The 144,179-nt window shown below is 34.9% G+C and overlaps 7 protein-coding genes and 1 non-coding gene across 22 annotated transcripts in view; 1 reads left to right on the top strand and 7 right to left on the bottom strand.

Moving 5' to 3' along the window:
• Positions 1-17,223: 17,223 nt before the first annotated feature.
• On the bottom strand, positions 17,224-20,515 carry LOC147401349 (Pentatricopeptide repeat (PPR) superfamily protein). Its single transcript, XM_086442608.1, has one exon. It carries the CDS (start codon positions 20,232-20,234, stop codon positions 18,258-18,260), a length of 1,977 nt encoding a protein of 658 aa, XP_086298734.1. The 5' UTR covers positions 20,235-20,515; the 3' UTR covers positions 17,224-18,257.
• Positions 20,516-21,809: 1,294 nt separating this feature from the next.
• Positions 21,810-26,949, bottom strand: LOC147401348 (uncharacterized). Its single transcript, XM_086442609.1, has 9 exons — positions 26,779-26,949; positions 24,997-25,120; positions 24,832-24,899; positions 23,820-23,879; positions 23,523-23,681; positions 22,781-22,927; positions 22,415-22,629; positions 22,206-22,314; positions 21,810-22,112 (listed from the first exon to the last, which is right to left on the bottom strand). The coding sequence occupies exons 1-9, from the start codon at positions 26,890-26,892 to the stop codon at positions 22,041-22,043; spliced, it is 1,068 nt and encodes a 355-aa protein (XP_086298735.1). The 5' UTR covers positions 26,893-26,949; the 3' UTR covers positions 21,810-22,040.
• Positions 26,950-38,699: 11,750 nt separating this feature from the next.
• Positions 38,700-40,726, bottom strand: LOC147401347 (uncharacterized). Its single transcript, XM_086441680.1, has 5 exons — positions 40,588-40,726; positions 40,302-40,374; positions 39,249-39,665; positions 38,973-39,096; positions 38,700-38,819 (listed from the first exon to the last, which is right to left on the bottom strand). The coding sequence occupies exons 1-5, from the start codon at positions 40,724-40,726 to the stop codon at positions 38,700-38,702; spliced, it is 873 nt and encodes a 290-aa protein (XP_086297806.1).
• Positions 40,727-46,135: 5,409 nt separating this feature from the next.
• Positions 46,136-48,441, bottom strand: LOC147401346 (PLASMODESMATA CALLOSE-BINDING PROTEIN 2-like). Its single transcript, XM_086442607.1, has 4 exons — positions 48,172-48,441; positions 47,459-47,698; positions 47,306-47,342; positions 46,136-46,677 (listed from the first exon to the last, which is right to left on the bottom strand). The coding sequence occupies exons 1-4, from the start codon at positions 48,221-48,223 to the stop codon at positions 46,446-46,448; spliced, it is 561 nt and encodes a 186-aa protein (XP_086298733.1). The 5' UTR covers positions 48,224-48,441; the 3' UTR covers positions 46,136-46,445.
• A 12,352-nt stretch (positions 48,442-60,793) lies between these two features.
• On the top strand, positions 60,794-109,069 carry LOC147401345 (U5 small nuclear ribonucleoprotein helicase). 8 transcript variants are annotated; one of them, XR_015178442.1, is made up of 51 exons: positions 60,796-61,139; positions 61,290-61,351; positions 61,443-61,611; positions 61,725-62,172; positions 62,256-62,321; positions 63,181-63,285; positions 63,437-63,739; positions 65,390-65,506; positions 65,604-65,663; positions 66,188-66,283; positions 67,026-67,097; positions 67,176-67,292; positions 67,385-67,546; positions 74,846-74,911; positions 75,021-75,170; positions 75,261-75,344; positions 77,110-77,184; positions 77,267-77,398; positions 77,473-77,538; positions 78,048-78,113; positions 78,223-78,345; positions 80,311-80,460; positions 80,554-80,766; positions 81,117-81,272; positions 81,381-81,605; positions 81,694-81,795; positions 81,892-81,972; positions 82,079-82,159; positions 84,681-84,881; positions 84,980-85,096; positions 85,222-85,344; positions 86,065-86,154; positions 86,249-86,374; positions 86,515-86,577; positions 88,560-88,648; positions 89,658-89,748; positions 92,873-93,022; positions 93,102-93,293; positions 93,437-93,502; positions 93,797-93,952; positions 94,045-94,188; positions 101,910-101,977; positions 102,062-102,227; positions 102,313-102,375; positions 103,290-103,385; positions 103,528-103,695; positions 105,166-105,336; positions 106,383-106,529; positions 106,593-106,724; positions 108,187-108,476; positions 108,668-109,069. XR_015178442.1 is itself a non-coding variant. In XM_086442604.1 (50 exons), the coding sequence occupies exons 1-50, from the start codon at positions 61,033-61,035 to the stop codon at positions 108,268-108,270; spliced, it is 6,357 nt and encodes a 2,118-aa protein (XP_086298730.1). In that variant the 5' UTR covers positions 60,796-61,032; the 3' UTR covers positions 108,271-108,693. The 8 variants fall into 8 exon arrangements, 2 of the variants coding, with proteins under 2 accessions (XP_086298730.1, XP_086298731.1); XR_015178443.1 differs by having other exon boundaries at positions 108,649-109,069; XR_015178447.1 differs by lacking the exons at positions 106,593-106,724; positions 108,187-108,476; positions 108,668-109,069 and adding exons at positions 105,507-105,677; positions 105,769-105,865 and having other exon boundaries at positions 60,794-61,139; positions 106,383-106,504.
• A 3,571-nt stretch (positions 109,070-112,640) lies between these two features.
• LOC147401344 (putative methyltransferase PMT5) lies at positions 112,641-121,819 on the bottom strand. 3 transcript variants are annotated; one of them, XM_086442602.1, is made up of 11 exons: positions 121,662-121,819; positions 121,273-121,410; positions 120,448-121,072; positions 120,215-120,350; positions 119,600-119,840; positions 115,151-115,376; positions 114,822-114,981; positions 114,383-114,687; positions 113,631-113,766; positions 113,127-113,302; positions 112,641-112,937 (listed from the first exon to the last, which is right to left on the bottom strand). In XM_086442602.1, exons 3-10 carry the CDS (start codon positions 120,957-120,959, stop codon positions 113,153-113,155), a joined length of 1,866 nt encoding a protein of 621 aa, XP_086298728.1. In that variant the 5' UTR covers positions 120,960-121,072; positions 121,273-121,410; positions 121,662-121,819; the 3' UTR covers positions 112,641-112,937; positions 113,127-113,152. The 3 variants fall into 3 exon arrangements, with proteins under 3 accessions (XP_086298728.1, XP_086298727.1, XP_086298729.1); XM_086442601.1 differs by having other exon boundaries at positions 120,448-121,410; XM_086442603.1 differs by lacking the exon at positions 121,273-121,410 and having other exon boundaries at positions 121,662-121,815.
• A 3,860-nt stretch (positions 121,820-125,679) lies between these two features.
• Positions 125,680-125,752, bottom strand: TRNAA-UGC (transfer RNA alanine (anticodon UGC)). Its single transcript has one exon. It is a non-coding gene; the product is annotated as a tRNA-Ala (tRNA).
• A 14,091-nt stretch (positions 125,753-139,843) lies between these two features.
• Positions 139,844-144,179, bottom strand: part of LOC147401342 (pentatricopeptide repeat-containing protein At1g26460, mitochondrial-like) — an 11,383-nt gene continuing 7,047 nt past the window's right edge. The window contains exons 2-8 of one of the 6 annotated variants that reach the window (XR_015178441.1): positions 143,888-144,110; positions 142,726-143,205; positions 141,807-142,013; positions 141,574-141,711; positions 141,298-141,486; positions 140,242-140,324; positions 139,844-140,095 (exon numbers count right to left, since the gene is read on the bottom strand). Coding sequence is in view for 3 of the 6 variants with exons in the window: in XM_086442600.1 (XP_086298726.1) it covers positions 141,301-141,486; positions 141,574-141,711; positions 141,807-142,013; positions 142,726-143,205; positions 143,888-144,110 (1,234 nt within the window). In the remaining 3 variants the exon portion in view is untranslated. Of the gene's footprint in view, positions 140,365-141,297; positions 141,487-141,573; positions 141,712-141,806; positions 142,014-142,725; positions 143,206-143,887; positions 144,111-144,179 lie in introns of all 6 variants that reach the window. The other 5 variants (XR_015178439.1, XR_015178440.1, XM_086442600.1 and 2 more) reach the window with 5 other exon arrangements.

Below are 144,179 nucleotides of genomic sequence, written 5' to 3'. Positions count from 1 at the left end.
TTAATTGTGTTTTATAAAAAATTATACGGGTGTAAGACATTTCACCAGATTATTTCTGTCAGTTTAGTCTTGTGCACTGCTCGGACCATGTTTTGATCCAACTTCTATAATTTTTCAATTCAAATGATATAAATGAATTTTAAAGTTTGAAAAAAAATTGATTTAATATTCAGTGAACTCATGTTAAGCTGATGAATATCAAAAAATAAATTATGTGTTCGAAAAGATAAAAAGTGAAAATACTCAAAAAAAATGGATGAAACGATAAAGTGACAGAATCACACCTGAGGGGTGATGTCTACATTTTACATTGTGATAATATGTGTGGGTTGATGAATGGATATCCAAAATTAATTTAATTTTTGTTGTCATAAGGTGACTTGCATGTTTATTTACGATTATGAGATGTGTATTGTTATTTAGTTTAAGTCAATTGGTCACAATTGCATGGTAGGAAACTAGATATCCATTCTCAACTCAATAATGTTAATTTCTTATTTTTTTCAAAGAAAAATGATATATCATCCTCACAAAAAATCAGCTCATTTCGAAACTTCTAAACCTTAGTTTGAAAAATGTTTGGCTCTCTTTAGGACCTCCGAACGCTTCCCATATATATATAGGGTGGCATTCGGAGGCCTTAAAGAGAACCAAACAATGTGCCAAACATTTTTTCAATGTATGGGTTAGAAGTTTTGAAATGGGTTGGTTTTCGATGAGGATGATCTCCTTGATGTAGAGATCATCACCAAAAATCAGTCCATTCCGAAACTTCTAATCCCATCAAAAGTGGTTTACAAAAAGTGAACGGTCCACGATTCAACTTGTAAACTAGGGTTAAAAGTTTTGAAATGAGCTAATTTTTGGTAAGGATGATCTCATCCTCACAAAAAATATGCCCATTCTGAAACTTCCAACCCCTATTTTGAAAAATGTTTGACTCTCTTTAGGGCCTCCAAACGCTTCCCATATAAATATAGGGTGGTGTTCAAAGGCCCTAAAGAGAACCAAACATTGTGCCAAACATTTTTTCAATATATGGGTTAGAAGTTTCAAAATGGGCTGAATTTTTGTGAAGGCAGTCTCTTTGATAAGGAGATCATCCTCACCAAAAATCAACTCATTCTGAAACTTCTAACCTTATCAAAAGTGATTTGCAAAAATCGGGCAGTCCACGATTCTTCAACTTGTAAACTAGGGTTAGAAGTTTCGGAATGGGCTGATTTTTGGTGAGGATGACCTATTCATCATAGAGATCATCCTTAAAAAAAATTGGCTTATTCCAAAACTTCTAACCCATACGTTGAAAAACGTTTGGCACAATATTTGGCTCGCTTTAGGGCCTATAAATGCCACCCTATATATATTTATCGTCAGGTTTGGTTGACTTAAATTTTAACACAAAATCTCATCCAATCATGTGTAAATATCTCACAGTTAAAATAATGATGATGTGGTAAACTTTATGAGAAGAATAATTCTTTGACTTAGCCGGCCCAAACCGAGCCTCAAAATTAAAAGCTTCCTTATTGATCACTTTCGTATCTATCAAATCTCTTCTAACTTTGAGTATAATTTTGATGCAATTGGTTCGCTTTGATATTTTGATATAATCTTCTTTCAAACATGACATATGTCTTATATATTTATTTTTGCACCCTTTAATTTATTAATATTTAGGAGACCTCCCTAGAGAGACACCACGTGCAATCTAAAGAAGAGGGTTGTACCAATATTTTGAAACAGGCTACCCACTTTAAAGATTTTTTTTTTCTCATTTTTCGTATCTTTCACAATCTCTATCTCTCTCTCTCTCATTCACAGTCACTCAACTTTTAATGCTAGTTTGACTAGTTCATCGTTGATGACATGTGTTTATTTCTTGGAAAATGTCACTCCCACATTTAATGGACTGTCATAATTAATGATTTGTTGTTGTTTTTTTTTTTTTTTTGGAAGTTAAGTGGGGGTTAGGCAGACCCCCAACTAGAAGGAAACAAGTTACATTCTTACATATACGTGCCCATTGGCATCCTTACATATAATTTCTTTGAGATCCCTAAGAAGGTCTAATGAATCTAGCATCAAGTTGCCAAGAGAGGTGAGGTAGGAGGCCAAAAAATCTGCAGCTTGGTTGCTTTCCCTGTAGCAGAAAGAGAAATTTATGGCGTCGAATTGTTGCACTGTTATTTTGATAGCCTTGAGAGTTCTTTCTTCTATCCACGGCATTATATTGTCCCCATTGATGATGTTAACTGCCATTTTTGAGTCTGCTCTAACCATGATGTGTCTTATGTTAAGGCTCAATGCCATATTCAGGACTTTTTGAATAGATTGTAACTCATGGTTAAGGATCGATTTCCCTCTGGTGTTTATGGCAAAGGCCCCCACCGTGTCTCCATTGTTGTTTCTGATGATTGCACATTTTCCCCCATCATTGCCTCTGAAAAAGCCATCCGTATTTAGAACATAACTTCCTTCTAAAGGCTTAGCCCACTAGCATTTCATTGGGCTACTCAGAGTAAATTTGGGGTTGAGCTCCCAAGAGTCCATGAAAGCTCTAGTGGAAGGTGAGTCTACAGTACAACCCTCCAAGCTATGAGCTCTAAGGTGGACATTGCGGATTATCCTGTTTTCCAATAGATCTAAAGGAAGGTAGCAATTCTGAAATAACCGTCTACATCTCTCCAACCAAATATGGTGGACGAAGGCATTGAACACAAGTTTCTTTATCAGAGAGCTCAAAGAATTCCCTCTAGCATTGTTGCACACCCATTCCACCTCCCTCTTCCATTCCCTATTTGAGCTATGAAGGTTGGATCTTATTAAGAGTTTCTGCCATAGCTTGAAGGCAAAGTCACATCCAAGGAACAGGTGATCTTCATTCTCATTAGCATTCCTATAGAAGCAACATCTAGATAGTTGAATTAGGCCCACAGCTTTTAGTTTGTCTTGAGTCTTCAACCCTTTACTAAGACTCAGTCATGTAGTTACACTGTGCCTGTTTATGTTATTCGGGAACCAAACTAATGAATGCCATCTAACCTGAGTATTTTCTCGATAAAGGGCCTTATAGGCTGTTTTCATAAAGAAGGTTCTCCTTGTGTCGGGTTTCCATATCACTTTATCTCTTTCTAAGCTATCTTTTTCCAGTAACCTGATGTGCTCCCATCTGTTGCCCAGACTAGTTGTCAGGTGCATAGGAAAAGCCCAGTTGTCCTGGCTAATGAGGGCGCTCACCTTAGTTTCACTGTGCACTCTACATTCATAGTTGTCCTCTTGCATAAGATTGTTCAGCAGCACTCCCTCTTAGGTCCAAGGGTCATGCCAAATAAAGGAATCCTTCCCATCCCATATTCTGTGAGTGATCAGATCCTGTATAGCTCCTCTTGTTTGCATCACCTTTCTCCACATCCAAGATGTATCAGCTGGGATAAGCATGGTCCAAAAGTGTCCTCCCTTGATTAAGTTCATTTTGGTCCAAGAAACCCAGATGTTATCCTTGTTGGAAGCTATGTCCCAAATTTGTCTGGCTATCCCAGCCTTGTTTTGGGTCTCCAAATTGCGGAAGCCAATGCCACATTCTCTACTATCTCTAGAAACTATTTTCCAGCTTATGCAGTGCATTTTGTTGGTCATACTTGATCCAGCCCATAGGAACTTTCAATAGATTTTTTCAACTCCTTTAAGGACCTTCTTAGGAAGCATCAGAACACTAGTCTAGTACACCTACATGCTGCTAAGAACTGACTTAATCAACTCCATTCTTCCAGCTAGGGACAAGAATCTTGCTTTCCAACTTTTAATTCTATTTGTGAGCTTGGAGAGAAGAGGTTGGCAGTCATTGACTTTGAGCCTAGAAGAGATTAGGGGCACTCCTAGGTAGGTCACAGGGAGGGTTCCTTCATGGATCTGCAGGGCTTGCACAATCTTCCTTTTTTCGTTGGCATTAATCCCAGAGTAATAGATACTACTCTTGCTGCTATTAATTTGGAGACCAGATACCTTGGCGAACCATGTCAAAGTTCCATGAACAACTGTAGCTGAGTAGGGGGTACCCTTGAAAAAAATCATAAGGTCATCCGCAAATATTAGGTGGCTTAACTCAAGATCCTTGTAGTTTTTCAACAGCTCTAGGCTTCCCATGGTAGTGAGGTCCTTGAGTTTTGTAGAGAGGAGCTCCATGACTAAGACAAAGAGGTAAGGGGATAGGGGGTCCCCTTAGCGGATACCTCTTCTGCCAGCAAAGTAGTCTTTGAGACGGCCATTAATAGATATGGAATACATAGGAGTTGATATGCAGCCCCAAACCATGTTATGAAGGCCTCGGGAAATTTCATCTTTTCTAAGCAGTGGATGATAACTTCCCAGGATAACGAGTCATATGCCTTTTTGAGATTTATCTTGGCAACACATTTGCGTGGACCTTTGTTTCAGTGGAAGTTCCTCACAAGCTCATGAGAAAGCATGACATTATCCCTAATGGATCTTCCTTTGATGAAGGCAGCTTGGACGGGGCTTACCAAATCATTCAATGTCTCCTTAAGTCTATTCGCAATAATTTTCAAGATGCACTTATAGAGGACATTGCAGCAGGCAATGGGTCTGAAATCTTCTACCTTAATAGGTCTCTCCACCTTGGGGATAAGGGTGATGGCAGTGGCATTGACTTCTCTCACCATTTTCCCTCTAAGGAAGTACCAACTAATAGCAGCTAGCATGTCTCCCTTGATGATGCTCCAAGTCTTTTGGAAGAATTTGGCGGTATACCCATCTGGGCCTGGGGCTTTATCACCATCGATGGAGAAGAGGACTGCTTTGATTTCCTCCTCTCCCACAGGCATAGTTAACTCATTGGTTGCTGCATCATTCAGTTCATTTAAATTGACCTCCTAGCTGCCATCATCAACTTCTTGGCTCCTACCATAAAGGTCCTTATAATAGGATGTGATTTCTTTCTCAATCTCCTCCTCTTTTCCTAGCCAATTCCCACCACTGTCTTGTAAGGACACAATCATGTTTCTAGCTCTCCTAGCCAGCAAGGATTTATGGAAGAAAGGAGTATTTGAGTCGTCCAGTTTCAGCCATTGTATTCTAGACTGTTGTTTCGTGGCCGCCTCTTCTCTTCTAGTAACGTCCTGGTATACCTTGGCAATCCTCTTCTCTTCTTTAGCTAGGTATCTATTGAGAGGTTGCTCTTGAATAGCTCCTTGGACTGCCTCCAACTGTCTAAAGGTCTGAATGGAGGTTTTCTTGTCCTTTCCAAACTGTTGTTTGCTCCAATCTTTTAAGGTCTGCTTCAACCTCTTGAGATTTAAGACCATTTTGTACATGCAATTCCCTCTCACTGGCTCCTCCCAGCTAGCCTTCACAACCTCTAAGAATCTTTTGTCTTCAGTCCAGAAGTTAAAGAATCTGAAAGGTCTTAGTCTGGTAGATTTGTCCTCCCCAACAGTGATAGTCATAAGGCTGTGGCCCGAGATTCCTGGGGGGTAAAACTCCGCTTCAAAACAATTGAAAGTTTCAATCCAGTTAATGTTAGATAGGACTCTATCAAGCTTGGAGAATATCCTTCTATCATTTTGTTTGTTGCTCCAAGTGAAGTGTCATCCTTTTGTTTTCATGTCCATTAGACTAGTCCTTTGCAAACTCTCCGCCAGATCTTTTGTATCCGTATTGGTAACTCTTCTCCCTCCAAATTTCTCCCCTACTGAAGTGATCGAATTGAAGTCTCCCATCACCAACCAAGGGCTGTCAATATTTTCAGCAATGCACTCCAGCTCCCTCCAGACTCGCTTTCTTTCTTACCTCATATTTAGCCCATAGACTATTGTGAACAGGAATTGAGGCCCCTCCAGGTAGTTCCCTTTCAAGGTGATCATCTGGTCTGACTTGTAAACTAAATCCAAGTGAAGTTGACTGCTATTCCATCCTATCCATATTCTGCCTTTCAATGCACAACTATAGTTTTCCTCCATCTTCCAATAAGGCCATACTTCCATGGCAACTCTCTCTTTATTTATTTCTCTTACCCTAGTTTCCATAACCCCCATGACATCCACGTGGTTCCTGTTGATAAACCTCCTAACTTCATGTTGCTTGAGGGAATCATTCAACCCTCTAATGTTCCAAGCAGCACACATCATTGGGTCTTATCAGATCTCCCACCCCCTTCACCTCTCTCCCCCTCTTGGGTTTCTAGATTCTTGTTGTGGTTGTGCATAGTTCTCATAACATCTTTGATGTGTTGGAGAGTAGGAAGCATGTTTGTTTGCTTCATGGCTATTTCATCTACTTTTAGTTTGTTGAAGTCTTTATCCCCCCATTTTTGTATTTCCACACTTCTGATATCCTCCTCTTCCTACAGCACTTGGAATCTATTGTTGGGAGGGGTGTTGTTGTAATTGGGGGTATTGCTGGTTGGTTTGCTTGTATCTCCCTCAAGATTGAGTCTATCTCCATGTGAGGCCATGTTCTTATGCTTGTGGTTGTAGTTCTTCTTACTTGGTTCTCCTGCCTCATTAGCTTGTTTTCCTTCAAATGGAGTTTTTTCCCATTCCATGCCTTGGGAAGCTGAGCTGGTGTTTCTAATCGTGATCTTGTGCTTATCTTTGTAGTTGCCTGTCATATCATGGTTGGATTCTTCTTGATGTTTGGTTCTATTATAGCTTTTATGGCTCACTATAGCCCATGCATTTTCCCTTTCTGAGTTGTCTGCTGCTTTATTCCTGCTGTCCTCTCTTGTTCCCTGTTCAGTTTCCCTTGTTGCTAGTAAGTTTGCCACTGGAATGCAGTTTCCTTCAGCATAACCAAAGGTGCAGCATTTTGAACTTTTGGGTGGCATCCAGTCATACTCTATGGATACTTATGCCAGAGCATCATCCTCTACTTGAATAAATAGCCTGCTTGGTAATTCCTTGGTTGCTTCCACTTCTATGCAGACACGAGCATAGAACATTCTGAATAGCCCTTCCGTAGCACTATCCATGAAAAGAGGTTTGCCTATGGAGCTGGTTATGTATCCTAATGTTTCTGGGTTCCAAAACTGGTTTGGGAGATCATGAAGTTTCACCCAGATGGGAATAGCTGCTAATTCCAGCTTTTCCAACTCTATGCTAGCTCTCCACTCCTTGATCACCAAGAGTCTATTGGTGACAAACCATGACCCCTCTTACAAGACTCTTCTCCTATCTTCCTCATCTCCAAATTTGAAGAAGTAGAGTTTGTTTCCCTTAGAGAAGATCTCAAGACTTCCTCTTGACTTCCACATTCTTTCCACTACATTCTTCACCGTCGTATAGGAGATATTGTGCCCTACGAAGTGCCCAACTAGACTCCTTTCCCATTCTTCCTCCCCTCTTCTAACCATCTCCTTTGGGCATGATATGACTACATTGTTTCCCTCCAGCGCTTGTGGGTAGAAAGTAAGCTTATTGTGACCTCTAGCTAAAGCTCTTGTAGAGCCCACCAAGGCTGCCCATGAGTGGGCCTTAGCTCGAGTATCTCTTCTATTGCCAAAGTTCATTGTTCTGTCCTTTTGGTGCTCCCTGACTTCTTTTACTGTGGTCACTGGTTCTTCTATGTCATCTGCCTTTTTGTTTGGTGTTTTCCCATTGGGAACCTCATTTGGGATGGTTCTATCTTCATTTGTTCTCCATTCTCTGCTTCATTAGGCATTAGCTAATAGCCCATGTTTAAGTCAGTGGACTTGGTAGATTTTCCTCCCTCAGATTCTTCCCCAGCATTACTTCCTGATTCTTCCTCTATGCCAGATGCATTTTCCTTTCTTCCAAGCATTTCTTTGGTTTTCTTTGATGGTGTGCTTACCAAAGCTAGGAACTCGTCAGAGTATAAGAAATTTCGCCTCTCCAGGATCTCCATTGCGCTTTCTGGAGAATGGTTACCCCCTCTGCCCCCAAATTGGCCTCTTTCTCGGTTCAGTCCACTCCTACCCAAACTTTATCTTGGTCTCAGACTGATGCCATCAAAGCCGGTCCATTTCTGACCGAAGTCCCTAATACTTGGTTCCTCCTCCGTACCTATTAACTCGATGTCGAACTCCCCTGCTTTGTGTTCGATTCCCCTCTGATTAATTGAGTTTTCCATCAATCCACCCGACTACACTGCCTTTTAAATTCAAGTTGTCATTCTTGCAGGACTTTCATCAAACACTCCACGTTCACCCTTGATGTCTTTCAACAGTTCGAAAGATGTGGGGTCTCAATAGAGTAGCTCTGTCATGTAGTTTATCTTAGTTTCAACTCTTTCATGGCCACTGGTTTTAATTGGTTCTATTATGAGTCTATCATGTAGTTGGTTCTGTTTGTTCAATTGGTTTCAGTTGGTTCTGTCTTCAGTTGATTGTTGCAATTAAATCCGAGAGGTTACAGTTAACTCCCAAAGTCTTGTTTTCAATGATTTGTTGTTGTTTTGAATTTTTTTTTCTTTTTAATTGAACTTCCAACGTCATTGGAGCACCAATTTAATAAAAGAGAGCAACTAAAACCCAATTTTCTTATTTGGATTTTGTATTTTTCACGTTTCTCTATCTTCACTCTCCCTACTCTACTTTTCTCTCTCTCTCTCTCTCATCTACAACCTTCTCTTTGTCTATTGTACCCCCTCCATCCTCTACAAACAATTGTAGGCTCTACCCCCTTATCAATTTTCTTTGTCTCTCTCCATATTATATTCTCCACCTCTTCCCTCTACAAATTATAGTCATTTGTACACAAACCGACATCGAAATTTATAATTGCTAGTAAGTTATACTCCTTTCTCATAATTTTACATGATCTATACTCAAGATATTACGGTTAGGTTTTCTTCCATCAAATATTAAGAACAACAAATTGGGTTTAATTTATGGATAAGTTTAATTTCACATGTTATTTTGAAACTTTTTTTTTTTTTTTTAAAATATTTAAAGTAATTTGATCCCTGTTTGATCAATTAAGTAATTTTTCTTTAAGAAGGACCACTTAGCTTAGTGGTAAGACTTTGTGGAGGTTGTTACCAAGGTCTTAGGTTCAAACCCCTTGAACCCCTTCTTATGATGGTTTGGGTCTGCCTTAACCCTGCTGACCTTTTAAAAAAAAAAGTAATTTTTCTTTTTAGATTTCTATTTGCCAGATTTAGGATTTGCATGGGATTAGGAATCTTGGGCTTGATTACTGACTTTATCAATTATTTGTGTAAGAATTAGGATAATTCTATTAATAGTTAATCTTCATATCTTGCTTCGCAAATTTTCTTATTTTTATTAAGGAATTGTGATGAAGTAAATGCCTGAAGGTCATTCCTAGGTTTGTATTTGGAAATCAAGTAAGATGGTTCCCTTTTTTTTTTCTATAAGTAACACTCAAATTTATTTTCTCATTGGTGCTGGTATATATAGTTCTAACTAAATCCCTTGACCACTTCTTTATTATTGACTCTTACTTACATGTGTCTGTCTTGAGAATGTCCACCAAATACTTTGGTAACTAAATTAAGATGGTCTCTAGTGATTCAAGACTAGACACATGAAGCCAAAATGGGATTCAAGTAGACATTTTTGTGCAAGATATATAGCTAAGCAAGTTTGTACAAATTTGAGAACCTCAAATGAATTTTTCTTATGCATTCTATAACCATTTTCCATTTTTTTAAATATGTTTCTAAGTGTGGATGCCCAAATTTCATTTGATATGATATTTAACTTTGTTGCAATTCTAAAAGTTAACATGTTGTGTTAATGAATTTCTATTATTCCATTGTGCTATCTTACTTGTTAAGAAAGTTTAGTAGATGTTTTAATATGAAGTGAATAGAAAAGTAACTTTATCTCTATTATAGGTTTCTTTCTATTATTCACATTAAAAAAATGAATAATGATGGGATTTCAGAACAAATAGAGAGAAGTGAGGGGAATGAAAAGTCTTATTTTTCAAAAGAGAAGAATGACTTAGGTGATAACTCTACTATTAATAAGAATGTTCAGAAAATGGGTATACCATATGTGAGAAAGCTTTTCGATTCGATAGAGGAAGCAAAACAAGGCTATGAAGAGTATGGTTGACAACAAGGTTATGCAATCCGAGTTCGGTCTTCAAACAAAACCCAGCATAATATAAATGATGTGACAGGAGTTAAATTTGTATGCTCGCGTGAAAGGCACCATAAGAAAAAGATTGGAAAATATGTGGTGGGAGAAACAAGAAGTTGTTCGAGACACATGAACGGGTGTATGGCGTGTATAAGGATTTTACATTTTAAAGAACTAATAAGTGGAGAATAACAATTTTTTCGAATGATCATAATCACAAACTAGTTTCTCTCAATAAGAGGATGCACATGAAGTCCAATAGACAAATGCCTAATGTAGCTAAGGATTTGACGGAAACTTTTAACAAAGAGAATTTACAATGGGAAAAGTTTTTTCAATTTTTGGTGGGAGTAACATAGGATTTGATAATAGAGATTGTTGGAATCATTTGCGTTTAATTAGACATAAAGACCTAGAAGTGGGAGATGCACAGTCAGTACTGAATTATTTTCAAAAGAGGCAAACAGAGAATCCTCAATTTTTTTATGCCAACCAATTTGATGAAGATGAAAGAGCAGTAAATTTTTTCTGAGTAAATGCACGATCACATATGACGTAGCACCAATTCGGAGATGTCATCACCTTTGATACTACGTATAGGACCAATAAGTACGGAATGCCATTTGCCCCTTTTGCAGGGTTGAATCATCATTATCAAACTGTATAGTATGGTTGTGCCCTTTTACAAGATGAAACAGAGGTTACATTTTTTTGGTTGTTTAATATATGGCTCGAGGTCCTGAGAAGAAGACATTCAGTATCTATCATAACTGACCAAGACATAGCCATGGGAGCAGCTATAAAAAAGGTTTTTCCCACCACACATCGTCGATTATGTCTTTAGCATATAGAAAAGAAATTTGGGGAGAAACTGTCACACATATATAAGTCTAACTTTAAGATTGACATGAGGCAATGCATTCATAATACATATAAAATTGAAGATTTTGAAGATAAATTGAATGTTATGATAGTGAAGTACGACTTGAAACAAAATGAATAGCTTGAACATCTTTATCAGATTCATGATTCTTGGGTACCGGTGTATAATCGGAGTACTTTTTTTGTCGGGGTGAATACAACGGGCCATAGTGAGGGTGTTAATACCTTTTTTAATGGTTTTGTCTCTTCTAGAACAAACTTGAAGGAATTTGTGATGAAGTATGAACAAGCCTTAAAAAAGATAATTGATAAAGAAAATGAGCAAGATTATATATCAGAACATAAAGATCGAATTATTAGGGAGAATAATTTTCTTTTGAAACATGCGGCTAAAATCTATACAAGAAAGATTTTTGAAAAGTTTCATTGTGAATAGGAAAAGGTAGTCAGATACAGAGTCGAAGAACAAAAAAGCAATGATGGATATTGTACTTACCTAGTTAGGATTAAGGTTGGTATTTCAGAAAAGTTCTTTGTGAAGATAAAGTTAAAAACATATGAAGGTTATTGTGAATGTCAATATTTCGAATTTATAGGAATGATTTTTAAGCATTTATTAAAGATTTTTTCACGTCTTGATATGGATGAGATTTCAAATCACTTTATTCTGAAAAGGTGGATGAAGGAAGCAAACAAGTTTAGAGTAATGGATACAAGTGATGAGTTAGTTACACAAGATAATCATGAATGTCAAGAAGCGTTGAGACTCTCCCATATTTGTCGAAGAGGAACCCAAATGGCATGCATCGCTTCAACATCAGAACATTTATATAAAATTGCAATATAAGACAATGAAGGGTTATTTACAAAGCTTTTGGAAAAGCAAAGTAAAATGATTACACATCATGACATTAATGATGGTCTAGTAGCTAGTTTAAGACATAAAGAACAAATTGCTACCCGTACATCATGTGAAGTATTGCTTCAAGATCCACATATGTCACAAACAAAGGGAAGGCCGAAAGATGATAAGAGAAAAGAGAAGTGTAAGGGAAATACTAATAGTACAAGTAGGTTAAGGAGTTCTGTTGAGATGGCATTGAACAAAAAAAACGAAGATGCGCTTTATGCAAAATTCATGGCCATGACAAACGGAATTGTTCACAGAACCCGAAGAAACAAAAGAGAGATTTGAGTGAACTATGTAAGCAAACAAACATTTTATATTTATTGTGTTTCAAAATTTTATTATATTCTATTCGATTAAGGAAAATATTTCTTAATAACATATACTATTTTTCGTAGCTTTTGACAATGATACAATAGACTTAAAACGTGACGAGTCTGATGAGTATGAAGGATGAGGACGAGGAAATGCTTAACATTAATTTGGTAAGAACTATGACTTTTTATTCAAATTTTACATGAAAGATAAAATATGTCAACATACTTGATCCATACAAAAACTCGTGTTTATTGAACATGCCCATATTTATATTATCGATTCATTAGCATTGTAACCATTAACATACTTTGTTGTTAAGCTTTGTAAATGATGTTAATGATGGAGAGTATTGTGATGAAGGTGTGCAAGGTGAAATCTCTGCATAGGAGGCCCAATTTTCTAGAGAGTGAAAGACATCATCATAATTCACTGAGAGTTTAAGTATGCGAAAACAATAGGAAATCCATGCTTCTAATTATCATTGATCAATAAATAAAATTTATATTTTTATTATTTATATTTAGTTTATGACATTTAATTTCAAGTGTGATATTTTCTATATAGTTTAGGACATTGATTTAAGAGGATGTGGATGGTTGATGTGAATTTTAGAATTAGAGAAATTGAATCTCGAGCTCGGCACTTTTCAGACACAGTATGTTATTTTTATGTATTTGATCGAGAACATAAACACAATTCTCTTATGGAGAAAAATGCGTGATTTCATCTACTAGTTTGATTTAAATTGTTTAACTAACAAACTATTTTTATTATTTTTTAGCTACGTGACTGACACATTACAACTACAATGTTAGCATGGTAAAATGTTCCAAAAATCATTTAAAATAATTAAACTTGAGAATTCTTAATTATTAACATATATTTTTATTTAAATAATTATCATTTTTTATACAAGAAGGTAGATTAAAAGATGCTTTGTTACAAGATTAATTTTTATTTAGATAATATAAATATTTAAATTGTTAAAAATTATTTTTTATTGAACAAATAAAATATCTGTTAAAATTTGGTGATTTTTTTAGAGAGTATTTTTTTTTTTTTTTTGGTTAAATTTCTAATTTTTGGATATAGGATTTTATGAGCATGTTCATGATTATAAACAAATAGTGAAATTGTGTTGACAGGGTGTTATAATATTTTGTAATGTTGAAATTATAATTTAAGCCATGTCTTTGCAACATTTGAAGGGTATGTGTTTAATCTTTAATTGGGTGTGATAAATAATTTAAGAAATTAGGATGTAATAAGTAAAAAAATTGGGGTGCGAATAGCAGCTCTCTTTTATTAAATTGGTAATAGACGTTGGAAGTTCAATTAAAAAGAAAAAAAAAATTCTAAACAGCCATGAAAAATCACTAATTGTGATAGTCCATTAAATGTGGGAGTGACATTTTCTAAGAAATAAATACATGTCATCAACTCTGAACTAGTCAAACTAGCATTAAAAGCTGAGTAACTGTGAGTGAGAAAAAAGGATAGTGAAAGATACGAAAAAAAAATCTTTAAAGTGGGCAGCCTGCTTCAAAATATTGGTACATCCCTCTTCTTTAGATTACACATGGTATCTCTCTAGGGAGGTCTCCCAAATATTAATAAATTATAGGGTGCAAAATAAATACATAAGACATGTGTCGTGTTTGAAAGATGATTATATCAAAATATTGAAGTGAACCAACCGCATCAAAATTGTTCTCAAAGTTAGAAGAGATTTGATAGATATGAAAGAGATAAATAAGGAAATTTTTAATTTTACGTTGGGATTGAGCCAACTAATGTAGACACCTCATTTTCGCACTCGTCCAATTAATCAACTCGTCAATCCGATTGCGACGTTTTCAATCTCATTTTCACATTCGTCCCATTAATCAACTAGTCAATTCGATTGCGACGTTTTCAATGATAGATGAATATTCCAATATTTTTTATTTGTTACTAGATGTATTTCTAAAGTTCAAATGAGATATTTCAAATAAGCAAATTTTAAAAATCACGCTATAGTAGGAAAATCTAACCCAAAAATATAGAAATCATCATTTTTTAGACAAAAAAAAGCTTTGCAATAAAAATCACTAAAAAAATGTCTAAATTACCAAAATACCTCTGACATCAGAACATCCCTAGAACCTACAATACGCTTAGGAAAACTCTTTCAAACACATAAAACAACAAACTAAAATCAAATAAATTATTTTGACAATTTCCATCATATTCGACAAAATTACGAAAACGCCCCTCATAGGATCTACAATCATTTCACGCCGAAATCCATTAGTGACAAAAACCAATACTCTCATTAAAATCCTTATGAAAAATTGATTCCAAAAACATCGAAAATCAATCTTTCAACGTAAAAACCCTTTTTGAGGGTAAAACAGTAATTTTTCAAACTCTAAAAATCTAAAATTAATAATTAAAATATTAATTAACGTAAAATAAAATTTTAATAAATCAACTTAAAATTATTGAACAACTAAATCAATTAATTAAGTTCATAGGTCAAATTTTAAGTGGTAACTCATTTATTTAAGTGGGGTCCACATGATATTTAATAAAGAACTCTTCACCGGGGTTCCCAAAGAATTAAATATATAATTTAATAAAGAATCCTCCATTGAGGGGTTATCCAAAAATAAAAAATTATTATTCTACGTAAATCAAAAAATTCAAAATTCAAATAAAAACTTATCCAAAACATTATCCTAATATAAACAACTTAAGAGATTAGTTAAAGATAAACATTATCCCTAAGAGGCTTAATCCAAACTCTAATATTATCGAAAAGCTCTTTAAACATGAGTCTCCATCACTTAAACTCGCAAGTCAAGAAAAATCCTAGAAAAGATAGATCAAAAACTCTCTTAAGACTTTGCAAAACCCAAAATTTGAAGTCTCAAGTCCATACCTAACACTCAAACCTCAGTTTTCAACCTAAAAAACACTTAGAAACTCTTAAAACACCCCGAAAAGCTAGAAAACATTCAGATCGAGAAGAAAACCTCATCTCGGAGATCAGAAGCAAATCTAGCGACAGAGAAAATGTGAGAAGATTCACACAAAAACCTCATCTCGGAAATCAAAAACAAATCTAGCGACGGAGAAAAATCAAGAAGATTCACACAAGAAACGCTCTCCGCCAATTTTTGAACGAATCAACCGTCTCAATCACTCAAGTAAAAAAATTTATTTTTTTTCAAACAATTTTTTTTTTTTTTTTGTAATGTAAAATTTTTGGAAAAAGTAGATATCGGAGTTCGTCGACCAATATTAGTGCTTAACATCTTCCAATCCCGTAACATGATCCCCGGACCTATAGTTTTTGTTGTGATTCAATACCATTTATGTTTCAATTCTTATACCGTAAAACTAGGTAGCGACTCCCAAAAACTAAAAGCAAATCCACACCACAGATCGAGAGCGTTTTCAGAGTCAAAGAATTATTCTTCTCATAAAGTTTGCCACATCATCATTATTTTAACCGTAAGATATTTACACAAGACTGGACGAGATTTTGTGTCAAAATTTGAGTCAATTTTCTTAAGTCAACCGAAACCGACCTATATATATATATATATATATATATATATATATATATAGGGAAATGTTCAGCACCCTAAGTTTTACCACACACTTTAACAAACGTTTTTTGTCCTACATGGGTTATAAGTTTTGGAATGGGCTGATTTTTGGTGAGGATGATCTCTATGATTAGAAGATCATCCTCCCCAAAAATCAGCCCATTCCGAAATGTTTAGCCCCATGTTTACACTTTGAAAAATTGTGGACCGTCCATTTTTTGTAAACCATTTTTGATGGGGTTAGAAGTTTTGGAATGAGCTGATTTTTGGTGAGGATGATCTCCTCACCATAGAGATCATCCTCACCAAAAATCAGCCCACTCCAAAACTTCTAACCCATGTAAGACAAAACACGTTTGTTAAAGTGTGTGGTAAAACTTAGGGTGCTGAACGGGACCCATATATATATATATATATATATAGGGAAATGTTCAGCACCAAACATTTTGGCAAAACATTTTTCAAAACATGGGTTAGAAGTTTTGGAATGGGCTGATTTTTGGTGAGGATGATCTCTACGGTGAGGAGATCATCATTACCAAAAATCAGCCCATTCCAAAACTTCTAACCCCATCAAAAATGATTTACAAAAAATGGACGGTCCACGATTTTTCAACTTGTAAACATGGGGCTAGAAGTTTTGGAATGGGCTGATTTTTGGTGAGGATGATCTCCTCACCGTAGGGATCATCCTCACCAAAAATCAGCCCATTCCAAAACTTCTAACCCATGTAGGATAAAAATGGTTGGTTAAAAAGTTTGGTGCTGAACGGGACCCATATATATATATATAGGGAGCATTCGAAGGCCCTGAAGAGAGCCAAACATTTTTCAAAACATGGGTTAGAAGTTTTGGAATGGGCTGATCTTTCGGGCATCGACAATTTTAACAAAAAAAATTATGATCTTAATTGTAAATTTTTATTCAATTATAACTAATAGATAAGATTTTGTAAGAATAGACCTTAATTCACACTTTGTTAATGTAGAGGTGTGTACGGAATCATAGATGTTTTTCATCGAGATACAGCAAAAGCATCTATACTTTGGTGGAAATCCACTATTGCTGGATTTTAGAATTCGTTGGCTTTTTTTTTTTTCTGTGTGTGAGGGGAGGGGGTATTTTTAACGTCACGTGTTAGTGTTCCAACAGTCCATATAGATATGATCTGAGACTCATGGAGTTCTATTTTCATTGAGATTTGATAACTCTTCCAAAAGCTTTATGTGAGAAAACAAATGAGGATGATAATTAAGCTCAATATCATTCAATTATATTTGGATATGCATATAGAAATTTTATCTAACCTTTCCCAAACATATTTTGTCCCAAAATAATAAATAGAAACTTTAAACAATTGACAAGAGGAACGACTAAAGAATCTACTCCATCTTTGCTAAAGCACATTCTAATTGGTAAAATACTTCTCACAGGCAACCAAATACTAGAGTTGTAATTAACTCTCACAAGTTGAAATTAAGGTACAACTCAGGAACAAAGTAGCAAACACACTAATATTTGATGAAATCCCAAAAAAAAAAAATCCACATTTTCAGGCTTTTTCATATAGAAATGACAAAAATGGCATTAAAAACATCATTATAGTAACAACTTCAATATGTTAAAGAGAGTGTGCAACCACTTGCAATTACAAAAGCCAATGTCTAATATGCAACTGGGCTACTTCAAGTCTTAAATCTCAATTCATCTTGGATAGGAGGCAAGCTTCAATAAAATTCTTCCCAAGTCCATACAATTAACAAAGACCATCTTTGTTAAGAAACACATCCTTCTCTTTTGTTGTATGATCAAGTTTCAACCTAAATCAACACAAAACCCATAATCCTGTGAAGACCCAGTAATGTAATGATTCCAATTGGAGGCAATGTGTCCTCTTGACTTCATGCAGTTATGAAGGATACGATGAGGGGTTGAGAAAACCATCTGCAGAACCCATTTCCGATTTCTCTCATCATTCACTTGACTCCAACAGCTTCAAAGTCCCAAAAATCTGAAACTTTATTCAAGCTAACCCCCATCAACAGGTTATCGACTCAAGAACATATTTGCATCCTCTTTTAAATTTCATTGCAAACTGGACTGTATTTTGCGAAGAAAAAACTGGGTTAAGAGTTCTAATTCCTTTATCAAGTTGAAGCATAAAACTATAGCCCTCTCATCGGTTGCCGTATTTGTAAAGTTCGCGTAAAGGTTTGAAGTTTGTTTGAGCAACATAAGCAAATATTCTAAATTAAGGCAACTCGCTGATCATCTTCATCATTCACAATGCCTAATTCCAACTATTTGGGATCCTGCAACATGAATCCCATTTTGGCATTCAACTCTACTGAGAGCTTTACCTTCATTTAATATTTACTCTTTCACCCAAAACATTTTGATGCATTTCTTAAGCTGCACATCATGAGTGGAGAGCCAAGCAAACAAAACTCCAATCTGGTAACTGTTTCACGTATTAAGACCAGCCCAATTCTTAAAAGCTATAAGTGCTTCCATTTTCCTAAAGTTCCTCCTCCTCAGCTTCGCCACTTTGAGCTTCTTATGTGTCTCCATGAATGCTTGCTTGCATCTCCACTTATCCACAAAGATCTTCATTTCCTGTGCTTTCCCCACAACTTGCATCACCGCATCAAAGAAACCACCCTTAACCAAAGCATACAAGAATGCATCCACCAAGTTGTGATCAAACTTAAGGCTCTTCTCGCTGTTGATTGAAATTCGCTTCCTCACATCCATCCACAATATCAAAACACTGAAATATTTCTCTGCCATCACATACCCATTGATGAGAGACAAATACGTTTGATCATTTGGTTTAAACTGTAGGAACACCATCCTTCTCAAAGTCCGTCTGGCATCCTCCAACCTCCCAGCCTTACAAAAGGCATGTATGATAGAGTTCCAATCATGAGTGCCCACTTCAACACGTGGGTCCTCTACTATCTCATCTAAAAAAGCTGCCATTAACTCAGGTCGGTGATTCTCTGTTAAACCAGTCATTATAGTAAGGTAGCTCATTTGCAAATCGGGTATTCTCGCTTCCCTCATGTCCCTAAACAGAGAAAATGCTGATTGGAAATCTTGATTTGACATGGATGCTTCTATCAGAGCATCATAGCTACCAGAATCCAATTGAAGCCCCGAAGCACAGATCTCCGTAACCAACTGTGCAGCCTCAGTTGTTCGATGCTCTTTACAATAAGCTTTTAAGATCGATGAATAAACACCAAGTCCAATGGAACCTCCCTCGGCATTCATCTCATCAAGAATGCTGTGAGCCTTATCTAATAACCCAAGATTAACACATGCATTTACAATCCCGAACCCAACAGAACAGTCAATCCGAATTGAAGACAATTCCAACTTTTGAGCTTCAATAATCAACTTAGCCAAGTTCTTAATATTTCCATGTTGAAGAAAACCCTTCACAACCTCACTATAAGTTTCTTCACCAACATTCAAACTCTGCTCCTCTCCTTCTCGCAAACTACGCATAATAATCTCCGAAACAGATTCCAAACTGCCAGATTTAATATACCCACTAATCAAATTACTGTAAAATACGCTTTTGGAAGAAAATCCAAAACCATCCATCAATCTCTCCAATTCGATAATCTTGTCTTGAATCCCATTTAATGCATATAAATAAGCAAGGAATCCAAAGCTTGATTCATCGGGCCGAACACCCAAAGCCGACATTGTTTCCACAACGTTCTCAGCATCCCTCACAGAACCAAGATCACGACAACAACCCTCCAAAGCCGCATTACAAGCGACCAAATTGGGTTTCATGAAATCCAATTTCTCATCCAAAGCAATCCTACAATTCTCATTAAAAACCCGAAGAAACGCAATAAAGCTACCATTTTTCCTACTAATTTCAATCAATAAGTCTCCCCAGAGACCAAAAGGAGGGAAAAATCTGTTCTTGAACATAGATTTAATTAAAGAAAAAGCAGGGGCAGCTGTGTTTGCAGATTTCATGGCAAGTAAAAGGGTTTCAATGGTTTCAAAAGAAAGTGTTTGTGGGTTCTTCTCTAATAGAAGAATCACAGAAACAAATGCCCTCTTGAGATTATGGGTATCTTTGAGAGAAGATAAATGTGTAATGAGAGAGTTGGAAAGATGCTTACTTGGGAAGGTTGAGTTGCTTGTGAGAATCTTGAAAGATTTCCATGCTTCATCAGTGTTGTGGGTTTCAAGAGAAGTTTGGAGGTTTGATACTAGGGAAGTTTTGTGATCTAGGGTTAGGTTTTGTGGAGTTGATTCTAAGGTTTTTTTGGAGGGTTCTTGAGGGGGTGATGGAGTCCTTTTTAGGGCAAAAATGGAGGGTTGGAGGAAGGAATATAGGGTTGGAATTTCAGGTTGTGTGGATGAAAAATGTCTTTTTAGAGAGGAAAAAGAGAGTGATCTTCTTCTCCACATTATTTGCTGGGGTTTCTCCGTCTTGGACGGTCTGTGTTGCTATATTTACAATTTACAGAGAGTGAGGAAACGTCCCGTTAGGCTTAGGCACCTCTTTGTGCTATCATGCGCCGAAGGTAGACTAGAGAGTGCACCCCTTAATGATGTAGAGTAGTAGAAGGCTACCGTGACGGTTAGGATCACACCTTGGTTGGGAATCATGAATGAATTAAGTGTACGACTCTGTCAACAACAAATTTCACGATCTACCTTAAGATGTATGAAAACAGATCGCAAATAATATTTTTATTGATTTGGTAAAAATGAAAATACATATCTCAATATTATCCTTTAATTAACAGTCAAGTACAAAAATAAGGATGGTGACATATATAACTTTCTTATCTTCGGGTCTCGTGCATAATCGGCTAACAATGCGACTTTTGACATTTAGATGGTTACTTGATGCTTGATCTCATGTAGGATCTTTGTATGGATTTGTTCTTTCCATGCTTTGTGCTTGATTGAAATGATCTCTTGATTTCTGGAGATGATCTTCTCTTTAATCGGAGTCCAAATCTTTTTTCAAGAAACTTAATTTAGATGCGTAAACCCAACTCTGATTTTAGGGATTTTTCGATAATTTAGAGAATAGCAACGTCTCTTTAAATTTTTTATACCTACATACTTAAATCAATTATCTCGTTTCGTATTAAAAAAATCTTTTTTTATTATCGTAAGCCCATTTTTAATGTGCTCAATAACTCTATGCTAACATGAATTGAACCCAGATCTCCGCCGTCACCTCCCAAAGACTTTACCAACTAAACTAATTGCCACCTGCCCCACTTAAGAAATCTTCCAAACAAATTCAAATGGATTTGATAAATGTAGATTTATATTTGAATTTTAATATTTAGTAAGAATACCAAGTGATTTATACTAGTAAATTCAGTAGAGTTTTTAATAATTAATTGTAATTTTCAAAATTTTGAATGGTATTACAAGTATATCAAACAAATCATTCAAATGGTCGAGTCACCGTAGAAATCAATGTCAAATGCCTTCAAGACTTAAAATCGTGATATTGAGGCACAACTACTTTTTCATGTGCACACTACACAAGCTTCCTCCACATGTCACCTCTTTTTAGTTTTATCTTAAATAAGCAGACCAAGCTGTTCATCCTATAAGAATATGTGTCGACTCGAAATATGACTCCCCAACTCTTAGACGACTAAAACAATTGATACAACATAACCATGACCCCCGACCGTTGGAACAAGTACCAAGTCCCAGGGTCATTCTCAATGGTCAAGAATACCTTTCCTAACTAGTAGTCCACATAAAGTCGAAATTACCATTAAAAACAATCAAATCCAGAGTGATTGATGACAACATTGAACTTATGTAGAGTAGACGACGAGCCTAACAAGGAGAAAATGTCTGGCTAGGCAAAACTGGTGCAACACATATTGCGAGATGACCTGCTCAATCAACTGATTTGGGCAAACAGATAGTATTGTATGGCAAGATGCTATCATCTTTTTTCAGAGAAAGTGAAGGGAGGGGGGGAAGCAAATATCACACAATGTATAGCGGCCAACCAAGAAAAAACATTGTAATTTATCTTGATATCATAATTGACAGAATTCAAACAAGTCTTGAAATATAACATTAGTTCTAAGATGTGGGACGATCCAGAGTTCTAAGAAAGCTGGAAACTATTTTTTTATCTTCCATTTCCCTTTCTACCAAATAGTGTAAAACTGATACCCAAAAGTAATATTCATGTATCTCATGACATTCACAAAGTTGAATTGGAACCTACATTTCTACTTTTCCCTTTGTCTGCAAAAAATTCCCAAGCAGCCTCTGATCAAAGACCATGCTGGGCACCTGCAATGAAAGTTCCCCAGTTAATGTAGACTTAGTAGGCATACAAGGAAGAGTGCGAAAAGAAAACCCAAAGACAAGATTCCATAATCACACCTTGTCTCCAAAGAAGATCTTGGAATTGTTCGCAATGGATTCAATAAACTTGAGCTCAAGAAATTCAGGTGTAAGTTTCAATTTGTTAGCTTCAGCTTCTTTCATCACCCTGAAAAGCAAGAACCATGTTATATAACTTCCTTTAAATTAATACCAACGGTCTACAATTTGGACTTCAAAAAGAGATGTGAGAGATGATTTTTGTTTACTTGTAGAAGTCGGCATCTGCCAAGCTCTTCTCACGAGCCAAGTACATTTGATTCTCAATCTCCTGCTGTTTCTTGGCACTGTCCTTCTCCATCAACTTTTGTTCCATTAGAATTTTGCTAACTTGTGCATTCTTCTCTGCTTCAGCCAAAGCAATCTTCTTCTGTGTCTCTGCTTCTTTCTCAGTAACCTTTTGTCTCTCCATGGCAATTAAAACCTAAAGAAATACATTGTTAGAGATACTGTATTTTTGTGTATTTAGGAATATTTTGATGTCTATATGATATGTCTAACTTGAGAAGAAAATGTTGTGCCAGACTCGTTTGTTGGCATAAGACTATATCAAGTTGGCAGGAAGCTAGCAGTACCTTAGTTCGTTCTTCTTCCATCTGCTCAAAATTGCGTTTTATGCTGTTTGGGATGGTAGGTTTTGTGACACGCACACTCAGGATTTCGATACCTGGGGCATAACGTGTACAGTCAACCTGGAGTGCATCTTTCATTTTTTCATCAATCTGAAACGTTCACATTCCATTATTTTGTCAAATAAATATCAAATTAGCAACTTCGAGCAGATTCAATTCAAGAGATCCTGCTAGATAAGGATACATGAAAAATCAAATAACTCGTAAGATATTTATTAATGTGTCCTTGCAAGCAACAATCCTAGGGCATAAGAGGGTTGGACTTCATCTGAAATACAAGTGATCCAAAAATGAAATTTAGTGGGTAACGATCCATAGAGTAAATTCGAATAAAAAGGGGGTCGAATATGGTTTAATGTCCCTTGACCCGATGCTACCTGACCAGACTCATCCAAATCTAGGGGTGTTCCTAATGTGAAATGCAATTCAATCCAACCCAACTAACCGACTCAACGGATTCAGATATGATCTTAATCAATATGATCCGAGCCGAACTTTTTATCCAGGTATGAATATGGATATACGGAAGGTCTGACCTATTTTATGCTCAAGGTAATCCTCTGGTCCCCTCAATCTAAGGTGCTTGAGCCTATAAACATGGTATTGGAAGCCATGAAACAATTCAACCTGATGGTTCTTGGGATATCATGTCTGGCCTCTAGTATGTAATGTGATAGTTGCTTGCCTGATCAAACATGTCAATATAAACTTGTTGAAGCGATTGAGCACTGCAGAACTGATTGATCTCATGATGAATCTTGTCATATATCCACGTTTTGTCATAATGAACGCCGTAGTTGAGTAGTGTCTCGTATACAAACTCCTTGCGAAGACGATTAACAACCTGGAGCAGAAATTCCAATGAACACATAAATGGAACTAAGAATAGATACAATTATGAAGCGAGGACAAGACAAGTTTGAAGTTGAAGCTCCAGCAACCTTGCAAGGAAAAGAAATAACAACCATGCAATTGTGTCTACCTCTATCTTCTCGAAACTGATCATAACACCGCCTTTTGTGCCACATGGGATATCCTTCACCTGTTTATTAGATGTACACGGATTATTCAGAAAGTTACTGTTTTAATACAAGAAATACGACATCCATAGAACTGGTAATCAACCATAAAGCAACCTAGTAATCTTCATTGAGCATCTCCATAATGCCCAAAATACCAAGGAGCAAAACTACATTTGCAGGGAAGTAGTTCTAGAAAACCTTAAGTTGTTGACTATTAAGATGCACTGATTGGATAAAGATTAATTAGGTCAAATCTATATAATAAAACACAATAGTGGGGCTCACCCTTGCTATAGTTTTGTGAGAATAAACGTCTCATCAGCTACAGTGTTGTAAGGGACAAATGTCCCATCTAGCTATGCCTTTACTCTTCACCCCTTCCCTCCAATTTTACTATCTTTCCTCTTTTACCCAGGCTTTATTGCTTTCCTCTTCCCCCTTTAACTTTATTATCTTTTCTCTCCTCCCCACTACTTTTTCTTTTTTCAATAATACCCCTCCAATTTTACTATCTTTCCTCTTTTACCCAGGCTTTATTGCTTTCCTCTTCCCCCTTTAACTTTATTATCTTTTCTCTCCTCCCCACCCTTTTTTCCTTTTTCAATAATACCCTTCTAACTTTACTATATTTCCTCTTTTACCCCTTCAACACTAAAAAAATTTTAATAATACCCCTCCAATTTTATTATTTTCCCTCAACACACCCTTAATCCCCAAAGAGGACGCAACACGGGTGAACTCTAGTGAAGATATAAAATGCGAAGCAACGATCGCCAACATAAATCAAAATGGCTGGTTGAGTTGAAAATTTTATCTCAAATTATTTTTCTCTCCCTCAAACATCTGATACGACGCATGTTGCTTAGCCATCTTAGGAACCCACACTAGATTTCCACTTGTCAAATTGATTGTTAACACCACTGAGGAATATGATTTCCTTTCCTAACAGCATATCAGACATTGGATATTCACCTGGTCTGTCTGAAGGGTCACTTGAATGGGCTCAAATTGGGTTATAAATGGCATCTTCAAATGGAAACCTGGGGAAAACAAAAATGCTCAAGTACCCAGTAAATAAGCCTTATAATTCAATCAAAGCCTGTATAATTGGTACTGAATACTGCACCATAAATGTACCTGGCTCAGTAATTGTTTTTAGAAGGGCACCCCCTCTCCAATACATCCCAACATGACCTTCTGGTACTTGATGTAAAATAGAAAAGTTACTGTTTGTTGCTGAAAATGATGCCGGTATCAACACCTGAAAATATAATCAAAGCAAGTCATAACTAGGTGAAATAATGAAAGACACATTCTTCTAGTTGTATTAATTCAAAAAAAAATTGTAGAATGCCAACCCTGCAAGCATAACATTTGAGAATGATGTTCTAAGCAATCTGCCTTGCAAAAATCTCACGTTATTTCCAAATGACGATGTCAATTCTAAATAAAAGGTAAAATGTATGTGTTTAATTCAACTATAAATGTGAATTTCTATTTCCATTATCCCCATGGTCTTCTTCTGACTTTCTTCCTATTGGGGAGGAAAAGGTTAAAGATATTGGAGACATAAAATCAGTCAAGGAAGATTCCAATCCAATATCTTTGGTAAATTACAGATGAGGCTACTATGACAAACTCACTTTAATAATTTGGTCAAAAGTAAAGTCAACACAACCCCATGCTTTCCTATGTGGATTATTTTTGGGATTACATCTGTTAAACTTACGTACACTATAAGATACTCCATTGAAAGAGTTTTACAACACTAAAGAAAGCAGCTAACAAGATTCTTCCATTGAATAGCTTTAAGATTGTTTAACTTTAGTTTTCCTGAACCTGTAAATAAAAGCAGTTGTGGTAGACAAAAGTTGGAAGTTTGTTGGGACTTAAATGTCCAAATGCAACCTTTTCATGTTCTATCCTACACATATACCAATATTTTTCCATGTGTTTGATTGAACACTTACTCCAATCCTAGGAAAAGCATACCCTTTTGACCAACCATCAATCTAAACGTATTGAGGCACACCAACTCACCCATTTACAACGACCATGACCGAAGAGCTTCTATTATTGTTTGCTATAGAGATGCCATGTTTAGCGGACAAAATCGGCGACAAATTAGACTAAACAAAGCTAATAAATTCTTAAAATAACTTACTTATAATGCTTTCTGCCTAATCAGTCCAACCCAAACAATAACTTATACTTTAGTTTTGGTATCCCTGAATGAAACCAATTTCACAACCTTAGCTAGTGGTATCAACATCCATAGACATTATAAATCATCTAATCCATGTCTCTCTTCAACCATGATTTCAAAAATTGTCCTGGACCGAGATGACTAGACCCAATCATCTAAGTATTGTTCTTGAAAGAATCGAGACACCATGGACGATTTCCCCCCTTTTCTCCCACTCATTCTTCTTTCAGCATCTCGGTGTCGTTCATGAACGAAACGAAATTCGAGATTGAAAACCATGCTATCAACTCTGTCCATCTTTTGTAAGGAACAGTTTTTCATTAAGTGTTCTAAAAAGAATTTCAAACTTTAGGTTACATTACAAGTGATAAAATCAACAAAACAGAACTTCATTCCTCAAGATTATTGAAACCGAAAATCTAGTTCAATTAAATTAGGGAATCAATTAAAAGTAGAAATCCCCATTATACAACTGTTGTTGAAATTAGGTCAACCGATATGCAATAATTCAATCTAAATTCAACATTTAAAGAAAATCATGAATACAGTTCGAAATCCTTAATCAAAGATTGCAAACTAAAAAAGAGATCAAGAAAAAACACCAAATAATAAACGTATTGTTCTTCAACCAAAAATCGAAAAAACAAAAAATCAATATCAAGAATCGATTTCATTTGATTCTCAGTCAGTCAAACCAAATCGAAGCGAGATACCATGGCAGCGATGGAGACGAAAGCCATCAGAACTGTAACAATGGCGGAGAGATCTCCGCTTCCGGATGGAGGCTGAGAGGCTCTGCCTCTCTGCTGCTGTTGTTGCTGATCCATGGAGTTGCAGTTCTTCTTCTGCGCTCTGTTATGTGCCTCTTTATGAAACAAATAATTGCGCGCGATTGATTGGATAGCTTCTGTGGTAAGATAATAGAGTACTACTACAAGTATTAGATCATTGACTGGGGTCTATCCTCTAAGGTCACGAGATGGAACAGATGATTTAAGATTTGTCTAAGAGCCCGACTAGCCTTACTAACATAGTAAGGAAAAAAAAAGGAATTGATGATGAATGACAGGTGGCACAAATTTAGAAGATCAGGTCCATTTCCAAGTAAGAGGCTTGATGAGGACTTGAAGGGATTCTCACTCTAACGTAGTCTTTCTCTAAGCAAAGAATATTATTTCTTGAGTCCTGATAATATGACTCCCAAGGTGGCATCCTCAATCGACTCCATGGCATAACATACGTGGGAAGTGTAAATCTGTATATCACAAGATACATGGCTCCCTCGATATACCCTTTTTAGGGGGGAAGTGCAATCATGAATCCTGAGGTGTACAGATCTACGATTCTCACGTTAGGAAATCGATTGAGTATGTTACTTATGAGTCATATTATCACGATTCTTATTTCTTTATGAATCATGATAATCTGATTATGCGTGGCATACTCAATCAACACCTTTGTTGTGATAGGCTCGAATTTTTAGATTTACTTTTTCGGGATATAGAATTATGGTTCCATATAAAAAGATACAGTTTTGTATCCCAAGAGAAGCAACTCTATACTTCCTTGGCCCTATCACATCACGAGTGTCGATTGAGTATACCAAAGGGTAAGTCAGATTATCACAACTCTTTCTTTATAGAAATAAAATACATCCATCGAACTTCATTGACAATTCATAGTGGGGAAATTTCCTACTTCTTTAATTCAAGTTGTGGTCTTTAGTGAGTCTTTTATAAATCAAAAAAAGAAAATCAAGGTACAGGCTCTATTTTTTCAATTATTTATCAAAACATCCCAAGATCAAAATTACAGATCATGTAAGATCACTTTATAAAGTCTTATCCTTACCATCTTTTGAAGTATATTTTTATTTAGGGTAATTATAAAAGCACCCTCACGAATTAATAAGGGCAACCCACATATAACCTAATTGTTTTGTATTATATGGGTTAAAAGTTTTGGAATGAGCTGATTCAAGAATAGTAAATCATCCAGATTTTTGTAAACCAATTTTGATGGGATCAGAGGTTTCAGAATGGATTGATTTTGGATGGGATGATCTCCTCATCATAAAGGACTATGGAGTACAATTAAAATATATAATCAATATAGGAAATCAAAAATTTCACAAATATAACCTTATAAATTGAAAGATATATATATATATATATATATATATATATATATAGGGAAATGTTCAGCACCCTAAGTTTTACCACACACTTTAACAAACGTTTTTTGTCCTACATGGGTTAGAAGTTTTGGAATGAGCTGATTTTTGGTGAGGATGATCTCTATGATTAGAAGATCATCCTCCCCTAGAAGATCATCCTCCCCAAAAATCAGCCCATTCCGAAATGTTTAGCCCCACGTTTACACGTTGAAAAATCGTGGACCGTCCATTTTTTGTAAATCAATTTTGATGGGGTTAGAAGTTTTGGAATGAGCTGATTTTTGGTGAGGATGATCTCCTCACCATAGAGATCATCCTCACCAAAAATCAGCTCATTCCGAAACTTCTAACCCATGTAAGACAAAACGCGTTTGTTAAAGTGTGTGGTAAAACTAAGGGTGGCGAACGGGACCCATATATATATATATATATATATAAATAATTTGAAAGTGATAATTCAAAGAAAATAACTATCAAAGACTTACAAAAAGAAATCACTCAAGTAAAACAAGAATTAAAAATATTAATCAAAGTTCAACAAGAATAATTAGAGATTTTAAATTTTAATACTGCCTATAAATCAAATCCCAAAAAATAACTTATTCATGAAGATCAAAATCAAAGTGAGGAAAAAAAATTATTCAATTACTAAACAAGATAAAGTACTAAAATTGATTTATAAACATTACACTAGTCATCAATGATGAACATATAGTTGAGTTAGTTGTCCTAGTTGATTTAAGAGCAGATTTAAATTATATTCAAGAAGGAAATTGTCTCAATAAAATATTTTGAGAAAGTGAATGTTCAAGTACAACAGATGGATCAAATCTTAAAATAAAATATAAATTATGCAATGCTCGTGTTTGCAATTAAGGAATATATATAAAAACATAGTTTATCCTAACAAAAAATTTAAAATAATTTATAATTTTAAGAACACCATTTTTAAATTTAATACAACAATCTATCATAGATCAAACAGATATAACTACAAAATTGTTAGATCAAGAAGTTAATTTTTATTTATTCAAGAACCACAAACTAGGGATTTGAATATAATAATAGAAAAAGGCAACTAAAAAATCCATCAATCTAATCGAAAAAAAAGGAGAAGCATTTAAAACTCTTAAAATAAGAAAACAACTATTGAGAAATAGAAGAACAGCTAAAAGAATCAATATTATAAAATAAAATACAGGAATTGAAAACTAAAATACCAAAACAAGAAGTTTGTTCAAATCTCTCAAATGTTTTATACCTTATGAATCAAACTTTAATGAAAGATTCATAAATACAAAGACAATGCCAATTCAAATGAAGAAAGAAACCTTAAAATATTGCAAAAAAGAAATTCAAGATCATTTAAATAAAAAATTGATAAGAATCAGTAATTTTTAATGGAGTTGTTCAGCCTTTTATGTCCAAAAATACTCTAAAATAGAAAGAAGAGCTCTAAAGTTAATAATCAATTACAAACCCCTTAATAAAACTCTTAAGTGGATTCGTGACCTAATTCCAAAAAAAAAAACTTATTTGGTAGATTTTATGATTCAATAATTTTCTCAAAACTTGATATCAAATTAAGATTCTGGCAAATCAAAATATTAAAAAAAGATATATATATATATATATATATACATGTATACAGTACCTTTTAACTATTATGAATAATATGTCTTTCGACTTAAAAAATGTTCCAGGTGAATTTCAAAATGTAATTAATGATATTTTTAATCAATTTTTAAAATTTATAATTGTCTATATAGATGATGTGTTAATATACTCAAAATCAATTGAACAACACTACAAGCATTTAGAGTTTTTTCTAAGAACTATAAAATATCATGGTCTAGTAGTTTTTGCACCCAAAATTATTATTTTTCAAACAAAAACTAGATTTTTATCACATAATATAAATAATGGAACAATTATTTCAATTAAAATATCCCTTCAATTAGCAGATTAAATTTTAAATTAAATTAAAGAAAAAAAATAATTACAATAATTTTTAGGAAGCCTAAATTATATAAATTACTTTTATCAAGATCTTTACCTAATAGCAAAACCATTATTTGGAATATTAAGAAAAAAAATGTTCTTAATTGGTCCATAGAACATACTGAGGTTGTCATTAAGTTAAAATAAAGATTAAAAGAAATCCCTTGCCCAACAATACCAAGCCCTAATGCTCCAAAAATAATATAGACAAATGCCAGTGATTAAGGATACGGAAGAATCCTAAAACAAGTAAAAAATGAAAAAGAATGATTTATGAAATTCACATCAGGAGCTTGAAATCCTACCCGGTAAAAATATTCTACAATAAAAAATAAAAAAAATTATCAATCGTTCTATGCATTTCAAAATTTCAAGATGATCTTCTAAATCAAGAATTTATTTTACAGATAGATTCTAAAATTGCAAAATTTGTTTTAGAAAAGAATGTTAAAAATATTACTTCAAAACATGTTTTTACTGGATAACAAACAATTCTTTCAGTATTTGTTTCAAAATAGAATTTATTAAAGGAGAATCTAATTGTATTCCATGTACACATATTCCAACATCTTCCAATCCTCCCAATACACCTATTCCAACAGTTTTCAATTCATTTCAATACGGATCACCAAGCACTCTATTAAATTCATCAAATAGGTTTCAAGTTCTAGGATCAATAAAAAGATCTACACCTCCTCTAAGTTCAAAGTCAAGTTTAACATTTTCTTTAAAACCTCAATATATTTACAAACCAAATCTCTTCCCAATTTTAAGGATTGAATAAGAATTTAAAGATCATTCTCCAGTCAAAATTATGCAACAAATCTTTATAAGATAAAACCAGTTCATTTCCTACAGTCCAATAAGGATTCAAAACTTTTATAAGTTTATTCTTGTTGACACAAATTTTTCAATAATTACTCATGTTCCAAATAAAAATGATCCAAGCAATTTTTTTTACTTGAAATGTCAAATTCTCAAAACTCACACATTCACCTCTTGTGGATAAAATCCTAATGCCCCTAAAAGATTCTCACAATATTATTACCCATAGTTCTATCACTATTGGGACTATCAAAAAGCCTAGTTTAACACATTTATCTTTCAAAATCTCCAATTCAACCATTCATGATTTTTCTTTTCAATGACCAAATCAAGATAGAATTCCGTAATTGGTTTGTAGAATGGTGGAATCAGTACGGATCCATTCCTACAATCCTTCCTCCTTTAATTCAAGAAGGTAATCAATTTTTCCTCAAGAATTTTATAAGTCCCAACCATCTTACTGCAAGTCCATCTCTCCTTATCTTTTTTGCTCAATTTTTTTAATATAGATTTCATGTTGGGAATACTGCATTGGTTCAATTTTTCAAGAATGTCCAAATCCTTATTTCGCCAAAAATTTCAAAATAAAATGGTGGATGAATCTTAAGTTTGACGAAGCTACAACAACAGGCGTCACCTCATGGCTTTATAACTATCTACAATTTTCCAATATCCAATCTCCAAAATCAAGTGATTTTCCTCTTGTAAAATCTCATATTCAATCCAATCTTCTCAAAACTACCTCAAAAGTAGAAATTAGAAATCAATTACTCAAAGCCCTCTCTCAAGTATCTAAAGATGATGATAATAAAGATCTCCTAAAAGCATTTGTTCCAGATAATGAAGATGATTGCATAAGAATCTTCCCTCCATCAAATTAAAATGATTTATCCAAATCAGCATTCGTTATAGTGATTTATCCAAGTCAACATTCAAATCTCACACCAAGCACATGCCAGCACACATCAAACACATGTCTCTATAATTATTATAAAAGCCAAAAGTCAAACAATATTGTATTTTATTTTATTTTATTAAACAACAAAGATTCCAAATAAGAATTACCATTCATGAACAGTGCCTCTAATCGTTTGCCTTTCCAGACTTTTGCCTTTTCAAAATAATCATATACCTGTCCTGAACTGTTAGGACTCCAAATTTTATTTTCAAATTCATTTTTTTCAAATCTTATAAACAAGAGTTCTATCATTGAGAAAAACCAGAGTTTTTATAATTAAAAATGAAATTCCTTGAAAAATAATTTTTCCAAACAACCATTCCTTTTGATCCATTCCCAACCTTCAATTCAACCACACTTCAACAAATTGTTCTTAAAATAGTAAGTTTTATGTTTATTTATTTTTTATATTAAGTTTATTATCTTTTGTAATATTTATGAAATTTTAGTTTGCTTATTATTTTTTGTTCTAAAAATAGTAAATTTTCTGTTTATTTTACTTATTATTTTCTTGTAAGAATTTATTATTTTTTAACTATGTATTACTTGGATTATTGTGAATTTGTTAAGACTTCAGAGGTTCTATCTTTGTACTGATTAGTGTCTCCTATAAAATGTTTTGTTATTGCATAAATTAATGTTAGAACCCCGTTTTGAACCTCTTGTTTGACTTCATTTTTTATTGGAGTATTATCTAATGTTGTTTTTATTTTGGTTAAAATAAATCACCGTTGTTGTGGAGTAACATAATTATCCTACCATCCTTTAAACTCCAGGAAAACTAGCAACTAATCTTTGTATTATCTGGTGATCAAAAGCATGAGTTTGAGTTGTCGTGGCTACCATAGTCATTTCTTAAAGAAGATTAAGAATATTATATTTTGTTAATCCATCTATATTCTATTCATAGAAAGATTTGTCATTGTAAATAATGGGTCACCAGACCTCTTTATTCATATTGTGTATCAACTGGACTTGGTCTACTGTAATAACTTAATAGAATGGGTCTTGTGTGTCTTGGGTTATTTCATCTTATCATATTTAATTCTAATGGATCTTTTTGAATTGTACTTTTATATCATTTAAAGAGTTACTACTTGATAAGTCTGATTCTTTTGTCTGATTTATTACTGCAATTTCTTTGTTTTTCCCTAAATCTTTTTTTTTTTTTTATTTTGCATTGGTTTCTTGCAATATATCAGTTTCTTCTGAAATCTTCATTCTTAAATTATTTAGGATTTCATAAGGGGTTGATATTGGAGTTTGATTTATTGAACTAGTTCCTTCTAATTTTTTTAATTTTTCATTGATTTCTTGCAGTATATCAATTTACTTTGAAATCTTTATTCTTAAATTACTTGGGATTTCATAAGGGATGAATATTGGAGTTTGATTTATTTTACTAGTTCTTTTTATTTTACGTTTTCAAACAACATCAACCCATTATAGGAATTCAGTTATGATAAATATCTTAATTTTTTAATCTAAAATGTCATCTCACTGAATTTTAAAGGGAAAATGGTTGTAAAGAACTATACTAAAAGATCCATGTGAAAAGAGTCGTGTTGAAGTAACATCGAAATTGACATCATTTCACATGTTGGTGTGCAAAGAATCATAGATACTTTTCACTCATATCTCGATGAAAAACATCTATGATTACGTACAAATATCCACATCAGCAATGTTTGAAACAATGTCAATTTCAATATTACTTCAGCATTTTCCTATATAAAAAAAATAGGGAGTTTTAAGACACATTTTAGAAGGTATTGTCATTATGATCTTTTGAAGTATATTTTTAAATTAAATGTCAAAAATAGTATTTCAAACTACATTCAAAATTTTGAAAAAAATCATTTTTTGTATAAAAAATGGTCGTTCTGCGTTTTGTAGAATGTTTGAGATATACTCAAGTTTTAAAAATGATAAAATGCCCCTTGACCTTAATCTTGTTTTGTAGATTAATGAAAAGTGACCTAAAACCCATTGATTTTTCCTCTCAAAACCCTATCTTTAATCTCTTCAATGGGGGTGATTATGATAATAATGGTGATGATGATGTTGATCTCAATAACAATGACGATGATGAAGATTGTGATCATCGTCATTATTCATTAATCTATAAAATAAAAAAAACCAAAGTCAACGATCATGTCAGCAGTTTTTAAACATATGTATATCTCAAATATTTACCAAAACTCGAAGGGGGACACCTAGGTAGAAGGTATTCCCTTTGAGGGTACTCTTTTGATAAATAATTTTAAAAATAAAGTTTGCATTGTCATTGTAATGCCCTAGCCCAATATAGTACAATATTAGGTTGAAGCCCGCACAACTTTAAAATGCGTTATACTATGTATAGTCTTATTTGTCCTTATAGACAAGGATCTGAACGTTCTTATGTCCAATGTGGAACTAATCGTACTTTTCCTTGCCATTCCACCTTGCCACGTGATCGCTCCACTTCGACTTCTTGGTCTCCGTAGCTCTTTCCACGTCCAGCTAGTGGCGAACTGACGAGACCTTAACAATCTTCCCACCAAATAGGAAGAATCTTCCTCGAATATGATATCATTTATAACACCCCAGGCCCACAATAGTACAATAGTGTTCGATTTGGGCTGAAGTTCGCACAATTTTAAAATACGTTATACTATGTAGAGTCTGGTTTGTCCTTATAGACTAGGATATGAACATTCTCTTATCCGAAGTGGGACTAATCGCATTCCTCCCTTCCATTCGACCTTACCACGTGATGGCTCTGCTAGTTATCACGGCTTAGTTGGTGCACCACTGGCTAGACATGAAAAGGGCCACATAAATCAAAGGGTTGAACTGGAGCCATCACGTGACAAGTTGGAATGGCAGGAAGGAGTGCAATTAGTCTCATATTGGACATGAGAATGTTCAGATCCTAGTGTATAAGAATAGACCAGATCTTACATAGTACAACATATTTTAAAATTGTACAAGCTTCAGCCCAAAGTGGGCAGTGTAATATTATTGTGGGCCTGGGGCATTACAATTATTTTCCTAATATTTTAAAAAAAAATTAAGTAGAAATTAAATGATTTTGTTCTTTATAATGGTTTATAAATTATTTCAAAATAAATCTCCAATAGAAGAAAATGACTAGCAATTTTATAATTTAAAAAAAAAACATCTTATATTATACAAAATGGTAGAAAAATAAAAAAAATCTAAATCTTTTCTTAAAGAGATGATCTCCAATTTCTTCTACAAGTATTATTAACGATCTGTGATCGTTGTTCTCATTTACTTCAAATGATGGAAAGATCTTGGTCTGGCCCATAATTTACATAGTTATTCTATGGGCAATTGTTAAAAAATCAATCAATTGATAGAAATCTTTACTTTTGTTAGTTTGATGACGAGTTTTGCTTCATATTTTCATTAACAGATGATCTATAACTATTTATCTCATTTAATCTAAATGATGAAAAAATCTTGGTTTTGCCTAATAATATATGAAGTTTATTCTGTGGCAATTTAAAAGTAAAAAAAAAAAAATCGATTAATTCATCGAATTCATCACTTTCACAGGCTTGAAATGAGTTTGTATCGATCTTTCTACTGTCATAGACTATCTTCGAGTGAAAATATCAAAGCAAAAGTCATCATCATCGTCAAACAAGTTATGGTGACAAATAACTTCAATTGATTGAATTTTAACTTCGAATGTTCATGGAAGAAACCTTATAAATATGAACTCTGAGGGATTGGTTCAATGGCAATTTTGGACCGATAAAAGGTTAATGCACGTAGGTTTTGAGTTCGATACCCAATATGAGCATTAATTCCTCATGGGCCAACTGCGAGGGTGCACCCTTACTTACCTGATGCGTGTGATGTGCAGGTGTTTTACGTGCCCCGAGACTAGTCCTTGGACAAGACCATGGTCTATAGACTAGGCAAAGCAAATATATGGGCTCGGTCTACTATCTACAAGATACCCGGTTATAAAAAAAAAAACCTTATAAATATGGATTTTGTTAAAGTGTGCCCTTAGGGCACACATTAAAGTGCAATAAATACATTTTTGGAATAAGCACTTTTTTATAATAAAAATAAATAAAAATTTAAGGGCATTTTCGATACAAAATTCAATTTCCGAAGTGTATTTATTATAGCACTTTAATGTGTGCCCTTAGGGCACATGTTAACAAAACCCTATAAATTAATGCCAAAGCCAACATTTTCCCATCATTTGAAGTTAGATGGAATTTATGAAGTTATCTCAAACCAGTAGAAGTGTAGTTTTATGAATCACCCATTGAAAAACTATGTAAATATTTTAGAGATAGCATTTTTCAAAGTAAATAAGATGTTCGATTATGAATCGTTAAAAATTAAGATAACAGAAGAAATTGGAGATATATTTTAAGGGGAAAGATAACGCATTCCTTAAACTGAGGACGAAGATGGACATTATTTGATATTTTGGATTCTTGTGAGGAAATGAAATCAAGTACTGGGCTTATTTGGGAGGAGATTTCTAAACCTAAAACCACGTTACATTCTTTAAGTTAGACTACTGGAAACTAAGATGGATGTATAATTTGCTCTCTTTTTTTGAAAGATTATCTGGGTTAAGGCAAATCCAAACCAGTTACAACCTCACATAACGCATCCCCCTCTCGTCCTAAACAAGATTAGGCAAAAGAGTACTAGGGAGCAAATTACAAACAAAAAAAAATGCAGTCTAGACTATCGTTCATCGAAGTTAGCATATCAGCAGCCCTGTTGGCTTCTCTAAAAATATGGGTGAAGGAGGCCTCTTGGAATCTTGGGGGAAGGCTCCTCATCAAGAGGATCAAGTGGTGAACATGCCAGAGGCAAGTCCAAGTGTCATTGAGGATGTTCACCACCACTAAGGAATCAAATTGAATAGTGATTCTCGAGGTGTTGGAAGCTGCAGTAAGCCGAATGCCCTTGAGGATACCCTGTAACTCATGATGTAAAACAGATCTAGGAGTATCGTAACCCGCCAATGCATCCATCACATTACCCTTAAAGTCACTAATTATGACTCTATAGCCTTCTTTTAGAGTAGAGAAAGCCCTATCAGTGTTAATGGTGATCATAACCAATGGCGATTTTGTCCAAGAACAATAAACTTGTCTAGAATGGGAGAAGGAAGCTTGGAATCCCCAAGCATTCATAAAAGATCTGTTGTAGTCCAAAGTCTTCAATGAAGTTGATAATACCCTCGAATCTAGTCTAAATATCTTCCCAAATATTACAGAATACCAAGCCTGGGTTCTTGTGGTTATTTTGGTAGAGTCGATTGCATTTTTCTCTTCAAACATGGTATATGAAAGCACATAAAGCAACTTGTTTGATTCTTTGGATAATCAAATAGCCTTTAAAATTATTAGCAACCCAAGCTACTTCTTCATCCCAAGTACCCGGGGTCTTGTGCAAGAGGCATCTATGCATAATGTCAGTCCAGATACCCTTCAAAAAAGAGCTTTGGCTGAATAAGTAACTTGTGTCCTCTACATGCTCTCTATATAGACTGCAAGTAGCATCATCCCTTATCCCCCACTCCTTAAACTTTTTTAGGGTCTTGAGCCTACCTTTTAAGGCAAGCCAAGTGATGAAACTATGTCTAGGAATATTGGCCACGTTCCAAACCAAGTGGGCCCAACTTGATCTGGCAGAAGGGAGCAAGGAAGCTTACACTACTGAGCTAACAAAGAATTTTCCATTTGCATTGCCTTTCCAAACCACCTTGTCCAGTTCACTAATGTGGATAGGAACCTAATCAACCAATTGAGATATCTCGAGGAGGTGACTTTCTCTGCCAGCTGGGATGCATTACTGCCCATTTCAGATAACAGACAAGATTTTAGCCCTTGGCCCAACTCTAGAATCGAAAACAAGCTCCTATCTGAAATATGAATTCAGAATGCTAAAGGGGCACCAAGGTCATCCCAAAGCTAAGTAAATATGCCATTACCTATAAGATGTGAGATATTGTTTAAGGCAAGCCCCCTAGCCTTGAGAATCTTCCTCCAGCTCCAAGAGGCCTCCTTGAGAATTTTCAAAGTCCAGAAGTTCCTACCTTTAAGAAGATAGTGCTTGGTCCATCTAAGCTAAAGGGAATCCTAGTCCGAACTAATCATCCAAGCATATCAAGAAATGACAGTCTTGTTCCAAGTAGCAATACTAACAATACCAAACCTACCTTCGGTTAAAGGTTTGCAAACATCATCACTCCAACCCACATTACTACTACCTCTTTCACTATATGGCCCAGACCAAAGAAACCTAGCATAAATTTTTTTCATTACTTTGACAACCTTGGCAGGGACAATGAAACAATTGCACCAATACACTTTGATGCTGAGAAGGATAGATTTGACAAGCTCTAGCCTACTTGCATAAAAGAGGAATCTACCTTTCTAAGACTTAACTCTCACAGATAGCTTCATAATCAAAGGCTAGCAATCTCTAAGGGTCAGTCTAGAAGAGAGCAAAGGGAGCCCTAGGTATCTAACTAGGAGGGATATTTTCCTGATTTTAAGAACTTTTACTACATCAGTTGCCAAACTTCTATGGTCTCCTCCTAAGAACAAGGCACTATTGTCTATATTGACCTCAAGACCAGTGATGCCACTGAATTCAATAAGAATGGAATGGATAGCCTAGGCACTCTTCATGTTTCCCTTAATGAAGATAAGGAGGTCATTAGCAAAACAGAGGTGGGTGATCTCAAGCTTCTTGCATTTACGATGGTACTCGAACTGCTTATCTTTGACCCTCTTCTAGAACATGGGGTTTAAAATTTCCATAACTAGCACAAATAGGTAAGGAGATAGGGGGTCCCCTTGCCTTAAGACTATTTTACCTTCAAACCACCTTGTAAAAGAGCTATTGAAAGAGATAGTGTAAGAGATACTCGAGATACACTTCATCACCCAGTCAATAAAAAGAACAGGGAAGTGGAAGGCTTTTAAAGTGGCTTTCATAGCTTCATAGTTAATAGTATCATAAGCCTTCTTCATATCTACTTTGACTGTTCCTCTAGACTTAGTCTTCTGCCTGTGGTAATTACAGATAAGCTCGTGAGCTAGAAGGATGTTATCTGTGATGTTTCAGCCTTTCATGAAAGTAGATTGGTTTAGCCCTACAAGCTTGTGAGTCACCTAACTGATCATGTTAGTTAGCACTTTAGAAATAATTTTATACAATACATTACAACAAAAAATAAGTCTACAATCGGAAGCACTCTAGGTAAATCAATTTTAGGAATTAAGGATATAAAAGTCGCATTAGTCTCCTTAAGTATCTTCCCACTCTTGAATAAACTCTTAATCGCCTTAAGCAGATCGAGTCCAATGATGTCCCAAGCTTTTTGGTAAAAGCAGGCATTAAATCCATCGGGACCAGGAGCCTTGAAACCATCCATGTTGAAGAAGGCCCTATGAATCTTTGTGCCTTGAACCTTGGCTGCCAGAAAGTCTTGATCAACTTGATGGAAATGATTTGGGAAAGCTAGGTTCTCCCTAAGAGCATGGCTATTAATTGAATTGGTAGCTCCCATGAATGATTTAAAGTGGTTAACAACTTCCACTTCAAGCTCATCATCCTCAGTGATAAGATTGCCATCCCTGCAAAGAATAATAGAGATTATATTCCTAGCTCTCCTGGCTTTAACGAACTAATGGAAAAAAGGCGTTATTGTGATCACCAAGCTTTAACTAGTTAACTATAGATTTTTGTTGCAACTAAGATTCATGGACCCTAATAGCATGTGCATAGGCTCTTGAAAGTTTTCTCTCATCTTGGGCAGGAATGGCCATAAGAGAGTTGTCTTGCGAAGTAACCTACACTGTAGATAACCTGCTACCTTTACTTTTAAAGTTGCTCCAAGATTTCAAATGATATTTGACTGTGTTGAGCTTGATAATGAACCTGCAAATATGATTTTCCACTCTTGTATCCCAAGCTTTCTTGACTATTTTGAGAAAATCTCTGTCTTCAGTCTAGTAGTTGAAGAACCTAAAAGGCTTTTGCCCTCAGCCATAAGCTTGGAAATATTCACAAGACAAGGGTTGTGGTCAGAAAGGCCACTAGGGATAAACATACCATCAAACTCATTGAGTTGATCCACCCAATCTACATTGACCAAAATTCTATCGAACTTAAACCAAATCCTCCCAAATTCCTATTTGTTGTTCAAAGTAAACTTAGCTCCAAAGGATTTGATGTCCATAATGCAACTATTATTGAGGCATTCAACAAACTCAACTGAAGCTGCCAAGTTAATTAACTTCCTTCCCACCTTCTCCGATTGGTTTAGAACACAGTTGAAGTCACCTATCAGAATCCATGGTATTCGCATAACTTGAGAAGTATCGTAGATTTCCTCCCAAAGCCTTCTCCTCTTAATCCTTTTATTATCTCCATAGATAACGGACAAGAAGAAGTCCTTGCTGCCCAAAGAGTTGACAAGGATATGGATCCTATGATCAAACTTACTCACTAGAAGAATATTAACAATGGCTGGGTCCTAACAAATCCAAATCCTACCTTCCAACGCCTTATCATAGTTGTCGATCCTACACCAAGAGGAGCAGATCCTCATCATAATCCTCTCAGCATTGTGGCTACTGATTTTGGTTTCAATAAGGCCAATGATGGCCAACTTATTCTCCCTAATGAGGTTCATAATCTCATTATGTTTTGCAGGGTCATTAAGACCCCTTACATTTCAAGATGCTAGGATCATTGAGAACCAAGTAAGGTATCCCTACTTCCCCCACAAGTACTCCTTGAACTATCTCCAACAAGAGGGTTGTTGTTAGCATAACCTACAGACTTCTCCTGTCCAACAAAGATGGCATCTGCCTTGTGGCAAAGGGATGATTTGCTATTGGAGATCTTTAAAGTAGAGTGATTGGATTTCCCCTTGGCCCCATAGCTTCTAGATAGTTCAGGAGGTGGGGCACTATCTATCTCGCCTCCAAAATTGGCATCACCTAAAGCCTGAAATATGTTGGCATTGGGGTTATTCTTGTTATTTTTCTTCCTTTTCCTGGGAGGGCCTGAGATCCCTCCACCTCCTATTGAGCTCCCTACAGGGGAGGCTTTGGAAAGGGTAGAGTTGGGGGATTCCTTGGCATCTAAAACATCAATACTAGGGGCTGGTGGAATGGAGCATTCCCCCTCCTTTGCACCAATCATCGACTCCATGACTTCATCTTCATTTTCCTTCTCATTAGGTTCGAAACCACCCATTGGGGTAGACCATGTAGTATGGGTATTAGCCTCTGAGATAGAGATGCCTGGGTTAGCCTTAGAGTGCCTCTTCTGGTTCCTAACAATCATCTATGTAGCAGTCACTTTCTTGGCTAAACCAGAGGCCTGAATAGCAGCCTTGCCCCCAAAGGAAGATCCACAGTAGCAGCAACCCCCTCACCATCAGCCTTCTTGGTTGTCCCTAAGAGATGGCATTTATTATCCGAGTGTCCGAACGTTGCGCATGTGCTCAACCTGGAAGGTTACCAATCATACTCCACCCTTACATTTACTCTGACATCCTTATGGATCCTGACTTTGAGAATTCTGGGCAACTCAAAGTCAGCCTTGACCTCCACACACACCCTGGAAAAGGACAATCTACTGCCTTCATCCATAGTATTATCCGTGTAAAGGGGCTTGCATATTCTACTCGTAACATATCCTAAGCCCATGGGGATCCAGAGGTGCTTAAGCAGATTGAAAAACTTAATCCAAATCGGAACAACAGTAGCTTCCCTTTTCTCTGATTCCATTAGAGGATCCCATCATTTAACTACCATTAGCTTCCCTCCCACAAACCAAAGTCCTCCCTCAATTACTCCCAACAGATCTTCTTTTTCCCCAAACTTGAAAAAATATAGTTTGTTATCATCTGAGAAAATCTCCAGGGCTCCTTTCACTTTCCAAATCGAGCTAACAGTGTAGTTCACTAGGTGGTAGGAGAGCTTGGCATTGAAGAAATGCCCCACAAGGCAGTTCTCCCACTTAGAAATGCCTTCTTCTAGAACATCTTCAAGGCAATCAATGATCACCTCCTTACCCTCTTAGTAGGCTCAAAGAATTGCATTTTGGTTAAGCTTTTAGCTGAAGCACTAGAGTTGAACAGCTTGGCCCAAGGCCTGTGAGTGTCCCCTCTGGTGGTTTTCCTAATAGCATTGGTCCCCTATTTAGGATTTGGAACCTTTTTGCTTAAAGAAGTGTTGTTAATGGGGTTGTCATCAAAGCTTGTTTTGTCTTCTCTCTTGTTGTTAAGCTTAGAGTTACCCACGTGAGAGATGTTGTGCACCTCCATGGATCTCCTCATCATCGAGATCATCATCACCAAAAATCAGCTCATTTCAAAACATTTAACTTATTTAAGACAAAACAATTCGGCTATAGTATGGGTTGAATTTATTTATTCATGGGGTGCTTTTATAATTACTCTTTAGAATAATACTAAAGTGACTTCAAGATTGGACCTCACATCGCACACCCTAACTTGAAAGTGTATGAGAAGCATAGATGCTTTTCCTCAAGATACAAGTGAAAAAGCATATATGGTTCATATCCACTATCACGTCAAGATGTGCAATATGAGGTCCAATCTTGAGGTCACTCAAGCACGACTCGTCAATTTATTTAAGTAGAGAGTTTACTTAAGAATATTGTTGAAGTGACTTCAGGCTCGAACCTCATAATTGCACTTCTTGATGTGAAAGTGGATAAGAATCATATATGCTTTTCATACGAGTGAAAATGCATCTACAATCCTATCCACTTTCATGTCAAGAAGTGCGATATGAGGTTCCAGCTTGAGGTCACTTAATGCACACAAAATCAGTGATGCATCATTGATACAAAACCATCTTTTCAGCTAAGCAAATTTCATCACACAAAGCATATGCTAAGTAAATTCCACACTAAGAATCGAACAGAACTACTTTTAGCATTTGATGTAAATTATAATCTCAACATTACAAAATTATCACTCGTTCAAACAATTTCAGTAATTATTTCCAATTATAATTAGGCTTATAAAAACATAAACCCAAAAAACATATATAAGTCATATTTGTAATGACATTAAAATTGACATTGTTAACACGGAGGTGTGCATAGAACCATGGATGCTTTTCATCGAAATCATAGATGTTTTCACTCATATCTAGATGAAAAAGATCTATGGTTTGAAACACACATCCACGTCAGCAGTGTGTCATGATGCGAATATTACTATCACTCCGGTATTTTATAATGAGTCGTGATTTTCTGAACCCCCCCCCCCCCCGGAGGTGTGCATAGAACCATGGATGCTTTTCATCGAAATCATAGATGTTTTCACTCATATCTAGATGAAAAAGATCTATGGTTTGAAACACACATCCACGTCAGCAGTGTGTCATGATGCGAATATTACTATCACTCCGGTATTTTATAATGAGTCGTGATTTTCTGAACCCCCCCCCCCCCCACCCAACGTAGCATGTACTAGAATCTTAGATTTTCCCTTGGGATAGATAATGGTACATCCCCATAAATGAGTGAAGTTGTGTATCCCAATAAAAAGAATCTATAATTCAAGTACATTCCATGTGAAGGGCGTGTTTGAGGGTGGTGTCAAAAAATCATTATTCTTTTCCAATATATTTGTTTAGCTTTTTTCCTTTTCTTTTTCTTGTTTTTTTTAAAAAAAATTTATTGAGACCCTAATTTTTTTACTTATTATTGTCAACATTCACTTATTTTCTTTATTTTTAAGAGATATATCAGGTAGAACTATATGTTGCCATTTTATTACAAATCTCCCTTCCTTCATCAAGTTTGTTACCCAACAAACCTTACTTTTATGAATCAGGCTATAATAACTAATTTAATAAGATTTTAAATCTTAGTAAGGGTTGCTGGTCCCACATGAATTATCAAATTGGTGATCCAACACCACAACCTTCTAGATTTCATGGAAAAACTCAGAATAAAAAGAGGAAATTTAAATAAATAAATAAATAATCATTTTTGAACTTGATAAAAAAATGTTGAGAATGAATGGCTACCGAACTCCTAAATTTAAAATTAAAATTCAAGTTGAAAATTAATTTTTTTTCAAAATTCTTAGAATTTATTCTTTATAACCTTATGGCATTAGATCATGTTTTTGGATTGGAAGATTTGATGCGGTTTGGATCCAGTCCACCGTATGTTAAGTAACTAATTAACTGCATCATTTTGAATTTTATAACATGAATCCCGACTCAAGGTTGGTGTGGCAATGGGTCAGGTCGTGTCATGTTCATGTGGAGGTACGGGTATTATGAAAATTTACCAACCCAACCCAACCCATTTAATAATTGTGTAAAAACTCAAACTCACACCATTTATAAATAGGTAAACCTGGTCCATGTCTATAACCAGCTTAATAAATTTCTACACTTTATTGGAAAAAAATAAGTTTCATTTCCATGACCAAAAATAAAATACCATCATTAAAAATAAAGTCACACAAACATAAACTAAGTTCAATGGTCAAAAATAAATTTCTTCTGAAAAAATAGAAAAAGAAATCAAAGTTCATAAAATTTTGTTTTTCACCATCATCATTATTATTAACTAAGCAAATTGTATTTCATTGTCACATGCATACTACTCAATCTTACTAAGGGTCGTTTTGCCTACATAGATAATCATATTAGGATTTAAACATTGCATGATGAAAAAAAAACACATAAATATAAATAAATAACTTACTAAGGAAAATGTTTTTTCTTTCCCAAACTAAAAATTTAACCATTAATTATTTGAAAAATATCTTAAAACATATTCTTTATATTTTATAGAATTTAAAAAAAATGTATTTTGAAAAAGTTAAAGGAAATTCTAGAAAAAAATGAGTAATTTTAAAAAAGGGTCAAGTTCATCAACCAACATAGAGCCAACACAGTTGTCCTATGTGGCTTAAAAGTTTTGGATTTAGCTGATTTTTTTATAAGGATGGTCTCTATGGTGAGAAAATCATCCTTTCAAAAAATCGACCAAATCTGAAACTTTTTGGTCCATCAAAAGTAGTTTACAAATTTTTGATAAAAAAAATCGACGATCCACAATTTCTTTACCATTTGGGGTTAAATGTTTCAAATTGAGCTGATTTTTTGTGAGGATGATCTTCTCACCATAGTAGAGATCATCCTCACAAAAAATAAGCCACGTAGGACAAACGTATTGGCTCCCTAACATATTGTCGAACCTGACCCTGTAAGAAATTCTTAAATGATTGTTGATACATTTAAAACAAGTTAGAATAACTATACATGTCAAAATGGGTTGACGCCCCTAACCTTGACTCAACCCATTTAATAATCGTTTTAGACTGATTGACACTATTATGATGCAAACCCACAAATTTTATGTCGTTTTGGAGTCGTGTTAAGATTGTCACTAGTGTTGTCAATGGGCAGGTTCAGGTCGGGCTGAAGTCGACTAGGCGCTAGCCTGGCCGGCCCTAACCAGCTCAGGCTTGATTCAGGCCAAGTTCAGACCAAATAAAATGTCTAGAAATCAATTTTTTAATTGAAACCAAATCTATTTTTTACAATATTTTTTGTGTTCGAAGATTATCCTATCAAATTTGCAATTAATGTCTTATCAACTTATAATTATTTTAAATGAGAGTTAAAGTGTAATACATACAACATTTTATTAGAAAAATATTTATCTAATTGATATTGTATAAATGTCCAGAAATCAATTTTTTAATCAAAACCAAATCTATTTACGGTAATGTGTTCGAAGATTATCCTATCAAATTTGCAATTAATGTCTTATCAACTTATAATTATTTTAAATGAGAGTTGAAGTGTAATACATATACTATAATTTTTATTAGAAAAATATTTATCTAATTAATATTGTATAAATGTATCTAAAATATATGATAGTGAGCCGGGTTGGGCACATGTAGGCCCTAGCCCAACCCGGATTTGACGGGCTCAATAAAAAGCCCATTGGACATGTGTGGCCCACCTCTATCACAAAAAAACAATCCAATGGTTCAGAGCAAGTAATCATTCCAGGTCCCACATAATTGACAAGTTCCCAGATTCTCATTAAATTAATAAATTTACAGCCTCTAGATATCATACAAAACCCAAAAAAAAAAAACCACAACCAACACATTGTGTCCATTCAACCCAAAAAGGAATCAAACTCAGCTTTTTCCCTCAAAGAAAGAGAAAGAAAAAACAAATCCTAGTTGGGGGGAATGTACCATAGATGATTCCCTACTCACCTACCATACAATCACATGTCCACCACCCATACTTGTGGCAAAATCTAGTCCACACATCAAACTTTCTGATCTGATTAATACCACATTTTTCCTTAATTTGTTTCTTCTAACATAAGAAGAAAACCATGCCTGAAAACCAAAGTGCAAGAAGAAGAGAGAACAAGTTGGTCTTTTGACCATTACTGGTGTCTGTGTTAATGCCAGCTCCAGAAGGACCTAAACCCCCTAATCCTCCACCCATTGTTGTTGTGGGGGTGTTTGGTGTCAAGCTTGTAGAGGGAGGAGTATTTGTGGTTGAGGGATTTGTTGTTGATGGAGTTGTACTTGTTCCTGTAGAACTGAAGAGCAGAGATAGAACATTATCAAACTCAAAACCCTAAAACCTAAAACATGTAGATCCATTTAAACAAATAAAATCTAATAACCCAAAAAATAAAAATCAATAATTACTTTTGTCACACCAACAATATGCAGGTGATTTACATAGGAATTAATGTGGCATTAGTAAAAGTTGGTGTGGCAATAGTAGCTCTCATAATTAATGGCACATCATGGAATAGATCATACATCATGACAGCAAGAAGAGAATGATAGATCTGTAAATCCTCCCCTCCCCATCACTACTTTTCACACAAAACCCACTTCAAATCAAACCCTAACCCTTTTTTTAGGGACAGATGAGAGGAGAAATAATGAGGAAGAAAACTTTCAGAAAAGGCAACTCTTTCTCTTTTGGTAAAAAGAAGAAATGAAGAAAAAAAAAAAGAACTTTGGACATGTACACTAAAAAACCCACTAAATAAAGAAGAGAAAATAAATAAACAATCTTCTCCCTCTAAATCATAAAATATTACAAATGTAGAGAAAAATATTTATGTAATCCTCAATATTTCCCCATACACATTTGTAAAATTCAAATATAAAAAACTACAAAAAATTAAAAATTAAAAATATAAGAAGATATACCTGGCAGTTGAAGGAAAAGCACAAGTGCCACCAGGGCCTATAAAGAAGAGATAAACAGATACAATAAAAATGAAATAAGTACCCAATAAGTTTTTTTTTTTAATTAATAAATTTATTTTAGAGGATAATGGAGTTGGAATATTTGTAGCTTACTTGGGTCATTTGGAGAAACTGTGGCAGTGTTTGAAAATACACAGCTCCCTTGAGCTTGTCCTTGCTTTTGAAAATAGCTGTTGACAGCATAAGAGCAATGGGCTCTTACATTGTTGGGTTGAAAACAAGGTCCATTTTGACTGATAGGTTTACAATCAGCTCCAGCTCCACAAGCATAATCTAAAGTCTTCTGAAGAGCTGCATCATTCAAATCACTCCTACATACACACCATGTTGCATCTACAAAAATCCACCAAAACAACAAAATGAGAGAAATCATCAGTCCCCATCTAAATAATATATTTAAAAAAAAAAACCCATGTGTTTAGATCTTGTTTTTTTTCCCTTTAGAAACAAAAAAAACAAAGAAAAAAGTGAAAATATGGGAACCCATTAAGCCTTATTCATGGGCATATAAATACAAATATCAAAGTCTTTGCATCTTAGATTTAAAAGGCCAAAATAAGGAAATAATACAAATCCATTCCTATTTTAAATGGAAAGACTAATAAACCACTGAAAAAAAAAAATGCAAACTCTACAAAATGCCAGGGATTAAGAAAAAGATTATAAAAAAATAAAAATAAAAAACATTGTCAAAAAAAATGAAATTTATTACCTCAACACAATATAATGAGAAAAGAAACAAGAGAAAGGGATGAGGGGAGGGGGGGGGGGGGGGGAGAAAAAAAAATGCAAACTATGAGTCTTACCTGAGTGACGAGTCAAAGCCAAGATAAGCACTACAAGCACTAAAACAGCCATGATTAAAACAAGATTGGTGAGAGAAAAGAGAAGAAATTAAGCACTACAAGAGAAGGTTGGTTGAAACTTGAAGTTCAGAGAAAAAAGAAAGAAAAGAGAGGATGTTAGGTTTGTGTGAGATGATGAAGAATGGGGTGGAGGGCGAGTGTTTGTTTCTCAATATAAGCTTTTTTTTTTTTTTTGGGTGTGTGGTGGTGGTGGTGTTTGTTAGTCTGATTTGCTTGTTTTATTTGCTTTCATAGGGAGGACAGCAGGTTGTATCATGTATGAGGCTTTTAAAACGGTCTTAAACTCATGTGGGTTTTTGGAGGATCAAAACTTAACCCGTCTGGTTGGATGATTGATTGGTTGTGGGTCCCACCATTAGGGTTTTATGTTATTTACCTTTCTTTATGTGCTGTCACCTTGTAAGCTAGCATGATCGTGTCCTTTCCTGCATCCGGCTTTGATTTGGGCAATCTGCATCCAATATCAGTATAGGTGATCTGAAGTTCTGAACTTCACTTATTACCTCCTCTGTAACATGACTAATCATTTAAATGGACCAAAATACCCTTCAATTTTATATGGTAAAAAAAAATTTTGACTGCTTAGGTATTGGGTCTCATTCTGATTCAAAGAGTCTACTTTATTAAATTAGAATTCATTCATAAAATTGTAATTTATACTTCAATGGTTCCTATAATTTAATTAGGTTTGAATCTAACAATTAGGATGTATTTTAGTCTTCTAAGACCCTATAAATGGTATCTTGTAGGACATTTTTTTGTTATCTGTTTGATACATGAATTATTGAAGTTCTATCTTTAAAGAAAGTGCGAGATCTACACCTAATGCTTTAATTCCATGTTAAATCAAGAACGTGGAAAACAAAACAAAAATAAACACCAGGCATAATGAGATTTGGCCAAGATAGTGCTAAATCTTGGTTCTTCTATTGTATTTGAGTCGTGATGAATGTATGACGTTGGGTATGTGGCTGACTTAGTAAAGGCAAAGAACCATAGATCTGTTTCATTGGGATACACATTAAAAAGTTGTGCGATTCTGTACCCTTGCCAAGTCAGCCACGTACCTAATCAAAACCGTATGCATTCATCATTATTCATTGTATTTATAATTACAAGGATTGAAAGAGTCCAAAATAGTTAACTACTAAAAAAAGTTAGGATGAGGGTGTGATATATCACAGTTCTTGATACTCGACATGAGCATTAATTCCTTAGGGGCCGAACGTGAGGGTACACCCTCACTTACCTAGTCCTTGGACGAAATCATGGTCTAAGGACTAGGAAAAACCTATATACAGGGATACCTGGTAATCAAAAAAAAATGTGGCCAATTTGATTATAAATAAAAATTTGTTCAAATTGTTGATTCAGCTTTTAAAGCATTGTCTTTAAGTTCTTTCAAACCATTTAAATTTATTCAATATTTTTTTCATGGTTGTATACTTTTTATATGGAGCAAGGGCGGGGCTAGTAAGGAGCGAGTGGGGGCAATTGCCCCACAAAATTGTAAGAGACTCCTTCATTTTTAACCAATTACATACCCCATTTGGCCGCAACCCCTCACTTCCCTCCTTTCATCAAATTTTTGAAGATGACATTGCCTCATGACTGGGCCTTCTCTCATAGACTAGTTGAAAATGGCCTAAATATCCTTATTCTTCAATTTCTAATCATAAACCTCTAAATTTCTCTTCAAAATCATTTATCTTCAAGTTAACTCTACCATTAACCATAGTTTGTCCCCACTACAAGAAAAAGCATGGCTCCACTCCTAATACGGAGGACAATGAAATAAATTTTTGATCAATGATAGTTAGGAAGAAAATGAGAAAAGATGCACTTTTTTGGTTTGATGTAGAATAATAAATTTGGATGAAATTTTACGCTAGCACCGATCTAGAAATAATATAAGTTGATGATTCTAAATTCTAATTTATTTTCTTTTTTCATGACTTGCTTGCATAGTTACCTCGATCATACACACGTTTCCAGTCAAAGATCCTATGATTGCTGAGGCTGATTAGCTAAATTTGTGATCTAAGAAATTCAGTAATGGGACCCATCAAATGGTTGATGGGATCCTTTTGCACATGCCCACGTGTACAACAACGACGAAATGGACCAATACAATGACTAAATAGTACAAGGAGGTTAAAATGTGGCTAGAAAGTCTGTGACTTTATCGATGAAATGAAGGACCATGATTCATCGTATGAGATAGTAAAGATTTTACCCCAACTACATTATCAATCCTAAGCCGAATAAAGAAGGATTACAATAAAACATGTAGGTGGGGTTGGGGAACAAGTGACTCATAAAATATTTATTCAAAAAAAAAAAAAAATCCAAACCATTAAAACATGAAATTCAATGATTATGATATAATTTGTAACCCTAGTATTCATCGTAAATCCTTAACATAAATCTTGATAGTTGATTTCATGTTTTAACAATTGGGATTCCATTATTTTTCATGACTCAGTTGGATCCCAACTCTTTAAATGCAAACGGTTAGATTTATAATCAAAGTGCCAAAAAATTATTTGCTTTGAAAGATGTATTTTTATGTGAATGATCACACATTTTTCCTATAAATCGTTTCCCCGTGTGGTATATGTTCGATTGCAAGGATTTTGATTTCAAGAGAATATGAATTCATTGGAAAAATGAGTATTTTTTATACAATAGCTTTCGGCATTTCAGTGTAGTTAGAAAAATGTACGATTTTAAAAATAAATTTCCATTTTAATAATGACATAACACATATTTGAGAAAGAGTCGTGCTAGAGTGACATTGAAATTGACATTGTTTCACACATTAGTGTGGTTTGTCACTCGTATTTCAATGAAAAGCATATATGGTTCTATACACACATCCACGTTAGCAATCTGTGAAACGATGTCGATTTCAATGTTACTTCAGCATTTTGCTGTGAGAAAATAAGTATGGTAGTGTTTGTTTGCATTATTTTTCAACATGTATTGCTGAAAAAAAATTAAATTCAGTATTTTTGTCAAAATAACGCGTTTGTTTACTCTATATTTTCAGCACTTGTTGTTGAAAATAAGTGAAAAAAATTCAGCATTATTTTGATGCTGAAAAAAAGTGTTGAAACGATAAGCACTTCATTTTTTTCAACACGGACAAGTATGCCCTTTATTTTTTTGAGCATGGACAAGTATGCCCTTATTCTTAAAAGGATATTAACTCTTATATCCTATGGATAAGTATATAAACACCCCACAAATTAATAAACCCACACCATGACTAAATTATTTTGTCTTATATGGGTTAAAAAATTTGGAATGAGTTGATTTTTGGTGATGATGATCTCTACAATGAGGAGATCATCCTCACCAAAAATCAGCACATCTTGAAACTTCTAACCCTATCAAAACAAGTTCAAGAACCATAAATTTTCTCTTTTAAAAAAAAAATATTTTTGAAGAGTAAGAAGTTTCAAAATAGACTGATTTTTGGTGAGGATGATCTCTAGAATATATATACCATCTCACTAAAAATTTGCTCATTTCAAAATTTTTAACCCATATAAAACAAAAAAAAGGCTACAGTGTGGGTTGCCCTTATTAATTCATAGGGTGCTTTTATAATTACACATCCTTCATTTCCATCGAAAATTATTCATCCAAAATTAAGTTCTTTTAAAGTTGATTTCAAATTTTGGTGACTTGTATGACATTATTATTTTTAATTTGAAATTTGTGGGCTTTTATAAATAAAAATTATTATTTATAAATTGAAGATTTGAGTATTATTTATTATTTAAAAATAATTTGTATTTTAATTTTATAATAAATAATATATTTTATTGTGTTTGATAATAAATAAGCATTTGAAACATGCAAATAATGTATAATATGATTGTAAGGGTAACAAAGACAATTTATCAGTTTCAGCAATGTGTAACAAACATGATTCAACATCTAAACAAACAACTTTTCAACACTTAAATTCAACGCTTAATGTTATTCAACACTTATTTTTTTTAGTTTAACAAACAACACCTATATCTTGTAACAATCATTGCGAATGGAAACATGAATCCAATTTGGCTAATTAAACCATATCTAGCGCTATACATCCTATCAAGGTATTTGATAATGTTGCTCTTAAAGTAGTTTTTGTGATTTGCTATGTTAGTGCATTTTGTGGTATACATCAAAACATTTTAATTACTTTATTTATCTCCTTTTTGCATTATTCTTAAAATTTATAAGATATGCTTCTTCTTTTTTACCTTATTTGATTTTTTCTTTTGTTGTCATTGATCAACTCGATACATTAATCTTCGTTGACACATATTTTAATAATTATTATTGAGTGACTAGACATAAACTTAGGGATTTTGCTGAATATTTATGTTATCCCTACGTTTTCAAACTGGTGATATATCTCTTGAATATGATTTTTATATTGATAAAAATTAAAAAATTTAAATTGTTCTTATCTTTATTGTAGATACTTTATTTTTATTTAGATCGAGTTCAAGAGCATTAAAAACCTTCTGACAATGAGCTTGACCAAAGGAATATTTTTAAAAAATTTTAAACCCAATTTTTGAGAAGTCAAGTGGCCCGAAGGACATTTTCAACGGAAATTTTAAGTCTAACTAGACCTAGCCGAATGGCCAGGTCATATTTTATCTTAGAATGACCTCACCCATATTAGAGGCAAATTTTGGTATGGCCGAATTTAAAGTTCATCCAGGCCATTTTTTAGCTTGGTTGAATTTAAGGTTCAGTCAGGGTTAAAGTTTTGCCTAACTAAACCTTAAGTTCGGCTAGGGTTAAATTTAACTTGGCCAAACCTTAAGTTCAGCCTAGACAGTTAGAACAATTGTTTAGCCTGTATGCATTCGATTTTTTTTTTTGGTTAAGAAAAATGACTCTTTAACTCTTTCTTTTAGTAGTTTATTATCCAAGAAATCCTTCCTTAATCCCCCTTCTACCCTTCCAACATTTTGTAAAGATCACATAGCTCTAATGACATTAAATAAAATTTGACTAATTTCCAAAGCCTATGACACTTTTGTCCACCTTAGAGAATTATTCAGAATTTTAACCCAATGACCAACCTATCCCTAGTTTGTAAGAGATTCTCTCACGGAAAGTGACGAAAAAGAATAGAAATCTATCATCTAATTACATGTTATTTGACTTGATTCTTTCTCAATTAATTGAAGGTTGATCTTAGGATTATTCTAACATTCATCAAGAATTTTCTATAACTTTTGGATTTTTACCATCATACCCATTGATGATTAAGATTAGTGAGACCTAAGAAGAGGATAAAGACCATAAAAAAAATAAAATTAGAAGGGGTAATTGTGATATTTCATGAAGGTTTTTCCTATAATATTTGGGTAATCAAAATTTTAAGACAAGTTTGCCTCCAAGGGTCTCCCAAAATCTTATAAATATGAGACATTTCCAAGGCAAATGAATGAGCTCATTTTGGTGATCCAAAAATTCTGCCAAAATCCCCCCTAATCTCTCAAGCATCCCACTAAAAGGAAGAAGAAGAAGAAGAAGATCAAAGTAAGATTAAACCTTCCATTCCCCCTTCTAATCTTTCCCTTTTTTAATTTCAAGTATTTTTTCTTTTATTAACATACTTTCTAGTTAACAATGTAGTTTTTTTAGTTCTTATCCATAAGGCTTGGGGAGAGAAAATAAGTCCTTTATGAGGTAATCTCCCCCGATAAGTCTTTAATAAATCCCTTAAGAATCTTATATATTGTTTTATATTCTTTAATTTCTTGCAATTTTTTTAATGTAAATACATTTATATTCTTGCAATTCATAGTTTAGATATTTATTTTCCTTGTTCTTTTGATGGCAATAAACTTAGAGAGTAAACCCTCATTTGAGGTAAACTTCTCTCGATAAGTCCATCTCATGCATACACCCACTTTTAGAAGGGCTATAAGTAAAGGTATGGAATCTTATGAATCTATGTCCAATCTTTAGAGTTAACAAAAATAATCCAAAATGGATTAAAATTTCATGCATAAAATCTGACTAAAAAATGGGTTTGTTCAATCCATAAACATCACTTAAAAGTCAAACAAATAAACAAAATCTTCCTAGGGGGCACATAAACTTGTTTTGAAGCCTTGAGATCCTAAATGATGAAATCCATGTGAATTCCATCAAAGTCCCAAGCTCACAAAAAAATTCTAACAAGCACCTACTTCTAGTGGGGGCTTACTCATCAAATTGATTTATTCATTTTTCAAAACAACACTATAGTTAATTTTCCCTAGTTTTCTATAACTTTCTCTATCTTCAAAAAATCCAAAAAAATGTGTTTCAAATCTCATTTTTGATCAACAAATGGTAACCATCTTCGGATGGGAGGGACCAGGTGCCTAACACATCCCATTGTCCTTCAACCGAACTCCCTTATCATAGAGTCTCTAGGAAGACATTTTCTCTAACTATTTGGATATGAGAATCACTATAAGCCAAGAAAAAATGAATTTCAAAACCTTTTTTATGGTGTTCATTCATACTTTAATTGAATGATGGCAATTCCAAAACCAATGTAAATGGGCTCAAAACTCCAAAGGTCTTGAAATTCACTTATCTACATTTATTTTTTATTTTTTTGATAATCGAGTATCCCTGTAAATAGTGGACCGTCCCATGACGGGGTTTTACCCATTCCATAGTACATGGTCTTGTCAAAGGACTAGTCCCCAGCGTACGTGCAACGTCCACGCATCACATGCACTAGGTAAGTAAAGGTGCACCCTCACACGTGGCCCCCGAGGAATTGATTCTCATAAGGGTTATTTTAAAAACCTTATCTTCCTTATCAATAATAAGATAGATTTATTTTGTTCACTGATGACGACTAACTTTGGGAAAGAAGATGAAGGATATTTGGCTTGAGGTTGAAGAAAAGGGCATTTAGGTTATTTTTGGTTAGTGTCCGTAAAAAAATATGGTATATTTAAATTATTTATAATTGTAGAATGGACTTTTGTTTGTTTTTGGACAAGTATATTACCACATCATTATGTCATAATGAACACCTTAAATGATTTTTTTATATGATTTTATAATAAAATCATTTATGATGTTTATTCATAACATGATGGTGTGTTAATATCAAAGTTTTTAAAAAAAAAATATTTATTTCACTTATCAAGAAAGAGCGCAACCCAATTTAATTAATTGAGTAATTTTATCCTTAAAAATCAATACTAAAATGAATCTAAGGTAGTAAATAACCACTCATCCAATGGGCTGTAAAACTTAGTTTTTCACCGTGCAGATGATCCCTAGGCAAATCATGGGCACACATAGGATTCCAAATCATTTCTATTGGCCCATTACGTCCTCCTCCCAAAAACTTTAGGGGAGAGTCTTATCAAAATTTTGATAAAGACATCCCAAAATACCATATTGGCCCATCATAGAACCAACAACTTTAGAGGAGTCTTAATAAAATTTTGATAAAGACATCTCAAAATATCATGTGTTATAATCTTTTGGACTGACTAATCTCGTCGATGTTTGAGCCTCTCCTTAATTGGCGTACACGAGAAAAAAAAGTCGATTAATTATTAATATATCTTCATTTCATAATTCAACATATATCAAATTGAACAGGTAGAAATCATTGATGATGAAAGGAATAGGTCCAAGATAGATGTAAAAATAAGTCAAACATTCATAAGGTATTTTGGGATGATTTTTTTTTTTTTTTTTTTTCTTTTGTACCTCTTTTCCTAAGTTTACCACTTTGATTTTTTTTTTTTCACCTGTTTTTTATAATAAAAAACTTTTGATATTGTTCAAGGGTGGATTTACATTAGGGTCAGTGGGGGTACTTTCCCCTGCAAGAATTTAGAAGTCTTTGAGTGTATATGAATTATTACGACAAATAACAATGACAAATTTTCTTACCCCCACAATTTTTTTTCTCCATTGGTTGCCCTCACACAAAATTTTCTTTTATTGGTTGTCTCTACAATTTTTTTTTTTTTTTTACTCTTGGTTGCCCCCACGAAAGCAAAATCCTGGCTCCACCTCTGATGTTGTTCATCAAAGGTACAATCAAGATAGAAGGAAAAACACATATTTAGGGGATCCCTAGAAATGCCTTTCCATCTTTTGGTTAGTTTTATTTTTCTTCTTTCGTCTTTTTCTTTTCCATTTTATTGGGAGGTATGCTAGTTGTAACTCCATTATTTAAGATAATATTTTAATTAACGAATAATAATTTTGTAATCCTAACCTTATGTCTTATATTAACAATCACTTCATTATAGTAGAGCATATTTGCTAATGTCTCTTCTTTCATCTCTCTTGATATATAATACTATTATTATTATTATTTTTTAATGTCTAGTATAACAAACATCCAAACCACATGTTCTTTTGAAAAAAATTAAATATTTAAAAACTTAATCTTTTTGTTTTATAATCAACTATGCATTGCGAAGAAACTCTGAGGTCATGGGTTCAATTCTAGTTTACTCATAAAAAAAATTTATATTACAGTCATCAATGGATCATGCCAGACTTGAAATTTGATCCATTCCAAATTGATAATTCTGGATTTGGATAAAGTATCTGGATTTCGAGAAGGATCAAATTTCATAACTTATCAAATTAGTTATGGATCAACCATGTTTTGATTCGACGAAACATGAGTAATTATGTAAATTATATTGAATATTTTGTTTAAACATATAAAATTTATTTATATTTTGTGTATCAATTCAGATTTAATCCAAGGCAATTATAATTGGGTTTGAATCCTAATATTAAGATCTAACAAGGATCCCTTATCGTCTTGGTCCTAGATAGATCACCCAATTCACATACAACCCAAACTTATATCCATTCCTAGTTGAATCTTGTTCCTATTGTTTCACATGGTAAAAGCTTTTTCAAAAGAGTTGTCATAAAATGACTTGTCAAGTGACGTACTCAATCGACTCCTTGACGTAGACAAATTTGGGATACACTTTTTTACGAGAAAGTGCCATAATGTATCCCGAGACATACATATGTATGATCCTAAATTTATTCACAAGAAAGAATTGATGAGTATGTCACCCGACGAGTCATTGTCACGGCCCTTTTGAAAGGACCCATTCCTATGCAAAATTTTAGGTTATGACTTGTTAGGTGGCATACTCAATCGACTCATTGACGTGAATAAATTTGAGATACATTTTTTTAACAGAAAAGTGCAATAATGTATCCCGAGACACACAGATGTACGGTCTCAAACTTGTTCACGTCAAGGAATCGGAGGAGTCACTGTCACGGCCCTTTTGAAAGGACCCATTCCAATGCAAAACTTTACGTTCAAACCCAATTCCTCCGCGCCAAATGAATTTAAATGAATTTCTTTCCGACAAAGGCCTTTTTGACCAAAACACTAGTGAGATGACACCCCACCAAAGAGACGAGCGATGCATTCTTTTACTTACACATCTACAAAGGACCAATAGTTCGATAAAGAATAAAAAACAGAGTGAGACCATGTACTCCAAGGATTTGGGTAGTAACCTTACTTCAGGTCTTCTTGTACGTGTTGCATGGACCTTTGACACATTAATGTTTGGTTCTTCTTTCATGATCTTGATTTACTTACTAGAAATTGGCTTGATTGGTGATCTATCACCCTTGGATTCATCATTTCTTTATCTTGTGCTTGGATATAAATCACCCATCATAGCCACAAGACTAGGGCGATCAATGGATCGGATCAGACCCACAATTCGATCCGTTCCGATCATATATCTTCATGTATGGATCTATGTTTTGGATTTCAATAAGGTTTTGATCCAATATCTTATTGGATCGGATCTGGATTAACCATGTCTCGATTTGATAATATGTTACAAAATTATATTTGGTTGAGATGTACAAAGAGTATTTAGACTTTGTATATAGAAGTGGGTTTGGCCTGGTCCAGACTCGATCCAATTGTTGATGGATTGGATTTGGATCTTAATATTGAGTTCGGATAAAACCCATTCCGGTACTTATCAGATCAGTCTGGAATCCAATCCAATCCAATCAGGACGGGATCCATTGACAGCCCTACACATGACTTGTTAAAAATTAGCGGATCAAAAATAAGATTTGATCCAATCCGGAACTGATCCATTTGTTCCCTGATCAGAATTGGACCAAAATTTTGAGATCCATGAGGAACCGATAAGTATCGTATGGATTTCTGGAAAGATCCAATTCTTGTTGGGTTGGTCACAAGTCAACCAAGTCTAATCCGAACCTAGTCCATTGATGGTCCTATAGGTTTCCACCACGTGGAAAACGATTGATCCAGCTGGGGGTCAAAGGACTATGCTGGGCTTCAAATGGGCCAATTTTATTGGGCTCTTTCTAGAAATCTTGTCCCGACGTCACGTGACCTATATGGACCAGAGAATATGAACAACTAAAGATGAATTACAATGTAGATGTTAAATGGGCCAGGCCTGCCCCTAAAGGTCCTTAACCCTACCAAATATGCCCTGGATCTAATCGGTATTTTGATCTTATTTCCTCGTTTCCAAGCCAACCCAAGTGATGCTGGGCCAAACTTTGGGCTGGCTAAAATTCCCAACTTGCCTTGCCATTGATCCAACATATTAATGAGATTGATTGACTTCGCCAAATCTTGAATAATTTTGCTTTGAAAAGTAAGGGGATTATCATTTCTTTGTATCAAAAATTTCAATTTGTTATATTTTCCAAATTTCAATTTTATGAACTTTGTAAGATCAACGAACTCCACGCTACATCGAGCACTCCCTTTCTCATTGGGGTAGTTCTTGTCACACCCATCATTCGACATAAGTGCACTTTAACAAATTATAACACTTTAACATATGCACCTCTTATAAACCGCACCTCTCTCTCTCTCTCTCTCTCCTTCTTCTTCTTCTTCTCCTACTCGACCCCTCGCCTCTCCATTATTCATTCATTCATTGTTCTTATTCTTTACATTTATAAAGGTATTGACGAGGAGTTTATGATACAGAAAGCAATACTCATACGATAAGAGCAACCCAATCCATTTGAAACATGATTTAAAAAAAAAATCAATTTTGTCCCGGTCAACATTGGCCTATTGATACATAAACAAAATCTGGAAAAAAAACAATTTTTTGTCTATCTCAATAGGCACCTGTTAACATAGTTAAAGCAATGTCAATGAGTATTGACACGTAAAAAAAACCCAATTTAATTTTTTTATACAAAAATCAAAATAAATCAAACGGAACAAAAGAAAATTACTATGTTATCTTCAAAAATTTTAATCTTGAAAAATTTAGAAAATGAAAATCAATGTAAAAAACAAAAATGTGAGTTGCTTAGTTCATCTTATACATACAAGGCATGAATGAAAAGATTGGGATTTATGTTTAAGTATGATTGGTGCACTTCTCAAAAACCAGGGAGCACATTTGATATTTATTTTTACGAAAAATTATTTAAAGGACCCTTGCGGAATGGCTTCTTTCTAAATAGTCCCTAAGTTTCCAATGGTTGCTTGGTAGGACATTTAGTAAACTTTTTCTTTCTAAATGGTACTTGGACCTTATCTCCCACATTTCTCACAATTGAATATCCTGATCGTTCGAACTCATTGTTTTCATCCAAAAATTGGATTTTTGACATCTTGATCGAGTTTCGGAGACTCCATTCCATTAGAAATGATTTAAGAAAGAAGAAGAAATCATTTTCAAATATTTTGAAGATATATATAAAAAGAGTCGTGTTGTGGTGACACAAAATTTACTACAATTCTCACAATTTTGACGTGGAGGTGCGTGCATAAACATAAATGATTTTTACTCATATCACAAGGAAACACATCGATAGTTATGTGCGCACCTCCACGTCAGAATTGTAAGAATCACAGTTAATCTTGTGTCACCCCAACATTAGTGATATAAAAAAACTAGGATTTTTTCACTTTTTTTCTTAGTTTTTAGATGAAAATCGACCAATAATGATTCTATTGGGTAGAAAATCATTTAAACAAGTCATTATCTTAAGTTTTTAGTCGATTTTTCCATGTATTTTAGTTTGAAAAACTCGAAAATTGAAAATGAATGGGTTTTACCAATGTAAAGTTCACCACTTTTTATTTTAAAAAGCAATGAACTCAACAGTAATTAAAAAAGCGTTGAGTTCGACATTAAACAAAAAGTAGTGAACTCAACAACAAATAATAGTGAGTTCGACAGTAAAAAAATGTGCACTCGACACTAAATAAAAAAGTGTCAAGTTCAACGGTAATAACTATGAACTCGACAGTACGAGCAACTATTAAGAAAGAAAAAGTTTACAAAATGTCCCGTGAAGCTAATGCGCAAAACTTAGAGACCATTTAGAAAGAAACCCTTCTGCGAGGGTCCTTTAAGTAATTTTCCATTATTTTTATCATTAAGGTGGTGCACTTACTACAAATGACAGGTGCAAATAGAATGACCTTACTTGCACATTAATTAATTAGCCTGCTTGGAACCTTCAACCACCACAAATCCTGCAAAGTTTTGCAATAGCAATAGTCCAAACATTCAGCGAACCCGGTTCTTAACTAAAATCTTTCAAAATTTTGACCAACCGGTCGTGCCACCTCTTTGGTTTCTTTCTCCCCACTCTTCAAGTTTCAGTTCTTCTGTGCGAAGTGCAAAGTTTCGTCTTCTCTATCGTTCTCTTCAGTTCCCGCTGAATTCTCTTTCCCCAAAAAGGAAAAAAATTCTAGGGTTTCGAAGGTTTAAAACAGAAAAAAAAATGCTGGTTCAGTTACCTCGCTTAACGAATTCTCTGAGAGATCATTACGATGTCGATCAAGCTTACCTCGTTCGCAAAGCCCTTTTGCAAAATCTGAATACTCAAAGGTAAATCTTCCAATTCGATCTCTTCGATTTCATATTTGTGATTATCTGATGCTAAATTCGTCTATTTTGAATCGATTTTTTTTTTTTTTTAAACTTGATTTTCTGTTATTCTGTTGAATTTGATATATTCTTTTTCAATTTTCTGATTAGACCTGGAAACACTATCGATGATTCAGAACTTGCTCGAAAGATAGTTCATCGATGGGAAGAAGGTTTGTGAAAATTTGAATTTGAATTACATTTCGTAATTTATGTTTCTAATGGAAGCTTTTAGATTACTATGTAACTCTGTTTTTGGTACAGCGTCGATTGAAGTGCGTCAAGCGTATAGAAAATTTCTTGGTGGAGTAGTGGAATTGATTGATAGAGAAGTGGCCTCAGAAGATTTTCGAGAAGTCGCCAAAAAAGTTTATGATCTCTTTGTCGGTTTAGTAGAGGAGTACGATGACAATAGAAAGATTTCGGAGAAGAAGTAAGCATTTACTAATCTTAAAAGACTTCAATTTGATGTGTCGTAATCTGTTGTTACGATCCAAATTCGTTTTTCTTGAATTTGCAATTGTTATTGTGGAAATGTATGTTCAGGGAAGAATTGCAAAAGTTTCTCGGTTACACTGTTTCAGACAATAGTATTCAGAAAGTCATTTCACTTGTTCAAAGGCTCTCTGCTTTGCAGCCTAGTGACCCTGATTCTGTAGTTGTTCCTGAAAGGCAAATTGATGAGAATTTGAGTGAATTTGGTTCTGATTTTTATTTTAATGCTCCCACTCGGTTTCTCGTTGACGTGTCATTGGAAAATGGGTTACTGTTGGAGGATGAAAGCTATGGGACGTCTACTTCATTTCATGAGGAACAATATGAGTATGTTGACCCTACACTTCATAAGTCGGGTGTTGAGACGGGAAGTGTGAATTTGCGATGGTTAAGAGAAAAGTGTGATCAGATAGTAAAAGGAAGTGGTTCGCAGCTTTCTGGAGAAGAATTGGCAATGGCTCTATGCCAAGTGATTGATTCAGACAAAGCTGGTGATGAGGTAATGTTTATTAAAAATATGTATCCATTTCAGTTTGATCTAACGTACTTAAATTTGTACTTCTTTTGAAATTGATCGTGTAGATAGCTGGTGATTTGTTGGATCTTGTTGGGGATAGTGCATTTGAAACAGTTCAAGATCTGTTGACGGTAATGATTGTGGCTATTTTTTTTTTTGCTTTACGTGATTATTTTACGTACTTGGTTCTTTTAGTGCAGACCCATTCTCTAGGGTTCAATCCTTCTTCACAGAAAATTTCTTTCATTCCAGTTGTAAGATTATGATTACTTGCCATATATGTAAATATAACTATTATTTAAGAAGGACCACTTAGCTAAGTGGTAAGACCTTGTAGAGGTTGTTCGCAAGGTCTTAGGTTCAAACCCCTTGAACCCCTTCTTATACCAACATGCTAACTGTTAACCACTAAACCCACCAAGCAAAAAAATTTATAACTATTACATATGCATGGTAAAAGTAAAAAAGAAAAAAAGGAATCTTTTCTAGTTGACCCTGTTAACCAACGAACTACTCCTTAAGACCAATCTCTTGGAGAAGGGGAGAACTATGAATATACGGGGCTTAACTGGGGTATGACTCACCCGAGAGTGGAGGAAAATATACACTCAACAGACCTCATGTTTGATGCACCATGATTTTGCTCCTCGGATTAAATAATAAATTTTTTCTGAGGGAGTAAGGACAGGTTAAGATACTGAATCTCTGTGTGAAAATTGTTAACCAAGAATTTGCCATGATATGCTGCAGAAATTGCCACCATGCTTTGTAGTGAATTGGCAAGGCTTTGTTTTGTTTTGTTTTGTTTGATAAGTAAACTTTATTGAAACAAAAGAAGAAGAAAACAAAGGGGGTTGAGAAGACCAACCTACATAAAGAAGGAAAAACAGGAACCATAACCTAACCATCTCTATCACAGCTTTCATGTGCAAAAAAACCCTATTCTGCTTGCTTCTGATTTTTATGCTTTGATTTCCCCGTCTTTTGCAGCACCGGAAAGAACTTTCTGATGCCATCAATCATGGGCTGCATGTACTAAAATCTGACAAATCAGCATCAAACACTCAACCACGGATGCCTAGCTATGGCACACAGGTCTTAACCATTTTTTTTAATACATAAAATGAGTTCATTCTCTTTGACTCATCTATTACCTTCATTGTCTAAAGACTTGTTATGCCATTTTTACCTAATAAATGTAGAATTGATATGCCATTTGTAAAGTTGCTTCCCACTTTGCACCCAGGTTACCATTCAAACTGAATCGGAAAAGCAAATTGATAAACTTCGGCGCAAGGAAGAAAAACGAAATAGACGTGGGACGGAGCAAGGGGTTGAACATAGGTTGTCTGCCGGAAATTTCTCTTCTTTACTTCAGGCAAGTGAGAAGAAAAGTCCTTTTGATAATCTGATTGGGAGTGGCCAAGGACCCCTCTCGTTATCAGTTAGTGCTTTACCACAAGGAACCGTGAGGAAGCATTTTAAAGGGTATGAAGAAGTCAGAATCCCCCCTACACCGACAGCCCAAATGAAACCTGGGGAGAAGCTGGTAATTTCACTTCTTTTGCTTTCTTCATAGTTGTTGGATTAATTATATAGATGAAATTGGTGCCAATTTTTACCATTAGAATAGATTCTATGGCTGCTTTAAGATTAATCGTTGTGCGAGATAGTTATTGACGTTAGACTGTGGATTAATAGCTTTTTTTGGGTATTAAAAAAAGGTTGGCATCTTTTGATAGTGTAAGAGTTCTGGGTTTGAAGCAATAATTAGATAAATTTTTATGAGGTTCAAATTGGCCCATTATCGCATAGACTCACTTGAGGCTATAGCATCCTTTCACTGTATTCCTTGTGTTGAATAACTCCATTTTATTAGTTTTTTTTTTTTGGGTCTTTTGTCCTTTTTAGTCTTTTCCACTTATTAGACTATGTAATCCCTTTAAAGCCTGATTAGGGCTGAGTAATTAATTACTTTTTTTTGAGTTCTCTCAATTCTATTTGGTATCAGAGCCTACCTCCATCACCCTCCCTCCTTGCTACAAACCCCATTGTCTCCCTCCTCTCTTAAATCCATCTTCAACACATCTCATCTTAGATTAAAACATCACCCCTACGGGGTTTTTTTCCTTTTTTATTTGATTGAGATGCTACTGTAACATAGCACTTGAGAAGTACACCTCTACTTTAACCACCAACTAATTGTATAGACAACTTCCAATCTCCCCATTCTTATGGATAATAGAACCAAGGTAATAAAAATGGTCTGTTTTGGAGTGGCCATGAAGCCTGGCCCTTCCTCTATGTGTGTCATTAGTCAAATTTCGCTCCACATACTTTGTATGTATAACGATTGCTTAAGGTGAAGAACCTTGCTACATTGACTTGATATAACACTCAAAGTAGCACTTGAGCGTGGAGAGAACCATCGATTGTACTCGAGTGTATAACACTTGTATCTTGAGAAAAAGCATATATGGTTTTCTGCATTCTCGAGTGCTACTTCAATGTTATTTCAAGTCGCTTTAGCGTTTTTGTAATGCGAATAATCTTTTCAATCATACAATCAACCTAGAAAATCTCTTATGGAATATTCTTGAAATTGTTTGATTGGTTGAGCTTGTTCATCTGAAATAGCAAAATGATCCTGTACCACTGATGTCAAAGAGTTGAAAATTGGTTCTCATAACTGTTGAGAATCTTATAGGAGCTTATGGAAGTTTGCTTAAGTCTACCATCCTTGTAAGAAGTGCCACTTAGCTAAGTGGTAAGATATGTGGAATGTTGTTCCCACATCGTAGGTTCAACCCCCCTTGAACCCATACTTCTTTACCTATAAAAAAAAAGTCTACCGTCCTAGTACAACTTGCATCACTTCTGCAAAAAAAGCTCTAATATAACTTCTTTATTAGCATCATCATAAATTTTTCAATGTGCTTCATGAAACCGCAAAGCATTTGATTTTTTTTTTCTTTCTTGGATAAGTTATTTGAAATATCTCATATTCTTTTTCAAATATACTGGTAGGATTTGGTTCAAAGTTATCAACTTGTACACATTGTCTTTCATGTTTGGTATTTCAAATTGTTCCATTTTTTTTTTTTTTTTTTTGCTTCTGTGATAACTGGCTGCAACTTTTGTGGTAATAATAGCTGTAAAGCTGATTTTCTTCTTTCTTCTCACTGCTATCTATTTTCAGATTGAGATAAAAGAGTTAGATGACTTTGCTCAGGCTGCTTTCCGTGGCTACAAATCCCTGAACCGCATTCAGAGTCGTATACTTGAAGCCACTTACCACACTAATGAGAATATCCTAGTGAGTTTTTGATGTTGTGGTGACATATAGGCTACAGAAAACCTGTCAAACTTCCATCTATGTGCTGACAAAGTGATTTTCATTAAATTTACTGCAGGTTTGTGCTCCAACTGGAGCAGGCAAAACAAATATAGCTATGATTGCTATTTTACACGAGGTATGCAATCAATGAGAAATATTCATATATCACTTCTTTACCTTGGGATTGAACCTTATCATAGATTTAATTATTTCTTGTCCTTTTCTTCCCAATATACTACAAGATTTGTTAATGTACATTGGATTTTCCAGGTGGCGGATTCAAGAAACTTTATCTAATGTTTTTATATGTAGATGTTGCTTAAATTTTTTTTAAAAAGAAACTTCTTGTTATTTATTTTTTAATTGTTCTTGAGTTAACAAATTTCTTGAAAGAAAAACAGTGTCTCAGAACAAAGGTCAGCTTATTTCTTCTTTCATTGTTAGGGGTGAGAGAGATGTTGCTTGGGATATTAGGTTTAGGAGGTCTTTCAATGATTGGGAAGTTGGCAGTATTGGAAGAATGACCAGTTCCATTGATTCCAATGGGGAAAGGGTTGGAGGATCATAGGGTTTGGAAATGAGCAAAGGATGGGGCTTTCTCGGTTAGATCATTTTATCACTCATTGTGCCAATCTGACCTGCCTTCTTTTCCGGCAGCAGTTGTATGGGGTGTCAAGGTGCCATCTAAGCTCGCTTTCTTTGTTTGGGCAGCGACGTTGGGTAGGTTGCCTACACTGGACCAAATTTTTTGGAGAGGTATTACATGCCCCAACTATTGCTACATTTGCAAGAAGAATGGGGAATCCGTGGATCATATTCTATTGTATTGTTCCTTTACTTGAAAGATTTAGTCACATTCTTATTCTTATTCGGTATTGCTGTTTGCTTTCCAAGGTCCTTGTGCTCTCTGTTCCATTCCTGGATGGCATGGGGATCTTCTTTTTGGATGGCAAAAAAGATCCTTTGGAATCTTGTTCCATTTGTTATTTGTTAGGGTCTTTGGAAGGAGAGGAACAATCGTATTTTTGATGATAAGGTGCCTCCCATTGAAGATTGTTCTTTCGGGGCAATCTTTTTAAAGAAGTTGGAGAGATTTTTTGTGAAGGCCTTTTAATTAGATGGGACAGGGTTTGTAATCTTGCTGGAATATAGTTCGTTATAGTTGATCCTTGTATTTGGGTGGTCTCCTCAACCACTTCTTCTATTTAATGAAATTTGACTTATCAAAAAAAATAATATAACATTGCTGAATACAACAGTTGTTATTCTGAATTGATGCACATTTCTGTACAATTGTTTTTTTTTTTTTTTTTTTTGGGATGGTATATTCTCTTATTCTGATATTTTGTAAACCATTCACTATAGTATTTGATATATTCTCATTTAATGTGGATGTACTTTTTTGCACTGCAGTTTGATTTTATTTGGTTCAATGTAATGATGTACTTTGCACTACAGTTTGACTTTATTTTCAATGCAATGATACTTCTTGTTACAGATTGGACAACATTTCAAGGATGGTTTTTTGCATAAAGATGAATTTAAAATAGTTTATGTTGCTCCTATGAAGGTATAACTTGGCCATAGTTTACCACTCAATTTGAAAACATTGGCAGTCTATTTTCTAATTTTTGGCAAGTTACTCTAGGCATTAGCTGCAGAGGTCACATCAACCTTCGGTCATCGTTTGTCACCCTTGAATTTGACTGTAAAAGAACTCACAGGAGACATGCAACTTTCTAAGAAGGAGCTTGAGGAAACTCAGGTCTTTGCTTTTCTTATTAATATTATTTGTTCTGTTGTGCTATAATTCAGTGTTAATGTAATGGCTTCATTTGTTATTTTTATGCCATTCAGATGATAGTGACAACACCCGAGAAATGGGATGTCATTACTCGCAAAAGCAGCGACATGTCACTGTCAATGCTAGTGAAGCTCCTAATCATTGATGAAGTACACTTGTTGAATGATGACAGAGGCCCTGTAATAGAGGCGTTAGTTGCACGGACCCTCCGCCAGGTAGGATTTTGGTGAAGAATCTTCTGCTCTTTTTTTCTTCTTCTTTTCTTTAAAGGTAATATGGAAGACTCCATGTTAGTATAGCTTTTTTCGTTTGTGAATACATGAGATTTCATTAGATAAGGAACGTATGTACAAATGGAAGAGATTTCCCTATTGGATACATATGACCAAACAGCATAGCCCCAATACTTGGAATATTGAGCACGAGTTATGCACCATTCCTTCCCAATTACCCAAATAGTCCCTCAGCTGTTGTCTTTGAAATTCCACCTCGATGGCATACCAGTCCGTGTGCAAATGGTTGATGGATTTGCACACATATGGGATTTCCTGCTCTCAGTGTACAATGATCCTCTTATTTCATTCTTTTCAGTGTTGAGGCATGTGGTAACATTCTCCACAAGATTTCTCCTTAGTATCCATCATATCTTTGGTGAATACCAATCATCATCATCATCAAAGCTTTACCTCAAAGATTTAGAGTCGACTGAACGAATCTTGTTCCTCCAATCCACTCTGTCCAGAGCCATGTCTTTTGTTAGTTGAAGTGTGTTAGTATATGCTTTTCACTATCTTTATCAACGTTCTTCTTCTCTCTCACTCTCTATTTATGTTAGGTGTCTATGGGTGTGTATTTAACAGTTTTGGTGTTTGTAGATTATGAGGGTATACATGTAAATACTCAAAATATCTGTAATCTTTTTTTTTTTTTTTTCCTTAATATATAAAAGCTAGTAGGAACTATGCCTTAACTAAACAAGATTTCTATAAACTTCAACTTGTAATCAGAGTCCTCTCCCCCCCCCCCCCCCCCTCTTTTTTTACCCCTGCCGACACTAGTTCTTCCCAAGCCTTCATCGATCATGGCTTCCGATCTCTTTTGTTCTCCCAACTCTCACGGTCTACTCAGATTTCTGTTTTGACCCCGTTTGATGTGATTTTCATTTAGATGCGGGTTTGGAGAGTTTTTTTCCTCGCTTTTTTTCAATTTCTCTTCATCTAGACCACCAATTCCAAACCTCATACTCTTCTTATAGCTCACCAAACTCCTTCCCCTTCTTTAGATCTTTGGTTGTAGAACTTTTTGGATGAAAATTGGGCTCATACAATGGTTTTAAATCTTGGACTTAGGGTTTAGATCACCCAACACCTAGACTAAGTTGGGTTAGAGATCTTGATCTGCATTTTTGGATAGGTTTAAGTGTGAAGGTGGGGATCTTAATATGAGTTAATGTGAGACCAAAGTCTGAACTAATAAAATCTCGAGTCGAAAAATGAGCCAGCCCAAGTCCTATCAAGCCAGTTCGAGATTGAGTCATTGGTGTTTTCAAACCCAGCCTTAAAAGATCTCACGTTGACGTAAGTGTTCCAGCTTTGGAATTGGGATCATTTGATACTTTAAAGTAAACTATGGCTCCTTCTCGGAGACCTACGCATGTGAAAGGGAAGGTTTCATGATTTCACCCCAAAACTCAAGCACAACCATCAATTTTTTTTCCTTGTCTGCTCTAATACCAATGCTGGTACTCTTCCTAAATTTATGTGGAGACCAGATACTGCCTTGAAACAATCCTTCTTCGGTTAACCACCTCCCTAAAAAAGCATCCAAAAATATGATTGTGTTGTATGCAAATTGGAAATGAGAAACAAATGACCTTTTTTTTTTGAGTTTGAAGCTGGATATCATTTGCATGCTCTCTACCATGATAAGTAACTTGCTAAGACCTTCAACTACAATAATGGAGAGGAAAGGTGTAGAAGAATCCGGAAATCTGATCTCATAGAATCAAGAAAATAGGATATTCTTCTTAATTATTCTTGATTACTCTTAACTTTCTAGAATATTCTTGTAATGTTCTACAATAGGATAGTTGGTTTATTATTCTAGAATATTCTTGAAGTTCTAGATTATTCTTGTAATAGGATAGTTGGTCTATAAATACCACTATTGGGGCATTTGTAATGATCATCCAAGAATTCTCAATAAATTCAAATTTTCTACATGGTATCAGAGCACTAGGTTCTGATCTAGGGATTACCTATGGTGGGTCAAAATCCGTGGAAGACGGCTTTAACCGGTGCGACTAGTAAGGACTCAGTGGTGTCAGGGGAAAGCACCACAAGTCCGAACCTGAACTCCTCCATCTCATTTAGTGGTTCAGAAGGGTCCACGAATTCGTTCCAATTAAATATCCACCGTCTAAATGGAAAAAACTACACGGAATGGTCGCAAATCGTTCGTTTGATTTTGGAAGGCAAGGGGAAGCTTGGATATCTGATAGGAGAAGTGACAAAACCTGCCGATGTAGATTCGACTCTCAAGACCTGGAAATCAGAAAATTCTTTGATTATTGCGTGGTTGGTGAACTCAATGGAACCCGCAATTGGCAAGCCCTTCATGTTTCTGCCGACGGCCAAAGATGTTTGGGAAGCAGTCAGGGATACGTATTCCGATCTAGAAAATTCTTCGCAGATTTTTGGTTTAAAATCCAAACTTTGGCACGCGAAACAGGGTGACCGAGATGTAACCTCCTACTACAACGAGTTGATGACATTGTGGCAGGAGTTAGACCTCTTTATGATGATGTCTGGGAGTGTGCGAATGATAGTGTCCGATTCATGAAACGACAGGAGAATGATCGTGTATTTATGTTCTTAGCAGGACTTAACAAAGAATTAGACGAGGTGCGGGGCCGAATTTTAGGGAAAACTCCTCTGCCAACAATTCGTGAGGCCTTCTCAGATGTTCGGAGAGAAGAAGCACGGCAGAGTGTGATGCTTAACAACAAATCGGTTCCTAGTACTACTAACTCGGAAGTAGAAAGTTCTGCCCTTGTAACTCGAGATTTTCAGGAGGAGGTGAAGAAGGATGGTAAGCGTTCTGAACGGCTGTGGTGCGATCACTGCAAACGTCCGTGGCACACACGGGAAACCTGTTGGAAAATTCATGGCAAGCCTCAAAACTGGAAGAAGAAGTCTGGTGGAGCGGGGCGTGCACTTCAGGCCAGTGTCTCGGATCAAGAGCAGCAGTCTTCTTCAAATTCGTTTCCTTTCACCAAGGAGCAGATAGACCAACTGTACAAGATTCTCGAGTCTCAGAAAAATCCTACTTGTTCTTTGGCTCAAAAAGGTAATTACTGAAAACAGCTCTCATTGGTGTCAACCCTGATCGCACCTGGATCATCGATTCAGGTGCAACCGATCATATGACAGGGTTGTCAAATCTTTTTTCTTCGTATAATCCTTGTGCAGGTAATCAGAAAATTAAGATTGCAGATGGCTCTCTTTCAGCCATTGCAGGAAAAGGTTCTATTATAGTATCTCCATCACTCACTCTTCACGATGTTCTTCATGTTCCCAAACTTTCCTGTAATCTTTTGTCTGTCAGCAAGCTAGCCCGTGATCAAAATTGTCAAACTAATTTTTTCCCAACTCATTGTGTGTTCCAGGATTTGACCTCGGGGAGGATGATTGGCAGTGCTAAACAGAGTGGAGGACTCTACTTCCTTGATGATGGATCTGAATCGAGGCGACAATCTCAACAAATAAGTCCTGCTTTGAATCTATTTCTGTTTCCAATAATAATATTATGTTATGGCATTTAAGATTAGGTCATCCAAGTTTCAAATATTTAAAACATTTATTTCCTAAGTTGTTTGGCAATAAAGATCCATCTATGTTTCATTGTGAAATATGTGAATTTGCAAAACACCACCGTACATCTTTTCCTTCACAACCATATAAACCATCAAAACCTTTCACTATTATTCACAGTGATGTTTGGGGTCCTAATAAGATAAGTACACCTTCTAGCAAGAGATGGTTCATCACATTTACGGATGATCATACTCGACTCTGCTGGGTGTATTTATTGAAAGAAAAATCAGAGGCCGAAAGTGTTTTTAAAAATTTTTACAATATGGTGCAGACTCAATTTCAAACTAACATACAAGTTTTCAGGAGTGATAATGGGAAAGAGTATTTTAACACGACCTTGGGAAATTTTTTTCTTGAAAAAGGAATAATAATTCATCACAGTTCTTGCATCAATACACCCCAACAGAATGGTGTTGCAGAAAAAAAAAAAAAACATCTGTTGGAGGTGGCTCGTGCATTACTTTTTACAACTAAAGTTCCCAAGTATCTATGGGGAGAGGCTGTTTTAACTGCAGCGTACTTAATAAACAGAATGCCCTCCAAAGTTTTACAATTTCGAACTCCTTTCCAAGTTTTCACAAATTGTTTTCCAACTACTAGACTTTCTGCTGATCTACCTCTAAAAATATTTGGTTGTACGGTTTTTGTTCATGAACATCGAAAAATTGGAAAACTTGAGCCCAGAGCTATAAAATGTGTCTTCATTGGTTACTCTCCAACTGAGAAAGGCTATAAATGTTTTGACCCGATATCGAAAAAATGTTTTGTCACAATGGATGTTACATTTTTTGAAAAACAACCATATTTTAAGGATATTCATCTTCAGGGGGAGATTTTTAAGGAAGATTCATTTAACTCGGGCAATGTTTTTCTCTCAGATGATGTGTTTCTCTTGCAAGAATCTGAGTCTAGTATCTCTGCACTTACAGTAAATGGCCAAGATTCATTCCTTGAAAATCCTCCTATTATGAGTGATGTTTCCCCTGAGTCTAGACCTACATTGAAAAACAATTTAAAAATCAGAATTCTGAACAACAAATTTTGGAAACCGAAAATAAGGAACAACCTACTATAATGTCACAACATGATAATAGATTCAAGGATGGTGACCGAACTTGGAAAGGGATTGTTTACTTGAAGAAGAATCATAAGAAAAGGAAAGACGAATTGACTCTACAGCATAGCCATGATTCTGAACCAAGGACGAATCAACAATCTGAGTCTGTTACAGGTAATTCTCTTTCTCTTTCCAACAGTCAGTCTAAGCCTTCTGATTTAGACATTCCTATAGCTCTTCGTAAAGGGGTTAGATCTTATACTAGTCATCCACTGTCTAAATTTGTATCATACTCGAAATTGTCATCATCTCTTGCTGCTTTTACCTCTCAATTGTCCAGTGTAGAAATTCCTAATAGTGTACAGGAGGCTCTAAAGGTTCCAAAGTGGAAGGAAGCAGTACTTGAAGAGATGAAAGCTCTTGAGAAGAACAATACTTGGAGTGTTGAGGCATTGCCAGCTGGGAAGACCACTGTGGGTTGTAAATGGGTCTTCACTGTGAAGTACAACTCTGATGGTTCAGTGGAAAGATACAAGGCTAGGTTGGTGGCAAAGGGATTCACCCAGACATATGGCATTGATTATTCTGAGACTTTTGCTCCTGTTGCAAAATTAAACACGGTGAGAGAGTACTTTTATCTATTGCTGCTAATCTGGACTGGCCCTTGCAACAACTAGATGTGAAGAATGCCTTCCTCAATGGTGACTTGGAGGAAGAAGTGTACATGGATAGTCCACCGGGCTTTGAGGAGAAGTTTGGCTAAAAAATATGCAAACTAAAAAAGTCCCTGTATGGTCTCAAACAGTCTCCAAGGGCTTGGTTTGAGAAGTTCACACAGTCTGTCAAAAAACAAGGATATTCTCAAGGACAAGCTGATCATACCTTGTTTTTCAAGTTTTCTCATGAAGGAAAGGTTGCTGTGCTAATAGTTTATGTTGATGATATTATTCTCACATGTGATGATGTGATCGAAATAGAGAGATTGAAGAAGAGCCTTGCTTTAGAATTCGAAATCAAGGATTTGGGAGCACTAAGATATTTCCTTGGCATGGAAGTTACTCGTTCAAGGAAAGGAATCGTTGTCTCTCAACGAAAGTATATTTTTGATCTTTTGAAGGAAACCGGGTTAAGTGGTTGCAGACCGGCTGAGACTCCCATGGATCCCAATGTAAAGCTTTGGGAAGAGGGAAGTGTTCCTATTGATACTGGTAGATACCAGAGATTGGTTGGAAAACTAATCTATTTATCTCATACTCGACCGGATATTGCCTTCTCTGTCAGTGTTGTTAGTCAATTTATGCACGCACCTTATGAAGAACACCTCGAGGCGGTCTACCGAATTTTGAGATATTTAAAGTCTACTCCTGGAAAAGGTCTGTTTTTCAAAAAGACAAATCAAAGGAGTGTTGAGGTATTTACTGATGCAGATTGGGCAGGTTCAGTGAATGACAGGAGATCTACTTCAGGGTATTGCACCTTTTTGTGGGGAAACTTGGTTACCTGGCGAAGCAAGAAGCAAAATGTTGTTGCCAGAAGTAGCGCAGAGGCTGAGTTTAGAGCAATGACTCAAGGGATCTGTGAGGTATTGTGGATATACAGAATCCTCGAAGAACTCAAGATGACTGTGGAACTTCCTCTGAAGCTGTACTGCGACAATAAGGCTGCAATAAGTATTGCTCACAATCCTGTCCAGCATGATAGGACGAAGCACATTGAGATTGATCGACATTTCATTAAGGAAAAAATTGAAGCTGGAACTGTTTGCTTGCCGTTTGTGCCTTCTAGTCAGCAAACAGCCGACATCTTGACTAAGGGGCTTGCTAGACCTAACTTTGAACATCTGATAAGCAAGTTGGGCATGATTGACATCTATGCACCAACTTGAGGGGGAGTGTAGAAGAATTCGGAAATCTGATTTCATAGAATCAAGAAAATAGGATATTCTTCTTGATTATTCTTGATTACTCTTAACTTTCTAGAATATTCTTGTAATGTTCTACAATAGGATAGTTGGTTTATTATTCTAGAATATTCTTGAAGTTCTAGATTATTCTTGTAATAGGATAGTTGGTCTATAAATACCACTATTGGGGCATTTGTAATGATCATCCAAGAATTCTCAATAAATTCAATTTTTCTACAAAAGGAAATGGAGAATTTTCCTTGCAAGGCTTCTCCTAAAGAACCCTTACATTTTGAGTAACATAAGAAACTCCATTCCATATGGTTGTTAGCTTTCTCTATATTGATGTTGCAAACCTTGTGCCTCCCCACCATTTATGCATTCACTAGCAATTAAAACCCCATATAAGATTTATTGCTTTAAGAAATGCACTTAGATATGCTTCCACGACTTTGTCAATCACCGTCTTCAATCAAGTAGTATCCTACACCTTACCACTATTTTATAGACGCTACCTCTGTCATTAGGGCATCTAGACGTATATGCTTGCTTACTTATACTTTCATGGTATTCTGTTCATCCTTGGTGATTATTTTTTTGTATGGATTTTAGTGAAGTATGTTTTATTTGCTTTAACTGTTTCATGATTCTAAATATTTGCATATGATCTTTTTCACAGGTTGAGTCAACACAGACTATGATACGCATTGTGGGCCTTTCAGCCACTCTACCCAATTATTCAGAGGTTTGTTCTTTTTTGTGATTACACTAATCCCTAGCCATCCATTTCTTGCATCCTTCTTTGCTCTGAACTATTATTGTCCACCGTAACAAGTATCTTTGCAAACATCCAGGTTGCAAACTTTCTGAGGGTGAACGAAACAGGACTCTTCTTCTTTGATTCTAGCTATCGTCCAGTGCCTCTTGCACAACAGTATATTGGAATTAGTGAGCAGAACTTTGCTGCTCGCAACCAGCTATTAAATGAGATATGCTATAATAAGGTCTGTTCTTGTGAATGTCCTTTTTATGGAGTTACTGTCCTTGGAATTGTCATTCTTCTACAGGGTAATCGATATTCGGTTGCAAATCAGGTTGTAGAATCATTAAAGCAAGGACATCAGGCAATGGTTTTCGTTCATTCACGGAAGGATACAGGGAAAACAGCCAAGACACTGGTACACTTTTTTTTTTAAAGTTTCATCTTCAAGAAGTTAAGGGAACGGCCAAGGAAAAAAAATTATGGGAACGACTTAGTTTTTTTGTCTATTAAATATTTTGTTTTTACAAACTCGTGTAACATGCTTGGTGCTAAATGGAATGGGAATGCATTATCGTATCAGCCCAATCCCAACTATTTGAGGTGGGATTGCAACTGGTGATAATGAAGGTAGATTTGGTTGGTCCTTAAATAACTGTGAATTTGTGATATGCCTTGCTTAATGAATGTCTAGCATCATTATCATCATTATTGTATCAGCCATATCCCAACTATTTGGGGCGAGATTGCAATTGGTGATAATGAAGGTAGATTTGGTTGGTCCTTAAACAACTGAGAATATGCAATATCCCATGCTTAATGAATGTCTAGCATCATCATCATCCAATACTTATCCCAAAGATTTGGGGTTGGCTAGATGAGTCTTGTTTCGCCCTTCGATTTTGTCAAGAGCCACATCTTTTGTTATTGACAGTGTGTTCATATCTGCCTGTACTATCTCAATCCTGTTCTATTGGGTTTTCCTCTCTCTTTTAGCATTTTCAACTTGCATATTTCTTTTATCTGGTGTTGTAGTTGGCATTCTTGTACATCCCACACCATCTTAATTGAATTTCTCTTAGTTTATTGGGCTATTTGGAGCTACTCCAACATTTTCTCTATTGCTTTCATTTCTAATTTTACCTTTGCACTCTATAAGCGCACCACTTTAACCATGTAGCTTTGATTCTATGGGTAATATCTTCCTCAATGTCTCCGTCCTTATGTATAATATGAGAATATAATGCACATAAAGAACTGGATAGGTATGATCATTATAGAGAGTTGAGTTTGAAACGAGAGGTCTTTGGCCCTGACAATAGTTTGCTCTAAAATGGTTTTGCATTAGGGTGGACCAATGGTAAAAATAACCCAATTTGATTCGAAATTATGTTAAAACATAATGAAATGATAAAAGGTGAGTATTAAATCCGATTTAGCTCCTTCTGAAGTTGTCAAACAAGTAAGAGCTGATGAGCAAACTAACATTCAACTACAGGTAAGTGTTGGGGGCTGTCATACCTAACTTTCTTCTTGCATGAAACTCGCTTGCTGTTAATCAAGTTGTTATGTTTACCCATATTGGGTGTCTTGTTTAGGAGTTCAAAAGTATTTCAGATACTTGGAAGATGAGTATTGAACACATCACAATAGAGGGAACACTGATTTGGCCTTAGAAAATATGGATTTAGTTTGGGATAGGGCCTTGATGATGATGACAAGCATATTGACAAATTGAGGTTCGATAATAATTTGGCAATGGAAAATTTTTGGAAAGAACTGGCAAAATTCAGGGAAAATCAAGAAAAATTAGAAATAGAAAATATAAAAATGTGTACTTCATTATTAAACACAATATTGGACAAAATTACATCTTTTTCACAATATAGGAATGTATTTTTCTAAACATTTGGAATAAGTTAGGATTAATTGCCAATTGAAAGTTGTGAATTAATTGCATTTTTTCCAAAAATCCCGTGATTTTTTTTCGGTATGAATGTATGAGGACAAGTAACCAAGTCTTAAAAATAGCTGATGACTAAGGCATGATAGTTTAGGTGGTTGTTCCATTTATAGATACAATATATGTTTTGTATTCCTGAAAAGGAGATTGTCTTTGAAGCCCTACCATGCCTTAATCGCATATTCTATAAACATATTTATGATGTTAACTGTTTGAGCAGATTGAATTTGCACAGAGGATGGGAGAGCTAGAGTTATTTAAGAATGATACACACCCACAATATTCCCTTATAAAGGTAATGTAAATAGTTTAATATTTACTTAAACAGTCGCAACCGAAAGTTGATTCGTGATCACCTACTATTCTAAACATTGCAGAAGGATGTACACAAATCGAGGAACAGAGAAGTTGTTGAGTTGTTTGAGTCTGGGATTGGTATTCACCATGCTGGGATGTTACGTGCTGATAGGGGTCTGACTGAGCGCCTTTTCTCTGATGGCCTCCTAAAAGTATTGCCTTTTCTTGTTGTGCTAATGTATTTTAAATTTAAATTTGAAATTAAGCTAGTTCTGTTCTGCTTAAGGTTCTTGTCTGCACTGCAACTTTGGCATGGGGAGTAAACTTACCTGCTCACACAGTTGTCATAAAGGTTAGTTTGCAACTCTCAATGACTAGTCTAGCGAGTGTTTTCTTCCATGTCTTAATGATTCCATAATCTTATGAGCAGAGGAAATATTGTGACATACTGTTCCTGAATTATTACCAAACTTTTATATGATATTCTTAGTTGTGCTCGTACTTTGGTTTAACTAATTTACCTTATAATCCAGTTTACCTAGTAAGACATGCTTAACGGCATTTGGTGCCCTAACCTAGAGCATATACTTTTAGAAACCACCATTCACAGTCAATTCCAATTGTTTTCCCAAGGAAGAGGAAGTCTTGATTGCCATGTCCCAATTTGTCCCATTGTTGGGAAACCTTCATTTTTTGGCTTTGGCTTGATGAGATTCCTAAATTACTCTTGATTGTTTCTCAACTTTGAGGTTATAACACTAACCAAAAAACTAGGGCAATTCCATATGCTGTCAATGGCACTTACCTAAAATCATTTGCATCCTCTAAAACTCTACTCTCATCTCCATGTAATCACTCTAGGGTACACAATTATATGATCCGAAGGCTGGTGGATGGCGAGACCTGGGCATGCTTGATGTAATGCAGGTAAGACAACTGTTCCACTAAGAAGATATTTCTCCTGTCAATTTGACATTGACTTAATTTTTAACATAGCTTTTGAGTTTCTGCACTAACTATGATAGTCCTTTTCTAGATCTTTGGACGTGCTGGAAGACCACAGTTCGACAAAAGTGGTGAAGGCATTATAATTACATCTCATGACAAGTTGGCCTACTATTTACGACTGCTGACCAGTCAGCTCCCCATAGAAAGTCAGGTAGCAATCATTGAACTTAGTAGACTTGAATTTGTCACGTTAAATGAACCCTTCTGTATGTTTTGGAGATTTGTTTCTGTATAGTGGGGCAGAATGGCTTTTGTGCTAATTTGCCCCCTCTCTTTCTTATGACTGTTCTATTGATGAAAGAAAGTGAAAAATTACATTAAGGGCAAAGAAACTCCTTTGCTTTAGTATCCTCGCTAGCCAAAGCATAGAAGGCATGACTTTTTTTTTTTGTTGTTGATATGCAAAGAATATAATTTTATAGAAGTGATGAATCCCAAAAAAATTACAGCCTAAAGACAAGAAGTCCCACGGAGGCTATGCAATAGAAACAGAAAAACTAGGAGGATGCTAAAACAACTGAATCCTTGCTACCTTTGCAGTTTGCACATAACACAAAATTGATAGTAATCTTTTTGGAAATGGGATGGTAACAAGCAAGTTGTCCAAAAAAAGGCCACCTTAGATTGAACATGAGAACCCCAAGTTCATTTTTTCGATCTTCCTCACCTAGAAGCCCAACACTTCCTAGGGGAGCACGCTTACAAATTTTCGAAGTCATTGGATCTTTTCCTCGTTCCAGAATCTCCTCCCTTCTTCCACTCCGTCCCGAAGAGTAACTAGGACCAATTCAGTCACGTTTTCATGTTCCAATTGAACACTTTCCATTTTTGATTATTCTCAAAGGAGAAGATTCTTCTTTTTACCAAACATATGCGGATCCAATCACGATCTGAATCTTATAACTATAGTTATTAAAGAGTCTATATTTTACCAAAAACATAGAATCATACTATAAATCCTATGAGGTCAAGAAGACCTACCAAAGATTAATGAGGAAACACATGTTTTATTCCATCGCATTAACAATAGGATCCCATCTACGTACGGTATCCTCAAAAATAGCCCTTGCAATTCTTGGATAACTTAGACTTTAAACATAAGTCCTTCTATGTGGAGGATTATCTTCCTCCTTACCCTCAAATACCCTGATGTTCCTCTCATTCCAAAGGCCCCAATAAAGCATAAAAGAAAAAAAAAACGCTTCAAATTAACTGGTTAGGTAAGAATGTAGTGTTATGCTAGCCTTTGAAATGATCACAAGGTGATACTCTCTCATCTCCCAGGAATTGAATACAAAATATGTGGACTAGTAAGCTGGATATGCTTTTGATTAAAGTGAGATTCTCTCCCATATATTTCTTCCGAGGTGTCTCTCTTCACATGTTTTGCGGTGGATTAGATTGTTAGGAGAGATTTTCTGTCACCTAATCACGTGCAAGAAGAATGGGAAGTCAACAGATCATATTCTTATATATTGCTCAGAAGATTTGATCCCATTTCTTATCCTTGTTCGGCCAGGTTGATGGCCAAGGATAGTTCGGCCAGGTTTTGAAGGGTTGGGGTTGGTTCTCAAACAGATTCAGCAGGGTTATGGGGATTTAGAGTAGTTCAGCCAGGACATTAAGTTGATGTAAAACATAATAAAAGTTAAATGGAGAAGAAGAAGACAAAAATAAACTAAACTACCTTTTTTTTAATATAAAAAAATGAAAATAAACTGTCTCTAAATGTGCTGGCTGACCAGCCCTATAAGGGTTGTATGATCTCTCATGCGGGGCCCACACATTACTTATGTTGCCGGGTCACTTTTCCTTTTATACTCTTACTTCCATTACTCATATTTTATTATTTTTATTTGACATAGTTGGGTTATTTTTATCAAATTTAGAGCTATGATATCATGCATATGAGTATTTTGACTCTATGAATTCTATTTACATGGAATGGGGGCTTGTAATGCTTAACTACCATAGAAGTACTTGGTATACACTGCTTCAAGACGGGGTCGATTATATGTTGATAATATATTTGCTATGTTTTCCCTTGAAGTTCATACCAGTATTTCATTTACTGTCAGTTGTTTGATATTCTCTTTTTTGTTTTGTCTTTTTACAGTTTATTAGCTCCTTGAAAGATAATTTGAATGCAGAGGTGGCATTGGGTACCGTAACAAATGTTAAGGAAGCTTGTGCGTGGATTGGATATACATATCTTTTCATTAGGATGAAGGCAAATCCCCTTGCCTATGGGATAGGATGGGATGAGGTATTTTTCTTATGATTGATATGCATGTATATTAATGCCCCCTCTAAGCTATTTTAGTAACCAAGGACATGATTTAGCTTCTGTCTTTTGCAGGTCATTGCAGATCCTTCTTTGATTTCCAAGCAAAGATCTCTTGTAACAGATGCTGCACGTGCCCTTGATAAAGCAAAAATGATGCGTTTTGATGAGAAAAGTGGCAATTTTTACTGTACAGAACTCGGTCGCATTGCTAGCCACTTTTATATTCAGTACTCCAGTGTTGAAACATACAATGAAATGCTTAGGCGCCACATGAGTGACAGTGAGGTAGTTGGTGACGTCTATTATATTTGTTCCCTCTTCCTGGTTTACATTGCTCCTTATTTTCTTTGTTTGTAAGTTTAGTTTAAGAACCCTATATATTCTATGTGCAGTATGTTTATAACATGTAGGATGTTTAACCATCTATTCGTTTGTGCACCTATCTTGGAACATTTTTTGAAGTTTTTATGTACACATCTTGTGGAAAGACATTTCAAGATGCAGCACCAAGATGCTAGGATATCTATTGTTAACTTTCCCTGCCACGAGTATCTTAGATTCTCTCCTTTTTCTATTTTCATCAGATATTGTTTTCTTTTTTCCTTGATTTTCTTTTAATTCTTTTAATGCAACAGGTAATTAACATGGTGGCCCATTCTTCTGAATTTGAAAATATTGCTGTTAGAGAAGAGGAACAGGAGGAGCTAGAAACCTTGGCTCGTACATCATGCCCATTAGAAGTTAAGGGTGGTCCTTCTAACAAACATGGGAAAATTTCAATCCTTATTCAGGTCTTAGCTTACTTTTCATCCAACAGTTGTAGTTTCTCCCTTCTGCTAAGTAAAAAAAAAAAAAAGGACTAAATTTTAGAAATAATTACTTTGTTTTGCAATTTGCAGCTGTACATATCACGAGGCTCAATAGATAGCTTTTCGTTAATATCTGATGCAGCGTATATAAGTGCAAGCTTGGCCCGTATAATGCGGGCTTTATTTGAAATTTGTCTGCGCAGAGGGTGGTGTCAGATGACTTCATTCATGTTGGAATATTGCAAAGCAGTGGATCGCCAAATCTGGCCCCATCAGCATCCCCTTAGACAGTTTGGCAAGGATATTTCAGCAGAAGTTTGTCTATCATCTTAATTATTGGCTGTGTTGATTAGTGTGCGTTCTTTTGTATTAATTCTTATTCAATGGCACTGATTTGTACCAGATACTGTGGAAGCTTGAATTAAGAGGGGATGACTTAGACAGGCTCCAGGAGATGGAGGAAAAGGACATTGGATTACTGATCCGTTATGCACCTGGAGGAAAGGTAAAACTCTTCTATAATATGGTGTTCTAAACATTTCTATGGATATTTGTTAACTTAGATGCATACTTCTCATATCTCATTCCTTTATGATGGCAGTTGGTTAAGCAATATCTAGGATATTTCCCATGGATCGACTTGTCTGCTACTGTGAGTCCAATCACCAGAACTGTTCTGAAGGTACGTTCATTATAATTCTTCCTCCGTGCTTGAAGTAAGAAGTATCTACTAGTTATTGTAGATTTGCGTACGAAACCTGTATTTTGATGTTCATCTCATTTCTCAGGTGGACTTGCTCATAAAACCAGATTTCATTTGGAAAGATCGCTTTCATGGTGCTGCTCAACGTTGGTGGATTCTTGTTGAGGTGTTGACTAATAAACTAGGTCCATGCTTTTTATTTCCACAATTTTATAAAAGTTTTCACCTATTTTGTTAAGTCACAGAAAACGTTCAGACGAGTCTTCAACTTTCCTAGACTGTATCTTGGATACTTAGAATCTATTGTGCCATACTCATAAATCTCATTTTGGGGTTTTAAGAACTTTCTGGGGGAATTTATTTATTTAATAATTAGCTTTTGTTCTCACAGGATCTTCTTCCAGGAAAACTTTGAAGTACTACAAAAACTATTGAAAGAAATAGGAAAATTTATGACATTTATGTTGTCATAATCTAAAGTTCTGTCCCGCCTTGGAATAGCTCAGCCAAGTGAAATTCCCTTAATCCTTTGTCATGACTATGGATAAATAATAAAAATGGTAGATGAATTGAATCAATCTGACCAATGTATATACACTCACATCGTAGAAAAAACTGTTTTTTACGTGGAAACCCTGATGAGGAAAACCATGGGCCTGGTCTAGTTACCAATCACACTAAGAAAGGAGCACAGATACAAAAACTATGCCAGACACATATGTTACCCAACTGACTCGAGTCCATGACCAATCTCTGTGAATAGTAATAGCCTTTTGATCTTCAATTTTGAATCCTTGAACTGCAATTTTGAATCCTTGAACTGCCTTTCTTCATTATCAACGGATCCACCTTCCAGTCCATTCTTCAATGGATCTCAACACCAACACCCGTTTCCATGGGTAGAACACACATGTTTAGGCTTTTTGGGTGAAGATTAAAGGAATCATTACACAATCATGGGATAATCAAGCTTTGATTGTGTGGGGATCTCCAAATCAACTCTTAAGGTCTTGAAGATAGGCCTTTCTTCACATGAACTTTAGAGAAATTCAATCTAGGGTTTCAGGGATGTGAACGCAATGTTTTAAAACCCTTAGAGAGTGAATTCTTTGAGTTGTATCAATTAGTCCCAAGTTTTTTATTTTCATATAAAACAATATGATTGATCGAAAACTATGGCCAATCGATCGACCTTTATATAACCAGTAATCAATGAAATCCTCTGATCGATTGAAAAAGTGTTGCAGGGCTTCATAGATTGTTTTCTAATTTTCGATCGATTGATAATTAATTTGATTGATTGAAAAAGTGTTGCAAGGCCTTCACAATCTTTTGCTAGATTTCGATTGATTGGAAACATGCTCATTTCTATCAATCAAATCCTTTGATTGATCAATCGACTTATTCGATGATTCAATCTGAATTTGAGCAACTTTACCACATCAACAAACTTACAAACATTCATTAACTAGTCACCTATGTTCATCGATGAGTCTCTGAGTTATTCATGGTCCTAGACGAGTGTTGGTAGCCTATCCCCGCCAATCACGGGCCAGTCAATTACTTGCTACTTGATTGCAGCTCGGCCAGGAAAGTGTGAAATACTGTTTTAAAACTCTTTTTCATATGTTGGATCATACCAAGATTGTGCTACTAGTCATATAGTACTGGAGTTTGGAAGGCATCTCCAACATCCGTGGTTGCACTAGATGAGATTTGGGAGGATGTTTGTTGTGGGGGTTCTTTGTTTTGCTTGAATTTCCTAGCTATCTATGCTCTCAAAGAGGTTCCCATTAGTCAATGTCTTGTAGTGGAGCATGGTGTTTTGGCATGGAATCTTGGGCTTTGAAGGAACCTCAATGGTTAGGAAATTGATACCTTGGCATATCTGATGGATAGGCTTGGCCCTATTTCTTCGGAAGCCGATAGGAGATTGTGGTTATGGAACCCAAATGGCAAGTTCTCAGTAAAATTCTTCTTCTACAAACTCGGCCAGTTAGACACTTTCTTCCCTCTATCGGGATCCTTCTAAGCCTCTTGTCCCATTTTGGTGGACTTTCTTTACATGGACTGCCATCATGGGGTAAATTCTGATGGTGGATCATCAGTTGGGATTCCAGATTCCCAACATCTGTGGTATGCATGAAAGTGCGGAAGGATCATTGGATCATCTCCTAATTCATTGCCAATTCGTCTTTGCAGTGAGGAGTGTTCCTTGAGCTTTTAAGCATGGGTATATTTCTGGGGAATTTAATCGGTTCTGATGACTTTGTTTTCTGATGGGAGTACATAATTTTTAAGTCTTTATTCTAGTTGGTGCTGAGGCTTTAGGTTTTTTGAGACTCCGGACTTACCTCCTTTTCTCTGATGCTTTTGTTGCCCTTTAATCCTTTGTTTACAGCTCCTTTTATACATATTTTTTAATAAATCATGTCAGAGCTTGGCTCTGTCATAGCTATTCATATTGTGTACTGCTAACTTCAATTTCTTGCTTAACCTCTCTGCAATAGTAGTGGTAGTGACACTAGCCCACTTATGTTGTGCTGGCCTGTGAATTACTCTTATGTGGATGGAGATGGCTTTAGTGTTTATATATATGTAGTAACTAGTAACACTAGCACACACTTAATTTTCTGCAGCTGAATTGGAGGCCTATGATTGATCTCTATTTTTAACTTTTGGAGCAGGACTCTGAGAATGACAACATCTACCATTCAGAGCTCTTCACACTGACAAAGCGAATGGCAAGAGAACCTCAAAAGCTGTCATTTAATGTGCCAATATTTGAACCACATCCACCTCAGTACTTCATTCGTGCAGTTTCTGATTCTTGGTTGCAAGCAGAAGCTCTTTACACCATCTCTTTCCAAAATCTAACCTTGCCTGAGGTGATAAAATGAGATACCTTTCTTTGTAATTCTGTTTGGAACAACTTCATATGCTCTTATGAAATGTCTCTTTTAATTTGATCCAATGCTTTATTCAGGCTTATACATCTCACACAGAACTTCTAGATTTGAAACCACTTCCCGTGACTTCACTCGGCAATAAGGGCTATGAAGACTTGTACAAGTTTTCACACTTCAATCCAATTCAAACACAGGTCTGTATGTGGTCTTTCTTCTTGTGTGGCTTCATTGCAATCACTTTGCCTTTTTCTATTGACTGGTTCTTGATGTCCTGACCATTTCTGAAGCTAGTTCTTTGTTGCTTTATGGAACTTGCCAGACTTTCCATGTTCTATACCATACAGACAACAATGTCCTTTTAGGCGCTCCTACTGGAAGTGGAAAAACTATATCAGCTGAACTTGCAATGCTTCATCTCTTCAATACTCAGCCTGATATGAAGGTATGCGGCTTTATTTTACTCTGCGCAATAGGACTTCATTATACTGAAAACAGGTTAACCCAAGAACATGTCAGACGTGTGACACTCTTATTTGGCTTTCATTGATGAACTTACTATTCTTTTTTTAATCATTTCAGCTATAACCTATACATGGTCGTAGGCTGTCATGTTACTTTTGTGTCCTTCATCCCCTACCTTATGTGGAACCCAACTTCCCATGGACTTAGGCATTTTAATTAGTGGGCTACCTCTTGGATGAGCATGGATCAAAAGTCATGCTGATCACGGTCTAAATGGCCTGATTGAATATGGACCAGAGAACAATGTTTTATGGTTGCAAAGTTTGCCATATCTGTATGGTAAAAAATTGTATATTTATCATAATATTTAATTGGGTTTTGAGCATCCAAGTGGTGGCCCATGAACTGATAGTTACTTGGGATTGATGAGTCAGTAGGAGAAGTTTGCTGTGGGTTGCAGTTCAAAATACTGTGTATTTGGAGTTTTTTTTGGGGATAATGTAGGGTGTCCCCAACCCCTTTGGAAGTAGGACTGGGGAGAGAACTCTGTGATCTGCATGTGTTGTGTGTGACTGTGTGTGTTTTTAACTGTGGGAGTATGGGTCCAAATGCATGCTTCTGTTTTATATTTACTTCTGAAAAAAATCATATTTTATAATATTTCCAGATAAACTGTGTATAATATATCATCTCCATGCAGGTTATATACATAGCACCTCTGAAGGCTATTGTCCGGGAAAGGATGAATGATTGGAAAAAGCGCCTTGTTTCTCAGCTTGGAAAAAGGATGGTATGGTCTATGTTTTTTTGTTCTTTTCTCATCTATTGGTCTTGCAGAAATAGTTTCTGTTTAAAGAATAGTTACTAAAACGGGGTTCTATCAGGTTGAGATGACAGGGGATTTTACTCCAGATCTAATGGCACTATCATCGGCAGATATCATTATTTCCACTCCAGAGAAATGGGATGGTATCAGTCGTAACTGGAATAGTCGAAGCTATGTGACAAAGGTTTTTCTTTCTTTGTTTGGCATTCACTGTTGTACCCCCTCAATTACATTTTAATTTCTAGTTCTAAGTTTATTCAACTGGTTCTATTATAGTTGTTGTCTGTCTGTATTTGTTTGACATGCATAAAAGTTAATTTGCAGGTTGGGCTCATGATTTTGGATGAGATTCACTTACTTGGAGCTGACCGTGGACCAATTCTCGAGGTTTCACTCACTAAATTATTCTGAACCTCACAATTGGTTAATTCTGTTATAAAACACAGATCCTCCCCTTTCTTGGATATGTGGATTATCCCACTTTTATTCTTAGCTAAGACATGGTGTATTCTTGGTTAAGTGGATGTGGTATTAGCTTTAGCTTTTATACAAATTCTGCTAAAAATGTTAGTTCTTATTTGAAGCTGATTTTGTACCATTTGAGATAGAAAATTTCTCATCTCTGGCTACTGGATTTCCTCGTTAGGTTGACAAATGACTTAATTTGATTTTGAAATTTCTTTGGGAAAATTACTTAATAGACACTGCAGTAGGGATGTCTTCTAAATACACCCTGAGTTTTGGGGACAGTATCTTGCATAATTGTCAAAAGCGGAGCCTAGGCTGGGCTTAGGTGCCGAAGTGGCCGCCTGGCCTACTCAGGCGCCTAGGTGTCCAATGCTTAGAGTGGGATTTAATATTTTTTTTTTCCCTTTAGTCTTTTCAAAAGACCATGGTCTAGGATGTCTTATTAGATTTTTTAAAACATAGGGGTGTCTAAAATTTTCACCAAAATTTTGAGGGCTTTATAAAAAAATCTTTTTAGTATTTATATTTCTAAGACTTCTCAAAGTTGAAAGCTAGGGCTCACTTTCAAGTGGAGGGAGATGACAACAACGATGATGGTGGTAGTGAAAATGCCCCGGTCAATTGGAGGGATGAGGACATTATTGACTTCAGATTAGAGGATTTTTGTTAACTTGGTTGATATCTATGAAAACTAAATTGAAGATACTCTATTCACATATTTTTCTTAATTGTTACCTTGATGGATTTTAAATTGCAAATGTTGGGTTATGGGTTTTAATTGATTATTGACTTGCAAGTTTGCTAATTAGTTGATGTTACCTTGCAATTGCATATTTGTCATTATTTTTTTTTCCTACTTCTTAATTTTTGCATTATATATATATATATATATATTATATATATATATATATAAAAGACTATTTTTTTTGTCGTCGAGGCCCCGCGTAGCGCTTTTAACAACATTACCATCTTGACAACCCAGTTAGTAAAATCTTTCTTTCTTAATGCCCCCCTCATACCGAAAAGGGTGAACTCAACTCGTTGAGATTGATGATTCAAATTGTCTCAACTATTCAAATCGTTGATCCGAAGATTCATGTTGAAATGCCGAGATCGGTGATTGTAACAAGGTTGATCTCGAGTTCGACAATTTGGATTATTAATCTTGATAGTTCATGTTTAAACGTTGAGATCGGTGATTTACAATTGTTGATCTTGATGATTGTAAAAAATCGATCTTGAAGATTGGAGCAAATGTTGCTTTCAATGATTTGAATTGTTGATCCTTGACAATTTGAATCATCGTTCTCACAATTGAAAGGGGGTGTGTGGGGGTTAAGAAAGAAAAAGTTTACCAAATGGACTATCAAGTTACAACGGAAAAATTAGGGGTGTTTAGAAAGAAATCCCTCCTTCAGGGTTCATTAAGTAATTTTCCCTTTTTCTTTATATCATGCAATAGTCTGTTGTGGCATGTTTTCTATGAGCTTTATTTTATGTCTACTTTCTAAAGGATTTTAGCCAGACTTCTCTAGTTGACCATGTAGTCCCCATAGACTGTTAATGTAAAATATCTTTTTCAGTACACCCTTAGTTTTTTTATTTTATTTTAGGCAATATTATGGAATTGAATGCGTATTTACATCTCGATAATATTGAAGTGCCCCCATAGTTCTCTTGTGAATATAATAGTTGGCCTTATCATAAGTTTGCAAAACGAAGTTTTCATGGTACTTTAAATCAGATTATTTAATTAGAAAAATTAGAAAGATTTTACTTGAATGCGTAGGATGTTAGGCATTTTTCTTTTTTAGCATCATTATCTGTATCGACGTTAAAGCAAATGTGAACAAATTTATTTCTCTTGAAGTTCTCAATTGCAGAAATTTCTTTTTTTTCAGGTTATTGTCTCCAGGATGAGATACATATCATCACAGACAGCGCGTGCAGTTCGGTTTGTAGGCCTTTCAACAGCATTAGCAAATGCACGGTAAGCTATTTATTAAGTTTAACTTTGATGATGCTGGATGGCCAGCTATCTATTTAAGTTTGTGGATATTAAAGTTATTGTTAAGGGATCCAAAACGAGAGAACGAGTTTACAATTAGGGTTTCGAGATTATAAAGAACGATTGGTAGGGCTGAATCAATTAAGGAAGAATGTACAGGTTGGGGATTTGAATGAGGCTGATAAGTATTAGCTATGCTGGAATATGGATTAAGAAGGTTGCACAGGTGGTGGTTGAATGGGTAAACAGTCTGAAATAGAGAACGTGTTGAGGTTAGAAAGGGTTTTTTCTATTGAAAGGGTAAATCGCAATGAAAATGATCCCTGACATCATGAGACAAGTGTGCCTCAATATGCGCTGCTTGGTTCTCCTAGGACAAAATGACCCTCATCACATTGCTTGATGGTTTTTGGCCGTGTAGACCTAAACATGTGAACGCAGTAGCACAATATGGACAACACTATGATGAGTATACTAGAGATGGATCCGTATCATATGACTTCCAATTTGCATCATTGCTTGGGTTATGACCCAAGGACAATGTTATGGCTGTGGGTAAGGAGAGCTTAGCATAGACGTGTGTGCCAACCAAAGCATCAAGTATGGCATCGGGTAGTAGCTAGACCAGGGCATTTAAAGCTTCTGCTAGTTAGGCCGCCCTTTTTGTCTTATGTAAATTGAAATTCCTTGCCTCTCTGTTTCTTGCTCTTTCTGAGACATGGATACATTTCTCAAGTAGACTATTATTTGTCATAAGTAGTATGTCATAAGGGAAATCTCTGGCAAATATTATCATCATAATCATATCATTACCAGCCTGCTGTTTTCCTATAGTTCTGAATTTTGTTCTTGATCAAACCTTTTTCAGTACATCTCTTTACTGCTACATTTTCCATGATAATTTACAGTATAATTTGGTGTATAGGTTTATTTTATTTATCGGTTTGGTAACATCTTTCTTAAGTTTCTTACACCAGTTAGTTCATTTCAGTAATTTGGCAGACTGGCTAGGTGTTGAGGAAATTGGATTATTTAATTTCAAGCCCAGTGTTAGGCCTGTACCTCTTGAAGTTCACATCCAGGCAAGTGAATGACAAAGTTTATATTATTATTATTTACATTTAATTCCTTTTGTTTGTTTTGTTTTGAGATTTCCCAATCATAACTCATTAAACTTTCCATCGCAAAAAATTCCATGTACAAGATTTGTTACTGTTGTCAGGAAGCGTAACAAGAGTAAAAATAAAGAAGAAAAAACAAACACACAAGAACACAAGATTTACATGGTTGGGCAAAATTGCCTATGTCCACAGGGGAGAGGGAGAAAAAATCCACTATCAATGATAAAGATTACAAACTCTCTGTCCTCTAGCACAAGGAACCTCATAGAGCAAAACATTAAGAAACCCTGTTTTACCTACTCCGCTTTGAAAAAGGTTCCCCTTTATACTGTTTTGTCTCTTGAAGCCCAAACCCAATAAGAATACTAGACATCTCACAATAGTTACTATGGCTAGAGATAATCGTAGACTTCCTTGAGAAAAAATCCTAACTATAAAAGCGAAGGCATCTTATCGGGTGCACTAAAGGGTTTATGTTATACTGGTTGACCTAGGTTAAGTAAGATGGTGCAAATGGCTACATTAACCTTGATTTAGGCACATATTATATCTAATGCTTTGTGCGGTTCTGCCTCTGCAAAGTTTTGGAATTATCAATTAATGGTTGTAGTTCTTTTGTCAAATTGTACTAGTGAGAACTAACAAGTAGGTTTTAGTGAGATAATGTACACCTATTCATTAGAAATGACTACTCTGAATTGTCATTTTTAATCCATGAGAAATCAAAGAAAAGCCAACAAGTCCACAAGGTACATATAGATTTTTCAAAAGTTAGATTAAAACCGGAGAATGTAGCAGAGAAAATAAAAAGATTGTCCTATGCAAGATCCCTATACAATGAACAACATTTGTAGGCTGAAAATCTTGGTGAGAAAAAAATTACCTATTTGTGAGTTGGCAATTGGCACCAAAATCTTAAAATCTCATTTCATTCAGTCAGGAGAAAACCAAACGGTCTTGACTGAAACATTGAATGTTTCGAGGTCAAGTTTCATTCCAATTTGGGCTGAAACTGGATTGTTCCATCGAAACATTCCGAAATGGCATGAAGACGAGTCACCATCAAGTCTCTGTTTTAACTATAAAACCTGACAAAGCCCCATTGAACACAGGCTTTGCCATTAATCTACTCAACAATCCAGCAACTTTCAAATAGAAATGGTGACAAAGGGCCACCTAGTCTTAGTCCTCTAACCCCTAAAGAATCATGCTGGGCTACCATTCACCAAAATTGAAAATGATGCTAAGGGTAAGATTTCATCATTTAGTTTGTCCACCTTTGCCTTAAACCCTTACAACCTGTCAAGTACCTGAAAAACACCCAATTTACGAAGTAATAGGTTTTTTCTAGATCAATCTTTGGAACTCTCGATCGCGTTCTCAAATTAGCTATCAACACCCCATCTAAACATTGACAACCCTTGAAGATAACACATTGTTCTAATTTAATTACTGTTTGGATACCCTCTTTATTGTTGATGAAAGCATTTCCCTTATAATTTTATACATGGACATAATGAGACTAATTTTCCTAAAGGGGCCGACTAGTTGCACATCACCTAGAATCGATTGCACTCCAATCTAAAAAAATTACTTATTTTTGCCTTTAAAATTAAAAAAGAAAAAACGATCACATCCCTACTTTTTACATTCTACAGAAAAAATTACACCAATACTGAAGATAAATAAACCATCATTAGCAGGAGTTCTTGCAGATTTTTATTCTACTTGTAGATCATGAAGCTTTGAAAATTGAATTTATAATTTATGAAGCTTTGATGTTGTGGTCTCTCTATGATTTTTAAAGATGAAGAAAAACAATGCAACTTTTTGTTTTTAGAGTGCAATCCTAACAACGTAGTTCAAGTGGATTTTTTCAAGTGATGGAGTGCAACTGGTACTGGGTGATGTGCAGCTAGTCAGTCCCTTTCCTAAAATGTGCAATATATTCAACCCCAACCTACTTTGGGATAAATGATACAAATGTGGTGTTTGAGAAATAATCTTGGTATCACCCCTTGAAAATCCTTCACCCTAGCATCAAATCATCCTTAATTATGACGCAAAGAGACTTGAAGGATGAAGTGGAGAAATCATTTGACCTTAAGGTCTTCTAACTACCATGATTTAAAGTAGTATACCATTTTGAAATGTATCGGCCGATATATACTATTATTTGAACATTCTATTACTAAGCATGTCTGGAATCAAAGTTTCAATAAATATTCCAGCCTATGTCAGTTTGTCTCGAAATGTTTTGGTGAAGCCTTCTGAGAGGAACCTGACCATAATGAAACAAAGTTTTCAAATTGATGGCATACCCCTTGACCTTGGTCATCTCAAAGACCTACAAAATGAGATAAGTGTCCTCATCTTCAACCTCTTGCCAAAAACCCTTGATTTTTCTCCCCAAAACATCATATATAGATTCTATTTAAATTTTTTTACCATCATCGTTAACCTTGATATTCCATTTCCTTCAACCTTCATACCTCAAGAACAAAATAGGATTTTAGTGAAAAATGATGGATTTATAGTGTGCTATTGACATGAAAAATGTGATACATTTTATGACTCAAATTGTTTTTTCCCCCAGTATTTATCACTAAATAACTAGTTTTTATGTATGTTTCTTTTCGTTTCTGTGAATGTTTCTGTTTTTTTTTACTGAAACAAAATTTTAATCCTTGCTCCACTCATACCCACGACATTAGACATACTTTGTCTTCTTCAAAGGACTTTCCATGTCATTCTTTCTGCTTCAAGTTAATGCTATTGATATCGAGATTATTTAAAGATACAAGACCCACATTTTCCCAGAATGTATTGTCATTATTATCTTCAATGCCTTATCCCCAAAAAAACGAATTTTTTGACTGCTAAAACCATATTGTTGTACTTCTAAATGGTTCCTTCTGTTAGTGTATGTGTCAAATGTTCATTGCTCCTGTTCTAGTACGCTGCTTCTCATTAGCAAATCTTCCTTTTTTTTTAGTGTTTATACATGATTTTGTTTGGATCTTACAGTTTTTGTTTATATTATGCTTGCTGTAGAAATTTGAATTTACTATATTTTCGTGAACAGGGGTACCCAGGGAAGTTCTATTGTCCAAGAATGAATAGTATGAACAAACCTGCATATGCTGCCATTTGTACCCATTCACCTACAAAGCCGGTTCTTATCTTTGTTTCATCTCGTCGCCAGACAAGGCTTACTGCGTTGGACCTCATTCAGGTGAGTTATTACATTGTGTTGAAAACATAAATAAGTCCTTGACATCAGCAATTATTAATATGCGTTTATTTATTTGCAGTTTGCAGCTTCAGATGAGCATCCAATTCAGTTTCTGAATATGCCAGAGGAATCGTTGCTAATGGTTCTTTCTCAGGTCACTGATCAGAACCTGAAGCACACTTTACAGTTTGGAATTGGATTGCACCATGCAGGACTGAATGACAAAGACAGGTCTTTAGTCGAGGAACTTTTTGCAAACAACAAGATTCAGGTATTCTTTCATTGCCACAATAGGCCTTATGTTTTTAGCCTGACTGACTGTAGATTCCAAATAAAGCCTCATTCATTTTCTTCTTAACTTAATCATTAAAAAATTCTTTTACGACTTGATGTTGTACTTCTTTCCCATGTTAGGTTTTGGTATGCACCAGCACATTAGCATGGGGAGTAAACCTTCCAGCTCATTTAGTTATTATCAAGGTGAGGATTCTTGTTAGAAAAGTTCGAAGAAAGCTAAATAGGAAATACTTTTTCTAATTAAATTCTAATTGTCAAATTTGTGCAAACTGTTTCAACACGTCAAAGAGATTTAAGAAATTGTACATTCATAATGCTAATTTAATGCAACATTTCAGACTTACGTAATCTGTGTGTATACAAGTGATGTACCCACGGTGCATGTGCATGTTTGTCATGAGATTTGATGTTTCATACGTTGTGCAGTTCCCCAATTCATTTGGCTGATATTTGCTAAAACTTCTTTTTCTGATGCAGGGAACAGAATATTATGATGGGAAAGCAAAACGATATGTTGATTTCCCGATTACAGATATCTTGCAAATGATGGGCCGTGCAGGCCGACCACAATATGACCAACATGGTAAAGCTGTCATTCTTGTTCATGAACCAAAAAAGAGCTTCTACAAGAAGGTAAGAATAGAAATGATAAACAAAATATTCAGTTATTTAAAAATCTTCTTCATTTGATTGCTGAAATAACTTTCTGTGCTTTTTATTGGCAGTTTCTTTATGAACCATTTCCAGTTGAAAGTAGCCTGAGGGATAAGTTGCATGATCACATTAATGCAGAGATTGTTTCTGGCACAATTTGCCATAAAGAGGATGCAGTGCATTATCTCACCTGGACTTACTTGTTCCGTCGATTGGTATGGTTTTGTTTTACTTGGTATAAAACTATCCTGTTTGGTAAGATCTATGTATGCTAGATTGCTAGGCCATAAAAAGATTTCTGATCACCTATTCTGATGGGATCAAGTGTGTAGCTGAACTTGATGGCACTCTCTTTTGGCCACATACTTAGTCACTACTCTCTACTTACATGTCAAAATGGCAATCATATTTTCTTAAGGCTTGTTAAAAATTGTTTAAAAAATAGGCACTGGCTTGAGCTATAAAACTCGGTATGATCTTTTTTAGCAAGCCATGGCCTTTATTAGCATCTTTTTATTCTCTTATATCTTTTCCTTAGGATTATCTGCCCTTCTTGTATCTTAATACTACTAAACTTGTGACTTATCAAGAAAAGAAAAAGAAATGAAAAATATACAATTAATAGAAGTGTGTCCAAGCATGAATCTAATGCTCATTTCCTAATGGAGTTTGAACTCTGAGCTTTATATTCTATTGCAAACATGGCATTATCTCAAGTTATTTTTTTCATGTTTGGTAGGCTACTTTATTTATGGACCTTCTATATCATTCTATATTCTTATATGTGTATGCATGTGTATTCTGCCGATGATACCCTAGTGTTTATGGATGCGTTAGACGACCAGGTGAGATATTTGAGCGGGGTCCTTTGTTGTTTTGAGCGGTGCTGGTTTGAGCATCAACTTTAGGAAGAGTAAGTTGTTTTGAGTGGGATGTGAAACGGGAGTCGATAGGTGGAATGCGATGTTTGGGTGTTAAAAGGAGTCTCTTCTTACCATTTATTTGGGTTTGCCTCTAGGTGTGGAGTATAGAAGCAAGGCCATTTGGGCCTCGGTGATTGAGTCGAGTGTTGGTAAGGAGATTGAGGGCCCGTGTGGATACAGGAGCCAGAAGTACATAGAACATAAGTACTCCCATATTTGAAGTACTGTCTGAAGTAGCTGAATACGTGTTGTACGTTTGGATGCAGGATTTGAGAAGTACTGCTAGAACTACTTCTCAAAGAGTTCTGTTAAAATGACCAGAATGCACTTATATGTAATAATTACTGTTTTTAAAATTATAACTCAATAACTTATGTTAAAAAAAAGTAACAGTTACTGTTTTTATTAAATAAAAACATTATAACATCATTTTAAACTCAAAATATACTTATTCTTATTTTTTTTTAAAATTCGATAGAACCTCCCCTAAATATTGGATATATGAAAAATAAAGCCTGTATAAAAGCATGACTGCTATCATATAATAAAACCTGTATCATCATACATAAAACCATATGTAATAATCATACCAACATATGTAAAATGAAAATAAAACATCCATCAACAAAATATACATGTGATCGTCATACCAATAAACAAAGATGTTCATATAGTAGAAACATATTGAATTTACCAAAAAATATAATTTATTCAGTTACTAGTAACTTCTAAGTCATAAAATTATATAATTATATCACGTCGATCACAAGCTTTTTTTATAGCTTCAGCTATGACTTCTCTCCTACATTACATTTCTTTGTGTCCTTCCCGTTGTGAACTTTTCGAGGGTCTAGGCTCATCTAAACTCCTAGGGATGGCTTCATTTATATAATCTAATTCTTCGTATATAGCAAACTCAACATTTGCCAAAGCTTCCTTTCGAATGAAATTGTGCAGTCCCATGCAAGCAAATGACAATATCCCTTTGTGTTTCAATGGAATATATGTGCATGTTCCTAAAAATTGCCTATCTTGCCTTTAATACCCCAAAACACCTCTCTATAACATTGCGCAATGAGGAATGAAGATGGTTAAATAACTCTTTCTTTTCCTTCTGCCATGCACCCTATCGGAAGTCTTGTAAATGGTAACAGACACCCCTATATGGTATCATGTATCCATCCATCAATGGATAGTCAGAGTCAACCAAGTAATATTTACCTACAAATGAATAATATTTTCATTATTTTTTATATATATATAACGTATAATTGAATGTTCTTATAAGTAAAAATTTTAATACCAACCTGACGGAGGGTGAAAAAGTCCTAAATTGGGATTATTTATGGTTTTGAAGAACACGTTCACGTCATTTGCTTGTCCCTCCCAACCGGCAACTACATATATGAAGAACATATCGATAAAGCATACATCCATTACATTTTGCGTTATACCCTTTTGACTTAAATGTTGAAGTTGATCCGCTATTGGAACTTGTGCTCCAATGTGAGTACATTAATCGCTTCCACATAATTAAAGATTAAACATTATAATTTTTTTTTAATGTAACTTTAAAATTTCCTTAAAGAAAGGCCAGAATCTTTGATTTGTGCAAATTTGAAGAGGGATCTCATCCAAAGAACAAGGCACAATGAGAGTTTTGCACAATTCAAGGATAACTTTCAAGATTCTATGAAAGTGTACTCACGGTTTCTTCGGGACGTTGAAATCGATCACCAACACTACACATGCGCTCATTTTGTCCCAATATCTTTAGGATATTTCCAAAGAAACGTTCTTTGTTCTTTCGAGACCCACCTCTTCATGTAGAGTTTTGCACAATTTCTCAAATACAGGTTTTTCCATCCGAAATTGTTCATGACATATTGCATTATTCCCAGTCAAAACATAGTTCATATAATTTTGTCCAGTAAAACTACAATTAGTCTTGGGTTGTTGAACTAATTTATTTTTACGAGCCGTACAGTCATGATTTGCTGCAGCAATTGTAGTCATACATATAATCTCATCGTCTAAATCTGAATAATCCATCTTGTTTCTATTTACATTATTAATAAAAAATATCATTTAATATTTCATATTAACAATCACATATATATATATATATCAATCTATAAACAATCACATAAAATATTAAAACAAACATTTTTAACAACCAAACCATAATCCATAATTCATAATCCATAAGACAAAATCAATAATCCACAAACCAGAACCAAATAGAAACATAATCCATATAAAATAAATCCAAACTATAATTCCATGAAACAAACATTCTTTTGCTAATTACATAGTCCACCAAAAAAGGGTTAATAAAAGACTGACCCATGAGAAAAAACCACATTACCCTCTAGTGATCACCATGATAATGACGGTATTCAAAATCAAGGTATGATAGACGAGCATCATTTGTCGACAAGTTATTGAAGGCATTCCTAAAATCTACACTCTCCATGAATTTGGATACCGCATGACAATATCGATCGCTACCTAGAGGAATTTCATCCACTAATTCGTTAAGAAGTGCCATGTATTCACCATGAGTAAGCTTTTTTTGCTTGTTTGGAATTTCATCACTATGAATCTTTGATTGGAAAAGATCCACCAAATGATTGAATTCAACCTCGAATAAATTAGATTTTCCTCCTTTTTTGCGTTTTGATCTAGAATCCCCACTTATTGACGACCTTTCTCTGTGGTGGTTTTGAACTTGATGACTCATCAATATCATCGGTGTGAGTTGGGAGGATATTTTCTTGTGTCGTTAGAATGTTTTCAGGGGTATCGTCATCATCATCATCAACAATTGACTCATTCGTCATGTTTGTCGTTGCAGAAGATCAAACACGAGATCCAGTAGCTTTGGTACTACTAAATAACTTGTCCAACTCATCTCTGTGCTCCAATGCCTTATAATGAAATTTATTATCTCCAGGATGTTACCATAAAAAATGATGAATACTATTAATATATATTTATTGATATCTTCATAAATAAGTGAAATTAAATATATAAAAAAATATTTATTACCATGATAGAATAGTCGTTCCAACTGATTCCAATTACACTCATTAGATGGGACCAAGCCTTACAATCTAATTTTGTTTTGTTCCAATAATTTTTGAATTGTTTTTGTTCGAATTTAAATCTTGTTTTCTTGAAAAATTCATTTCGATTAAACTTCCATTTTAACCTATGTAAAGTTGGCTCAATCTTACAACCTTGCGTGACTGCTTCAACACATAGTTCAACAAAGGTTTTGTGTAAATACGGACTCCAATTTGCTTTATTCTTGTCATTTTGTGTTGCAACTTGTTTTTCGTTGTTCATATTTGTTGTTTCAGAAGACATTTTGAAATGAAAACAAATAAATATGTGAAAAAAAAAAACTAAATAAATATTTAAAAGAAAAAAATTAATCATGTGTTAGAGAAAAATATGAATAAATCAATAAGAAACATTCTCTTATAATAATAGCCTAAAAAAATAATATTTCACAACAAACTGATTCTGATAGGAATTAAAACCGATAGAAGAGACAAGGCAATGTGTGTCTGATGTAGGACTAAACTCAACAACTTGTATTACGTACTCTTGAGATTGTTTAACTCTATGGATTTGGGCGATCTATAGTCAAATAGAAATTATAAACAAAAAAGCCTTCAAGATTTCCCCCTGTCTCTTCGATCTCTTGTCTAAGAAGAATTTTCCTTGGGTTGAATTTCTGAACCTTGAAGAAAACGAGCCCTATTGGGATTTGGGATGCAGGAGAGGTTTCAACGATTGGGAAATCTAGGACCTTGCTGATCTAATGACCAATTGTGACAGAGCTTATTGGGATGTCATAGAAGAAGATAGGATGGAGTGGACCCGTACCAAAAGAGCAAACTTCACCATTAATTCATTCATCCAGTCACGGAGCTCAATAGTTTCTTAACCAATTCCCTTCGGTTACTATTTGGGGTTTGAAAGCTCCCTCTAAGGTTCATTTTTTCATCTGGCTTGCCACTTTGAATAAACTTCCCACGCTTGATCTTCCTATCTCTCGAGGTTTTGTGATGCCATATTGTTGTGCTCTTTGTCTAGCCAATGGCGAGTACGTTGATCATATTTTATTACACTGTGAATTGTCCTCCGCTTTATGGAGGCACTTCTTTGGCCTATTTGGGATTTCTTGGGTTCTCATGAACACTATTATTTCTCTCTTTCAGAGTTGGGATTTGTCCTATTTCTCGAGGAGATTGATCATTTTGTAGAGGTTTCTTCCTTTCGCCATTTGTTGAGGAATATGGTTGGAAAGGAATGGGAGAATTTTTAGAGGGCTGATCTCAGACTTCTGTGAGATTACCCTAAACATTTTGGAGCTTTTATTTTTTTGGTGTAAGTTATACCTTGATTTTAAGGGTGTCTTCTATGAAGACTTTGTCTTCCGGTGGGAGACTTTAGTAAATTGATAGGGGTTTTTTGGGTTGGTCACCTCGACTGCCTTGTAAGTCTCTTTTATCTTATGTTCCTTCATTAATAAATTTACACTTACCAAAAAACAAATTGTGCTATGGTTATGCATGTAAATACAGAAAGTATCATAGGTCAAAATATTACATAGTTATGTATCTTCTCTATAAAACATATTTGGGTTATTAGTGGATGAGTTTATATGTGTATGTGTGGGTGAGTTAATATTTGTGCTAATATGCAATATATGGTTATGCATGTAAATACATAAAGTATCATAGGTGAAAATATTACAAAGGTATGTACCTTCTCTATCAAACATGTCTGGGTTGTTTATTAGTGGATGTTCATTTACCCTTGGCTTGCATATGTAACTTAACTTTGTCTTTAAATCTTTGAATTTTATCTATTTTGGAATTACTCAAATATTTTTGCAATCTATTAGGGCATGAGTTTCCTGGTGGTCCATACAACTCTGGTAGATCAGGTTTTCTTCTACAGTTATACATGGTTCCTGAGGTGCCAAGCTCAAAGAGCTCGACATGAAACAGCACCCTGCCCTCTTTATGGCATGGTGTAACCCATGGTTTAAAATTTCGTTTTTGGTTTTTTTGAAAACCTGAAACAAACACGAACCAATACAAGACATTCTCTAAACATTCAAAACACAATATCTTAATATAAATTTTTTTTTAAAAGTCTTACACAAAAGACTATGGTCAAGGGGCTTGTGATCAGTTCAAAGACACTGGGTATATTAAATATTTACCAAAACATAAGGGTTTTTAGCTAAATAACTCAGTCTTTCAAAGAAGACCAAGGTCAAGGGCATGTAATCGTTTGACTTTCAGTCGGAATTTCTGAGTTTCATAAACAAAAAGAAAAATGGAAGAAGGAGAGAGCGGGAGAGACATTTTAACCTTGGTGTAACCCAAGGTTTAAATTGTCATTTCATTTCAGTGTTTCAGAATTTTGCTAAAAAAATGAAACAGAACCAAAACATGTCGATACATTCCATTTAAATATAGAAAACTAGTTTTTATTTGTTTATAAATTTGGAGAAATACTTTTAAATGATAGATGAAAATCAGAAATATCACACCTTTTGACATTGATACTCATTAGAAATGTTCCGACCCTTCCGTTGTATTGATGCAATGTAAAACATGCCAATAATTTTTTTTTTGATAGGCAAAAACATACTAACAAACTGTAACGCAATGCAGAGTTCGAAACATACTGCAATGCTCCCTTCCGCTGTAATGTCGAAAAACTGTAATGTTTAATCTTTGAACCTTGGTGTAACCACAACGCAATTCTAAGGCTCAATATTATTGAGAAGTGTTTTATACTATTATAAAGTGAAGTGAGCATAGAGTTTTTGTGACAGAGAATTGATTTTGTAATGAGATACTGTTAGTAGACTTAGGATTGTGCTCCAATTGTGGGAATCAATCTATTGAGAAAAGTTTGTGGCTTTAAGCTTCCAACCTAGAACGTTATCTTTTCTATGGCTTTATAAACAATGTAAATCTCACCTTCTATCTGGGATTTTTTTTTTCCTTTGTGTATGTTTTGTTGAGGCTTCTGGATAGATTTTGTTACTAAATAGGAGAAGCATCTGGGACATGCACGGAATAATTATATATTATGTATTGCACAATACTTCTGAACTGAGCTATTGATAAGTATCTGTCAGGTATTTTGATTGTGAGACATAAACTTTGTCCAATTAAAATTATTATAAATTATTGTTGGTTTTACTTGAATACACAAATACAAATAGCCATGGAGTATCAGACAAGTATATGGCTAAACTCGTAATCATGGTTTAAAGTTTGTACCGTTTCAGAATGTTTCATCCAAGACATTCCAGTTTTGGCTGTAACCGGAACAAAACATTGACCCCACAACCTTAAATGTTTTGGGATTTCAAATTGTCTTGGTATGTTTTGGTCATGATGGTCTTGGTTTTTCTCCAGACCAAAACATTGCCTCAAGAAAATGTTTTAAACCTCAGTCACAATACTAATAGAACTATTATGTTAGTGCATCCCCCAATCTCGGAAGATGTCAATACTTGACTGTTGTTAGACATTATTCACACTATATGAGTATTATGTATATACACATAGCATCATGTTAATACATTGAGTGTAGCAGAGTTAGGATGTTGAGATGGATGAGTGGACAGACTAGAAAAGATAAAATTAGAAATGAACACATTCAAGAAAATATAGGAGTAGCTCCAATAGGTGATAAACTAAGAAAAAGTTGATTGAGGTGGCTTGGGCATTTTCAATGAAGACCAATTGCTTCTCCATTTAGAAGAAATTTCCATGTTGAAGGTCCTAAAAGAGCGACAGGAAGACCAAAAAGAACAGGGTTGGAGATTATAGAAGTAGATATGAACTCAATCTCAATAACAGAAGACTTAACTTTTGACAGAGTGTAATGGAGGAACAGGATTCACTTAGCTGACCCAAGATTTGTTGTTGTTTTACTCTAATCTGAAAGCAAACCTCTTTATGTGACAGGTTGTTAATCCAGCTTACTATGGGTTAGAGGACACTGACACCAGAACTTTAAACTCATACTTGTCAAGGTACTTTCATGATAACATGATCCATGACCTTTCTTCTCCGAGGATTGTCTCCTTCTATGCGAGAATGCTAATATTTTTTACCAGGTTAGTGCAAAACACATTTGAGGATCTGGAAGACAGTGGATGCATCAAAGTGAATGAAAACAGTGTGGAACCTCTGATGTTGGGTTCAATAGCATCTCAGTATTATCTCAGTTACATGACTGTATCAATGTTTGGTTCAAACATAGATTCAGATACATCACTTGAAGTAAGTCTGTAGTTTTGTTATAGATGTTGATTGTCTATGTTTATTATCCTAAAATAGTTTATTTAATTGCTATTTTGAATTCTAGGTTTTCCTCCACATTCTCTCTGGTGCTTCTGAGTATGACGAGCTTCCGGTGCGGCATAATGAGGTAATTTTCTAATCCATTATCTGAATACTTTTATTTTGTGTTAGATTTTGCTAGATGGATGAGGAGTAGAAGAATGATGGCCTGTAGTTACACATTGATTTCAAGGTTTATATCTATATCTATATATATATAGGTGTTGCACCATCATTCATTTTTGTATGTGGCAGAAAAGCCAAAGGTATATGTGTATTTTTATTAATATGAGAATATGAAGTAACTGAACATGCGTACAACTTGTTAATATATGTAAATAACATTTCACTCCCTGCTTAATGATCATATTTGAATGATACTTTGGTCTTTCCTTCTTTTTTCTTGTTTTTTCCTTTTTTCCCTTCTAGAAAAAGAGAGAGGTCTATTAGTATTCGATCACTGATACCCATTTCTGATCAATCTACAGAATTCCATTATGTTATCAGTAAATCATTCCTACTTACATTGTAATGTTCCAATTCTGCATATTGCGGTTTCAAGCTCTTTTCCTATAATCTTCTTTGTCAAATTCCCTCTGGGGATTCAGAATTAATTTATAATGTACCTTCCCTCAAGCAATCAACATGCCTATGTAGATCATAATAATTTGGTTGGAGCTTGCAGACCAAAAAAAATATATCGAGTGAGCTTATTAGTAAGATATTTACATGCAAGTCTATGTTTCACTGGGATTGAAAGTGTCAAAATTTAGTGTATAAGTATCATGATGCATACTAGTGCTCATAGTTTTGTTCGGGCTATGAAGTGAAACTGCTTAACTTGAGGGAAATAATGTGGTGTTGATCAGGCGAAAAGGTGTTTAGCATATAGGCCTTTTTGTGATTATTCAAAGCCACAGCATAAAATTTATTTTGATTAGATACATTTACTTGATTGTCCTTTTTAATTTTAACAATTAATTTCAATATCTATTTGTCTAGGAAAATTTTAATGAAGCATTATCGGAAAAAGTTCCATATCTTGTGGATAAGCAACGTCTGGATGACCCACATGTCAAAGCAAATCTACTTTTTCAGGTATGGATCCACCTCGACTTGTATATTCCAGCATATGAATTTCTCTTTGATCTGAATATTTCTTATGTGTCCCTATTTTAAGTTTTCCTTTATCATTTATTGTCATTTTTTAGTTTATTTATCAGTGACTTCTGAATTTCAGGCACACTTCTCAAGGTTAGAGTTACCAATCAGCGACTATGTCACAGACTTAAAATCAGTGATGGATCAAAGTATACGTATTATTCAGGCTATGATAGATATATGTGCTAATAGTGGATGGCTTTCAAGCACAATTACTTGTATGCATCTTCTGCAAATGGTCATGCAGGTATGTCTCCTCACAGTTCTCCATAAATGAGAGAATCTGTCAAAACAAAAGGGAAGCTAGATTATAATGCCCCAGGCCCACAATAGTACAATATTGTCTGCTTTAGGCCGAAGTGCGCACGGCTTTAAAATGCATTGTACTATGTAGGGTCTAGTTTTTTCCGTATAGACCAGGATCTAAACATTCTCCTGACCGATGTGAGACTAAGTTTCACACTCCTCCCTACCATTCTGCCCCCCAACATGACGGCTCTACTTCGACTACACGGTCTCCGTGGCCCTTTCCACGTCCAGCCAGTGGCGCACCAGCAAGGCCGTGACATAGATGGCTTCAACTGTACAAAGATGATTTTTACAATTTACCACTTGTTAAGTATGCATAAAATACAACACTGACATTCCCAAGTATAAGTATAGAATATAAAAGTAGTATTTTGACGTTTCAATGGCCTATCCCATTCTTATAGTTGAACTGGTGATTTTGAAGAAATTGAAAATTTCCTTCAATTTCTAGAAGCCATAAAAATGTCTGAAAAGTTTTTCTAGCTGTCTAGAAGAGTGAACTTTAAAAAATTTGATCCTGACATGTTTGTCAAAGTGCCATTGCATCAGTAACGTATTTTTCTGTTATAGAATATTCCCGTATAATAGGTATGGAAAATCTTTTCCATTTTGGTATACAACCAAAAAGAACGAGGAAATATAAATGCAGAAGCCAGTGAGCCCTTGCTTTCAAGAAACTGTTGTGTCAAGAGTTTGTGCTTTTACCTGTAAAAAGTCTATGAAATTCTTTGATAACATATTCAGAATCATGTAAGATAGTTCTATTGCCTTGCCATAGACTCAAGCATTGCAGTCCCACTTGGATTAAGATTTTTGATATTTCGATAGCCAAGATAAACTATTTCTTTTTTCATAGGTAATTAGCCCACTTAAAACCGACAACCTCAAAGTTGCATTGCAATGTGTCAACAACTGTGCTATGGGTCAGCATTCCATGATAAGCTACTTTGTTTTTCATGGCAGATATATGAGAAAGTATCCATAAAAAATGAAATATTTAGCAAAAGAGAATTTCTAGCTTTCAAGAGAAATTATATCTCAAGAATTGACATATTATGCATCTCAGGGTGAGCTAAACAAATCATGAGTTATTGTTGTTGTGCCCCCCCCCCCCCCCCCCCAAAAAAAAAAAAAGGAAAAGGAAAGGAAAAAAAGATAATTCTGAGCAATATTGTTATTGAAAGGCATTTCTTTAAAAAATATCTTTCCACCTGAAAACATTTCTAGTGAACCAAGCGTAGCCATCATCATAGTCATTGTCACAGCTTTATCCCAAAAATCTGGGATAAATAATTATGCCCCACGGAAAATAGGAGTTTGTCTTCATGGCTTAACTATTATGCATGGCATAGACTACATATTTTCTCTTGATGTATCCTCCCTCATTCTTTACTTTATCTGTTCTCAGGGTTTATGGTTCGATAGGGACTCTTCTCTATGGATGCTGCCAAGCATGAATGCTGATCTTGTAAGTTCCCTTGGCAAAAGAGGTATCTCAAATGTTCAGCAACTGTTGGATCTTCCTAAGGCGGCTTTGCAGGCTTTATTGGTCAATTTCCCTGCTTCACCATTGTATCAGGTATGTTCTCTTTCCTGAGACCTCGGTGGATGTTTTATTCCATGATGTGCTTGTTTTGGAACAATCTGCAATTTTGCATTTTTGAGACAGACTGCTTTTTCTTAGAATTCAAACTTTTCCTGATGTACATTTTTTGAAGATACTCTCATTACCTTGGTTCTAACCCGTAGAATCAGAGCTCTATGGTTTAAGTGGAAGTGTGCTTTTGGAGTGCTATAAGACAACAATAAGATCAGTGCTATATAGAGCTGAATGGTCGGTGATCGAGAAGCAACATGTTAATAGATTGAGTGCAGCAGAGGTGATGATGTTGAGATGCATGTGAGGAGAGACTAAGAAAGGTAAAACTCAAAATGAAAGCGTTCATGAAAAAGAGTAATCCAATAGGTGATAAACTAAGAGAAAGACGATTGAAATGGTTTGGTCACATAGGCATGTGCAACGAAAGCTGATTGTCTCTCCAGTTAGAAGGACATGCAAGTTGAAGGTTCTAAAAGACAAAGGAAGATCTGCAATAATGTGGATCAAGGTAGTGAAAGCTGATTGTCTCTCCAGTTAGAATTGAATGTAGGAACATGATTCAATCAACTGACCTCTAATTTTTCGATGAGACTTTGATTATGATAATAATGATGATGTTTATTCTCCACGACATTATGTCGACTAACATCATTCTACATCACCAAACTCAGGTCCATTGTCACCAGCATGCGTCCGTGTCCAAGTACCCAGATTTGTATGTAATGAATGATTTGAAGAGATCTAAATCTGTTGCTAAATGGAACTATTCCTCAATTGGGTCAGAAAAATCCCAGATAAGCATTCCCTTCTTCTGACTTTCATAATGGCAGTAAGTATGCCCAGTGGACACGTGACTCGTGAGGAGACACTACAGACCCATTGGAGTATGGGTTGCATATCTTCATTGATCCTTTATTTGTGGCAACACGAGACACTTGTGCTTGTTAGCTTCGTTACTGAAACTGAGGTGTAAATTTTTTCTGATTTAGGTCCTCAGGACATTTTTTTTTGTTTTTTTCATGCAGGATCTGCAACACTTTCCCTGTGTTAGAGTGAGTTTAAGGCTTCAGAAAAAGAACAAAGGGGGTGCAAAGTCCCCTATTCTGAGCATCAAATTAGAAAAAACAAACTCTCGGCACACATCGAGAGCATTTGTCCCTCGATTTCCAAAGGTACAAGGTTCATTTAGTGCAATTCTTATAGTTAGGGTAACATTAACTGACATTTTCGTACAGGTAAAAATGGAAGCATGGTGGTTGGTTCTTGGGAATGTCTCTACCTCTGAACTTTATGCCCTAAAGAGAGTTTCTTTCTCTGGCCACTTGAACACCCATATGGAATTACCATCTGCACCAACTGGTCTCAAGGTGAGAACATATTGTTACTCTTCTTGCCGTAGAGCCTGGTCCTTGCTGGCTTTTTTTGGGCATCATATTTTGGATTACCTGTCAATATGTTCTTCAATTCTTTTCCACAAGTACATGGAACTATTAATGAAAAATATTAAAAAAAATAAAAAGGGGAAATGAGGAATTAAGTTCCAACTACTCCAAAAAATCAATCTTTTGGAGGGGGAGAACCATGAATATAAGAGGACCAACCAACTACTCCAAATGACCAATCTGTTGGAGAGGGGGAGAACCATGAATGAATATAAGAGTGTCATAGGGATTAACTCGGGTATGACAAAACCGAGAGTGGAGAGAAATATGCATTCAATGAGTGGAAAGAATCGAACCCATGGTCTATACGTACCTAGCACTCTGATACCATGTTAACCAACCAACTACTCCAAAAGACCGATCTGTTGGAGATGGGGAGAACTATGAATATAAGAGGGTCACAAGGCTTAAGTAGGGGTATGACACACCCGAGAGTAGAGGAAAATATTCTACTCATATCTAGACCATCTCAGTCAGTGACTAGGCTGACAATCATTCATAGGAACTAGTTTTGTAATTATCTTTGATCCAATGAAATTTTCTTCTAGATTTGAAATATCTGCAATGTGGAGTTACAAAACATGAAATGCTTTGACTAGGATAATCCAATATAAGGCATGCTAAGTGGTCTATCTATCTTGATAAAGTATTACAATTTCTGTTTATATGGTCAACTAAAATATGCACTTAAGTTTCAGGATCCTTCTACCCTATGAGCCACCATCGCTGCCACTTCCACTTTGCAATCTCAATCCCCTTCCCGCTTCCTTCAATATAGTTATTCTACATTGCCTGAAACAAACATTTTTTTGGTCACGCACCTTGGTCTGTCCTGCACTGCACCACACCCACTCCTGCTTCATGCAACCAAGGTAATTGACTCTTCGCCGCTCCGACACCCTCTCCTGCTTAAACTTTGTATGCAACCAACAATTTTCCACTCCCAAGCGTGTTTCATACATAATGAGACAAACACTATTCCACTCCCTCTATATGAAACTTTGTATTGTAGAGAAAAACTTTTCTGCTCCCGTACCCAGGTTCATCTTGCACCCTCTCCTGCTATATGCAACTTAGGTATAAGACTTTTTGTAGGCAAGCGGTATCAGAACCCGAGGCTTTTAGGCTGGAATACATTAATCTAAAGCACATACCATCTTTTGTGCCAAAATAAAAAATAAAAATTGAAGAACATAAAATTGCTTTACCAGTGAATTGAAATTTTCTCAGTCATATCCTAAACAGTTTGATCATTATCCTAATGAACGTTTTTTTTTTTTTTTTTTTTTTCGTTTTAATGCATTAATGGCACTCTATGCTTAACAATCTAACATATTCCTCTTACTTTTTCCTTGATTTTTGGTTTGGAAACATTTTATGTTTTCAGGGGATGAAGCTGATTCTAGTTTCAGATTGTTATCTTGGATTTGAGCAACACCATTCGATTGAAGAGCTACTTGGAACTCAGTAGCAACTGAATCATAAATGAGTTTCCTTGGTACCCAAAGCACCCAGAAATCCCGAGTGTCAAAAGCCATCCTAAATGGAGGCTCTGTGCAATTAACAATTGTGTCCTCCAATCAAAATTAGTATCAATGCACTGTCCAAAGCTTTAGGTTCATCTGAGTGCTGATGTGATTATCTATCAAATCATGAGAGATTTTGGTGGAATTTGAGGTTAGCACATTTAACTTAAAGACTTCTTTCATCTGATAGTCTGTATTCGTATATATCATATATAGCATCTATACGGAACTATGAACAGCATCCACTGATCTAAAGGTTGGACAGTATTTGCTGCTTTGTCAAATGCCAATTTTGATAATTTTATATTACAAACCTGTTGTAGACATCAACTTTGAATGCAGGAACACTACTGTTTTTGTTGTGGCCACCACCGAATTCTCTACATCTACATTACACATTATTGCCGTCAGCATCACTACCTGTTAGGGCTGCAACCTGGGCGGGTTGACCCCGAACTCAACCCGGGCTCAACTCAATTGATGGGCGAGCCTGGGCCGAGTTATGTAGAAGATGGTTGAGCCTGAGTTACAATATCTCAATCCGATTTCAATTTGGGTTGAGCTCGGGTTGAGGGTACGAGCAACCTGACTCAACCCGAATCCGATGATATATACTAATATATAATATTTGTATTTTAATTATAGATTTTCTATTTAGCTTTTTTTTATTACATCGTATCATTATGACTTGTGAATAATTAGTTAATATTTATGTTAACTTTGGTTTAATATGGTTTGTCTAAATATTCTCTCGATGGATTTGAAGATTGTATGCGATTTTATTTACTAGTAGTTTTGTTTTTTATGTTGTATTTTTTAAAGATAAAATTATTTGTTAATAAAAAATGAAATTAAGGTTATTCAACAACAAGCCCAACCCAATCACAAACCGCCTAAAATTATCTAACTCGGCCTAATCCAAACTCAACCCGATTTTAGAAGATCAAAAAACTAGGGTTAGTGAGCTTAGGCCTAGTGGTCAGATTGAGTTGAACTCAGGTTGGAGTTGAGCCTGGGTTTACCCTCCAACCCGCCCAGGTTTTAGCCTACTACTTGTCTCACCACCATTTCTGTCTAGTCGACTTTGAAGCAGGCAGCCCGCTTCAAAATTTGAAGGAACCCTGCTTGTTATATGACACGTGGTGTTTCAAATTTATTTTACGTCCCCTACATTTCCTCTAAAATTTGAAATGACTCCTTAGAAATGCCACGTGTAATCCAATAGAGGTGGTTCCTTTAAAGCTTCAAAGTTTTTTCCATTTCTGCCATTGTTAAATGTAATTGGAGAAGTGTCAATAGTGATGGAGAAGAAACATAACGAGGGAGTGACGAGTTTGGTGCATTTTCGAAAGTTTATATTTCTCAATAAATTTCTTATTCGGACATGTTTTGGGCAAATTGGTTTCTGAGCCAAACATATCTTTCAAGGTTATATGATTGGATGTCACCTAAGCTCACACAAATGAAGGTATTTTTGATACAAATATCCCCTTAACAAAACTAATGTTTTTAAATTTCACTCATAATTACACCTTAAATTACAAAAATAATAATAATATCCGATGGTGTTGGACACAACTTTTAACGCTTTTAAATATTAATTGTTTTAAAAGATAAAAAATCCTCATCCATTTTTAGAAATGAGAAGCATATTAGGTTTTCTTACTCTCTTTTTTCACAGTTGTCCTAAAATAATGCTACAAAAAATGCTTTGAAAATTTGAAGATTATATTTTTGAAATAAATAATTCTTAATGGTATAAAAAATTTGGGTTAGACATTACCTTGTTGGTCTCTTTTGTGTTGTTTTAGTGTCTTAGTACGAAAACGATTAGGGACAATGACCTCAAAGACCTATTTTTAAAAAATATGTACCAAAAAGTCTCTTTTAAAAAATTATGGACTCTTTAGTACTTATTTTATCAAAGAAACGTGTTTATTTGAGAATGTTTAAGTAATTCTATGTTTTAAAATTAATGAATGAAAAAAAAAAGATCTAAATGAAAGAAAAAAATATATATTTGTTTTCTCTTCTCAAAACTATTGTTTTTTAACTCACATGGATGATGATGATGGAGGTAAGTATAGTTATCATCATTATCATCAAAATAATTTGATTTATGTATATTAGATTTATTAAATTTTTAAAATTTTTAAAATATTATTTTAAAACTCGATTTGAATGTTCATTGAATTGATTCAACTAAAAAATTAGTAAGTCTACTTATATTAAATTTATAAATAGAGTTTAATAAACAACTTTTTTTTTCACAAAAATATTAAGAACCAAATAAATTGGTCATGTTTTTTTTTTTTGTTGTGATTTGGTATTTTTTTTAGATTAAATCACTTTTGTAAAGTTGTTAAAAAGTTATTTCAGATATTTTTCTTTAAAAAAATCTTCAGAAAATCTTTAATAGATGAATATTTTATTAAGTATGACTTAAATGGTTGTATTCTTTTATAGGGGACTAATCAGTACAAATTCTCAATAAAGAATCCTTTATAGTCATTGTCCAAAAAAAAAATAAGGGAATCTATCAAATAAGGGCATTTTTATCTCTTAAAATTTTAAAAATAATATTATAAGATGTTAAAAAAAACAAAAAGGCGTGTAGAAAGGAAGGGTGATCTTGCCATTGTGTAGTGAATAGGGGTAATTGTCAAACGAGTCCTTTGTAACGAAATTGAGAATGGCTTAAGAGTTATTAGAGATATTTTGCTTACAGAAAAATCAATCCCACAACGAGGCGGGTAGGGTTTGGTAAATTGGGATGCCCTCAATACACGTTGGTTCATATGATTGGTCCATCCTGGATTCTGTCTAATGCTAGATTGACTTTCACCTAGCGAAAAAAAAAAAATCATTTATTGGAGGGGACGGCCATTTGCAAACACCATTATGGCCGATTATACCCCTTTAAGTGAAAAATGTAATAATAAATAATAATAATAAAAAGGGAAAAAAAAAAAAGAGATAATTTATACTTTTACCTTAATTCTGTAACTCATTGCACATAGGACTTTCCGAGGTGGGTGGTGCATGTGTCCATGGTTTTAGTCTCACAGGAAGGGTGGGGATACCCACAATAGAAAAATAAATTTTTTTGACCAAACTTATTTTAACAAGTTCAATAAGTACCTACTAAATGTTATCAAACAGATTTGGTAGGTACATAACTTTATTAGGTAAATCTTTGTGTTTGTTGTGCTAGTATCGAATCTTTATGTATGGATCGATAGGTATTTACAGAACATTGTAAAAATGATAAGTGTTCAATAACCACTTGGGTGGGTGCAATGAGAACTAATAAAAAAACAAAGAGAGCTAAAAAGGATACAATGAGACATTTTGTCTTTAAGGTGGGTGCGTATAATGAGTAAGAGGGTACAATAAACCATTTAAGTGTGTGCAAGTAGAGCCACCCTTTATTTTATTTCACGTAAATTTTAATTTATTGTATTTATGCTAAAAGTTAATAATAAGGCGACTGGTTTTGGTTTCATTACCAATTAAACTATTTACTTTTAAAACTTAAATCAATTGTGTAACTTGAATCCATCTGAGACCGCTTGCAAGGTATTTGATCAGGAAAGGATTTGACCCCTACAAGTATTGAAATAAGCCTCTGGTGTTCCACATCCAACCCAAAGTAATCTTCTTAAAAAGCTTCAATGTGGTACCAAGCTAAGATTTTTGGACAGGTAATACCTACCAAAGCTTCAAAGTGCTCAAATACTCTCATCAACGAATGGATGAGAGTATCCAATTTTCAAACTCACGTTCAGTTAAGTTAAATGGATCATTATCACAAAGACACTGTCAGCACATTCTCTATTTATAGAGATGTGATTTTCTGACCCTCTCTCTCCTGATGTGGCATATGCTAGAATCATAGATTTCCTCAGGATACACAATTGCATGTAGTTATGGGGTTTGCAGTTGTGTATCCCGTGGAAAAAATCTATGATTCTAGCACATGCCACGTCAGGAGAGTATGTCAGGCGGGGGGGAGTCAGAATAATGTTTATAACATACCATTGGACTGCTCCAGACACGCCGACGCAGAGAATGAAAGAAATTGCCCCACGCCTATCAGCACAAATCTTTAGGCAAGACGTGTTTGGTAACAATTTTTTTTTTTATTTTTAAAAAAATTCATTAACAATGACCAACAATTTTTTTTTTTCTTTAAAATAGTCTAATATCTATAAATAGTTTTTAATATTTTAAATTTTATATATTAAATTATTTTTATACTTTCCATTTAGATTGTGTGTGTGTGTGAGAGAGAGTGAGAGAGAGGAACATGGGATTTAGCAAGACAATGTTACACTTCAAACTTACATTCCGCGGTGGCTTTCCTCTCACCCTTTTCTAACAATAACTGTCAATTTAATCCAACTCACATATTGTTCAGAATGAAATAAAATATGGAAACATAAAAAAGACAAAAACAAAAACAATTTAGATGAATGAATTGCTACAAATAAATTAGGAAAATGAACTGAGGTTACTTATGAGGAATCATACTCGTCGTCAACAACAGCTATCACATAATCTCGTTGCAATCTCTGAACTTCTTCAAGTCAAATAATGATGACGAAAATAGCTGCCAATAGATTCATGCTTTGCCAATCAGAATATGAAATTTTTGGTAAGTTTTCAAACATAAATGTGTCCTAGTTTACTCAAACCATGGCCCTAACTGAGGAGTCTTCCCTCCAACCAGATATTCAGAAAGGTTAATCATAGGCTGCATTTCTTAATTTACTCAAAAAGTTAGGTTTAGAGAAATTACCAAAGATGAAAAGTGGAAATGAGCGGTCACTTCTTCAAGAATGGTTTTTGGCAAATAAGTAGTCGCTGATCATTGTTGTTCTGCATCTCAATCACTCTTGCTTCCCAACGGACCTGTGTAGCAAGCATGCGTGCTTTCTCTATTACTTGCAGTTTATCGCTTAGCACAACCCATCCCTATCAACAATCGTTCAATTCATCAGACTCAAAATAAAATTCAGATGAAATATCCGACTATAGACTTGTGATTTACTGATGTTTGTCAGAGATAAGAGACGATGAATGACACCCATCTACATGTTTCAATGGTCAATTACATCTTATTCTTTCTCCGCAACCAAACCCAAAAAGTATATCCATGCGAGTGAAAAAAAATCTGACAATGACCCAAAATGTATATTAAATAGAGTAAAAAGGTATTTTAGGCTTTTTACCCAAAACTAACAGAATAATAAAAACTTTCAACTTTTCAAGATGAAGAAATCAACACGAAAGTGATAAATACCTCAGGGCGTAGAATACGATCCATCTCCAAGAATAAGTCAGAAATGTCACAGTGCTCTGAATTGAGAAGGTGTGAGAGGAGCCCATTTGCGTGAAGCATGTCATATGTACGTGGGTAGGTAGGGAAGGGTTCACACCTGTTGCATAAATGACAGGGTCATCAGAATCTGGCACTGTATTCTATGTTTCAAACCCTAAAACAAGTATCATATCATTATTTTCAACAAGGGTTTAGGGGATAAGTAAGGCCAGAATTCTAGAATGTGGTCCCACACATAAAGCACTGACCAAAAACATCGATCTGGCAAAGATAATTTATTCTTGCATTGATGAGAATTCAGAATTGCCTCAAGCAAAATGGGGGTTTTTTTTTTTTTTTTAAATTTAAAAAACTATAGATATCAAAGTGAGATAAAACAAAGTAAAAGTCTGAAAGGATTGAACTCTTGGATAATGTTTTGTAATTCTAGGTTGGGAAGAGCGAGCTAAACTGAAATAAAACAAACAGTTCATATAAAATATTAAACTATGCATGGGAAAAATCCATGAGATCTTTACAGCAGGAAGAGAAATTTCAAACCACACAATCTCCAAATAGATCTTACCGTTTTGGGAAACCTCAGAAATTAGGTTTTCAAAAATGTCAGAGATAGTTTTGACTGGGCTACCTGGTGGAGCTCTTAAACCAAGATATCCAAATCATCCAATTCAAGGACAAAAACTATCTACAAAAATATAATTCGGATATCTCACCAGTCATGCAAAACCCCAGCAAAACCTCGATCAAGTATGAGAGGAAGTGTATTAGTAGTCCTGACTGGCACAACATTCATCACCCATGCTGATTTTTTAGCTTCCAGAAATGCAGCATTTAAACCTCCATAACGAGCGTTCATGTCCATTACATTACGTATCATGTTGAATGGCGGCAGTGGGTCTTCATCACCAGGCCTCTTTGGATGGTCGGAAAAAATCAAGGGCGTAAGCAAAGACCAATAGTTCTTTAAAGCTGATGTCCAAACCTGTGAGTCTTCAAAAAATTCTTCAGGATGTACTCCTGCAAAAATACATGAGAATCAATACACTAGCACTGCATCTGAATTATTAAGGTCCCAGAGAAGTAGAAAGCATGGAAACAACTATTGGAACACCATAACTCACAAAAGCAATCTGTTTCAGAACAATACTTTCCATGAACTTCAAGCTCGATTGAGCTCAACTGGGAACCAGAAGACTTGTTCTGTATGGGGATCCAGAGTTTGCTGGTAATTCCACTTATACATGATTGGAGAGGTTGATAATATGACTGGGCATCGTAATCTTCTTTACATAGAGGTATACCACCCTGCTTGCTACAATGGAAAATAAAAGTGGCGTATTAAATTATGTTTAGAAGTAACATTTGAGCTACAACATGAGGGAAAGGATCGTGAACTCATGATAGAGCCAAATATGAATAATTGTTCACGATTTAATCAAAAGCTATGATGAAAATTGTTAGTCGGTAGTTAGTGTCCTCACCGAGATGCATAACAATGAACGTCTGCAGTTTTCTGCCAAACAACGGTCTCATCTTGCTGAGCTAAGAGACTCCAGCATATTTTCTGGGTAAATTCCTCAACTGGTGTAAACATGTTCCTGTTCTTTGCATTCAATGAACTTCCTTGGGGTTTGCTTGTGGGTGATGTCAAAACAAAGTAACCTCCAGGCTTGAGTAGCCGGTCCACTTCAATAAGGAATGCCCCATCTGATGTATAAAACCAAGGTTAGAGTTGAACAATGAATGAATTTGCAGGGAACATAGCAATCCAGGTTTATCACACTCACCATTATATATATATATGGGTCCCGTTCAGCAACAAACATTTTGGCAAAACATTTTTCAAAACATGGGTTAGAGGTTTTGGAATGGGCTGATTTTTTGTGAGGATGATCTCTACGGTGAGGAGATCATCCTCACCAAAAATCAGCCCATTCCAAAACTTCTAGCCCCTGTTTACAAGTTGAAAAATCGTGGACCGTCCATTTTTTGTAAACCATTTTTGATGGGGTTAGAAGTTTTGGAATGGGCTGATTTTTGGTGATGATGATCTCCTCACCGTAGAGATCATCCTCACCAAAAATCAGCCCATTCCAAAATCTCTAACCCATGTTTTGAAAAATGTTTTGCCAAAATGTTTGTTGCTGAACATTTCCCTATATATATATATATATATATATATATATATAGGGTCCCGTTCGGCACCCAACCATTTACCCAACAATTTGCCCAACGTGTTTTGTCCTACATGGGTTAGAAGTTTTGGAATAGGCTGATTTTTTGTGACGATGATCTCTATGGTGAGGAGATCATCCTCACCAAAAATCAGCCCATTCCAAAACTTCTAACCCCATCACAAATGGTTTACAAAAAATGGACGGTCCACGATTTTTCAACTTGTAAACATGGGTTTAGAAGTTTTGGAATGGGCTGATTTTTGGTGAGGATGATCTTCTAACCGTAGAGATCATCCTCACCAAAAATCAGCCCATTCCAAAACTTCTAACCCATGTTGGACAAAACATGTTGGGCAAATAGTTGGGTAAATGGTTGGGTGCTGAACATTTCCCATATATATATATATATAGGTTGGGATTCATTGACTCCTAAGAATGACTCATGAAAAAAACACATGATCCCAACCCTTTAAACACAAAATCCAATGGTTGAGATTTATGAATATCTTGATAACACAAATCTCGGAGATACTTATCCTGAGGATAAATCTTAACCATTGGATTTTGCATTTAAAGGGTTGGGATCATGGGTTTGTTTCATGAGTCATTTTTAAGCGTCAAAGGATCCTGACCCATATATATATAGGGAAGCGTGCAGAGTCCCTAAAGAGAGCCAAACAACCAATTTCTTCTATGAAGTCCATAAAATAGTACATATCTGTTTTTCACTTATATTGAATTTTTTTATTTATTTTTTGGATAAGTTTTCACTTGTATTGAATAAAAATCTGCATGGGCATTCTTGATTAGAATGTTAACAGGAGTAAACAGCTTCATTTGTGTGTTGATGGCTTTAATCCATCCTTTGCCACTACGTACATATCGAATGGAAAATCTCCAATGGGAAGTGCACAACACTACTGCATTCACATATATTAATGCTTATCTTGTTTAGCTCTTTCTTAAGTTATTAAATAAGGCACTCAACTTTGTACCACTCATGCCCAACTCTACTATGCATGTAACTATGCAGGCAATACAAACGGGGACAAACCCCTAGTCCCATACTTAGATAGTAATGCAGCTTGCGGATTTTGGTGGTCTGGGTCTTCTCTGAAGGAATTTCTACCAACATAGCACACCCACCCTGGCACCCCCATCCATTCCAACCTTGTTTTTTGCTCTAACCAGTTACCGCCAACCATCAGCATTAAGATCCCACCATGATTTCAATAAATTGTATACTTGTGAAGGTTTTCTCCTATTTCCAAATGAAGTTGCTACTGAACAGTAGCTACAACCATGATGATTTCATCAAGATTTTTCCCAGTTCAATCACTTATAGTTTTGTTTGTTTGTTTGTTTGTTTGTTTGATAGGTGTAAGTAGGTGAAGACTTCATCACCTCACCGAGGTGGCACCTTCCATCATCTTATAATTTTTCTACTCTTTTAAAATCCAGATACTATGCGATTCCAATGTAACAAGGACAATGGCTCATGTGTCAGTGGCTGCTGTAGTGTTGACAAGGCATCTTTGAGAGCCCAACACCCAAAGACGTCAGCACACATATTTTCACATTTCACCATAAGTTTATAAATGATGAATAATGCTATTTTATACAGAGTTCCTAGACAAACAATTAATCCCTATCAATCTTTTCCTTTAGTTTATATCAACAACATTCTTATAATCTCAAATTCCATTGACCAACATTGGAAACATTTATATTTATTCCAAAATCTTATTATAAAAAATGGACTTGTATTATCTGAGTGAAAAATTAAACTCTTCCAAACATCAGTCCAATTTTTAAGGTTCAATATTGAACGACAAACTATTACCCCTACCAATAGGGTAATCTCTTTTGCTGATAAGTTTCCCCATGAAATCACAGATAAAAAACAATTACAACGATTTTTAGGATGTTTAAACTATGTTCTCAACTTTATTCACAATCTAGTTCAAGAAAAAAAAATCATTTTTTTTCAACTTTAAAAACCAAACGACAAAACAAAACAACCATGGACTACTGAACATACCCAAGCAGTTCAAAAGATTAAACAACGTGTCAAGATTCTACCTTACCTAAATATTCCAAACATTACATATCCAAGAATAATTCAAACATATGCTTCCGAATTACTATATGAAGGAATTCTTCTACAAATTTCTCCTCAAAAAACTGAACAATTAGTTCAATTTACGTCCAGAATCTGGACTCATTGTCAACAAAATTACTCTACTATCAAAAAAGAAATACTAGCTATTGTTTTATGCGTTTTAAAATTCTAAAGTGACATTTTAAATCAATTTTTTTTAATCAAAGTCGATAGTAAATCTGCCAAAGATGTTTTACAAAAGGATGTTAAAAATCTTGCCTCTAAACAAATATTTGCCCGATGGCAAGCCTTACTTTCTATTTTTGACTTTGATATTGAATTTATTAATTGTTCAAAAAATTATTTAGCTGATTTTTTAACTCGTGATTTTTTACAGAAAAAATGAGTATTCGAGGTGTTTCTACCCCTCATCAATCAAAATTCAAAGGTAAAGTCCCAATTCCAGTCCAAATCCCTTATGCTCCCAATAGATACTCTGCTTGATCCCGATCTGATTACATTTCCAAAGCTTTCCATTCAATCCTTATTCTCGACCAACATATGCATTCTAATCTAACCATCCCTCAAATTTTATCCCAAGTTTTTCCTCCAAAAGCACATTTTACAGCCAAACTCCCAAATCTATCCCAAAAGTTCTATGAAGCTATCCTTATCCAATCACAAAACACCCTTATAAACCATACCGAAAAGGATGGAGAAATCGCTTTCTTCAAATTCAAAATCCTTCGTATAATTTCTCCACAAGAATGAATTTATTAACCTGGTCACATAAGAACTCTTGCTCTGATTCTAATGGTGAGCATCTTTCTCTTCTTTTACAGAAGGGCATTACTCTTCAAAAGTCTAGTCCCTCTACACTCTGCACCTTGAAAATAGAGTTTCCAACAGAAAGGCATCCTTCTAACCAAAACTACTCATTGCCTTTTAGCCTGCTGCCTGTGTTCCTTGAGCTTCTTATCATGAATTACTTCAATATAGTGTGTTTCTTTACTTGTATAACTTTTAATATTGGTCTATCCTGAAGACCTCTTTAGTTGTTCCCTAATTGCAGTTGCACTTGCATCTCTAATTTGCTCATTTACTTATTATTTTCCCTCAAGGGTATAATAAATCGTCATCCTTATGGTTATAAGAGACCTGTGTGCTTCCTCACATTACAAGTTTTGTAATCATTATCCCTATTGATGGGAGTTTGAAAATGGGAATGGTGTTGCATTCGACTAAACGAACCAATTGGGATTGAATAATCAAGTGAAGTGGAAACTAGAGCTTGGTTCAAAGATCATAGTTTTGCTATGCTATTTAAAATCGAAATAGAAATGCTGAGCATATATTTAATAATATTTACAGATAACAAGACTTAAAAAAGAGTAATATTTCCTCATATGCAGAGAGCACTACATTTGTTGATTGAAATGTAAAGCAAGAAAGTGGTAGCAGTGAAGTTTTATATAAAAATAAAATAAGAGAAGCTATAATTGATGAAACAAAAGCACAGTAGTCCATCATGCAAGAAATAACTGCAATACAACTCTTCTTTTTTCCTTTGAAAGCATGTAATAGAAAGACCGTTCATTTAACTACCACAAACTAGGGGAAAATATGCCTAATCCAACCAACTCTAGAAGTACCTTTTACGTCCCAGGTGATACCACACTGGGTACAGTGAACCATGTCAAACGACAATGATGGATATGGCAGTTGCCTTGAAATGAAGTCACCAATCATCGCTGGAAGACCTCTCTCAAGAGCCATCTGAACTTGACTCCCAAATACCTCATATGCCGCAATACAAACAGTCATTATCTTTAATGAGAATAAATGAGCTCCAAAGCTACCAAATCCACAACCAATATCCAGTACATTGCGAACCTGTATCCCACATCAGTGAACATTGCAACGCATCACTAAAACATAAGAGCATTTGCCTATCATTTTCAATATAGAAGGTTATATCCAGTAACATAAGAGAGCTGTGATTGGCACCCCAACTTTTTACTTCTTACACCCCAATTAAAATTGAAAAAAAAATGGCTGTAGAGAAGTAAAAGTTGGGGTGCCAATAGCAGCTCTCTAAGATAAGCATGGAAAGTAACATAACTTTTCCTGATTTCAAATATCTCACAAGAAGATGACAATGGTTTCTATCCAACATAGCAGCTCCCAAACCAAACCATGACATGAAGCATAACAAGACAAAAAATAAAAATAAAAAAAGAGGAAAAACAAGGAAGAGAGATACTTACACCAGCTTGAACAAATTCAGAGTCACTTCCCAACCCTACCATCTCTGCAATTTGACGAGAGTAATCTTTAACACCATCAATGTTTATTCCATCCTCAGAGTGAAAAGCAATTTGATTCTCTTCTAGTAACATTAATCTACGGAATTCCAAAAAGAAATGGTACATTTAATTATCTGCATTGAAAAAACCGAAAAGAACAAATTGAACTTTGTATATTGAACCAAGAAATATACCTTTTCGTCATGCTTCCAGAAGAAAGGAATTGGTCTTTTGTTATCTTCACATTGGCACTCCATATCACATCCCGACCAGCTGGCCACCTTAGAGGGATCTTATAGTCCTTTGGAGGACGGACCAAACAACGGGTTCCCACTCGTGATACATCACAATGACGGTCAAATTCTTCCCCATCAAGAAACCCAGCTAACAGACTTGAAGAGACATTATAGCAAGGTACATGGTTCTCTCTTTCCTTTCCACATAATTCAAACTCTCTTGGATGAGTTCTCCCTAAAGAAAGAGACCTTATCTCCAAATAATCACTTGTTGCTTGCTCCTTTAGCCTTCTATAGTTCTTATAAAAATCAGGTATTGGTGAGGAAGCAACAGAGTTCAAGGTGTTCGAAGAAAACGAGCCTAAAACTACAATTAATGCGAGGACACAAACAAAGCACAGAAGTAACAAACTGAGTGGCGGTCTACGGCCAAAATTTATAGAGAATGGAGTAGACCAAGAGCTTCTCATGTCCAAAATAACTTAAATTCGACCTCCACTGAATATATGCGAATTGTAAAACTCAGAACCCAACATAAGATCTAAGTTTCTTCTCTCTCTATAATCAAGAGATCGGCCAAATCCTACAAGCATGGAAACAACCAACTCAAATAGTTTCTTTCTTGATTGAAAATGCAACCACCAAAGAAGATATTTTTTCTTCTTCTTTTTTTGAGGAAACAATCTGAACTACTGCATTAAGGTTCTGAATTATGAGACATGATCAACAACACGAAATTAACAGATCAAACTAGTAGATCTCTTAAATCCACATTAGACATACAAAATTGAAGCGAAATAACCCCAAATTGCCGTCCAAGTTACATATAATCTCGAAAACCCTGAACTTTAGCCTCAAAATACCAGTTCTTCACAAATATCCAGCTATCGATTTCACCAAATCAACAGAGCAACATTCCACCTGCAAGTGTGCATCGAATCCGCAAAAAAGAAAAAAATATATATATACTAAATTAACATTCCAGGAGATCAAAAGTATCTTTTTAATCAATTTAAGACAAGAAACAAGTGCAGATCTCAAACATTAACCCAAAAACTCCCTAGATCTGAACAATTCGAGACAAATCTTTCAACAAGTGAAAACGAACGAGAAAACAAGATCAGAAATGAAAATCTAACTGGAGTTTATTTGTTAATTTATTGTTGGCGTACCAAATCTTTGTAGTGGAGAGTAAAAGCTGTACTTAGGAGAGATCCAAACCACCATTAACAGAGAGAGATCTGCTCCAGTTTTTTGCTGTTGTTGGATCGGTCCTGTTTCTGCGGAATTTCGTTTTTTTTGACAGAGAGAGGCTTTGAACTTTATATTTTATATATTATATTTAATAATAATAATGATTTATAAATTAATGATGTATACGACCACGTAACCAACCTCGCAAACACTTGTAAATTGTGTTCGACTTAAATGCCTTAGAATAATTGGCGCGTTGGGTGGAAAATCATTTTCAATTTCGGCCTCAATGATAATAGGGAAATTATTTTCTAGAGAAGATTACTTTTATAAAATAGCAATGTGAGGATGAAATCGTTGAAAAAAAATTTTTCATTTTGATGTTTTGATTTGCACTTGAAAATGTCAAAAGAAAGAGAATTGGGTTTTAGTATTTGGGGGTGAGGCTAGTGTTTAATCTAAAGAGAAGTAGGAAGTTTAAAAATCATTTTCTGGAGATGAGGAGGGAAAACATTTCTCCACAAAAGAGAAAATTGCTTTGGGCAATAAATGGTTTTCCAAGGAAAACGAGAAATTAGGCACTTGAAACTTATAGTTTTGTAAAAAATATTATTCTCTCTCTTTAAAGAATAATGATTTTACTCCCCGCCTCGATCATACTCCCCCATACTCTCTTGACATGGCATGTGCTACAACAATAGATTTTTTTTACCACGGGATACACAATTGGATGTATGGTTCTAACACAGCACCTCATGAGAGTATGCGAAAGTATGTCGGGGGGAGGGGGGGGGGGGGGAGTCAGATGATCACGACTCATTTTTAAAAGTAAGTGAGTTTTGTTTTTGATTCAGTAAACTTGTTTTTAATGAAATCAATAACTCCACAATAAACAAGAACTGAACCTAGATCTATGTTATGGTCACCCAAAGACTACCGATTAAGTTATCTAGCACTAAGAGATTTTTTGTTCATAGGAAAGTCAAATTAGGATTTTACATAATTCCGAATGATCAATCGCACAAAACCCAACGAGAATAATTTTGTAAATTGAGGATGCCCTCAATACACATGAGTTCTTGTGATTGGTCAATTCATGATCCTCTGAAATCCTAAATTAATTTTTTTGTAAAAAAATTTTTCATTCAACACCTAGCAACTTAGAGCAACTCCAATTGAGAGTTTTAAAAGTTGCCTTCAAATTGACATCTTCTTCAAAATGATGGCTCCGAGCCACTTCTCTAATCCAATGGGTTCCACCTTCAAATCACTATTCATTACTCTAAAACAATATTCAAATACATTTAAAAAAAATGTAAAATAAAAAAAGTGTTGCTATAGGCACCCTGACTTTTACTTATTATACTCCATTTTAGAGAAAAAAGAGAATTATTATTGACAGCCCAACTTTAACTTATTGCACCTCAATTTCTTAAATTATTTATTACATCGCAATTAAAAATTAGCACACTCTACGTACATTACAAAGGTTTGTCTCAAATAATATTCTCAACATTACAAAACATTATAACCCTTATTCAAACAAATTTAATAGTTGTTTACAATTTTGATTAAGCTAATTTAATTAAGCTTAATCGATTAATTGATTTGATATGATTTTTAAGATATTAAATGAAAAGACTTTAAAAGCTTATACAGGATTAAAGTGCATTTAAATCATGTTACATGAAAAGAAGAGGCTAAATTGATATTTATACAAAAAAAAAATGAGACACATAAAATTTATTGGAAAAGGTGAATAGTACCTAATAAAGGTGGGGTTTCGAATCTTCTCTCTCCACTTCAAATATGAATGAATAGTGATTTAAAGGGGTTTCCTTCAAAATAAAGAACAGTTGGAATTTGGTGGTTCACTGGCCAAAACCTCTATATTTGAACTTTTAAAGGACGGCTGGAATTGCTCTTAAAAATTTTGAATCTTCTTTTCTTGTCCATTTTCTTTTCACAATCATAAATAAAAAAATGATTTTTCTTTTTATTTTCTTTTATTTTTTTTATTTTTTATTTTATTTTTTAATTGTTGCTAGTGGGGTGGGAATTGAAAGAGGGGGAAGGGGGAGAGAACAAATCAAAGCATATAAGAACAATTACTCCCAATTTGTTTTGTATGGCATGCAACTATTTTAATTTTTTTTTTAATCTTAGTTGTCTCCCTTTGGACTAAGCCCACAAAAACACCACCTTAACATGTTAGATACTTTGACCTTGTTTGGCAACTATTCAATAAAGATTATTTATATTTTTAGAATTTAGTCAGACACAAATTATTAGGTGAAATCAATATTTAAAGAAATATTATCAAATAAGTGAAATTATTTTTCTCTCATTTTCTCAACCATACCCTACTTCACTTCTTTCTTGTCAACATTATTGGTGGATGAATGGGAAATGTAGAGAAGACCCATCTTTAGCGAAGTAACATTTTCAACGATGATTTGACGCATTTTAATGGTAGTTGGATGGGTGAGGAGAAGAACGTACATCAATGATAAAAATATGGATTTTTGTAGTGGAGTATTAGTAGGGTAATCGGATCAGAGATGTATCTAACACGTATAATATTTGCCACTAATGGATTGATTATGATCTTCTAATTCTTCTTCTTATAGGTAATTGTTTGATCATATTCTTAATTATAGATCTAAGCATTTGGATCGAAATAAAAAATTATGCCATATAAGAATTGGATCGAACGTGGATCCCAAACCGACATAAGCATATATGTTACTTATTTGATCTTTATAATGGTGTGCAAATCCAATCTAGAAGCAACTGAATCCATAATTTGATAGAAGTTGGATGGGGGTCCTTAATACATTGGATAGGTCAACAAATGGGTTCATGTGATTCAACCAAGTGAAGCATTAATCTAACTCTGAAACCCTATTGGGCCAGAGTTGACCGATCAATAGACCAAGATAGGTGGATCATGGTCAAGGTTCGGCTCAGTTTCGAGTCCGAAAGATTTCAAAAAAAAAAAAAAACACACACACACACAATGGTACAAATAACATTTTGCTTGATAACATGTCATATTAGATTTTAATTTTATCCGTGCGTGCAGACACATTGCCGAATCACATAAATCTCTGTGTTTTGTGTGCCATTCTCTTTCTTTTCTGTTTTGGTTTTTTTTAACAAAATTCAACTTAGCCCAAGTGGCTTAATTTGACCCACAGACATCAAATCCAAGCCTGGACCTTGGGAAACCATGGACATGTGCAGGTTAGATGGGATCGTTGTGCTATGGGTTGGATCAGTGTTTTGAAACTAGACCGAACCAATGGTCGAGCCAGATTTTGATATACAATTGGTTCGATTAATGACTCACACATTTTTGTGAATTTATCATCTAATCAATATAAATGAAGACAATTTAGGAAAACAAATACATATTTCTTTTATTTTTTTTTAACGAATGTAAGTCAATCCAACCAAATTGAACCAGATCCAATCGTGGTCCAACCAGGTTGACAATTTTTCGATCCAATCATCAATCAAATACATATATTTCTTCAAATTATTTATAGTATATCTAATGTAAGTCAATCCAACCAAATTGAGCTAGATCCATTCGTGGTCCAACCAGGTTGACAATTTTTTTATCCAATTATCGATCAAATACATATTTCTTCAAATTATTTATAGTATATCTAATGAGGATATAGATAGACACACGCCACTTAAAAGTGTAAAAAAATGAACATGATTTTGTCATCGATCTATATTTTAGTTAAATTATAAATAATATGTTAGAAAACAAAATTCCCCTATCACCTTTAAATATTTTACATGAATTGAGAATGAGATTGACAAAGAAAATATGAGGTAAAAATGTGTGATTTCTGTTGTCTTTTCTATATACATTATTGGTGTGCCATCAAAGAAAATGAATTCAGTGAGAAATATATAAGCCACAAAGAAGAAAACGAAATTCTGGAATATTTAAAAGTCGTGTTCAAAATTTAAGAAACATGGAGATGCAGGGTATCGAACCCTGTACCTCTCGCATGCAAAGCGAGCGCTCTACCATTTGAGCTACATCCCCGATGTTATGTGCTTTTCTCAATAAATTTTATATTACTTAAATCAAGGTAGGAAGATTTGATGGAAGAAAATTTTGTTTAATAAAAAAAAAAATATATATATATAGATTAAAGGTTTGTTGAAAATTACTATGTTATTTGTACTTAATTTACTAATTATTTTTATGACACATTATAAATTGGGATCAATTGACTCATGAAGAACAAGAATCCAACTGTTGGGATTTATCCAAGGTGTGTGATTTATCATTGGGAGACATTTTATCCCTTAGGATTCATGTTTTAATAGTCAGGATCTTTTTTTCTTTTTCATTAGTCACCGGATCTCAATCTCTTACGTATTTAGTATGTACTATAACATTCTTGTTGAAGGTGCTAGTTTATCTAAGTTGGTAAGGCTTAAGGAGTGGTGATGCCATGACCTAGGTTCAAATCCCATTGTTCATCGTTGTCGACCTAATCTCTTGCCAGCCTATCCAACAAATAATAATGCAGTAATAAACATAGTCAACTTCATTTAATATATTCACTTGCAATGGTCAATATTGTAACATGAATGCCCTAATAATTGTCTAGATCCAACATGCAAAACGTGATTTAATAGTTTGCATCATGTATTTTGAGATGGCACACGTACGACAATTAAAATATTAAAGGAGTCCATCCATCACCAGTAAAGGGGAGCATAGAAGCTCGTATCGAAACCCATGAGAGCTGAGGTAGCTCCCAAGCGCCATTCTCTAATCTTTCTCCTAGCTATTCCTCTCACTCCAGCTTCACATGTTTTGCTTAGTAAACTCTCCCATATGTTGAGTTTTTAGTCAATAACTTTGGCTACAAAAACGAGATTAATGGCCAATATTTAGTAGGTGAAGGTGGATTTTAGTATGTTGGAATCTAGGAGTCCTTGCCAATAACTTTTACCACCTTAGCCCTAGAAAAAAGGAGTGGGCACCCAACTTTGTATGCCATATTTTCTATTTAAAACGTACAAGTACGCAATATAGAAATATGCCGCTTCCCATTAATGAAAGTGGGCTCAAAAGTCTCAACCTGTCCTTTCCTTTGTGCAGTGAAACATCTAGACCCACCATTCAAAAAGTACAATAATTCATTAAATTAATAGATTTAAAAAAAAAAAAAATCAAATATTTACAATTGTATACTGCTTCATAAAGGTAAATATTTCTAAATTTAGTAAAAAAAAAATTTCAAAATATATAAGAATTTTAATAATTTTCTCCCTTTTTAGGGTTCTATTTTTCCAATACCCAATACAGTGTGTAACTATGTATGGTCAAAGCGATCTCGTGGACGCACTGTAGGTGTGACTAATTGGACTGTTATTTAGGATATGTCTATGGGCCGGGCCCAAATTTAAGATTTGTTCATTTTGAATAAATCCGGTCCATCACATCCCAGGTCATACTAGGGGTGTCAATGGATCGGGATCAATTTGGTACGAATCTGATAAGGACTGGTTCTAGAAATGATCCGATAAGTATAGGATTAGGCTCTTAAGGGATCAGTTTTGGATCTCAATATTAAGATCCAAACCTGATCCAGTAACAATCGGCTCGGGTCCAGATTAGACCAAATCCCATTTGCTGTACAAAATCTAAATAAGCTTCTTTAAATAAAAATATAATATAATTTCTAACATTTTATCAAATTGGAAACTTATCGGATTGAGACATAGTTTATCTAGATCCGATCCAATAAGATACTGGATTAGAACTTTATCGGATCGAATCCTTACCTGAATCCAAATCATTGATTCAGACCCAAAGTTATTGCATTGGAATGGATTGGATTTTGGGAATAATCCAATCCATTGACAGTGCTAGATCATACAATTCAAATTTAAGTCCATGGATGCCCTAGGTAGGGGCGTCAATGGGTCGGTTCCGGTTCAATTCTTAAGGAACTTAGAACCACAACCATTATAATTTTTTGGTTCTGGTTATTGTCGGTTCTAGTTCCTACTCTAAAATAAGTGGAATCGGAACTGGAACCAGCAAAAAATACAGGTACCCATTGATTCCGATTCTCAATAATCGAATGAAAAAATATATATATTTTAAATCATTATAAATAAATAAAAAAACATTCTTTAAAAAGAATTGACATATTATATACAAAGTATCAATTTAATTATAATTTTCTCCACTAAATATAAGAGTTGATATAATTTTTTTTTCAAAAGCTTAAATTCATCTTCTCTAACTTTTAGAAGAGATGGTACATTTTAAGCTCCAATGTATAGTTTGTATGAAAAATGGAAGAAATCTATCTAATATGTATTAATTTTTAAAATGTAAAAAAATCTTAAATCGTATATAATATAAACATGAGAAAATAAATGGGCTCCGGGTACCCATGAGTACCCATTGGATAGATCACCTAAGGGTTCAGGTTCCTATCGTTTCTATTCCATTTTAGATCCGACTCTAATCGGTTCTAATAAAAAGGGAACCATAATCAAGGTTTTCGGTTCAGTTCAAGATAAGTGGGTACCCATTGACACCCTAGGGCCCATGTTGTAGCCTTATGTTAGGTTCATATGGATGGGATTTATGTCTGGGACCTTATTAGTGACAAGAGCGTGAAGTAGGTGCGAGCGAGGGAGCAGGTACGTGAGAGCATCCAATTCGAAAATGGCGTAGGCTATTCACATCCACTTTTTTGCTCGCCACGCCCGCTTACTCATTTTACCCACTATTCTTGTGAGTATATGCAGCAAATAGTTTTGTACTAGTTACACCCACCGAATTTTGTATAAACTTAATAGTAACATTTCAATAATTTTCTGTAAATACATATCGAACATTTTCAAAACAAAAAAAAAAAATCGGTAATAGCATACTGAACGTTTTTCACATGGGATCTCGTACAAGGAGTTGTTCGATATGTAAATACCGATCTAAGAATGATAAATTCGGTAGAAACATATCGAAAAATATTTTATCATATGGTAGGGGTACATACTAAACAATTCTTTACATGGGGATCCCATGAGAAAAATGCATTATGTATGTACCTACTAAAATGGTGCTGATGAGTTTGGTCCTAACTTACTGAGCGTACTGGAAATTTTGAAAAAAAAAAAAAAACTGATGCAAACGATAAAGATTTAAGCAATTTTTAACATAGTTCGTTTGAAAAAAAGATAAAAACAATTCCAAGAACGAAAAATGATAAAAATAAATGAAAAAAATTCATCACCATCTATTAAAATGTTTAATTATACCAGATAATAGTAAAAATCAGATTTTAGTGAATAATGTCCCCCAAAAAATGGATCAAAATGCAATCTTTTGATGAATCTCTAACGAAAAATTGTTCAGTTATGTAGGCTTAATTTAACTTTGATACAGTTTTTCGATAGGGATTTAATATGCTTCGAATTGATAGGATAGGAGGGAAAAGTTGTCTTTGCTCGGTGAGTGTTAGGTGGTGTATACAGTAAAACATAATAAAACAAAAAAGAGTATTTACGTACTTACACTGTGGACACGGGATTTTCAATATTTAAAACATCCCTCCACTTTGGGGTGTTTTGGAGTCGCCACCATTCAAATTTGTAAAAGGGTGTGAATGGTCACCCGATGTCACATTTTTCGAAAAATCATACATTTTGTATGTTTGATGACTCTCGTTGGATAATGCACGTGGCCCAACCTTGATTCAAGGTAAGGGGATCCATTTATGGAGTAGGGAAGGTGTTAGGCACCCTACTCCATCCACGTAATGTGGTAACTTCGGATTCGGTTTTTTAAAATAAAATAAAATCAAAGAAAAATTCGATATGTGCCCTCAAGTGTGAGGGTCTTTCAATATTGGTTTCAATCATTAAGGACACCCTTATGAAGAAGGGGCCCTTTGGTGATTTAACCCATGGTGGTGTGTGTAAATGTGTGGGAAAAGGGAGAGTAGAAGAGGGGGGTTAGAGGGGATGGTCCTTTTTCAAACCCACCTTGTCCCAATCTTGATCTTCAAGGCTTTTCTTGATGTTCTTCTTTGAGTTGACTTGGACTTGCTTGAGGTTGTAGAAGATTGAGTTGAGTTGTAGACTTTTTAGAAGATTGAGAGTAGAGTTTTGAGTATGGGATGAGAGAGGGTTGAGTGTAGTGAGGTGAGTTGAAGGTTAAGAGTAGTAAGGAGGGAGAGTTATCTTTTTAAGGATTTTTTTGTCAAATTTTCATTAGTTGTTGTAAGGGGAGAATGGAGGGGTTTTTATAGAGGTTGGGGATGTATTTTAAGGGTATAATGGGGTGAGAGATGAGAATAGTGGATAATGGCATGGGTTTTAGAGGGAAAGAGTGAAATTTGAGATGAAAATGAGGGTAGTTTTGTAATGAGAAAAATGAGTTGTGTTTTAACCCAAATGGTTTGAATCTTACCCAAATCCATTTGGGTAGAGTGTTTGGTGGGGTGAGATGAGTGATGGTTGATGGGAAGAATGATGGTGTAAGGGAGTTGTTTGGAGAAGGGGTGTTGAGATGGTTGAAGAGGTAAGGTGTTTGATTTGGGGGGATGGGTAGTGATTGGTTTGATTTTGAGAGGATTGAAGGGATGATGACATGTGGCAAATGGAGAGATGAAGAGATGGGTTGATTGGTGATGGTGGTTGGTTGATTAGAGAGAAGAGTATGGGGGTGATGGTGGGAGGTATGGGTTGAGGTGATTTTGTGGGAGTGTTTTAAGGAAAAGTGATGGTTTGATGTGTGGGAGATATGGGTTATGATGTGGGTTGTTAAAGAATGGGGAATAGGTTAGGGTGTATAGGGTATGGGTTGAGTTGTTGGTTGTTGATGATGAGATGATAGGGAATAGGTTAGGTTAGGGTAGGGTTATGGGTTGAGTTGATTAGATGAGGGAGGTGGAAGGAGATGATGACATGTGTCATCTCTTGGTGATTGGTTTGATGTGATGATGATGGGTTGGATTGGATATGGGTAGTGGATTGGGCTTTGGGCTTTAGTAGTAGATTGAGTAGGGTTTTGGGCTTAGATAGGGGATTGAATAGTGATGAGGATGGACTTGGGTTTTAAGAAGAGTGATTGGGCTTGGGTAGAATAGTATTGGGTTGAATTTAAGGATGTAGGAGGGTGGTGAGGTGTGCGGGTCCATGGGTTATATGAGTGGCCTCGGACATTTATTAATTGAAATGTGTTGGATTTTTTGTAGGTTTGGGCTTCGGGGCCCATTCCAATTTTCGATTTTTCGGGGCATCTTGCGTCGAGGGCCCGCCCAAATTCGGGTGTCTACATACACATTATTGACATTTAACATTAAGTGGGGGTCAATAGTCCGCCCTTCTATTTATTGCATGCTCATTATTTTTAGACTCAGGATCCAATACTTTAAGACAATAAAAAAACATAAGTTTTGTAAAGAAAAATAGGTCCAATTCATAGGTCAAATATGATGGATATAAGAAAGTTATCAATGTTATTATCTTGCTCTTGTGAAGAAAAATTAAATAATAATTAAAAAAAAAAAAAAAAAAGAGTCGTGCTGAATGCGCGGTCTTAGTACATGAGTACGCGGCTGACAAGCAAGGACACAGAACCATAGATCATTTTTATCAGGATACACAAAAAAAAGATACGCTATTATGTGCCCTTGCCACGTCATCCACATACCCAACCATGGACCAAGACCGTGTGCATTCATCATTATCTAAAAAAAAATTAAAAACATTTAACCATTCTTGAAATCTGAGCAATTGCTTCTATATTACCTCCAACACCATGTTAGCTATCATGTTTGTAAGTTATAAACTCTTATATATTGGAGCTATATATTATTCAATCTTAGCATCCAAACATATTTGACACTACAATTCGGTAGATAAAAAAGAAAAAGGCAAACTTGTTGAACATCCACAATTACTAATTTTATTGTACAGTCAGCTTTGCTCGAGCGTATGAAATTTGCGCTCCAATTTGTTCTTGTTGGAATTTAGAGTTAAATTTGAAAATCCTTTAATATTCAATAGGTTTAAACCATAGGTAAACCAAAATTGAATGTAACAGTTCTGTGATTCCAAAATGTGCCATCAAAAGCCAAACATGAGTGAGAAGGTCCTCACCTCACCTGAGAAAGTTCCATTTCTTCCCATGTTACAACAACTGCAAAGATTTCGCAAGCCTACATGCATCAAGCAACATCTTGCATGCTTAGCCTACATTTGATATGGACTTCCTTTCTAGAAAAAAATGAATGGTTTCTGCACATGTGTCTTGAAACCTTATCTGTCCAATGCTAATGGGTAACATAAAAGGGCACATCACTAGAAGATACAACATATAATCCGACACAAGTTTACTATTTTGGCCTTTCTGATATTTTGGTGCCTGGAAGTTTATCGATATGATCAGAATAATAGCAACGCGCCATAGAAGAATGCTTCGGTCGAGTTCCATTTTAATGGTACAAGAAAAATTCTCATAAATTAAGATAGGACTTTTTAAGTACCCAATCTCCTCTACAAGTAGACAAGAAGTCCATGTGAACACTAAAATCTCGGGCAGTTGTAGCTTTTACCTTGAGGTGTTGGTAGATCGATGCTTTCAATTCGTTGGAGACTTGCTCAAAAATCTTATAGTAATATTTTTCTGACAAATTATCAATGTGAAGAAACTTGTGAATTCTTTGAATATAAGTTGGCTTGTTTTCTTTGAAGCAAAACCCTATCAGATTGTATTGTGACATGGAATTAGACCACCTTCAATTGTTACACAATTTAAAGGAATGGATGAATTTTCTTTCCAAAGAATTTTTTTTTTTTTTTAAAGTACACCAATCTAAAAGTACTCAAAGAATTAATTGTATGTTGGAAATTAAACTAACATGGATGAAACAAATCAAAAGATATGAAATTCATAAAGTTTAGAATATGACTTACTTGTAACTAAAGTTGATGATTCAGTTCTCAAAAAATTCAAAGTGATGAACAACTAGTACTAGTGATTTTAGTTTCCCAGTGCAAGTCTTTTGTGCGAAAGAGAAAGAGAGAATATCTGGATTCGATCACATTATTTGAAGACTAAGGTGCTGTTTGTTAAACTGAAAAAAATAAGTGCTGAATAGCATTAAGCGCTGAAACTTATAAGCGCTGAATTTAAGTGCTGAAAAAGTAGTTTGTTTAGATGCTGAATCATGTTTGTTACACATTGCTGAAACTAATAATTGTCTTTGTTACCCTTACAATCATATTATACATTGTTTATATGTTTCAAATGCTTATTTATTATCAAACACAATAAAATATATTATTTCTTATAAAATTAAAATACAATTTATTTTTAAATAATAAATAATACTCGAATAATCTTCAATTTATAAATAATAATTTCTATTTATAAAAACCCACAAATTTCAAATTCAAAATAATAATGTCATACAAGTCATTAAAATTTGAAATCAACTTTAAAAGAACTTAATTTTGGATGAATAATTTTCGATGGAAATGAAGGATGTGTAATTATAAAAGCACCCTATGAATTAATAAGGACAACCCACATTATAGCCATTTTTTGTTTTGTTTTATATGGATTAAAGTTTTTGGAATGAGCAAATTTTTAGTGAGGATGGTCTATATGGTCTAGAGATCATCCTCACCAAAAATCAGTCTATTTTGAAACTTCTAACTCGTTAAAAATAGTTTTTTTTTTTTAAAGGGACGATTTACGATTCTTGAACTTGTTTTGATAGGGTTAGAAGTTTCAAGATGTGCTGATTTTTTGTGAAGATGATCTCCTCATTGTAGAGATCATCCTCACCAAAAATCAACTCATTCCAAAACTTTTAACCCATATAAGACAAAATAATTTATCTATGGTGTGGGTTTATTAATTTATGGGGTGTTTATATACTTATCAATGGGATATAAGAGGTAATATCCTTTTAAGAATAAGGGCATACTTGTCCATGTTCAAAAAAACAAAGGACATACTTGTCCGTGTTGAAAAAAGCGAAGTGCTTACCGCTTCAGCACTTTTTTTCAGCATCAAAATAGTGCTGAATTTTTTTCACTTATTTTCAGCAATAAGCACGAGAAAACAAATGCGCTATTTTGACAAAAGTGCTGAATTTAATTTTTTTCAGCAATAAGCACTGAAAAATAGCGCAAACAAACACCACCTAAGAGCATCTCCAATGGTAATACTAAAATTTCTTACCTTTAGCAATTCTATTTTTTGAGATAAAAAATGTCAAATTTAAAGCTTAATTTCGAATTAACTTAGAAGGCTGAAGTGTGTTGGATTGCTGAGTTGTTTATCCATTTGAGTGAAATGACCCTTAGTAAGGCTCAAATCTTTACTAAGTTAGTTAGCAAAAATGTTTCTCTTAATAATGAATGTGAAAGGTGGCAATTTTATTTTTTATTTTTTATTTTTAAATAACTGGAAATTTTGTATAAAAATTCCATAGGTTTTTGACAATGGAAAAAAAGGGTCTCTTATTTTTAATACTCAAAATAAGGCTATTTGATAAAGAAACTTATGTTTTTGGACATAAATGTCATTTCCTACAATTTCTCCTATAAATCCTTGAAAAATAATCTTCTAAATTATAATGTTCTCCTTCCCAACATTTTATACCATTGAAATAGAGAGAGTTACATTCTCTCTACCAAAACCTAACTAAAAAACATTTGGAGTTCATCAAAACGGTTCTAGATTTGAGGAACAATGGTGAATATTGTAGATCTATGCATTCTCGTGCTCAATCCATGATCTATTGAAGATTTCCACCAAGATTATCAATTTCTCTTCTATTTCCTTCATTTAAAAAAAAAAAAAAAATCATTTATGTATTCTTATAATCTTGATAGATTATTTGTCCATAGTTATATAAATGAAAAATGGTAGGAAAAATTAATTTCAATGATTTTTACGATTTTGTTCATAGAATTGACTCAACATTGAACCTAAACATTGGAATGTATTATACCGTCAAGGCTCAATGATACTTATTGTCGAACCTCGACAAAATTGTCTAATAGAAATTTCTGTAAGTAAAAAATATTTACATCGTCGAACCTTGTCAATAGGTACTATTGAGGCTCAATGTTATAATGCATTCCAGCGCCGAGGTTCAACATTGAATAAATTGTATGAACTGTAAAAATTCCATGAAATCAAACTTTTTTGCTATCGTTTTCTATTTATATAACTATGGACGAGAAATGTAACAAGATTATAAGAATACATAAACAATTTAAAATAAAATAAAATAAAAATGAAAGAAATTAACAACATTTGGTAGAAATCTTCAATAAATCGTAGATCGAACAAGAAAAATGCGTAGATCTTCAAGGTTCAATATTGTTCCTCAAATCTAGAGCCTCTTTTTATTAACTCCAATGATTTTTTGGTAGGTTTTGGTAGAGATAATGGATCTCCCTTTTTCGATGGTGTAAAATGTTGAAGGGAGTAAAGTTACAATTTAAATGAATTTTTTTCAAGAGTTTATTCGAGAAATTATTGGTGAGGGCATATTTATGTCCAAAAGTATGAGTTATTGTAGCCAATAGCCTAATTTTGAGTATTAAAAAAAAAAAAGTGATCCTTTTTTTCCATTGCCATTAATTTATGGAATTTTTATGCTAAAAGTCCAAATAACTATGCAAACTTAATTTGTGAAATTTCTTTCCTCACAGTCTTGCGAATAGGGTAGGGTCTATTTAAGACACTTCTTAAAACAATGGGCTATTTAGCTTTTTTAAGCAATTTCCCTTCTAATTCTTGAAAAAAAATTCACTAATTTTTCATTTTTTCAATAAAAGTATTATTCTTTGGATTATTGAACTATTCTGAATAATTCACTTATTTAAGTTTAAAAAGAATAAAATGCAGTTTTAAAGATTTTTATGAATTTTTATAAAACTTAGTCGAAAAAAATAATGCTACTGTAACTTCTTGTATGTTACAAAGTGCAAACTTGTAAATTGTGACATGTAACACAAGTCGACGTTGAAGCAGCCGTGCTTCAAAATTTTGAAGGAATCAACTTTTTTAGGTGACAAATGCCGCTTTTATCTTTAAAAAAAATAATGACATGGCCCCCTATATTTATTTGAGATTACATCCAAATGTGATTTGTCCTTTGACTTTGGTCTTCTTTTATAAACTAATGAAACAATGACCTCAATGCCCTCATTATCACCACCATCATTATTACCATCACCTTCACCATCACCATCACTATTAACATCACTATCATGTTACCGAATTTTTGATTTTCGAATTTTTTTAAATGAAAAGAATAATACACATATAAAGCATATGCTGTATATTTTTCATTTATCGAATTTTTTATCAGAATATTGCAATCCAAAATCAAGAAGCCGAATTTTTCATGTATCGATTTTTTGCCATATTCCAAATTGCTAACAATGCTGTTGAGTATATCTTTTAATGAGATTGGAAAAGTACCCTTTCACACAAAATTGACACAAAACACGTTTAAAGAGTTTATCCACACGAGGCCCTCCACTTACCCTTACTAACTTAGTAAGATTTCAAATCTTACTTTGGATTTTTGAGCTCACCGTGTGGCATCAAACCCATGATTTGATGACACATGGATACAAGGAAAAAATTATATGAACTTTTAAAAAAGATTATACTTTACTTTTAAATTTTAATTCTAAATTTGGGAGTTTGGTGGCCATCCATTTTAAAAACCTTGGACCAAGCCAAAAAAAAATTAAAACTTTTCTTCGGTCTGAATTTTTCCTCCAAATCTAAAAGGGGTTGGTATTGGATTGCCAATTTGGTAATCCATTTGAGATAACAAACCTACTTTGTTAGTAAGGAAGGTATTTCTCCATGTTTTACATTCTTATATTTTATAATTGATGATACGCCCCCTTGACATCGGTCCTCTCTTATAAATTAATTAAAAATATTTTAAAATTCTTGATTTTTTCTCAAAATCAAACTTTTCAATCTCTTAGATAATAGGATGATATGATGATGTTTTTTTTATGATGAGAATTCCGAACCCGTATCACACCTAACTCCCCCGAATACATGCAATATCCCACAAATCACACATATCAAGTAAGTAAGGATAAATCCCTGTGAGTAACCAAAAAAGGGGTTTGAAATCAAGACCTCTCCCTTTTTGGAGAGATGCCATGATAATGATGGTTATTGTGATCATCATCACCTTGATAATCATCGTGATCAACACTCTAGAGGTTGAAAATGACTTATTTTGAAGAAAAAAAATTAGGTTTTTAAAATTATTTTAATAAATTTCATTAATCTATGGAAAAAGACCAAGATCAAGGGTATTTCACCAGTTTTTAGGTACCTCAAATATTCACTAAGACGTGGGGCGATTTTTTATTTATTATAATTGTGTTTGAAGTTTGAACAGTGTGCTAAAGGGAACATTTGGTATGCCTTTTATTATTATTATTATTATACATTGGGTGACGTTCAGAGGTCCTAAAGAGAGTCAAATATTTTTTCAATGTATAGGTTAGAGGTTTTGGAATGGCCTGATTTTTTGTGAGGATGATCTCCATGATGAGGAGATCATCCTCACCAAAAATCAGCTTATTCCGAAACTTCTAACCTCGTCAAAAGTTGTTTACAAATATTGGACGGTCCACGATTCTTCAACTTATAAACTAAGGTTAAAAATTTCGGAATGAACTATTTTTTGGTGAGGATCATCCTCACAAAAAATCAGCCCATTTCGAAATTTCTAACCCCTACTTTGAAAAATGTTTGGCTCTCTTTAAAACCTCCGAAAGCTTATATATAGGGGGCGGTCCAATAGCCTTAAAGTTCGCCAAACATTTTTCAAAACATGGGTTAGAAGATTTGGAATGAGCTGATTTTTTGTGAGGATGATCTCTATGATGAGGAGATCATCCTCACCAAAAATCAGCCTATTCCAAAACTTCTAACTCCATCAAAAGTGATTTACAAAAATTGGACGGTTCACGATTCTTCAACTTGTAAACTAGGGTTAGAAGTTTCAAAATGAGCTGATTTTTTATGAGGATGATCTCTTCACCATAGAGATCATCCTCACAAAAAATCATCCTATTCCAAAACTTCTAACCCCATCAAAAGGGATTTACAAAAAATGTTTGGCAAACTTAAGGGCTGCCGAACCGCTCTCATATATAGATATATATTCTTCGGTTCCAAATCGGTAGGAATCGTAATTGTTAGGTTCTATCCAATGGGTGCCCATGTACCTGAAACCGATCTATTTTGTCATTTCTTTTCATAATATAGATGATTTAAGTTATTCTTTTATTTCAAAATAATGTATGTTATATAAAATTCTTTAATTTTTCATATAGATTATCGATCGAAGTTTAAAATAAGCTATCTCTTCTAAAAATTTATTATTGTTTAACTAAGATAAATTTTTATTTTAAAAAAAAAAACATTAATTTATATATTTAGTATAATGAAGTATGATTAAGTTAATTATTTTCTGGTTAATATGTTAATTTTTGAAAGAAATTTTTTTGTATAATGATTTGAAATACGTTTTCTCTCATTTGATTCTCGAGAGCAGAAATTGACGGGTACCCATGTTTTTTTATGGTTTCAATTCTATTTATTTTGGAACCGGAACCAATAAGAATCGAAATAAATATAATGGTTTTGATTCTAAGTTCCTTAGGAACAAAACCAAAACCGACCCATTGACATCCCTAACAAGATCATCTTCACCAAAAAAAAAATCAACCCATATGGAACTTCTAACCCCATTTATAAGTTGAAGAATCATGGACAGCACATTTTATGTAAACCACTTTTGATGGGAATAAAAATTTGAGAGGGGTGATTTTTGGTGAGAATGATCTCCTCATCATAAAGATGATCCTCTCAAAGAATCAGTTAATTTTAAAACTTGTAACTCATATTTTAAAAACATGTTGTCCATATAGTTGGCTGGCGATCATGTCCCTATGTATAATTTGTCCATAGAAACATCATTAATGATTTAATCAATCTAAAATCCATTAAAATAAAAAACAATTTATTGCTTACATTAGATAAAAAGTTTGCTACCACGTTATAGCTCATTAGTCTTAAGATCATGATTGTCATTCCATTAATTATTGGATTTATAGACTAAAAAAAGTGCTTCGATGCGGCAAGGAGCCAACAAGTTACAAAACAAGTTGAGAGATGTGCTTAAAAACAAATAACAAAAAATTCATCTAAAGATCCATTAATAAAGTTTGTCGGAGCCAACAAGTTACAAAACAAGTTGAGAGATGTGCTTAAAAACAAATAACAAAAAAATTATCTAAAGATCCATTAATAAAGTTTGTCGACTTAAGTAACATCAAATTTATATGGCAGGAAGTGCTCAGAGCACCCTAAAGAGAACCAAACATTGAAAAATTAAGCTTTGAAGTTTTGACTAATTTTTTATGAGGATGATCTGTATGGTGAAGAGATCATCTCACCAAAAATAAGCCCATTCCAAAAATTATAACCCTCGTTTATAAGTTGAATCATGGACCGTCCAATTTTGTAAACCACATTCATTGGAGTTAGAAATAAGAGATAATCCTCACCAAAACTTTCGAACCCATACATTGAAAAAATATTTGACACAATGTTTGGCTCTTAAAGGCCTCCAAACGCCACCCAATTTATATAACACAGATAAAACTACAAAAAACTTTTACCTTTACTTGCACATCTTCTCTTCAAGATATAGTGCGGATGCGTAAAGGGCAGCTAAAAAAGTATAGTGTGTTTAAAATGCGAGGTCAAAGCACAAGTTTGAAGATCCAGAGCTCGGTTTATTAGTGATTCCTCTCATAATCCGCGGTTTTAAAGCAGGTCTGTATACCTTACTACATGTTTGGGTTACTAAGTTCAGGACACATTGCCCTGATTCTACATGTTAGACAACCTTGGGAACGATTTCAGTTGTAAATTAAGACCACCAATTCTTCACAAATTATGGCTCGCTAGGGTAAGGAAGGATTCCTCTCACCTGTCATTCGGCGCAAATGTTTGTTTTCTATTCTCTACACATTTCCAAACAAGATTTTGAAACAAAGTACAAATTACTTTAGAAGCTGAAAGAAAATGAAATTTTTTTAATCAACCATGCCTTACTAATATCAATGATAACAAAAAGATACCGCAATAATGATAATAAAAATGTATACGATGCTAAACAACTTATTTTTGTCAGTAAAAAAAAAAGACGACAAGAAACAAATCTGTAATCCTACCCTTCTCTTCCGTAAATACCTTTCAGATATCCATGACTCAGAGATGTTGGGGATTAAACATTTCTCCGCCCCTTTAGTTTTCTACAGAAATCGCCTATAAGAATAAATGATAAAAGGAAAAAAAAGAAAGTAAATGATTACATAATATGATATAATCCTAAATTTTCTCCTCCTCTTGAACCCTCGTAATTGAGTAAAATTGGATAAATTACAATCAGAGATGATGATTTGGAGATTTACTGGTGAACAAGATGAAGACAGAAGCATTCTAGCGCAAGAGAACCAAAATGTCAGTGTTTAGAAAGCCCGGTACAACCAAGTAACTACTCTGCAATTATCCAACCGGAAAGAAGAAAAAAAAATCTGCAGTAAGACAACCAATTGTTTAGGAATGCAACTAAACTTTTCAAATGTCTTTCGAGGGATTTTTTATTTTGTAAATAAATAAAAGAAGAGAACTGCTATTCGCACCTCAACTTTTTATACTTATTACACCCCTATTTCATAAATTATTTCTCACATCCTAATTAAAGATTCAAACATTACAAAAGTTTGGCTCAACTTATTACTTCAACATTACAAAACAAAATAACACATTCAAACAACTTCAGCAGCTGTTTACAATTAGGATTAGGTCCATATAAAATCCTAAACCTAACAAATAGAAATCTGAGAGAGAGTTTCTATTGGCACCCCAACTTTTACTTATTCTCAACCATCGACTTGTTTTTTTTTTTGTTCTAATTTTAATTTGGGTGTAATAAGTACAAGTTGGGGTGCCAATAGCAACTCTCTACAGAAAGGCTTTTTTTTTTAAAAAAAAAAAAAACTGGTTGAGATGACCAAGCCAAAGCAAGTGCCACACATGTGGCACAAACAAGTAACTGAAATCATCATATCAACTTAAGTTTTGGGTTAGGATGTCTAAGATGGGATCATTAATTGCTGTCTCTGACCGTATGCAGGAGTGATTTTAAAGCATAAGCAAAAGGAGGGATGGCTAATTTCCCATCCATCAATCCCGATGAACAATGTTTTGAGGCGAACCAATGATGGGACCAAATTATTCATCAAATTGGTCTGACCACAATCCGATTTTGGTGAACCAAACACATTTAATCCATAATTTTAGAAGTGTTGTGAATTGTTCACTCAGTTCAACCTTCAAATCATTGGTTCTGTAAACATGGATGGTTCTTTAGAAGGGTACTAGTTGGATACGGTCAGACCACCAGTTGTGTCCAATTTTTAAAACACTGCCAAAGAAGGTAATCCTCTTGAGAGTTAAGACATTACCTCTCAGGGATAATTTGTGCTATAGTTGAGGTTAAATAGCATGCCCCTGCGATTCTCGGTGCCCATTCGAATCCTAAACTTTTTAGTGAGGTCCTCCACTCGGTCATCGCTCTCATAGTCGAACTCCCGAATGCATCGCCTCCTTACCTTCTTTAGCGTGTCTTTAGAGGGTTCAAATCCCGCATTCACCTGCAAGTAGTTATTCCACAAATTAATTAGTTCATGTAGCATCCATGAACTAAGCGCAATTTAGGGGTGGGAGGAACATATATGTACCATCTCATCAATCATGGAAAGAGCAGCTTTAACATCCCGGTTGATCAGATGAGCATCAACAAGCAATGAATATGACATTGCATTTGGTTTCACACCCAAACTCACTAAGTGCTCAAACACCCTTGAAGCTTCAAATGTCTGCCACAATAGAATTCTGGTTTCAGTACATAACCATATGCAATATTCAACTGTATATTGAATTGAAACTGAGAATACATTCCAAATGCCCCTACCTTCTTGACCTTCCCAAATGCATACATGAGAGCATTGTAGGAATGAATATCCGGGTTCAATCCAAATGTGCTGCTGATGGCCTCGAAAGTCTGGTAGGCTCGGTCAAGATCCCATGTGTTTGCACAACCTAATATTATACAGTTAAGAGCAGCAACAGACTTGTAAGGAGGATCTGCACGGCTCAAACTCTCCAATTGAAAATAGACCTGGGATTTTTATTTAGAACAAAGCTAGCAATAAGCCAATAAAAATGTGTGCAAATAAAGAAACAAGTATGGACTGTTCAAAGCACAACACCAATAGTATAAAGTTATAAACTACCCATGACAGCTGGTTACCATTAACATACAGTTTCCACGAGAATACTTTATTGGAACACCAGATAAATATAAATACATCAGAGTTATACAATAAAAATATGGATAATAAGATAAAAACACATTTGCTATTATAAACATTGGCCCCATTAGCATAACAAATCAAATGTATATTTACAACAGCTGCAGTGCCATTATTTCAGGCCTATCATTAAGGGCTACTATAGTTAACTGTGGCCACTCCACTAGGCCATTATTTTCTTGAACAATGGATGGCCAAAAGCAACGCTGCCTATAAACACTGTTGTTTCTCTATATAACTGCAATATAAGTATGCAAAGAATAAATTAAGATTACTCGATTGTGCATGGATTTCAAATAAATCCTTTGACACCAACTACTAAAACAGTAGGCATGACTCCATGAGGTGAACTGTCATTTTTTGTTTTTTTTCCTTTTACTCTAAATCTGAAGAAAAAAGAGGTTCCTGGTCTAGTAATAGCTTTCACAGAAGTATAGCACATACTCAAAATAAATGCCAAAAAAAATTAATAATAATAAGTTGAGATTAGAGAGGCCATCTGAGAAAGCTTAAACTTACGGAATCCAATGTTTCAAAACCATTCTTGGAGCATGCCATAACAAGTGGATATAAAGAAGTGAATGGAGAGAACAGATCTTCTGACTCGGTGGTAGAAACTCCATAAGCAGATTCAAATTCATTAAGGGTACTAAAAGCCCTCTGTAGATTCCCCAGTGATGCATGCGCACATATCTTACCAAGGTAAGATTCCGGGTTTGGAGCCCTCTTCTGACGCAATGAACGCCTCAGGATGGCCCATGATGCATCAAGAAGAGTAGGATTGTACGTTCTACCAGCAGTTCCAAGTGCTGACACAACCAATCCTTCATCGGCAGAGAGAAGGACAGGAGGCCTTGAGGTCTCACCACGAGCTATCCATTTGGCGAGGAACTCCAGGGCATAGAAAGCCAACTTGCAATTATCCTCTTGTAATGCAACATCAGCAATGTGGTTGCAAAGGTTCCAGCTTGGACACAGGGATTTGTTTTGATCCATTGTCTGATAACACAATAACGAGGAGAATGAAATGCAAAATTTACTCAACACCCCCCTCTCCCCTTAAAAAAAAACAGAAAAATCCACAGAAGGGCTGGACTATTTGCACCCACCTTTTTGCTCATCTCACCCACTAAAACATTATGTTCTAAATTACTCACCACGCCCACTTTAAAAAAAAAAAAAAGAAGACATTTTTTATTTGTTCAGTAGACTAACTTTTTTTTTTCAGTATGAAGCTACTGAAATCTTCCCTTGCAACTCAGTAGGATCCTACCGAATCCACCTGAACAGACTCGGTAGGATCCTACCGATTGGGACACTGTAGGAAAATACCGAATCTATGTTGGCGAATTCAGTATTGACCTACCGAATGAAGCTTTTTTATTTTATTTTTGCTACCGAGATTTTTGAACAACCCCTAGATTAAGAGTTGAGGTCTCCACGATCATTTCTAACCTATTTTGCAAGCTCTAAGGGTATTACTTCTTGTACCACAAAATCTTTGTAGAAATCCTAGTTGAAACTTCCATAGATGCAAAAATGATGAACGAGAGAGAGAAGAAGAAGACCAAATCACATTTGGTATGGGATGGTGGTGAAAGCAGTAAAGTGGGTGAGACAAGCAAAAAAGGTGGGTGCAAATAGCACGCCCCTTAATTAAATCAGTGCCTCCATAGCGTACCTTGCACTTTTCTATGACGGATGACAAGATATCCAATCTCCCCGCAACAACACAACTTCGCACGCAATCAGTGAACACCCTCAGCGACACCATATAACCAGATTTCAGAGTCAAATCTAAGTATTTCAAGGCAGCATCAATTTGATTCACCAAAAACAGCATGCCAATAAGCAAATCATACGATTCATCATCCGGCATAGATTCTTTTCCTGTCTGCAGCATCCTGATATCAATCAATGACAGATTCCACCATTACAAATCTAAAAAATGTGCATGCAAAATATAATATATA

Source organism: Akebia trifoliata, chromosome 5 (assembly GCF_017979445.1).
Source record: "Akebia trifoliata isolate Shusen 1 chromosome 5, ASM1797944v1, whole genome shotgun sequence".
Classification (NCBI taxonomy): domain Eukaryota; kingdom Viridiplantae; phylum Streptophyta; class Magnoliopsida; order Ranunculales; family Lardizabalaceae; genus Akebia; species Akebia trifoliata.
Note: the sequence above shows the minus strand (reverse complement) of the source record. Positions and strands in the feature narration are given on the sequence as shown.

What these genes read in the sequence shown, in the direction of transcription:
- LOC147401346 (XM_086442607.1), bottom strand. Translation starts at nt 48,223, where the DNA reads ATGGCTGTTTTAGTGCTTGTAGTGCTTATCTTGGCTTTGACTCGTCAC. An exon ending in AGTTTCTCCAAATGACCCAA is followed by an intron (nt 47,343 to 47,458) that starts GTAAGCTACAAA and finishes TCTTCTTTATAG; the next exon opens with GCCCTGGTGGCACTTGTGCT. An exon ending in GCTTTTCCTTCAACTGCCAG is followed by an intron (nt 46,678 to 47,305) that starts GTATATCTTCTT and finishes TCTGCTCTTCAG; the next exon opens with TTCTACAGGAACAAGTACAA.
- LOC147401348 (XM_086442609.1), bottom strand. Translation starts at nt 26,892, where the DNA reads ATGGATCAGCAACAACAGCAGCAGAGAGGCAGAGCCTCTCAGCCTCCA. An exon ending in AAAAACAATTACTGAGCCAG is followed by an intron (nt 24,900 to 24,996) that starts GTACATTTATGG and finishes TGTTTTCCCCAG; the next exon opens with GTTTCCATTTGAAGATGCCA. An exon ending in TCAGTTTCGAGAAGATAGAG is followed by an intron (nt 23,682 to 23,819) that starts GTAGACACAATT and finishes TTTCTGCTCCAG; the next exon opens with GTTGTTAATCGTCTTCGCAA.
- LOC147401349 (XM_086442608.1), bottom strand. Translation starts at nt 20,234, where the DNA reads ATGTGGAGAAGAAGATCACTCTCTTTTTCCTCTCTAAAAAGACATTTT.
- LOC147401347 (XM_086441680.1), bottom strand. Translation starts at nt 40,726, where the DNA reads ATGAACCTCATTAGGGAGAATAAGTTGGCCATCATTGGCCTTATTGAA. An exon ending in AACTTGGCAGCTTCAGTTGA is followed by an intron (nt 39,666 to 40,301) that starts GTTTGTTGAATG and finishes TATTCTTTGCAG; the next exon opens with GGATGGCAATCTTATCACTG. An exon ending in GACTTATTTTTTGTTGTAAT is followed by an intron (nt 39,097 to 39,248) that starts GTATTGTATAAA and finishes TAATTACCACAG; the next exon opens with GCAGAAGACTAAGTCTAGAG.
- LOC147401345 (XM_086442604.1), top strand. Translation starts at nt 61,033, where the DNA reads ATGCTGGTTCAGTTACCTCGCTTAACGAATTCTCTGAGAGATCATTAC. An exon ending in CAGACAAAGCTGGTGATGAG is followed by an intron (nt 62,173 to 62,255) that starts GTAATGTTTATT and finishes TTGATCGTGTAG; the next exon opens with ATAGCTGGTGATTTGTTGGA. An exon ending in ATTCAGATACATCACTTGAA is followed by an intron (nt 102,228 to 102,312) that starts GTAAGTCTGTAG and finishes TTTGAATTCTAG; the next exon opens with GTTTTCCTCCACATTCTCTC.
- LOC147401344 (XM_086442601.1), bottom strand. Translation starts at nt 120,959, where the DNA reads ATGAGAAGCTCTTGGTCTACTCCATTCTCTATAAATTTTGGCCGTAGA. An exon ending in CTGAATTTGTTCAAGCTGGT is followed by an intron (nt 119,841 to 120,214) that starts GTAAGTATCTCT and finishes TGTGGGATACAG; the next exon opens with GTTCGCAATGTACTGGATAT. An exon ending in TATCACCTGGGACGTAAAAG is followed by an intron (nt 115,377 to 119,599) that starts GTACTTCTAGAG and finishes TTTATACATCAG; the next exon opens with ATGGGGCATTCCTTATTGAA.